At 40.5% G+C, this 144179-nt stretch overlaps 3 protein-coding genes across 6 annotated transcripts; 1 reads left to right on the top strand and 2 right to left on the bottom strand.

The window, feature by feature from the left end:
* Positions 1 to 6088: 6088 nt before the first annotated feature.
* LOC140574437 (uncharacterized) lies at positions 6089 to 13352 on the bottom strand. Of its 3 annotated transcripts, none has more exons than XM_072694269.1 (4): positions 12973 to 13352; positions 7979 to 10334; positions 7290 to 7351; positions 6089 to 6481 (listed from the first exon to the last, which is right to left on the bottom strand). In XM_072694269.1, the coding sequence occupies exons 2-4, from the start codon at positions 10275 to 10277 to the stop codon at positions 6386 to 6388; spliced, it is 2457 nt and encodes an 818-aa protein (XP_072550370.1). In that variant the 5' UTR covers positions 10278 to 10334; positions 12973 to 13352; the 3' UTR covers positions 6089 to 6385. The 3 variants fall into 3 exon arrangements, with proteins under 3 accessions (XP_072550370.1, XP_072550371.1, XP_072550369.1); XM_072694270.1 differs by lacking the exon at positions 12973 to 13352 and having other exon boundaries at positions 7979 to 8939; positions 9027 to 10732; XM_072694268.1 differs by lacking the exon at positions 12973 to 13352 and having other exon boundaries at positions 7979 to 10732.
* Positions 13353 to 13440: 88 nt separating this feature from the next.
* On the bottom strand, positions 13441 to 29421 carry LOC140574439 (uncharacterized). The gene is made up of 7 exons (XM_072694271.1): positions 29377 to 29421; positions 26424 to 26504; positions 21064 to 21179; positions 19329 to 19458; positions 18904 to 18934; positions 18740 to 18790; positions 13441 to 17303 (listed from the first exon to the last, which is right to left on the bottom strand). The coding sequence occupies exons 1-7, from the start codon at positions 29419 to 29421 to the stop codon at positions 16045 to 16047; spliced, it is 1713 nt and encodes a 570-aa protein (XP_072550372.1). The 3' UTR covers positions 13441 to 16044.
* A 34932-nt stretch (positions 29422 to 64353) lies between these two features.
* plppr2a (phospholipid phosphatase related 2a) lies at positions 64354 to 136034 on the top strand. 2 transcript variants are annotated; one of them, XM_072694047.1, is made up of 8 exons: positions 64354 to 64761; positions 71953 to 72080; positions 98351 to 98539; positions 129275 to 129395; positions 130189 to 130439; positions 130912 to 131088; positions 131409 to 131536; positions 132459 to 136034. In XM_072694047.1, exons 2-8 carry the CDS (start codon positions 72012 to 72014, stop codon positions 132565 to 132567), a joined length of 1044 nt encoding a protein of 347 aa, XP_072550148.1. In that variant the 5' UTR covers positions 64354 to 64761; positions 71953 to 72011; the 3' UTR covers positions 132568 to 136034. The 2 variants fall into 2 exon arrangements, with proteins under 2 accessions (XP_072550148.1, XP_072550149.1); XM_072694048.1 differs by having other exon boundaries at positions 131409 to 131552; positions 132459 to 132577.
* Positions 136035 to 144179: the final 8145 nt, after the last annotated feature.

The raw sequence follows: 144179 nt of genomic DNA, 5'->3' as shown, positions 1-144179 counted from the left end.
AGGAGTTTTTTTTTCTAGATCTGAACATTAGACAGCTTTAGAGGTAGAGAAATGTGTGTGAAGTCACTGAAGCTTGACAAGTTGTACTTTAGCTGTTGACATTTCATGCTGTGCACTGGAGAAGAAAATCTTCATAACAGGCGATACAGTCTTGTCTCGGCATATTTACCACAAAAAAACACAGCCTTGGTGTTTATTATAAATGGACTAGTTTTATGTATGGTGCTGACGGTTGCTCACTTTATGCATCTCAACAGTAATCTTACAAAAAAAGTGAGGAATTCTACACAATCATTTCAGAATGTTACCACCACCTGCCTAGCAGTGGGAATAACCATCCTTGGCTTGAATGACACTAGCGAGACGTTATGCCATTGAAAAGCACTTAGAGCCTATGTTACACCCTTACACCAAGGCATGCCGCAATGCTCATTGCTAGCTTACACCCTGCCAACAGTCTATTTTCATGCCTTCCACCTGCGTTGTTTAAATAGCAACGGTGCTTTGTGAATATATCTATGCCGATAGGCATGGTGGTCTCGACATGAGGTGTGTTCAGGTATATTTCTGGCGTATTGCTATCTTGGCAGGTGCGCCAATGACTGAAAACAACCTAGGCAGACGTCAACAGTCAGACATTCATTGCCATTTTGGCAGTGAATTGTCAACATAGGCACGTGCCCAATGTGTGTATACCCCCCGCTTTGCGCCATTAAAATAGCAATCAGCCAAAGTCAAACCGCACCTGGCTCTTAAAGGGAATGGCAAGTGACACAATGGTTGGTTTATTGCACATTACACCCAAAACACACCCATGATTAATTAAGAGATTTAGTACATGGCATACTTTCCCCGTCAATGCGATAGGAAAGACACACTCACACGCCTAAATCACCCTAAATTTGATGGCTCTGCAAAAGATCGCTTAAATAGGGCTTTTAATGTTGGAGAAGTCCATTCTCAGTACATTCTCACTGTAGTAGCTCTAGAACATCCCATGAATTTATCAGTCTCCGAGATGCTACCATCCTTCACCCGCTGCCCTATTATCAGGCCCTTTTGTACATTAGTCAAATCATGTCCTTTGCCAATGACTATCACTTTGCACTCTGCTACAACTGACGGGTGTGCTCGCTGAATCACGCAGCATCTAAGACAACCCAGGCCAAGTTCATTCTAAACCAGGGGTGGTGCTAATATTCTGATTTCGGAAACCACTAATTCCGTAAGACAATTCTGAGTAAGTTGTGGGTGAATGAGCCCCATTATTATCATTAAGCAAAACATGCTCTCTATACCAGGAATGACAATTTCAAGAACATGAAGCTACTAGAGTTTTGAATCAGAAAAACAATTGATTAGTCCATTTATGTAGCACATACATGGCTCTTTTCTGGAGCCAGAGTCTAGAACCTTAAGGAGCTGATGGAGCTCTGTCTACAAGACCTCCAAACATCAAGCTTAATCTGGCGCTTCTGTAGCCTTCTGAACAGCAAGTGGATACAAGACTATTAGCATTAGAGAAATTTGTGAGTACTCTGCATGGGTTTTGGGTAGTCATGCTGAAGCAGTGAGCTGTTCTTTGACTATTCTGTTGTCCTTTCTTAATGGTATCAAGCCTGAATGTCTTCTAAACTGGTGCAAGCTGCATATCTCCAGCCATGATGCTAGCAGTCTAGCTCCCAGCAGTGTATTTAGCCCTTACACGCTTTAAAATCAAGCTTTTCAAACCATTTGTTTTGGTTTTTTAAATAAATATAAAAATGTTAATGGGCTGACTAAAACACCAATCCATTCACAAGCTTGGTCACTTTAGGTCACAGAATGACTCACTCTCTGTCTCTCGCTTTGTCTCTTTTTCTCTCTCGCCCCCTCTCTCTGGTAGAAAGCTAGTTCCGACTACATCCCTCGTTGAGACATTAATACACACAGAATGAGAGGCATGTGTGTGAATGCAGGTGTGGGAACCATGAAGCCTCCATTGCAGCTATTGATAGATGATCACGAAGGAACGATTCTATTCTATCTAATTTCTCCTTCTCACCCTTTGTCCTCATCTCCTTCTTTTTTGTCTCAGATTCAGATATGAATGTCAGTCCAGCTCCAGGCGCATTATGGAAATGAATAAAGTGGCCTCAGGATTTCCAAGAAAATTGAATGCTAGAGATAACACACTCGCAACAAGCTTCGCTTCACTGTTTCTTTACATCTTTTGCTTTTCATCTCGTTTGTCATCTTGTGAAGACGCTGTGAGAAATAATTGATGCTCATCAGAAATAAAAACAGTGCATTCTGTTTTAACTGCTGCTGGAATTAATTACACTGCGGGCCGATGCAAGGCTGTGCAGTGCCCCAGGATAAACTGAGTGATCTAATGTATAATTCACTTATAATAACAGCGGCGGCAGATTTTCTCCTTCCACCCACATGTTTCAAGTGATGAGAGTTATCTAATTATCTGAACGCCTATTTTTTTTTTTTGGTGCCGTTTCCTGTTGTTGAATCCAGGCAGGTCCAGCAGTGCTTGTCCTTGGCATTTCAAAGAGTCGCTTTGTCGTTTTCTCATGGATTCTGAACACATGCAGCGTCAATGTAAATCATTTCCCAAGTAAAATATGCAAAGGCCAGGGAGAAAGAGTGTTATTAGTGTAGACTCCTAAACACATTGGCTTAGGGGCTCTAGATGTGCTCATTAGGGTCACCACACGATAACCCTATAAATGAGGGGAAGTTGGCTCCAAGCGGCAAGATGACTCAGTTTTGGGGGCTGATGAGGGAAGGCTGCTAATTTTAAACTGTTAGATGTGCGTAAGAGAGGACTGATCAAATATGAAAATGTTCTCTCTCCAGATGTGACGCATATGACTCACCCACCACTTGACAAGGGTTACATAAGACAGCCCTTCTTCATTATTCGTTGACAACGCCTCACATTCATACTGCCCTTGCTCTGACTTTCAAGGGCTACAGTATGCAAGTGTTCCTCAGCATGTTCTAGGTAGCTAGTGCCTCTTACTGGTGAAACATAAGAATGCAGAGAAAGGTACAATAACAATAATAATAATTAATGTAGCTATGATACCTGTATTTATTAAAGGAGCTTGACAGCAACAGACCTCTGTTGGAATTCTGTATGGTAATGTGTTCTTGAAATGTCAGGAATTCTTTACTGCCCTTCAGTGACTCCATCATACATATGTCATACAGTCATATGGGCATTTTCTTAGTAAAGCAAAAATAAAGGACAATGTAACGGAAGCTGGCAAATCATTATGCAGAGCCTCCATCACTCTCTCTGTCTCCTGCGACTTGCTGAGAATCCTAAGAACAAAGAAGAACCATCATCATTTGGACAATGAGTGGAAAAATGAATGGGAGGTTTTTAGTAAGGGGCCAGTGGAAAGAACTACCCAATGTCTCTGCAACATAGCCCTGCTGGTTCTTCTCGAGGCTGAGACTGCAGAAGAAACAACAGACAAATTTCTAGGTAAGAAATATGAGGCAAAGTCATTTGGTGGAGCTGACTTGCTGGGGAGAGTTATTGGTCAAACAATGGCTGGGGGTCCTGTGGTACTGACTTGAGCCACTTTAGAGCATCCGCTTCTAGAAGCGAATAAGGACCTTCACTTTCACCACAAGCCTTTGTCTGGCGCCCAAAAACTACATGTGCATCTTATCCAAGAAAAGGCTCCAATATATGTGAAGAAGAGGCACTCTAAGGCATGCTGTCCTCAGCTGAGGCGGTCAATCTGGTATAAAGGATCCTGCGCCAGAGGTTAATGGGATTCCAATTATTCCCAGAGAACCAGTCATCAACAGCCTTCACAGACATGGCGTCATCACAGATTCATACACGCTACATGATGCTCCTCAGCCGGCCCACCCGAGGCAAACATGGAGAGCCAGCTGGGGTGGACTCAAACCTTTCACTAAGACTAATCAGAGACACCTTCTGGAGGAGATTAACGAATACTTTGGTGAGCAAACGGCCCATTAATTTGGCTTCCTGGGATCTCAAATCAATGCTCTTATCTTGAAATCACTGCTTGCTGTATTTCCCAACAACCTCCCCTTTAGGTACAGTGCAAGCTGTAATCTTTTTCACATTTTCCAACGTGATTTGATCAAGACTTGCACCTGTTTCCTGAGCTTGAGATGCATCTACAATCACTTTTTCGCCCCCTTCTATAGTGCTCTGGTTGAGCATGACCTCATCATTCTGCATCATCAACTAACCATCCACACTGTTCTCTGTCTGTTGACTGGTGGTTTACCTCTATTTCCACAGGCAACCTCTTTTGTTAAAGCAAGACCAAGATTGGAGCAGCAGACCATCCAGGAATCCCATCTAGACTCAGGGCTACCTCAGCATTTTCATTGCATACTGCCATGCTACGTTGTTCTCTGGGATTTACGCCAAGTGTGTCCTCTGGTGCCTAGTCGGAGCAGTGGCACAGTCACAGTTAGACCTTGATGTCCTTTCCTGCAAGTAACCGCAGCAATCAAACATACATGACGTTGTGTTTGTGATATTGTGGATGGATTACTCGCAGTGGCTGATGGTATGCTGCTGTGAACCTCATCAGACTTTAAAGACTTTTTTCTGGGTTTCAGTCAGTGGGAGGCTCTGCAGGTAATGCTAGGGCTCCAGCTGCTGTTGAAGGGATTGAAGATGACTGTTACATCTTCAGCACCAATGACCCACAGGCAGAGTGACTTTGGCTGTGCTGTCAAGACAGAACGGAGGTGTCCTATTACAGTATCATGTAGGAATTCAGTGAGCTCTTCAGAATGACCTATGATTTCTTTCAAAGTGTTTGTAAAGACAGATTGCATGGCTAGATGCTTGGTTTTATACAATTGTGGCAATGGGACTGGGTAAAACACCTGAATTCTATGAATTCTAGGAGGTGTGTCTCAATACTTTTGTCCATATAGGGTATAATCATCACAGAATTATACACAATTAATAAAACATGTATCTCCAAAATGGTGACTTTACAGGAGAAGGTAGAAATGTCCTTAACTTTGAATGGAGGTCAATGTATAATAGGTAGAAAAATAGGAGTTTATTCCAAGTAATTTAGAGCATTTCTATTGGTCTATTCATCCAGAACTATTCACACAGTGTACAGAGCAGCTACCCTTGCTAACCTTGGAGGAAACTAAAAGCAGACATGCAACAATGGAGATACATGGTTTTCATTGAACTGCAGCAATATACACATTGTGCATATCAGTGGTAACTTAATGTAGATGCCCTTCTTTTCTGGCCCTGAAAGATATCCAGTCCTTCTCCCAGACATGTGGCAGACAGGGCATGGCCTGTGGAGCTTCTTTTGATGTGGCTGCAGACTATCCCGGACATTCAGAGTTAATTAAGCTTATTGCACTACATGTTGAGTGGGTATCGATTTCACCAACAAAGCAAACATGTTGCCTTTAGTTGTGTCTGTATCTCATATCAATTTACATTCATCTGTATAACACATGAAGAGCATACATTAGTTGTAAGCTAAAGGAAGATTCTAGGTTCTACATGCTTAATGCTTTATAGGTGAGTAATTAGGCATGGTGGTAGTGTATCCAAGCTTTTTCTTGCAGTACTTGATTAAAAAATCTACATAAAAGACAAACGAAGGATGTGAGTGAATATCAAAGGTGGCGCTTCTGTTCCCAGAATCTGTCACTGGTGTGCATCATAAGTTTTAAAATCTGTTAAAGTTCATTAAAACAAAAACTCAACAAATTCTTTTACTCCAGATGTTGTACTCTCCCAACCACTAAATGTCTGTTCCCAGTACAAAAACTTGCTTAGAAATTCTGCACATAGTGTTTATTTTCTGTCTCACTTACCACAGTTCTTTAATTCCAGTAAGCCCCCCAACCAATAAGTGAAGAAAAAGACACTGCCCAGGGTTGATGGGCAAAAATAGTAAATAATAACAGAGGCATAGTTTATCCCATTTATCTTCAGATGAAGCACTGTGATGATGCCATATTTAAATATAAATATATCGATATCTATATATCTATATCTATATCTATATATCTATATATATATATATATATATATATATATATATATATATATATATATATCAACTCCAGCATAAGCTCCAGCCTGTGACTTGTTATACTGTTGTCAATAATGTCAAGTAAACCTTGAAGGAGCTTTAAATTCTTGTGGAAGCTACAAAGTACCTTCAGCACTATGCAACTCTGCCCTTTTCTTTCCTCTTTGGCATCTGTGTCCAGTAGAGTGTGGTCCCAGTGGTAAACAAACAAAGTGCGCTTTATTCTTTGGTGATTTAAGCTCTTCAGAGAAGCATCTGAATTGATGGTTTCTAAAAGGGCCAACGGCCATGGAACTGCTGCCATTTTCTTAGTCTTTCTCACTGCATGAACTGGTCACCATGCCTGTTTCCCAGTAGTGCCACAGTGTAGGTCTCTGTCCAATTGGCTTCTGAGGGCCAGGCTCCTTAAAGAACAGAAATATGCATAGAGGTGAAGTAAATAACATTGATTGATCTCGTTACAATGGCAACTGTCAAGGGGTGGGATCTACATATTAGGCAGCAAGTGACCTGTCAGCTTTTTAAGTTCATGTGTTGGAAGCAGTAAAAATGGTCAAGCGTAAAGATCTGAGTGACTCTGACAAGAACCAAACTGTGATGGCTAGTTGACTGGTCAGCAGGTGTTGGTGGGTGAGCCATAGGCTCCCAATGCTCACTGATGCATATGAGGAGTGAAGGCCCGCCCATCTGGACTGGACTGAAAGGATCTGCTGCTAACATCATGGTACCAGATACCACAGGACACCTTCAGAGATCTTGTGGAGTCTATGCCAGAAGGGGGACTTACACAATTTTACGCAGGTGTTTTTAATGTTATGCAATAATATATGATTGGTGGTCATGTGTCATTGCCATGAATGAAGATGTTCTACAGAATATGAATATGAAAATGCACACCAATAGACATTGTTGTAACCCAGGTCAGAAACAAGGGTTCCTGGTCCAGATAGGATTTTCCTCTTATGGAGTTAAACAAGGATAACTGAATCATGGTTTTGAGAGCTAATGAGTTTCGTTGTGGAGGCTGTACTTTACCCTTGCTCTTGCTGTTTAAACAAAACACTCAATTAACAAGACAGAAGTGATTTCGCTGACAACACCCTTTATAAAGCCACTGTAAACATTGCGTCTGGACTGATTCATTTAAAATTCTCATAGCGGAAGCTTTGATAAGACAACTGAGCTGTCGTGATGTACTGAAAAATGACTCACCTCTATAACTTTAGAGCAAGGCGGGGGCCAGATAAGTGTCAGCTTGCCTCTGTGTACATGATCTACATGGATAAAATAGAAGGGAAAAAGACTTAAATATACAAACACAAAAATACACTACAAAAAAACTGTAATAACTGGGAATGGGCAAACAAGCAGGGTATATACAGTATACTGTCACTGTCCAGAATGTCCAGCAGCTGAACCAACACAACAGAATGAAATTAAACAATAAACCCAGGAATTAGGATCTCATAGGATCTAACTAAATTGTTAACAGAGGTAGTGAAAAAGTAGATCACACCCTTTTTACTCAGATTGTTGACTAAAAGTACAGTATTCACTACAAAAGCTTACATTTAGGTAAATCATGCCATTAGCATGGTTGCTAACTCACCATGTGCTGTTTATTTGCTAATTCCATGCATGGACTCTCCACCCTGTTACTCATTTAAGATGTTAGCGAATAATTTAAGATTATTCGGATTGGATTAATGATGTTCATTAATCCGTTTTTATGATCGGATCATTGGTTCACATTGTAATTCTACCAGGTAGAACCAAAAAAACAAAAAACTCCACCTTTTCTGTTCATAATGCTGTGGCCTACAACTGGTGGTGAACCCTCTATTAGTGTATTCTTCTGTAGAGCATTACATACAGACATACAAATTTAAAATTACCATTACCTGACAGTGTGGAAGTGGATTCTGGACAAGAGGACTGTGTATTTCCTTCCAGTTGGACTTCTTGTCTGTCCCCTTGGTCACCATAGAGGTGACTCCTCAGTCTTCTTAGTTCTTGCTCCCTTTCCATGGCCTCCTGGATCTCCTTCTCCACATCGGGTCTCAGAGACATAGATGGACGGAGCTGAAAGAATGGATTCCTTCCTTTTAGGACTGAACTTGCCTCATCCTCCTTATAATTGTCTTGTACTGAAGGCATTATCCCAGAATCCAAGTCCAGGGAACTCAGGCTAAGAGCCTGGCGTAGTGATTTTGACTGGGTTTCATGCAAGGATGCATCATCATGAGAGGTGGCATCACCCTCTAAATCTTTCATTTGACATTCTTTGTGACTGTCAGTGTCGTTTTGGCCAGACTCACAACCAGGTAATGGAGCACTAGAGTCTTTAAAAAGGTCATTTGTGAAGATTTCTAAACTGCGGGTACGTCCAAACTTGCATGCAAATGGCAAGCTTTCTCCTTGCTCACCAAGGGTTTCAGCATTCTTGGCAGTGAATGAGGAAGAAAACAGTTTCCTGCCCCTGGAAGAGCCCTGTGCATCCACCTTCCTGCACTGGTGGAAGGCCTCAAATAGCATCTTTCTTTCCTTTATTTCTCGTGCATAACCCTTGTCATAGATCCCAGGAACCTTTCCCAGTTTCTTCACGGCTTGCTCCTTCATCGCCTCCTGATTTATATCCTGTAGCATTTTTCTCTTGGCAAGCCGTTTGTCAGCATTAAAAGCCAAGTCTGTACAAGAGGACGAATCTGGAACCTCCAAGGACCTCTTCACTGGGATTTCCACCAGTTCCAAGGATTTGTCAGCCCAGTTGTCAAGGCCCCTGGATCGACGCAAGCTGTTCTCCCTTTCTAAACCTTGTCTGATCTCCCTCTGTATGGGGGTCTCCTCCAGAGGCCTGGTGTTCTGAGAGTTAAACGAATGAAGTTCATGAATTCCACCTGGGAAGAAGTCATTAGACAGCCCTCTATCACTAGGTTCATCGTCACTTACCTCTTTCTCCATTTTGGCCTGCCTGTGTTCTTCGATACCTGCTGAAGAAGTGTCCACTGCTTCTGTTTGGTTTTCCTTCTTTTGTGTGGTCTCCACTCTACAAGGCAAGTCTCCCTCCTTTTGTTCATCATTCTCCCCCTCTGTACCTGGCATCATGGTCACACTCTTCACTGTATCATTGGCCATCACTATGGCTACTGTGTTTGATGCTGATGGACCATCTGACACCTGTTGGAGTTCTTGATTCTGCTGCACAAGGTGTAGCCGATAAAGCAACAGCTCCCCCTGATGGATGTTTTCTGCAAGTGCACCCTTTGGATGAAAACTGGATATATCGGCTTTACTTTGAAGCACCGGAAAACCAATATCTGCTGTATTTGAAGATCTACTGTATTTGAAGATTGTTTTAGGTTCCACAGGCTGTGTTTTAGACAAATGATGTTTTTGATGAGGGTCACATGGATCTTTCAGTTCCTTAGTGTCTACTTCATGCACTTCATCTGCAGCAAGACACACAGCTGAGTCCTTTATAATACTGACAGTTCCATCTCCACTGTGGCTTACATGGTCTTCCTTCCCCTTTGGGTTCACGTCAACATCAGATTCAGAGGCAGCACTGAAATTGGTTTCCTGATGAGTGATATTAAAGTCCTCTTTTGCTAACGCAGCACTGCTCTCCTCTACTCTTTGGGCAATGATGGTTTCCTCTTTCTGTGAGGACTCATTAACCTTTTCCTCTTGCCTTGCATTGTCATCCTCAATGGTGACAATTTCCCCACCATGTTCTTCTATGGGAATATTATTGTCTCCCTCTTTTGTAGGGCTAGCACCTTCAAGCTGAGCACTAGTATCTGTAGGCTGTGTCTTATGCTCCTCTGGGTATGAAACAGCATCTTGATCTTCCTCATTTGGATCTTCTTGCAGTATGGGGACCCCTTTAGACTCTTCTAATGCAACCTGCTTGTGTTTTTCCTCCTTGTTCAGCTCACTTGGTATAGCAATCAGCTCTCTGCGTGAGAGCCCAGGTGCTTCTGGTGAACGCACTGTGCTGTCTGCAGTACTGATATATGTTTCGGATTTGTCCTCTGGCTTCACTTGCTCATCTTCGTGGGCTTCAGAGTTTTTTAACTCCCCGGACAAATGAATGTTTTCGGTGTTGGGAGCTGTGGACGTTGCGTCCGCAAGGGAACCGGTGAGGCATTCATGGAGTTGTACTGCACGAGTAGTGTGATGTGTTGTCTCAGCCGCCATGTATGTACCTGTAGCTATGTTGACGGTGTATTGGTGTATTGACAGCAGTTAGCACAGCTGCAGAAAATTAACAAAATGATGTCACACTTTTTGTTATGCTTACTTTTATAAAAAAGAAAATCTTAAAAAAAAAGTCCACTGTGCTATCCAATTCTCCAATCGACACACCCTTATAGACAACAGCAAGCACCTCCATTGGGTTTGTAAATAGGATGGTTGGCTATATACATACAACAATAAGCCATAAAATTAGCACCACTAACAGGTGAAGTGAAAAACATTGATGTCCTCTAGAGTGACATCTGTCAAGGGGTGGGATATATTAGGCAGCAAGTGAACAGTCAGATGTTGAAGGTGATGCGTTCAAAGAGCCACTCTAACAAGACCCAGATTGTGATGGCTAGACGACTGGATAAGAGCATCTCCAAAACATTTAGCAGGTCTTGTGGGATTCTTCGGTGTATCTACCAAAAGTGGTCCAAGAAAGGACAACCAGTGAACTGACTGTGATCCTTGAAGGCCCCACCTCAAAACTGCTGCTAACGTCTCGGTGCCAGATACCACAGGACACCTTCAGAGGTCTTGTGGAGTCCATGCCTCGAACAGTCAGATCTGTTGCGCTGGCACAAAGGGGATCTACTCAATATTAGGAAGGTGGTGCTAATGTTATGGCTGTTTGGTGTAATTGTGCACATGTTGTGCCACTTGGACGACATTTTTTGTTGTTTGTCGTTGTTGTTTATTTGTTTTTAGCTTGTCCTGCTAGGTGACCTTGAATTTACTGCTGACCTGAGAGAGGTACTATAATCAGCTTACTGCTCTCGCTGTGTGTGGTGTTATGTCACCTCTCCAATGTCTGCGTTTCTGCGATTTCACAATATTTTATCATATTTATACACATTTACTAAAGAGTGTTAGTCTTATGGTACTGAAAGGATTTCTCAGGCTAGTATGTCTCAGGGTCATTTTTGAATGGGTGGCATTTTCGAGTGATAACATGCTTTCATGCCTGTTGATTTACCCTGATCGTACTTTTGCAGTTATATTATTTACTGGAAAGAAATACGTAAATAAAAAAAGAAGGCCATTTCACCTCCCACAAAGGAGAGGAATGATAACAGGGTGGTACATACTTTTTGTTTTGCAAGTGGTTTGAAATCCTCAACTTAGCTACTGGTGTCTTTGAATTTACCAGCAAACTAAGGAAGGATTCTGCAGCTCAGAAACAACACTACTACACTGATCTTAGGTTTTATTGGCTCATTCTCAGAAAATAGGTGCATATGTACAATTTACCGACCATAAAGCACCTCAGCATTGACTCATGAGTCTGTCTTATATTGCATAGCTAGTCCTTGCTTGAAGACCTGCACTGCTATTATAATCGAAACTGATTAGAGCAGCATTTAAGCAATAGATTATATCCTCTTGCTTTATTGGATTAGTATGACCTGTTTCCAGCATGCAATACATCTCTGGCACTTCAACAGGATTTTCATCAGGTTCTAATAACACATTTTATTTCATGGGCAAATAAATCATTACTTTTAAACATTTTATTAAATGCTATCAAGTCCAAGTTTGGGCAATCTACAATAGCAACCTACACTATATGGACAAAGGTTTTGGGACACCTGCTCCTTCACTGTTTCTTTTACAATCAGGGGTAATAAAAAAGCAATGCCTTTTGTCAGAGTAACAGTCTCCATAGTAAAAGGCAGGATTTCTGCTAAATTTTGGGACATTGCTGTGAGGATTTGATTGCATTTTGCAAGGTCAGGATGTTGGATAATCACCATGGTGCCAATAGGTTCATGTTTATCTGTTATAGGGAGTCCTATTCTATTGGCAGGGACTAGACAAGCTCTGTATAGGTGCACATTTGCATGTCTCTGTCAACAATGAGTGCACTGTGAAGTAGCTGAATGCATTCATTAGAAGGGGTGTCCACAAACTTTGGGCATTTGGGAAATTTAACCTATATAAAATTACATTTATATGTAGGATAATAATCCACAATGTTTCCAAAAGTATCCAGACCAAAATGCTGCTATTTGAAGGATAAGGATAAGGGAGACTTTATTGTCATTCGCATCACATGCGGTAGAAGGGGGGGAAACGAAAAGGGGCACACATTGTTGACACAGGCATTCAATTGGGCACACATCACTTGAATAACCTCCATTGAAAAGCCCTGCCGATAGAATGGATTCTCCTAGAGTAGTCCGACATGAGCCTAAGGTCAGCAGGGGCATATAAAGCCCCACAGCAGTGGCCTGTGGAGCAGTGGTTGGGGTTCTCAGGAGTGGTGGAGCTCTACTTAAAGCCTGGATGAGTTAGAGTGGCATTTGTGATCCAGAACCGATCATACCGAACATACCGAACAATATTGGTACATGACCTCACTAATGCTTTTGTGTTTGAACGCAATCAACTCATTCATTAGCAGGTGTGTTTAAGCATGGGAATCACCAAACTATGCCAGATACTGGCCCTACAGTTATTTGTTATTATAGTTATTTATAGTGATGCTTAAAGTTCATTTAATGGCCATTCTGTTACCTACGTTCAAGGCTTCCTCTTCTAACTACAAAAATGAGTCATATGTCATTGGAGTAGCTACTGGATGCCCACACTCACATGCACCCGAGAAACGGGAAGAATCAGAAATGGAAAAGAGATTTCAGTGGCTTACCTGTCTGAGGAGAGGAGCATGAGTGCCAATGTCAAGGCTGCTCTGGGATTGGAGAAGGGCGGTGTTACCATCTCTATGTCTCCGCCCCACTCCTTCCTGCAGTAAGCATCATCCCCTACTTGCAGTGTGACCTGGGCCATCTCCATGGCAACAGCACAGCTGACGCGGTCAGTTAGGGCACAGGTGACTAATACTGCACAGCTGAGCGTGCATGCTGCCTGATGGCACTGTAGTGATTAACACGGACAGCTGCAGCCATGCTGTTAGAAAATGAAGGATTGGCTCCTGGTGACCTTAAATTAAGACTTCATGTATTTACAGATATTTTCCCCCCACATGGGTAAATCATTCCTGTAGAGGTTAGGTAGGTGTTTCATTATCCATAGCAGGTCATGGAGTTTTGCAATGTATTTTTTTAGCAGTGAAATATTTGTAAGAAATTTCCAAAAATAAATAATGAAAACAATATTACACTGGAAACCAGTTTATTACTTTCATGGTTCAACATTCAAACAGTGTGTTAGTCATGTCTGCTCAGATTAATATTACTAGTACTTATATTAATACTATTTTTGAAAACTAATGATTAGCCATTTAGGGACTACAGCAGTCAAATGAGTTGGGCTGAATATACTAGTAGTATAGCACTGTGCAAACATTTAGGGTATGTGCCAAAAAAAACGACCACAAATAATATTAATACATCAAGTGGTGATTTTCTGTGTGGTCCATACGTTTTTGGACAGTGACCTAATTTTTGTAACACTGCCCTCGAAATGAAGCAGTTAAAGATGTGATTGAAGTGTAGACTGGCAATTACTGCTATTTTTACACAGTCTCAAAAGTATTTGGACAATGACCTAAAAAGCAGTGTCATTGCCAAGTGTGGCCTGTTCCCTCGTAAATTATATCTGCTTCACCCCAAGTGTGTGAAGGAGCGGTATCGCAGGTCCTTCCTTCCTGCTGCCGTCAGACTGCACAACCAACACTGCTCCCAACGGACCACATACACACACACTTAACTACACTTAACTACACACACACGTTCATGTTCAGGGAATACTATGTGCAATATCCCATCCCCATGTGCAATTAAGAGTCTTTTACTGTAAATAATATTGTGTATTGCTTTTTTAATTCTTATTTATATTGTGTATATAGTGTAAATTATTTATCCAAATTTTTTGTAACTGAGTGTCCTGCTATCCCTTTCTGCTGCTACACTGTGAATTTCCCCACTGCGGGACTAATAAAGGATTATCTTATCTTATCTTATCTTATCTTATATCTATAATTTTGTTCATTTGTCCAGTTACTAAGTTGTGAAATGTTGGGGGTATGTAAAAACAGCTGGTATTCCTAAATAGTTAATATTGCAATATTATTGCTACCTGTCTAATGATCATGTTAAAACCTAAATGAACTCTTAAATATCTGCCACTATTAATATCACCACTATTAACCATCATTACTTGCATTACTCTGACCATCACTACTATGACTATATTAAGTTAAACTAAACCATGATTATTATATTTATGGTTTGGTAACTTTTATCAATAATTTATCAATAGTTCTGACCAGAGGAGGATAGATGGGTCCCCCCTGTGAGTATTGGTTTCTTCCTCCAGCTCTGAGGGAGTTTTTCCTTGCCACTGTCGCAGTTGGCTTGCTCACTGGGGGTCTTAGATTTTCCATGTCTTTTTATGTTTTTTTTTCTGTCTTTTACTAATTACTGATTGTGTAAAGCTGGTTTGTGACAACAACAGATGTAAAAAGGGCTAGACAAATAAATTTGACTTGACTTGACAATACTGTTGTCAGGGGAATTGCCAGGGATTTTGGGCCCGATGAAAAGACCAGGTACTACACGGAGCCCCACAACTAGCAACTCTGCCGAATACAATTTGTAGTAATACAATTTGAGGTCTCCTGTCAGTCACAGGCCTTTAGAAATCATCCTAACCCCCTCCCATACATCATCCCTAATTGTTGGTAACCCCTTGACCTAAATCTGAAGTTATATTAAATCTAAAGTCTACACTTTCTGGTCACAAAATGACTAAATCTGTCTGATCTCTGTCACTGTCCCGAACCTTTTGGGTCTGGCTGCATGTCAGTGTGTCTGCTTAACCAGTTACTTTGTAGTTATGATCCAGTTGCTGGTTTGGCTAATCAGTACTTTATTAAGTTAACTCCGGTGTGCTTCTGCTGGTGACGCTGAGGAGACATCTTGATCCAATCACGATTTTTTGTTTCTCTAAGTAGCTTTAATGATATTGGTGACTTTTTCTAATACAAGAAAGTTTTTACTTGTTACTGTATTAATGTAACTGCAAACATGGCCCAGATAAAAGCTTTACAGTTAGTTTAGGTGCCCAAAGCTTTTGCACAGTGCTGTACATATTATATTAAAAGCAAATGTACAGATCAGCTCTTGATGGCTGAGTATTGCAGATTGCTGCTGTCCAATGAAAAACATGCATCTTCATTTTTATCCATTTTGAATTTTCTCCATGGTTTGAACCCTGTAGCTGTTTCTGTGCACGAATAAAAAGACCAATAGGACTGCTATAAATTATATAATTTTATATCCACTTCCATTCACAGTTAAAATACATGTTTTTCATTGGACAGAGACGATATACACAATGACAAAAATGGTAAGCATACTGTCCTGTATTGCTTATGGCATTCTCCACCTCAACATGAGAGATGTCTAGTGTGTGCTGTCTATTTTTCTGAATGTTCACTCTAATGAAAACAGCTCACCCATGAGCCAAAACAATCAATTTTGTGTCATAAAACTGTACATCTCCTTGGTGTGTTTACAAATGACAGTTTATATGTCAATACTACAATGTGCCCAGCAGGGGGCATCCATGATTTGCAATTGCAACGGGTAACCAATCTGCTAAGGCACACATATGGTTTGCATGGCTACTCAGATATTTGTTTTCCAATTGAGCTAGTAATGTATACGGGACAAACGTGGCATAAGCAGCAACGCAAATGAAGTTGCCTGATAGAAACAGATCGAGGATATAAAGAAAAAAATGCCAGATTGCTCGCTCACATGACAGTGCAACACTGGCAAGTCTTGCGTTTTGCTGCTTCTCCTCCTGCTCTGTTTGGAGCTACACTTGGAGACACCAGAGCCTGGATTTCTGGTTCTTCCTCAATGCTCTGTGCCACTGTTGCCCTCTGTCTCACAGTCTGAGATGTTTCTTTATTGCCATCTAAAGGAATATCTTCGAAGACCTCATCTTCAAGATTTGAACCATGTTTTATTTCCATTTCCTCCGCTGCTTTTACCTCAACAACAGTTCTGGCGATATGTGCACCTTGTTCCTCAGCTTCTGCAGAATCTTCAAGAACATCTTTGATATCTTCCTTGATAACTTCTCTTGTATCACTTGAAATACAGGGCAGACTTTGTTGGGCTTCTGTTGAGTCTTCTGTCGATTCTTTAGAATCCATTATATCTGAGACATTGTTCATCTCCTGCAATGCCACAGATATACCTGTACCTGCTCCTGTACCTGCAAAAGGAACGGCCTGTAATGTGCCCTCGGGAGGGATTTCTTCTGGGCAAGAGGCACTGGATGCAGCTGACTCTTCACATTTTGGAGACTCTTCTCGTTCAGATTGGTTCTCAACTGTAACAGGACCCAGCTCCCCAGACAGGCCCATTTCTACATCTTCTTCACCAGCAATTAAGACGTCTTCCACCTTTAGGACTGCTCCTTCTGCTGCAAAACCCAGCCCTGAGCCTGCCTGAACTTGAGTGAAGCCCAGGAAGCTCAGCACCACTGGGTCCAGGCCTTCTTCTGGCCTACAGTTCACCATCTCCCAATCCTCTTCCTGCACTTTAGCCTCCCCATCCAGCTTCTCCTCTCTATCCACACCATCTCTCCTTTCATTCACTCCTGGTTCTTCTGCTTCTGTTTTGCAGACAGCTAAAGAATCTGATGTGTCGTCTTGCTGTAATGCATCATGAGTTAGTTCTGATGTCTGCTTGACCTCTGGATCTCCTGTTTCTGCTTTTCTCTCCTTCTCACCTCCTAGTTCTTCATTACAGGTGATGGCCACACTACCCAGTATGGTCTGCATGCCCACCTCAGAAATGGCATTAAGAATCTGGCTCAGGTCCTTCTCTGAATGTTGGTTGTCCTCAACGCCTCCCACAGCATGCACTGTTCGCCGCCCATCATCAAACACAGCTTCTCCTGTACCCTCCAGTGCTGCTGCTGGTTTTGGAGCCATGGACTTAATGGTGGTGGCACCAGTTTTTAGGTCTCTCTCCACCTTAATTTCCAGAACTCCAAGCACTACAATGACAGAGTGAGATTCTAATTTAGTAACTACTGCTAATAGTGAATAAATGCTAGTGTATAATATGGACCTCACTGATTGGAAATTTTACTAAATACTGAAACTTGTGTATAGATTGAATTAATATATTTATAAACAAATGGCTTCAAGAACTGTGGAAAACGCTTAGCATAGCTTAGCTTAGAGTGCTAAACATTGGGAACAATTTTTTAATTTATGTTTGTCAGGCTGCCAACATACACTATATGTCCAAATGTTTCTAGACACCCCTTCTAATAAATGCATTTAGCTACTTTAAGCGTTTACAGACACGCAAATGTACACACACAGCTGGTCTAGTCCCTCTAGAGAGGTATTGCCAGGCATTGACTAGATAATCCTATCATGAACCTATTGGCACCATAAGCAATGCCAAGCGCAAGCTAGACAGGTATAAAGCCCGCCAGCGCTGAACTGTGGAGCAAAGGAACTTCATGATAGAGATGAGTTGGGGAGTCATCATCCAGCATCCTGGCCTCACTAATGCTTTTATTGTCACTGAATGCAATCAAATCTTCACAGCAATGCTCCTAAATCTAGAAGAAAGCCTTCCCTGGACAGTAGAGAAAGTAACTCCAAAAGCAGGATAAGCTCTATTTTCAATTCTCTTGATTTGAAAGAAACAATAAATGAGCAAGTGTCCCAATACTTTTATCCATTTTATCCTCTATGCAAAGCTAATACTGTCAATCTGTTCATTTTCCTGTAGAACATGTATCCATTGCTTCCCAAGTAGCTTATCTATCTGTTAGCTATCTGGCATGTTCTAGTCGGCTGTCTAGGGTAAAGATAACTAACTATCTAATGTCATTTAAAGGCCATCCGTACCAAAATCCCACACCAAGCAAGGGCCTGCTGTATTTGTCTAGCCTTAGCGACAAGGGTTAATGTTAGCAAACCATGCAGAATGCCCTCCAGGCAATACTGCAGTAACCCTACTTTAGCCTCAGCACAAAGTCAAATTCTACACTCTGAAAACATCAGCATTGTACTTCACTGCTTTTACCAATAGGCCACCCATTCTGTCAAATGATTAAGAGGGCACCATATGTTATTTGTATTAGTCTATTCTAACTAGCTAAGGCTTTTCTTGGGTAAATAGCAAAGCACTTTGTAAGTCGCTCTGGATAAGAGCGTCTGCTAAATGCCGTAAATGTAAATGTAAATGTATGTTATTGTCTCAGATTAGAGGTGGAACAATGGGCACACGCAGGCACAGAGGACAACATAAGCAGGGGTTCCTCTGGAGATTACATTTGCTATAATCCATCTGAAAGGTGAGCTGACCTGTCTTCAGATATCCCTCTTCCTTCCTTTCTTTCCTTTATACTTGAATGGCTAGATCATTTTATATGTGCATTTCACTGCAAAAATAGCACATCCACTGTGTTACCTGATCTTTCCAGCTGTCCATTCTGAAGGAGAACTTCAGGGTTTAACACTTCTGCAAAAAAAAAAAGAATAAACAAAAAATTTAATTGCACCAACAAACAAGAGGACATGATGTGGCAAATTGTGGAGAAATTAAGAGATCTGAACATATGGGACACTACTAACCCTCCTCCTCCTCCTCCTCTCTTGGGTTTGCCTACACAAACAGACAGATAGAAGGGGGAAAGGGAGAATAGGAAAATGTAATTAGTGAAATGTAATTACAATGGCCTTGCTCCCATCATCTACCTAAATTGTAAGCAGTGCATAGTAAAGAATATTTAATTCTCAGACTAATTTTGGGGTGACGGTGGACAATCGACCAAGTAGCTTTCAACTGGAAGCTGACGGTGAATGTGTCAGTGAGTGTATATGTGTGATATTAAATATTTATTACGTAATGTCACATTTGCTCTGTGTCAACACAGCAGTAAACTGAGCGGTCAGGCTGCAGTTCCCTTAGGGGGTGCTAGTGAACTACCAGAGGCAAGAAGTTCAGAAATTTAAATGAATGATTTACTGATGGATTAACGCAGGGATTTTCCACTTACCTGTGATGCGTTCTCTGTGTTTTCCGAAAGACTTGAGGGCTCATTTTCCGTCATTTCCGAAATTTGTGATGGCTGTTCATCGCTCATGTTTGTTGTTTTATCACCTTCTTCCTTTATCTCTTTTTGTGTGCTTTGAGTTCAGGCACACACAGGAATACACATGCACACACATTTACAGCAACTGTTAATACATGTGATGAAGTATTGCTAAGACTCAGAAACACAGACAGTGGTTAGATACAGTAGAGTATATAGGTCATATGTCTCAGGGCTCCATAGAAGTCACCTAATCAGCCTTACCACTCTTGGTTGGATTTGATTAACAGTCAACATACTTATTTGTAAGATACTTGTATTATGTAAGAATGACTTGGAGCTATTGAGTTATCTTACATTCTTCTCATTTTTTCGTTTTCTGTCTGAGGTCAACTTCTTAAATATACCTAAAACAATCATAATGATTTTTCCGTTTTCGGTCTGAGGTCAACTTCTTAAATGTACCTAATGAGAAGAATGTAGGATATGAGCCCTTTATATGTATACAGACTCAACAGCTCCAAATTCTTGGAATTTGTGCTTGACCCTTTTTAAAAAACTGTACAAGCTAATTATATGGCATTTTTGTTGGACCCTTGAACGCTAAAATATGTAAGTGATTCCTGTTTTGATTGGCTGTCCTGTTTTTTGTGTCTCATTCCAAAAGCAGCCTGAAAAACTCCTTATAACTGCTTATCATGTGAAAGGGCGGAGCTAAACTGCTGTAGACTGAACAGCTGAATACAATCTAATCTGTTGAACTGAATTAAGTCTTTTGGATGTGTTGGTGATGTCACACAAACAGTGAATTCAAACCCGGCCATTCATAGACAGGAAGCTTTGAAACTTTAATTGTCTTTACATAGAAAATCTAATTCTTATTTCCAGAAAAGAAGGAAATTTTACATATAGGCCCCTTTATGAATGCAATGTTTCTGTGCATCAAATACTGAATAGCAAAAACACAAATAAATATGGGCTCAGTTTAAAATTTTTAAAGATAAATTTCAAGAAACTGGAAAGTTACCCTGACTAATACATCCGTGTATGGGTGTTTTGTTCCCAATTTAGAACTTTCTAGGTCTAGAAGGCTAGAATGTGCTCCTTCCGAGTCTTATGAAACCAGCAAACCACATCTTTTCCAAAATGACACTGGAAAGCTGAGAGAGAGCAAGGCCAATTATGCTCAACGGGACTCCCAGCAACAGATGGCTGTGGCATCACCAAGAACTGAATAGGCAATCTCAATGACAGTCTCTCAATGTTTAGATGGTTGCACCACTCGGGAGCCCTGTATGAGTGGGTGTATGCCAAATTGTAGCCAGCCAAATAAAAACAAACACTCTCCATAACAAAGTAAATGAAAGTTCACATTTACAGTAGAAAGTTCATAATTAAAGTAGTTCTGGTCAAGTTTTGGTCCAATATTGTCGGACGTTTACGCTGAATTCCAAAAATGAGACCTTTTGGTCAACTAAGAAAAGTCTTAGTTAGGATAGCCCTATTGTATCATTGCTGGCATGCGGGAAACTCGTATTTGAAGCATTACTTTTGGTCCATTCATCATAAAATCTTTGACACAATGTAAAGAACAACAGCCAGATGCAAAAATGGTGACACAAGGTTTTTGCTGGACAGCAACGCTATATCAAACCATACAGGTTATGTACTGTACTGTATTAAGAGGATTCTGTCTCACTCTTTTGCGCTCTCCTCTGTTTTCGAAGTTGGAGGCCATGGTGCAGTCCCTGTCCCAGAAGCCTCGGCACTGCTGGGCATCGGCTCCATAAGCCACTGGTCTCTCAGAGACTTCCTCTATCAGAGAGAGACAGAAAGAGTGAGGGAGAAAGATAGAGCACATAACACGCCCTAATGTTTATTCCCTTTATCAGTCTGCCAGCTCAGTGCATAAAAAAACAAAAAGTCGTTCAGAACTGCTCTGGTGTCTGGGAGTCCCTATCCACGCGCCATCTGGCTGTTGTTTTGCATACAAAATGGGCACTTAATAACGACAGAAAACAATCAGGCTCGTAGTGCTCGCAGGCCCTGCCTTCATGGCTCCACAGACACACACAGACAGCTTTATTTTGTGCTGCTGGCCATGAGAATACAATCCACAAATCATCCAGACAGATGTCTTCACACGTTTCGGTCTATACTGCTGTAATAAAGGCATTCATTTTTCCAAAAAACTTATATTGAGAAAAAAAATCATATGGGCTCAGTTTGAAATCTGTAAAGACAATTTCAAGAAAATTAAAAGTTAACCCAGCATTACTGCAGTAAAACCACTGAATATTATATCAGTGTATGAGTGTTTTGTGCGAAAGGTGGCCTTCTGTAGTCGGTAACAAATTACTGTATTTAATTGTGTATTTTTGTTTCAGTTCGCTTCAATTTGAGTTGTATTTCTGTGTAAATCTACGCAGCGAAACAGAAATGGGTGCCTTCTAGTTCAGTAGTTCAACTACATCGTGACTATGATGATATGATATCACTGTGTGATAAACTATGTCACAATATGCTTTATTTGAATACATCGTAAAAATGTCAGTACTTTTCAAACATTGACAACCTTACATCAAGTCTAGGCAAGTCAACTCAAGTCAAGTCAAGAGGCTTTTATTGTCATTTCAGCTCTGTACAAATACACAGTGAAATGAAATGACGTTTTTTCCCAGAACAAGGGTGCCACATGGAACAAAACTAAAACAAAAACAGTACAGGACAGACTGCAGAAAGTGCAGTGTGCAAGACAGTACAATAAATACATTAAACTGGCTAAATTCGGAGTAGAGGTAATACGTGTAAGGTGCATTGATATTTAATGGGTAGGTATTGGTAATAAAATGCATAGAAGGTGCATAGAAATGTAACAAGCTGTGACGTTATATGCAGACAGCATACAACGCACATGAAACAGCAGGTACTGAGGTAGTGAAGTGTGGAATGTGTAAATAAGATGAATAGGATGCAGACAGATTAAAATGCTATGGGTTGTGGGCGTGGGGGATTTAGTTCAGTCTCTGTGAGTTTAAAATTATGACTGCTTGTGGGACAAAGCTATTGCAGAACCGTGCAGTGACAGCACGGATGCTCCTGTGACATGCATGCATCATAGGATTAACAGAATATACAGTTATAAATATAAATTCAAATACTAATACCATATTAATTTTAGCACAATGTTTTTTCAAGCTGACATATTTTGGAACATTTACCTTTTTTAAAAAAAGGAAATATAACTAAATAGCAAATATTAGCAACTCTCTAGCAAAATTGACATAGAAATATAATATTTATAAAATATTTAATATTTTGTAATGTAATATATTACATTTCAATTCAGTTCAGTTCAATTTTACTAAAGCTTGTACAGTACAACGAAACACTGTTAGGTCTCCGGTGCAGAATAGGTCAATATTATGTTTACATTGTAAATTCAGAATTTATGTACTATGGTATGTAAGAATTAGCAGTTCAATTAAGTTAAACTTTAATTGAAATTGTGTATAAAATATGTAACTTAGAAAATGTGAGCCAATCGGTTTCCCATCTTTAAGAAGTAAATGTAAACGATTCAAGTTTACAATTTTGAGGTGCAATATTGGTATTAATAGGTAATATTATTATTGGGCTGATATCAGCAGAAAATGTTAGATTGGAAATTGCCAAAAAAAGAATGAATCCAACCCTGCAAAAATCTAGCCTGGAACATCAACCACCAACACTATATGGTTTTTATTTTTTGCCTGAGGGGTAGTAAAGAGTTTCAGTAGTTTAAGTATGATAGGCTAATTTTAGATGCTCATCTTAAGTTAGAATTAAAATGAGCTCATTTGAAAGCTAGCATCAGTTTAAGTACTGGAAAAGAAATGTATTGTTCCACCTCCAAATCAATATTACATATTTTAAGTAAATAAAAGTCATTTTTTATTCCTTAAATTATTTGAATGAAATGATCCCACTTTATGTAATAATTTACACTGCCTTATTGGAATATTTATGAGCTAATACACATATTTAGAGTCTATAATGGATTACAGTTATGTATTTTATGTGCATTATGATATTACATGAATTCTGTTTGTCCTCAACCCTGTTTTGTGGGGGGTATCTGAGGGCGACACAGAAAGTAGCACTGCTTGACTCCGCTTGTTGAATCAAGGAGACACCACAAGACAGTCAACGAGATGAGTTGAAGTAGAATCCTGCATGAGGATGACAGCTAGTAGACTCCAAGGCTCCAGGCTGCTGAGGGTGAAGCTGAGTGTGACTCTGACTCGTTTGTTGTTTCATTCAGTGGAGCAGTCTCTAATCTGTCTATTTCCCTCTCATTTCAAAAACAGCAGCAGCAGCAGCAAATATGCCATTTGCGTAGGCCAGAGTGTTGCAATGGCCATCATGACAAAGTGGACAAACATGAACTAGATGGCCATCAAAGTTGACTTAGGGTCAGATTTCCCAGTGGTGCTGGATATTCCATTCTACTAGCACTCTTTGTTATTAATTGGTAATTAATTGGCCTTTAATCTATCCGTTCAGTCAACATACACAGTCACACTAGCGAGCACACTTGCCCGGAGCGGTGGGCAGCCATTGCTGCGGTGCCCGGGGAGCAGAGAGGTTAAGGGCCTTGCTCAAGGGCCCAAAAGTGGCATCAAACCCACAACCCTCTCATCAATGCCCTGATGCTCATCCTATAGCATTTGCAATTAACACATTCCATTAAACAACCTCAAATTAGTATCATAAGAAAACAAATATACTACAGAACTGATCCGATCTGATGTACATGTATGTTTTAAATGAAAATATATAAATGTATTTTACTGCAATAATTTAAACCCAGAACCAGACTACAAGAAGTCATAATAGGTAGGGCAGTGCATTGGCAAGAAACTGGTGATAAGTTATGTATCAAGATACATATCATATATGATCCAATATACTAAGTATAATAAGTTTTTATGAAAAATTTCAGTGAAGCTGCCACAATATAAAAAACACACCCTAATTTATATAAAATCTGGGTAAAAGAAAAGTTAACTTTTTATGTAATCAGAACAGTGGGATCTGAAGGCCAGGTACAACACTGCTATCTAGCAGCCTGGGTTTAAACACAACACAATATGAACCACTGTCTGCCACCAATATTTGCATATAAACTATTAATTAAAAATTACAGTAAAATGCTGTATTGCAAGAATAATATACACGTGACACTGAAGTGTATTGATATTCTTTACAGCCCTAAGGGCCCTATCTTACAATCTGCACAAGGCACGTCATGATGCTCATTGCTATCTTACACCCCGCCAACAGTCTATTTTCACGCCTTCCGCCTGCATCGTTTACATAGCAATGGTGCTTGTGAATATATCTACACTGATGAGTGTGGTGGTCTCGAAATGAGATGTGTTCATGTAAATTTCTGGCATATTGCTCTCTTGGCAACGGAAACCACAGGTGCACCACTGAATGAACACAACCTTGGCAGACGTCAACAGTCAGACATGAATTGTTAACTTGGCAGTGAATTGTCAACACAGGCACGTGCCTGACACACAGACACTCCCTAAATCAAGCTGCACGATGCACAATTGACGGCTCATCAAAAGATCACTAAAATAGGGCCCTTAATGTAACACTGGACCACACTGCAGTCAAAAACTCATCAACGATGTTCAGCATTGACTGGCAGCTGATGATACTGCATTATATTAAACCCACAACCGGCCCACAGAAAGCTGTTGAAGGTCACATATGGTTTTAAAGTTACTCTGACAAATAACCTATTAACCTAAATTACTGACTAAATATAACCTGTAATAATCTCAAAAACTCTTTCCCACAGGCCAGTTAATCACCACCACACATAGCTTACAAAGTTATTAAATACTGCCCATGAATCATCCCTGTAGCTGATCCCACAAAAACCAAGCCTGCCTCTTTTTTTGTTGTTGTTGGTTGTAAATTGGTCCATTGAGTAACACGGCTACAGGAGCAATTACTCAATGAATACATTTATTAAAAGACCATAAAACAAGTCTGATTGTGTCTGACAGCCACTAGACAGCATCAGAGCTCACCTTGTTAGTACATCTGGCCAATCAACAGTCACAGATAATCACTGGTGTGTGTTGGGTGGGTAAAGGGTCAATAAGTACATCTTATTAAAAAGAAACAAACAAAAAAACAGCCTATCGTAGACCCCAAAGTACTCTAACCTCTAAGCTTAAGTCTTAAGTCCAGGTAAGCCTATGCATTAAATCGCCCATGACTGTATCCATGACTCTTAGATAATGTAGCAATAACAGTAAAGAACAGCTGAGAATGATGTAAGAGGAATGCTCATCACACATGGATAGATTTCATGCTGCTTGATCCTTGGTCTGTAACCAGTGAGTTGAAGTGTTAAAGGGACAAACAGCACAAGCAGGCAGACCTCATAAAAATGAAACTCATGATTCATGATCATGACAATGATGAAAAATTAAAATGATAACGTCTGCTCTGTAATTACAAAAAACGCATCAGGGTTCATAACTCAAATATAAAGAGCTGTACCCGAAGCGTTGAAAAGGCTCCAATTTCTTTGACAAGGTCTCAGACTTTGATCAAGAAATCTGGCCTGAGGCATGCCCCCACTTTGTAATAAGGAACTGTCAGACAGATCAAATTCTCAAGCATTATTTTTTACTCTGTGACACTTTAAATCTTACTAACACTCAGCAACCATGGGCTCCTCAATGCAACTGTTTAAAGATCTGAAAAACAAAAGTGACCATTGGCCACAAGCCAGGGGAAGGTTATCGGAAGACAATTTAAGCATTTTCAGCAGAAAAGGGCAGTTTAGGGTGGAGGTCGAGATGAGATCTGGAAGACCAAGAAAACTCTCAGAGAGAACTGCTAGTATGCTGGTAAGACAGGCAAAGCCACCCCCCCCCCCCCCATTTGTAATGTTCATTGCAGGGATCTAAAGCATTAAAGCCCCTCTCATCTTAGCTATTTTCACTGTGTGTGTGTTCGTGTATGCATGAGGAGACAGGATCTGACCTTGCGCTGTGCAAGCTTCAGCCACTCTTCCTCTGTCTCCCTTCTCACTCTGTCTTCCTCCTCCTGTGCTCGCCTCTTCTCCTAAAATGAGAGTGAGAGGAGAATGAAAGTGAGATACAGAAGTTAGGGTTTCTTGTCTTCCTATTCAATTGCACTTGACCCGATGAGGGAGGTGGAGTAATGTCTTTTTAGCACCGGGCATCTGTAATTCATATGTAACGTCTGGGTTTCGCACAGGATAAGAATTCTCATGGGAGAGTGGGGAGTGGCTACTTGATTCGCGCACTACCATCACCTCCAAATGATTGGAATGATAACCAATATTATAATCTACTTATAGTGATAATGATTTTTTTGTTTTAAATCAGCAGCTGCTTGTTCATAAACCGGACCCTAAGGCTGCCAGCAGAATTGCGCCTCTGGGGAGTAATTTGGTGGGTCTTCTGGATTTCACTGAGGTTTGCCACAGACTTAAAGGCCAAAAGTATCTGTGCCATGCATGACGAAGCTGAATGTCTCCTCGAGGCGCCTCTATACTTGAGAAAAGCCACAACACTTTTATCTTGGCTTGAGGGAATGATTGGATATACTAAGTGTTGGATGGTAACTGTAAATACCGGCCTTTGAAAGAGCATTGGATGGTTAAACACACAAACACACCAAACCACAATGTATTATTTATCTGATCTTAGTGTTTTTCATAGTCCAGATTTTCCAATTATAATTATAATTATTTTGTCCAATTTTAAGCTCCTATGTCATTTTGTTTAATTCCATGTTCTTAATTCTTTATCCTTGCTTTGCCTTGTGTATATTATAACTGCACTTTCAATATTATACAGCTCTGTTAATTATCACATCATCTACTTTTCTGTTAATTACTGTGGAAATGTGCTCACATTATTATTTCCAATTATAGAAATAGCTCGATATGTTTTTTTTTACAGGTTACATTTATACTATAATTATATTTGTTTATGCTAAAAAACCCTCCAAATCACTTTTTTTCCAGAAAAGTATTTAATTCACAGCTTTTGGAGGTGTTGCACCACCCATGCTCTTAACTTTCAAACAGTAATTCCAAGCTTTTGGACAGCAGTGTGTTAGCAGTGTGCCTCATCCAACACCATTTATATACAACTAGAAACATACGGATTGGATCTAAGAGACAGATCAGATTAGCTACAGGTTAGATATGCAAACTTCCTTCATCTGCTATTACTCTCCCATGGAATACGATGCTAGCAATTCCATTCAGGCTAGCGTTTACTTGGCTATAAGCTGTGCACTGTGCAGATGTATTTATAAAATGCTGATGTCAGATGTCTTGATCTGAAACCTGGTCTGAAATAAGTAATAACATAGTGACCACACTGGCCCGAAGCTCAGGCACTCTAGGGGCCCTATCTAACACCATGCGAGCTCATTGCTATCTTACACCACACCAACAGCCTATTTTCAGGCCTGTTTAAATAGCAGCGGTGCTTGTGAATGAGATGTGTTCAGGTAAATGTCTGAAAAAAGAAAACACAGGTACGCCACTGACTGAAAACAACCTAGGTGGACGTCAACAGTCAGGCGTTTATCAACACAGGCGCGGGCCCAGTGCACATACACCCCTGCTTCACGCCACTGAAATCCGCCAAAGTCAGACTGCATCTTGCTCTTAAAGGGAATGCTAAGTGACATGCCGATTGGTTTATTGCTCGTTTTGCCCAAAACACACCCACGACTAATTAAGAGACTTAGTACCTGCCTTTTCGAGATGCGCAGGGCATACTTTTCCTGTCGTTACGATTGCAAAGACACAATGACACACCCTAAATCAAGCTGCGCGTTGCATGGTTGGTGGCTCGCCAAAAGATTGCTAAAAAAAAGGGTCCCAGCTGCTAAAATATTGGAGATCAATAAAGACTCTGGAGTGTACTGATGAAATCTAAGCTCTTTATCCTGGCTAGTCTCGAGGGGTGTACTATTCAATCCCATTGTATGCTACAAATAATGCTTCTTTACCCACTACCCACAAATCTCCATTTTCCATTGAAATTTTTCTACATAAGCTTGATAATGCTAAACAAACCAGAAGCCCGTTGCAGCCTACAGCTTTTGGACTCGAAATAGCTCAGTGGAGTCCCTCTTCTGTGCCACCCGTGCCTCTTATTGGATTAGCTGAACACAGAGGTCTAATCTCATGGCTGAATTGAATTAACAGCTCTAACCTGATTCAGGCTCTGTTAGGGAAGTGTGGCGTTAGCGTCGTTTTTCAAAGAAACCGGGTTTAAACTGCAGAGATGGCAGCAGGGCATCTGATCTTCGCCTCTCTTGTTTGCGTTGAGCTTTGCTTGTCATGTCTGTTTGGCAGTCTTCCAGCATCCCTGTCACTTTCATTTCCCCATTTTTCTGTTTCATTTTATTTTCTGTTTTCATTTTCTTTACCGTCCAAAGCTAACGTTTCACTGCTTTGGTCCCAGAGTCAACATGTGCACCACGTTTAGTAGTTTTCCATGCCCTAATGCACCCGATCCAACTGATCAGCAGACTGAATCACCAATTCCCCAACCAAAAACACATTCTTTTAACAGCTGTGAATGAATGGTCTCTATGATTGCATCTTGAGTTGCTGCACAAAATTTATTTCCCACGCGACCAAGCTGGACTACACTGGTGTCCCGCTACAGGAGTTAAAAGGTATGCATGTTTACGGTGCACATACTACAATGGATCACACACATTTGGACACATAGTGTACATCTCTCTCTTTCTCTGTCTTACTTTCTTTCAAGCCTTTAAAAGGTCGGCGTGGCACAAACTGAACCCCACACCATAATTTCCCTTTGACTGGGCCCAGAAGCTCTTTTACAACATAAAGCAGTAGTAGCTCTTTTACATACCAACACTGAATTATTCACTACATGTGTAAGAGAGGGGAGCTGAGATTGGTTCAGCTACTTACTGCGATGGCCTGCAGCCTCTGCTGATACTTCTCTGCCTCGTCCATCCCCACCCTGCAATGACCAAATGAGACCGGTTCGGTCAGCATGGTATATTTATGAGACATTCTTATAAGTGTAGCAGTGGTAGAACTGAGGAAGGTGTGTACCTTAAAGTTCAGAGATATATCAAATCTAAGTATGTACCACAGAGGCAAGCATGAACAAAAGTCAAGCTCCTATTGGTTTTAGCAATGCAACATTGCAACAACAGTCATGTGAAAAAGTTAGGACACCCACTGAAAACCTTCATATTTTTATAAATATGGTTTATTTTACTTTATTTTGTAACAGTATAAGAGATGGAGGTAAATAACTAAACCAATAATTCTTTTAAAATCAGTTTGTAAAATGTAATTAATAAATGCCCTACCAATGCCCTAAAAGCTGCCATTTCCCCCTTTGGCTGAAATAAATGAAAGTTTGGTCCCGCTGGCTGCCCGGGGGTAGGCCAGTAAGTTCGTAAGTTCGGGTAAGTTCGGCAGGATCTGCGAAAGTCCCCATGGTGCAAGACCTGGGCTGATGGCGGGGCCTACGCAAAAGACAATCAACAGTTCTAACTTGCTAACATTGGTCCCATCTCATTACTTGTCAAGATTAAATGTTCGATTTACTGCCTTCATGTCTCCTAAATGTTTGGGCAGAACTTCAGTTAGAATTCATGCAGAATCCTTTCAGCTGTGTGACGTTTTTAGCTTTAGTTTCAAACTAAATGTCTGAGGTTTAAAGAAGACTTCTCCTCCATAATCCTTTCAAATTATGTTATTAATTATAAATGGATCAATGGATCAAATGTCCATATGTTTAAATATATTTAAAAAGACATGGAGTGACCTTACATTTTCACATGACTGTAACTCAATATCATATATTTATCAAACACCTTATTGCAAACATCTGTACACATGTGGCACCACTGCAATGCATAAAACCATGCAGATAGGAACCAGCAGCTTCAGGTAATTTTACATCAACCATCAGAATAAAGATCATTTTGAGTGTGGCATGAGTATTTGAGTAAAAACATCCAGTGAGTGGCTGTTTTACAGACAGAAACGCCTTATTGATGAGAGGTCAATGAAGAATGGCCTGAACTGTTCAAGATGACAGAAAGGATATAGTAACTCATAAGCAATAATGGTTACATGGAACAGAATCTCAAAGGAATGGTTCAAACATATTTTGGAATTTGAAGTTACTGGAGGACAAAGTAAATGAGGTCTGCCTGCTTGGAAAAGTGTATGTTCAGAAATGACAAACTTAGGTTTAGCATTTAATATGGTTAATTTTAATTACCTGTTTAGCATGATTTTTTGGAAATGTAATATTAAAGAAAATCTAAAAAATAAATAAATTAATTAATTAATATAGCAGTATAATAATAAATACAGCAGAAATGTATCACACACTAAGGTGTATTGCTCAGTAACTACAGGGACGTATGTACAAACTGGTACAGAAAAGGTCAAGTAATTAGAAATACTGTCATTTCATTCATTTTAGTCCCTACAAATAGCCATTTTAACCATAAGGCAGTGTAAACAAAGAGGTTTATCATGTGGCTGGTATTGAAAAGTTGTATTTTTTAGTTTTCTGCAGTCTAACTCATTGTCAACCTTGATAAAGTGTCCTTTAGAGTGGCTGAAATGTCCTGAACACTCATATGCCTCCAGGTCCTGACTTTTCTAGTAAAGCTACACCAGAGACATGGATCCTAAATCAAAGTTTCCCCTCTCATCAGCTCTCTCTCTCTCTCTCTCTCTCTCTCTCTCTCTCTCTCTGTGTCTCACACACACACGCAAACACATTTCCCAATTTCTCAGCAGATGAAACAGTGCAGTGTGGGCTTAACCTGGAGGAGAAAATACACAGTGAGTCTGAACAGACTTTGATGTTTTACTGATGTGATCCTAAGTGGTGTTATATGATAGATAGGCTCTGATAAAGAAGGCATTACCCATTCCCACGTGAGCCAGTCCTGCACACACACACACACTCATCTCATACCCACACACACATACACACACTGGTGTGGAAGATAAGAGCTCTTGCTTTGTACTCAAGGTTTATTGACACAGCTGTTGCCATGGCAATTCTCATTTCCACTGACACACTGAAATCATAGCAGCACTCGTGTGTGCCGTCTTAGAGCTTTCTGAAAAACCTGTTAAAACAGCGAAGCAAATATGTCTACAGTGAGAGAGGCTCAACAAAGGAGCTATTTGTGAGAGCATGTAGGCCATGACAAAGACAAAGAAAGAGACTGGGTACAGATAAACACCTCTATGGTAACAGACAAAATGGTCTAACACACTGATATACGTTCTTTTGTTTCCCAGGCAAGCTTGTTGAAGAGAACTGCACTTTCTTTTTCCACAGTTTCCATTTTTTCTTGTCTTGGTGGGCTGGTGGGTGACAGGTTTCTATTGTCTATGACATTCAAATATCTCATACAAAAAGAAAGTGCATAAATGAGTGATGAACATGCATCAATGATTGTAACTCAAATATACAGAATCATTAAACAAACGGTGCATTTCAAAAATATAAAATCAGTTTTTATGGTGTATTCACTATAAATGTGATATTAATATTAAGCATCCTTTACCACTACTTCGGCCTACGCATTTCCCCTATCTATGGCTGGTTTCTATAGAACTGTCCACATGTCCTTTGGAATGTGGCAGGGTGATTTGCTCCTGAACATTTAGCGGGAATAATGACAGCATGGATCAGAAACTCAAAGGCATGCTTGCAACATTTAGTTAAATCCATGTCATCCATGTCAACGACCTCTAAGCGGTGACTGAAGTACAAAGTAAATTAGTCTGAGTAAATAAGTAAAAAATGACTGTCTATATGTAAATAAGCAAAAATAAGCAAAAAATGTAATAAAATAATAATAATAATAATAATAATAATAATAATAATAAATGAATCAATAAAATCCACATACCCGGAGAAGTAGGCAGCACCTCATCCGCCAGTCAGCAATCCACCAAGGGCTCCTAGGCCGTAGATGCCAGTCCTGAGATCAAACTATGACTATGAAGGTCCCTTAAATAAAATTAAGTGCCCTGCTTTAAAGCAGCATTATGCAAGAATTTGCATTTCTTGCTCCTGGGCTTGCCCAACAGTCAGGAAGTGACTGTAAGCAACCCTTGAAAGACCCGCACAAGAAGCTCTCTCAGGACCATCCATGAAAGTGAAAAAAGCATGTGCACTGACATACAGTGACATTACAGGATTTTACACATATATTCCGCTTGTGTCACAATTGTTGTCCTGCACGCTTCTCCAAAGTTACTTAGTGCAATTGGCAGCATGCCAAGCCCAGAGTAGTCATGATTGAGATGTTATTCTTCTTATTACAGGTCAGTGGAGCATCAACATGATTTTGAAGCTGTAAGGTAAAAATGTTACGTAATGTTGCTTTAAAGATGTACCCCAGCACTTCTTAACCTAACTTCACTACATATTACGGAGTTTGATGCCCAAGCTCTGCAAGCTGTCTGCCCACTGCTCCCAGCATGTGTGCTCACTGTCCACTGGGTGTGTTTGCTCACTAGTGTGTGTGTGTTCACTGCACTGATGGGTTAAAGGTAGAAGCCACATTCCATCTGTGTCCAACAATAATGGTGAATATGGTTGTCTTGTTTTGTCTTGGTTGTTTCAGCACCTGCCCACTGAATAGGAATGATTTCTTAGGATTTCTTATTTGCATATTTCAAGGTTTACTTAAATTTCTTTAAGGATTAAAAGGCTGCAGCTGAAGTATTCTGTCAGTGTACACATTGTGAGTTTGCACATTGTCCTTGTCTTCTCTATTAAAGTTCATTGAGTGACCTTAGGCTTTTTCATAGAGAAAGTGGAGGTTTTGTCAAGACACATCACATCAAGTGTGTCTTTGTGTGCGAGTGTGTGTTTGTGCAAGACAGGCTTGTCAGGCCAATGATGGAAGGAATTCCAGTCATTCATTATAGGGTACTGTCAGTGTGACGGATTGTTGGGCGATGTTGGTTTCTAGTGGAGGGACGAGGAGAACACCAGGGACTCTACTGTCAGTATGATGGATCCCCTGCTACCATCCTTCCCCTAATCCTGCTCCTTCCCTCTCCAGACGATCTGACCTCTATTCCCTCCTCTCCTCATGACAACAAACTTTTTTACATACAGAAGACAAGCGATCACTGATGACTATGCAGTCTGTGGAGGCTGCAGAGGTTAAGCACTAGAATCTGTGATAATAAAATATGGTGGAAATGGATAGGAATGGTTTCTTATTTGCACCTCATTGAGAACTTTCAAAAAAAGAACTTGTGTGTTTGTTGACAGTTAGATATTTTATTACAATTTGAATCTGGTGAGGTTATTGCTGTATATATTGTAGAGGTTATGTATGTATTATATAGTAGAGGTGATATAAGTAATATGGTTGGGCGGTATAACATATCAGTTTCTACCTGTATAATATATTTGGTTTAAAGTGATTAATACATGAGTGATGGGACAGTGAGTACAATAGGTACAATGTATGGGGGTTGGGGTGTGTAAAATATTAGGATTGGGAGATAAAATATCTTAGGTTTGGGAAGTGTAATGCTTTAAGGAGGGAGGTATGATGCAAATAGGGTATTCAGGATTTTTTTTTAAATAATAGTGGTATTCCAAATGAATGACGTTATGTTTGGAAGGGGATTAGAAGATATATAAAAATGCATACAGCCCTGCCCTGTAGAATACACTGACTGAATTAAATGACTTTCTTTTCTTTGTGATTAAATTATTTATTGTTGCTTTTTCCCCAAACATCAATCACTCAATTGAGAAGACAAAAGTCCATAAAGGTCCCAGTACCAAAGTTCTCCCCCAAGTAGTGCACCAGCCCTTTTATCTTGACAACATTGACAAAATTGCACTGTTCGTGTAGAGCTTCAGCTGACTGAACTGAATAACTGGGTCAAATGAATACCCCATAGCAGATTTCTTCACACTCCTATAGGCCGAGAGCACAGCTCCCACAGTAAGTGCTGGACGTATGCTGGTCATATGGGTCCTTAAGCATAGGCTCCCTCTTTTAACATGGGTTGCAATGGGCAGAGGGAGATCAGCTGTATCTCTAAGGACTAAGAAGTTTTGAGCAACTCAAACAGTGTTAAAAGAGAATGTCCAAATTTCGTTGGTTGCTATTTTGGTCACACATTTAAGCGTCATCACCTTCTACTGACCCTTTAAAAAAAAACCCACAGAACTTGTTACTAAGAGAGAGTTCTTTTTTTTTTTTTTGTTCGCCTTCGTCCTTCTGTCTCTCGTGTTCCTTTCGGTTCATTTTGGAGCCTTAGGACAGCAACTATGACTTCCACTGAAGGAATTTCTGTCTGCTTCACCAGATGGCAGATGCTGGCTCTCCATTAGCATTTGACCATAAAGGCTGACACAGTTTTGCAATAAAAAAAACACAAGCACAATTAGTAGGGCTTAGGAAGTCCATGCTTAATGTCAGTAAGAAAATGGCAGAGAGAAAATGAGAAAATTAAACTACCTTGTCCACCGTTCTCAACCATGCATGGAGCAGAGCTTGCCCCGGGCGACAAGTGAATATGTTGAATGCCCACTGAGTGAAGCACACTATCCAGAGAGCTACTCAGAGTGCCTTGAACAACATTTTCTGCCTGGGCTTAAATACCGAACTGCACAGCACAGCACTGCCCCAGAGTCTCTTGTGTTCTCTTTCCACAACAAAAAAGGGCCCTGACAGCAATATTTATAGTTATGGGTAAAGTTTTGTTGAGTTATGTTGGCTCTAAATGATGTGATAATGTTTCCAATAACAGTTATTATGTTATTATATTAGACTTATTATACCTCACAACAATTTAGTTCTTTAGAGAAAAATGAGAATCATTTAGTGCTTCTTTAAATTTTAATATAATATTGTATAATTTATTATAATTCAATTTAATTTAATTCAGTTATTTTAGTATTATTATTCAGATTATTTTTGCAGAGATACACTATATTGGCAAAAGTATTGGGACACCTACACATTACATCTACAGGAGCTTTTAAGACATTAATGTTGAGCTGGTCCCTCTTTGCAGCCCTAAAAGCAGGTTTGGAACTCTGCAGTTATTGAGTCAGCAGAGCGTTGATGACTTTTACTTTTACGCACTTGTACCTCAGCTCTCTGTGACCTGTACATTTTTACATGCTCTGCCACTATGTGTTTGTGTTTCGTAAACGCTTCCACTCAATCTTTACCTAATGTGTGTAAAGGCAGACGGCATAGCTAGGTGCTTGATTTCATATGCCTAAATTCAATCAAATGTGAATAGCGCTGCTGTCCAATGAAAACCATGCATCTCCATTTTAGTAGTTTTTTAGTTTTCTCCATTGTTTGAACCCTGCCGCCGCTCTGTACACTGTATAATAATTCTGAATAAATAGACCAATAAAAAAGCTCTATATTACTTGGACTAAACTCTTTTTAAAATCAGTATAAAAAGTTACATTGACTTCCATTCAAAGTTAAGAACCTTTTTGCCTTCTCCTGTAAAATGACCATATGACCAGATACATGTTTTTTATTGAACAGCGACAATATAAACATGTCAACCTCACCACTCACAAATTTAATTCAACATGTTACTCTGCAACATTACAGTACTGCTAAATCCGGTGTATAGCTATTACTCTGTATGTCACACAACAATTAAAATATACAAATTGGGAACCAGGTTTGTCATAATTTTAAGGGAAGGGCTGGAATAAAATAATCTACAAAGAATTTAATGACATGAAAAAAAAAAAGTTCCATTTAGGGATCATTATGTCAGTAACAGCTTCCATGTGTAAACACTAGGTAGTCTTCTGACCTCCGAACTGTGCTGTAAGTAGGTAAAACCAACACGTCACTTCTAGAAGGTAGTCAGAGTGGTCAGATGACCAGAGCTCAGCACTTCTAGGTGTAAGTAGGTCAGAGCGGTGCAGTGCTTCTTGCTCTTGGAAAGATACCTTCCTGCAGGTTTCAAATTGCAGGTGCAAATTGATTTCTATGCTATTTGTGCGGACAAGTTACTGTAACAGGTATCTCTGTCTTTTCTTTGTGTTTTCTCTTCCTGCTCTATGTTTGTGTTTTGGTTTCCCCATGTGCTATTCAGCACAAGGCTCTGTTTTTTGTCTCCGCCCTAGCCGTGCCTAGTTATTGTTCCCACCTGTGTCTGCTTTGTAGCCATGCCTTCTCGTTGTCCTCCCCAGGTGTCTTGTGGTCTTATAACCCCTATGTTTGCTCTGTTCCTGGTCTAGCATGGTCAATGTTGTACAGTATGTCCATGGTGCTGCAGTTTCCTTTTTTTGGTCTTCATTTTGGGTTTTGTTTCTTTGTGTTTCTGCTATGGATATTTCTGTTCTTCTGGATTCTGTGATCTCTGTCTGGGATGATACTAAAAGGTTGACTAAAGGTAACTCGCACTTGCAACCCCCCAATTACTGCAGTTACCTCTGTACCTGATGCATCTTTGATCGACAGAGCAAGAACATATCTGAGCATTTGGACTGTACTTGGACTGGGACTGATGTCTTTATCCTTGGAATAGAATATTTTCTTCATTATTGAGAATAAAAAGTGAATGATGTCCGACTGTCATTATAAGCTTAAAGACAGTGCAGAAGAAAAAATAAGTGTTTGGTAGTGCAATACCAGAGCCAGTTTACTGACCAGCAGTGCAGTGTGGGTTTGCAACAGACTGCAGAGCCGAGCTATACCAACGCTGTGAAGTTCACATCCCTGACGTGAGGGGAATTGTGAGGAAGAAGCTCTAGAGAGTTTCAGGGGGGAGTAGAGAACTTCTAACTACTATACCTCCGAGATTAAAATAAATGGAAATGCATTTTAATCCATGACACTGCAGTAAGATTAACATATTTTGTTTTTTGAAAAAAAGAGGACACTGGGGGGCACATGGATGTCCGGTGTGGTTACAACGCTGTGGCCGGGGGGCTTCAAGTAGACCCAAGTTTTAGGTAGGGGTGGACAATATGACGGTATTTTACTGTATCGTGATCAATATTGTTAATGTGATCCCTCTCATGCTTTTCCAAGAATATTAATAATATCAAAAGTGCTTAAAGAACACTGACCAACTGCATGTTCCCTTGCAAACTGTGAAATTAGTCTGGTTTGATTGGACGAAGATCAGCAGAATTAAAAAATCACTGTACTCACTATTGGTGAATGCCTTAATTGTAGTTTTTAAGAATCTGTTGATACCGATGCCTTTAGTCTGCGATCATCTATTACAATAAATAATGTGTTTTGTGACTTTTACCACATCACCTTCCCCTAGTTATTTATTTGATACCTTGATGCTTTTGGATCCTTTCAGAATATTTGGTCCACTTGGTCCCACCGGGACAAAACCACTGAATTTTTATTCTATAACCTGTGGTAAAATTTATGTTCATATATATTAGGACATTTTAGGCTGCAGTCAATCACCACCCTTGTTAAAGAATCTCCTGCTCCTTGTTGGCATGTAAATGCAATTTAGGCAGTCAGATGGAAGACTGAAGACTTTTAACACAACTAACTGGATACACACTGAACACATCATCACCCAGTATAGTAAGCATCTGAAGTATCACAGCAGATCTAACAAACCCCACTGATCACTAAAAACAGCAAACAGTGCAGACCACATTTAACCACCACCAAAAGTACAGCAGCAACAGTCGGAACGCAAAAAAAAATAATGTCCAAAGAGAGTTTTAGTGCAAGATAAGCAGCTCTTTTCAGCCGTGTTTCCAGTTTCCAGCACTATACGGGATTTTCAGGTGCTCGCTCAGCGTTTGCCTAAAGGTCATCTGTGTTTTAAATGTGATTGATTTCAATAAGCATATTGAAGGACCCTGCTCGGAACATTACAGAAGCCGTGCACCATGATGCATTACCAAGTTAATCTTGCATCCTGATCCGCTTTCAATCGAAAAGAAAGACGATTGGTATTGGCCCCCAAAACACTAATCAGCCCATTTCCAGCTAAGACCCTGCTGCAATTCCCTTCTCAAATCTCAACACTGCACCGACTGACCATAGAAGCAAATGCTGATGTCAAATCCGGTCCGCATGCATTTTTTCTAGATCCTAAAAAGGGGACATGTCCAGTAAGAAGAGGATGTATGGTCACCCTACACTATAACTACCACAATCTGCCTAATGATTCCCATACAGAATAATGTAACTCCTCATGAGTCAGAATGAATAAAGTTGATGCCCTGCCATGTACACAGCTTAAGTCTCCAACAGAAACGATGGAATTTAAAGAGCCTTAAGAATGGTTTTCCATTGAATAGTCTTCCTCTTTGTCTGTCACTGCCTTCCTTTTTCCACCCCCAATGTCTTTTCTTTTGAAATATGTTCCACACCACCACCACCACCACCACCACCAAAACACACCGACACACACACACACACACACAAATAAGAAGGCTTCTCACAGAACATAGAGCACTCACTCATGTTGAACTGATGGCTCTCCAGCTGTGAGTGAGATACAGCAATGATGTGTGCGTGTGTGTGTGGAAGGCAGATAAGTCTAGGTAGCCCTCATCACCCCCTTGATGGATGACGGCGAGGGATTTTTCACCAAAAGACTTCTCACACAGTGGGGAAGTGGCATTTCTCCTCTGTCTCTTTGATTTAGCACATGCTTCGCTGTGCAGTCGTCAACACGTCTTTGTGTGTGTGTGTGAGTGCCTAAGATGGCCAAGCACACTTTCTGCACAGTGATCTTCATCCTGCCTGTTAGGTTGCAAGCCAGTATGAGCTTGGGTAAGAAGGCCTTCACTTAACCTCAAATCCACTTCATTGACCTCAATTAGCTTGCAGATGCGACTACTTTTATAACGCTACACAGCTTTTAAAGCTATTATTCAAACGAAATGGGGATGCGAAATGGACCTTTATGTCTTAGAAAGCCTGTGTTTTGGATAAAGCCCTTGTGTTGGACCTCTGCGCTCTGTAATACATTATTCAGCTGTAAGAAGTAGACGTCTCAGGCACTCCACTTTGACCTCAGGCTGTCCCGTTTTTAAAGCCACTCTCATCCCGTTTGTTCAGAGCTTCAACGTACCCTGAAGCTGAGAGCTCAGACGAGCTTATTTTAGAGCGAGCTCTGAGTATGATGCTGTGGATGTAGACGCATGTTTTAAAGTTGTTGACAGTACCAAACACTGCATTCGGAACAAGGGTGTACGATATTGCAGAAAAAAAGACCTCCTATGATGTAGCATAGCTGATAGCTATGAATGACAATGAAATCTAAAGCTTGATTGGACGTGAGGACTTTACTAGTAACACCTGTACACCTCCTTGTTCATGTGGTGCTGTAATGACGTGGGAAAGGTTTTCCTGGCTCTCTTTGGGCCTGTTAACCCTTGTGTAGTCTTAACGTTCTGTATACTCCCCTGACCCGAATCTATGTACTCTGGTGGTATACAGCTTTCATGGAGGTATGAACTAAGGCAATGTTTCACTCTAATCTCTAATGTTGGGGTCACTCTAGAAAAAGTCAGGAAATATGAAGCTGAAAAGAAGGGGTGGTTTCTCTACTGTTAAACATGGTGGTGGGTCATTTTTGACCCCTAAGGCAAAACAAGGGATAATAGTAATCAATCATCACTTGAATGCCACAGCCTATTTGAGTATAGTTGCTGACCACATGTATCCCTTCATAGCCAAAGTTTACCTATCTCTTGTGTGGGATTTGCACTCGCCATAGTCAGACGCAAGTCAGCTTAATGGCTTACAGGGTGGAACACATGCCAGCAGTGCTGGGTGGTATGACGATTGAGTTGGTATACTGAATAAAAAATTGTCATACAGTCTGCTTTCCTTTCATACTTTAATATTGTTAAAAAACAAAAAAAGTACAGAATAAAATTTTAAACAATGTTATAATATTTAAAAATATATATATATTAAGCAAAGGCTGGAAACGGGGAAGCCAAGATGAGGGTGTGTATGTGTGTCTGAGCATGAGGCCAAAGTAACAGTGTGCCTTGGCAGTAGATGGCTTAAAGAAGGCCAAGACAGCAGGCTAAACGTTAGCCCACAGCTGGCATCTGGACACATACACACACACAAACACACACATACACACGCACACACACACACACACACACACACACACACACACACACACACTCCATGCAGTAAATTATCCCAGATTTCAGCTTTCACTCAGGTCCACATACCCTCTAGGCGTATGTTTGTGTGTGCGTTTGAGAAAGAGAGAGGGAGTGATTGAGAGAAATGCCCACAGGGAGACACACATTACTGAGCCGACGCTGCCGTCTCCACTCCATCATGTCAGTCATGCAGATGCCGCCAAGCTACAGAAACGCACACACATCCAACTCGCAGTGGGATTTCTTTTTTTTTCTTCCCTAAGTTTGAAGCCATTCCTCTGAATTGTGCATTTAGAGTCGGGTATAGATGTTCTTCCTGCAGTTTGGGCTGCTGCTGTCAGAGTTTATCAGCTCACCACTGTGTGGATTTCGAATGAATGAGGATGAGGATGTGAACTGTGTATGCGTATATGTATATGTCTGACTGATTTTCTTTGACAAATACTAAGTAATTACAATAATTGGGGGAGCCTTGCAGGGAGCAAATGTTAACACAGCTCATTTAACATTTCACTTTAGCACTGTTCCAAATCATCTGCTCATTCGGTCTCTTTCTCTCCACTACTTCTTTCACTCTCACAAGCTGAGCTATTCACTTTTGCATTTTCTCTTAACATCATTCACAAGCATCTAAAGGATGACTGGATTTCCTGGAGAGAGAGAGAGAGAGAGAGAGAGAGAGAGAGAGAGAGAGAGAGAAAGAGAGTGCTTCATGAATCTTCGCTTTGCTGCAATGGAACCACGTAAGCTAATAATGCACCGACTCGCATCCACTGCTGCTCCTTCCTCTCTTCATGACTGCATTCACGACTTTGATTGCAGGCGGCATACAATTAGCTACATAACAGGCTAGATTTCTACTTCATACGACTGGGCTTTACAAGAATGTAAGAGGAACTGTCTCAGTGATCATAATGATTTATGACTTTTGGCTCATTAACCAAAGACAGCTTTTATTTTCTTGCAGACTTTGGGAGTGAATGGTGGTAACTAGTGGTTCAATGCAATTCGGAACTGGGTCAGGCATTTGCTAAGGTATAGGAGTGTGCCAAGGTGGCTATAATCATGGAAGTGGTGTTAGATTACCTTAAAGTTATGCAGAAAACTATTTACTTGTGTACTGCCCAGCTGATCATTTACAGCAAAGCCCAGTTTCACCTGTGTGAAGTTGTGAAGCTGATTTAAAAAAAAATGTAAGCACTGCAGATATACTTCAATATAATCGCAATCGTTTTACCAAAAGGCTACATGAGCAATCCGCCAATGACAAGCAAACAAGTTCCTTAAAGGACTATGTTGGTAATGTCAGGTTAAAAGGTTATTCATCATCATTTCTGTTACAAACATGGTTCTATGGCTCAAAGCACCAATCGAGACAACTTTCATTTTAAGAGAGTTTGACACTCTGAGCTGTCTCCTAGCCTGGAGAGGACAGACTTTCTCACCATGCTTGGCTAACTCCATATCTCATCCAGTGCAAGCACGTGGGCGGCTGGGAGCAGATCCTAGATGAGCACTTCTACTTTTACCAAGAGAGGGTTTCTAGACATATATTGCTCAAATAAGACACATGTGACAGGGCACTGATGTGCGCATCCTGACAGGTTTTGAAACACCAAATGGTGTGTTGTCACACTTGTGAAGCATCTTGGCAGCTTTGGCAGCATGTCTTTCAATCTTCAGTCAAACACCTGTTCCTTCAAATGGTGTGTCAGTACACCACTATTCGAGAACCCTGTTTCTGGAATGAGCGTTCGGTTTATTATTTTAAGGTATCGGACTTGTATTGCTGCGTACGGATAAGTATTTTTGTTCAAATCTGCTAGGCAGAAGCAATTAATGATGCTTTAGGAACATTTAGCAACCTTTATGTACAAGTGGGTCATGACCAGACACTCATTAGCAGGCTCCACTCGATCTGTGCTGAATAATCAACCTAAAATTGTAGTTTCAGATACTAGGACGTTCCTTCAAAATGCTCTGAGAGTATGGCTGTTCATTATCTTCAATAATTTCACATTCAGATTACAGATATTTAGGATTTAATGAATTGGACTAATGCCAGGGCATGTATACATTTAATATGTCAATTCTTAGAGCAGGTCCTTTATTCTCATTTCTCTTGTTTCAATATTTATACATTTTTATATCTACAAAGATTTCTCCCAGACGTTCCTCTGCCTCTCTTGAGATTTCGAGAAATCAACTTAAGTGGACTTTGATAGCATTTCCAGGTGATACCTTAATCAAACAGTGTCCTAATGCACTGATGGTTGGGATTAGCTATTACTAGTAATTTATGCTGTTTGTTTATTAAGGATGTCCCAATCCAGTTATTTTTTCACTCTTACTTGCAGATGGCCTTAAGTTCTGAAAAATTCTTGAGATTCTTCTTCTCTTCAGGTGCCTATGGTAATTCTAGGGCATATTTTGGATTATTATCCTGTTATAGCATCCCTCCTTTTTCCCTGTCAGCCTTTTAACAGTAGGCTGGACTTCTGCATTCAGGATTTGCTGGTATTTTGTGAAATTCATTCTTCCACCCACCCGTTCAATGTTGCCAATGCAATTGGGGGCAACACAACCCCAAAGCATGATCCACCCCCATGCTTCACAGTTGGCAAGGTTTTCTTTTCATGCCTTTGCTGATTGTGGACAATAAGTTCTGTTTTGTCTTTATCAGTCCAATGCACACTTAGACAAGTTTTCTGACACGTTTTCAACAAGTTCAGCATTTCAGTTCGGTCAACAATATATATTTGTTTTATATATCAGCAAATGTGCTTCCGCAGAAATTGCTTAAATATTGTCTTCGATTTTCAACCTGTACCCCCCTCTCTCATTTTGTTTACTGTTTATTCCCATCTGTAGTTTATTTTCATCTGAGTTGCAGAAGTAAAAATGTGAGTTACGAGATGATGTGACCTAAAGTTGAGTAAACTATAAAAAACACCATGTAATCAGTTACTTTATCATTCAAAGTTGGCCTCACTTTCTTTTTAACACTGTGCATATAAAAAAGGACTAAAATAAGACATCCCCCACCAACCAATTATTTGGATTACTAAAACTAGACTTCTAATTTTTTCCATTTCTTTTAAGGTCAGGTACCTTCACTCTATAAACAGCAGATTATGGTTGTTAAAAAAGAAGGTCTTGAAGGGATGGGTAAAGTTCATTTGTGTTAACATACAGTAGACAGTAAATTTAGCCTGACTTTGATGTACTGTTTAATCATTGACCATATTTTCCACTGCCCTGCAGAGACAAACACACACACACACACCCACACACACATAAAAAAACAAGCCACTAGAAAGGGAAGACATACTGTCATAAAGACTCTAGTTAACATGAACTGTGGAAAAGGGACAGCACAACCCTAGTCACCAGCACCAATTTAGCAAACTCTGAGATCAAATCAACTCTATTAGACTTTAACATATTAGTGACACACACAAGGTTCCTCTAGTATGCACATATTTTGCCATATGGGGTCCATGGGTCCATGCATGATTAATGACTGTACATATTTAGAGCATGCTGGAATAATGTCCATTTTATCGTCTCCTAACGATGGTCCTAAAACACTTTTTGCTTTATTTGGCTAAAGAAGATCCAGCCCCTGACTGTCGCTTTCAATAAAGGTTGCTCTCAGTACTCCATGAATCAAGCGCTGCCTGCATTGTTTATTTTTAGATCTGGTCATTTGACTGCATTAGGCATTAATTTGCATTGTGCTGCTTTATCTTCCCTGTATCTGCACACAGATCACCAACACATAACGTTCTGCTAATGCCGTCAGCCCTGGTTTGCCATGGTCAGGACATAACACTCAAAACTCTGTGCAAACATGCACAGAACATCTCCAGTGTCAGCTTTACCTTGGGAGTTTCACAAGCTTCTTGGTATTCAGTTAATGTGTTATTACCCTAGTCGTTACCCTTTCCCTGTCCTTCTCATTCTTCTCTCCTCATGCAGGCCTCTTAATCCTCTGTGTTCAGTCGAAACATGTTGCTTTTCTCGCGTCATGTTTCAGGTAAAAAGAGGTTTTATGTGTGTTGACAGTGAAAATGTGCCATGTCCCTGCCCAGCAGACGGCCACTTTCTGCTGTACAGCTGAAGGCCCTCCAAAGATGGACCTTGTCCTTCAATGACATTCTTCATTCTTGAGGTTTGCACCAATTCAGAGTGAGCCTTGAGCAGCAGATTCTTGGTCAATTCGACACTATTCTCATTCTGATGTCTGCAGTGAATGGCCGATCAGTGATCGGTGAGGCCATGACGTCCAAAGCAAGACTGCCCAAAGGACGTCAGATCTGGCCTGCCAGAACGCTACACTAACCTCACCTACTTTATTACAAAATGTTTGTGGACACCTGCTCATTTAATTTACTCATTTTTTTCTTAAATCATGGGTATGCATGTCCCTCCTCTGCTGCAGTAACTGTTTCTACTCTCCATGGACAGCCTTTCAGTAAATTTCCACCTGGATTTTTTGATTATATTGCATTCAGCCAAGAAAAGCATTAGGCGAGGTCAGATACTGACGTTGGATTATTAGTTCTGGATCATTAACGCCACTCCACTTAAACCCACAGGTAATGGATGAGGCACCATTGCTCCAGGGCAGTTTCACAGCTCTACAGCCCAGTGCTTGAGAACTTTATTCCCCACTAGGTGACACCTGGCATTGGATATGGAGACTTTGGGTTTATGCTGAGTTGATCCAAAGCATCCCTTTGTATTTGCTTTGCTTTACCATGGCAATTATACTCCTTTGAAAGCTGTGTGTGTATTTGCACACTTGTGTTAGCAATAAGTGCATTTTGATCAGCTGATCGGGTTGATGGGACCCAAAGCCAGACCCCCCCCCCCCCCCCCCCCCCCCCCCCCAGGCAGAGGTTAAGCATGATTGGACCATCAGCGAGAAGCAGAGGCAGTGGCGGGGTGTGAATTTTTGTCTCGAGAAGGAGAGGGGAGAGGAGCGGTTTATAGTGCGTAGTAATGGAGAGGAGTTTGGGCGTGGTGCTTCTCCCAAACTTCTTGTAGTTGTAGTTGTAGTTATTACATAACTCCATTAGGAATGGAGTTTCATATGCTTTCATATTTTTCATGCTTCTGTGAACAGGAGTGTCTCTCTTTCTCTGCTTTTTCAGATATCTCATCCCACCCTTTTACTCTTTTTTTGACCTATTGTAACCCAAACGTAACTGGAGAGTGCCTGCCTTTTTCCTACTTCCTGCCTGGAGAACCAGAGCACTCTGATCGCCGCTGACTCATTTTACAGTCGGCGATGCCTGCAGCCACTCTGGAAAGCTGATGCAACTAAAAATAGCTTTCTGTATCATGCTAACGCTACTCAGGACATCACTCACCTTTACCTGCCATTCTGTGCATAGGGAATGAGAACGCTTAACCTCAGAGCTTGCGAGGATCAACGAGGGTGTGTGCTGCCAGTGTGAGATTTTGTTCAAGGCCATGACCGAACACTAACCTCTCGAAATCCTCCAACACTCCCTGAACTCTAACTACTTTAAATTCATTATATGTAAGAAATGACATCTTAAAGGATCCCCCAGAAAGTCAATTTTCCTTGGCACAGTCAAATAGGAGGTCAGTACACTGTGTCTTCTCCTTCAAAAGAACGTCCAGCATAACCAAAACAGGAATACGGGCCAATTCCAAAACCTCCAAACTATTTCATAACAGTCCACAACAGACCACATTTACATAAAGCCAGCCCACTAGAGGAAACCCTAGTCAAAGCTGGTGAACCAGGAAAGCATGGCGGCAATTGGAAAATATGGTGTTGCTGATACCGGAGAGAAGCGCTATCACCTCCAGACTAGATATGGGAATAGGGGTTGCTATGCAAACCAGGCTTCGTGATCACAGATTTTCCTGTGCCAGTGTCCTCAGAGGAGGAGCTCAAAATCGTCATGTGACAAAGCAAAAGCCACAGGGAGCAAACAAGAATCTATGATTTGCTAAAGGCTAGTATGCTGGCTTGTACCATCTCTCCTTCCCAACATCCGCTCCCTCAAAAACAAACTGGAATACCTTAGCTAACTACCAAACTGAAGCTAAGCACACATCAGAATGGAAAGTTTCAGATCATTTTGTTTCTTGGTAAGACTTGAAGACTTGTTTTTATGTTTATTAAAAAACATGCTATAATATGCAGTTGTGGTACATATGTGTCGCTGTGCCATAAACCAAACAAGTAGGAATTGCACCAAAACCACTTTTTCCTTCCTGATATCGATACCAGATTTTCAAGTATTTGCCAATACCAAGTACCGATACCAACTCTGACTTACACAGCTATAAATCCTGATATTTATAATGTTCCACTTTTTATAGGTTGTATTTTTATATGATCCCAAATAAGACCCCAAAATAATAATAAATAATAATAATTATCCCAAATAATAAGCTTAAATAAACAGCATTTACTGCACGTTTCAAAAATTTCAGAGCTCTGAAAAAATAAAAATGGCCACAATGCAGACACACATAGGGAGTAGGGAAGCAAGTAGGGAAACATAATCTTGCTAAGCTTCACCAACCAGATTGTTCATTAGTGTTCGCATTTCACATTTTTCAAAATTCACATTTCAGAGTCGTGAAAGAAGGCCAGTTTAGAAACCAAAAGTGCTTATACAGCAATTTCACATTCAAATACACGTCTCTATGTAAAAAGGTACTAAACTTCAATGTCTGCCCTTTAATCAAGCTGCTTAAACTCAAGTTTTGGTTTCAGAACAAAAAAAAAAATAAAAAAAAATAACAGCACATGGAAACAAAAAGTGCTGTAGTTACATTAAACGTCTGTTTAATGGTAATAACTACAATGACTATTTTTTAATGGTTGTTTCAATAAACTTAAAGTTTCATAAAATGTGTAGGCCGTCATTAAGCTTCATGGCTCTCTAATGGCGATACCAATACTTTGTGTAGGTGCCAGCATCGGCCCCGATTCCAATAGGGTATCTGTTCTACACTAAACCAAAGGCACATAAATTTATGCATTAAGAAAACATCCAATGAATGCATTCTTTCACACAAAACCTATAGAGACTCAAGAGATTATAGAAGCCATTTTGCTTTTGTCTTTGTCTCTGATCTCTTTCAGAAGCGGCTATCCTCGTCTGAACGTGATGGTTCTGTGCATTGCAGCAGAGACCTATAAATAATCAAAAAGCTAAAAGCACAGCTCTGACACTGACAGTGCAGGCCATTTTGTTTAGCTTGTAATCACACTAGCACTGACCCTTCGCAGGAACATGACCATGAGTCACGCTGTCAGATTGATGAATGACTTGACACATTATCAGCTAGCCATTTCCAGTGAGTCATTCCCAGATTTAAGCCTTTTAGAAACAGCCTTTTTTATGTTGATGGCTTTGATAAAAGCTGTACAACAGACACTGCCATACAGATGGAACGTGTTTTTCTAAAGCTAATATAAGCCCAACATTAAACAGAACAGACTATACACCCTAAATCTACAATGAGACATTTCAAAAACACTGAAAAGAAGATTTTGGGACCATTGAGGTTTTGTAAGTCGCAGGCAGATCACTGCTGCAAGAAGACGCATTTGGAATCACAAAAAGGTTTAAAAATATAGCTGCAAGTGGCAATTCCGGGGTCCAAGCACTAATCAGCACACTTTGTCTCTGCAATTCGGGCCTAGACAAGAACTCTAAAGCAGTCAGAGTTTGTTAATGATTGACGTGATTGTTTATGAGGGATTTATTAAACACCCGAAGATCAGATTGTTTAGGTAATGTTGTCTACTGTACTCAAATATCTGCACTTTATTCAACCATGTAGAAATGTCTAAAATAAGTGTTGCTTATTTCTCTGTAATGCAGATTCAGGTGGATGATGTCAATATGTTTTCAATTTATAATCTATCATGTACTGACGCTGAAAAATTGGTGTGCACCTATTTAAAACCTCTCAATGGTTTGTTCCTGTTCACAGTTTTGTAAACAATACATTCCAAACACTACCACTTTGGCTCATAATGGGGTTAGAAAATATCAAGAAAATGCCTAATAAAAATAACCAACCGTCAATGCATGCTCAAGGGTTGATAGGTCACACATACGTGAACGTAAAGCTGTAGAAGCTTTGGAAACTGATTTGAGTCATAATTTGTACTATGACTGAACTGTACAGGGCTGCTGTCATGTCATTTTTGTACAGCGAGGGCGTGATGACTCACAAGTGGCTCCTGCGATTTCTATCATGCTGTATACATAACAACCCTAACTGCCCTGGGGTTTCTAATGTGCCGTCTCTTTTCACATAATCTCCTCATATCTGTCCTTCCAGACGGCAGAGGCAAACGGAATCGAATGAATCCATGTTTCAGACTTACCTGAGTGCAACTATCATAATCTTCTTTTATATTTTAGATGTGCTTGAAACTAAAGATGCCAAAAAAGGTTTCTGAAGAGATGCTGGTCTTCTAAAGAACCTTCCAGGTTATGGTTTTTAAATGCACCATTCCTGGATAAGAGTGCAGATGTGAGCCTTACATTACATCCTATGAAAAAATGATGCAGCAGTTACAAGGAAAACAAGGCAAACCGAGTTATAAAAATACAGAACTGTTTAAGAGGCATGATGTGAAACATGTTCTATAAGGGTTCTACACCAATTAAAGGTTCATCCTAGCGTTAGAATAAGTACAGTACACTACACACTATCTTGGGTAGGAAATGCTTTTGTTCTCAAACAGCCTCAGTTCTTCGTGACATGGATTACACAAGACGTTGGAAACGTCCCTTCGAGATTCTGGTCCATGTTGACATGATTGAGTCACACAATTCCTACAGATTTTCCAGTGTCTCATATCTCATATTCTAAAACCAGATCTGGTGACTGGAAAAAAAAACACTGACAAACCTGGGAAGGCCACTGACAAACCCTGAACTCATGGTCATTAGAAGATGGATAAATTGTGGCCATGAATGGATGCACATGGTCAGCAACACTGCTCAGACAGGCTGTGGCATTCGAGCAATGACTGATTGAAATTGGCATGGATTTTTAATGCTAACAAAATCTAACACTACCATCGGTATACAACAGTATAGAGAATTATCAGACCAGGCTGTGTTTTTGGTGAACTTGTGCCCACTGCAGCCTCAACTTTATAAGAGTGTAATATTTTCTCCTTCCTTTGGGAGGGTTGGACTGTAACTATAGTGGAACAAACTGTAACTTGCACTACCTAGATATACCTAGAACCATGATGTCTGAACTGTGACGTCTGAGTAACAGTACACCCCAACTTATTCAAAATCTGGGGGTGGGGTTGGGGGTGCTCGTGCATGGTAGAAGCCCAAGCTACAAAAAATGGCAGATTTTGAATAAGTTGGGGGGGGGGGGCACAAAGTGTAGTGTATGTTGAGTTCTGTGGTCTCCATACTGACTTTTATATTTAGTAGTATCTAAGCTTAGATGTATATTTTGGATCCTAGCCAATACAAACTAGCTACGGGTATTTTCTGAGTAAACAGTGAAGCATTTTTGTAAGTCGCTCTGGATAAGAGTGTCTGCTAAATCATCCCTCAGCGTGATGCTGTGATGCCAGTGTGGGAATCTGTGGAAACTGGCCGGTAGCGTTCTCCCGCAAGTGCAACTTTTCCTCGTAGACATGGGAAAGCCCCAGCTACTGGGTGGTAATTGGATATGATTAAAATTGCACAGAAAATATGGGGAACAAAAAAAAAAACACTCTACTTCCACCCCAGGGAGAAATATATCTGATCTAGCATTTTCCGCTGATATCTGCCTGATACGGACACCCACTGATACCAATAATCCAAGTCAAGCATAACATAGCATGGTACAAGTGAATGTAGAGGTCTTTGTATGTCATGTATCACAGCAAAAGAAATTTTTTTTGGGCCTGCTTTCAGGGCCTGCTGAATGGGGAAGCCTTGAGAAAAGTAGGGCAGTAGGGCTAACATATCTAACATTAGCGGAGCTCAAGCCTGCAGTAGCCCGTTCTCCTACAACTGCCCACTCAAGTGAGAGGCACATTTATATTCTCACCTCAGCTGCCCATTTTGTTTTCCTTGTTCTTGTGGCCCTGTGATATCTATATATTAAGCCTCAATGACACTTTGATGACTCAACTGGCAGACCAGATTTTGGTCCATATGGGCCACCCTCAGCTCCCATTCCTTCATGTGCTCTCGTCTTCCCTCATACTCCTCCGCTTACCTCATATGTGCGGGTGTCTTTCAAGGGAAGCAGGACTACCCCTTGGGTGCAATCTCGCAGCTCGGAGATGTCCTCGCTACTGTGGTTACTGGAGTGTGGCATGAAAAAGGATAGAGAGTGTGGAGAACATCTGTCCCTGTGCCAGCACGATTCCTTACATTCAGTGAATGTGTGGGCAGTGTGTGTGTGTGTGTGTGTGTGTGTGTTCAGTTCTGTATGCACTAATGGAACTGATGGAAATGCACGAAATGAGCACATAAAATCAGACACTCTGTTCAGCTCCAGCTGTCATAATTGTATGCTTGAATATGCAGTGATTTAAATGTTGTCCATTTCTATAATGGTATGTCATACAATGTCAGGAACCTCATTACACTACATTTCAATGTGGTTTACGGCAAGTGTGTGATGACTGAAATTATTATACTAGACTTCTGGTTGTAAGCTTCCATTACTTGTTAGGTGCAAAGTAAGTACACATCCTTCAGCACATTTAACATACAATTAAGAATACTGCTTATTTGCTATATTTAACATTAAGAGAAAAAAATCATGTAAAACAATTTCCAGTAAGCATACCATAACAACCACCCTGGAATTCCCTAGCAATATTCTGGTAACCACATATCAACCACCCGAATAATTAGTAATCACCTAAAAAATATATATATATATTAACTGCCTAACAACACTCTAGCAACCAGCTGGAACACAAAATCAACCACATACTTATCACGTAAGATACCACAGCAACCACCATGTTTAAAGTATCCAGTGTTCACAAACAACAGCTATCTGCAGTTGTTCTGGCTACCTTTTCAAGCATTAATAGCAGGCTTTGTCAGAGCACATTGAAGTTTGTTAATGAACTTACCCCTTCTAGTTAACATACCATAACAACCACCCAGCAATTCCCTGTCAATATTCTGGTAACCACATATTAACCACCTAAATACCCAGTAATCACCTAAAACAGCTATATCAACTGTCTAACAATAGCAACCAGCTGGAACACAATATCAACCACCTACCAATCACCTAAGATACCACAGCAACCACCAAGTTCAAAGTATCCAGTGTTCACAAACAACAGCTATCTACAATTGTTCTGGCTACCTTTTCAAGCATTGATAGCTGGTTTTGTCAGATCAACTTAACTTCCACCTTATGATACACCCCCTTCTAGTTAACATACCATAACAACCACCCAGCAATTCCCTAGCAACATCATAGTAACCACATGTCAACTGCCTGGCAGCTTTGTATGGCGCACAGTCCTCGGGCTCTTCTGGCCACAGCTACATGTAATATTTTGACAGTTCTGATAAACTCACAGCTCTTCCGCTGAGATACAGTAGGCTAGCTTAGATTTCTGAGCAGGAGGATGGGGATACTTTTCAGAGCAATCCTGGAATGTGGCAGTGGCTCCCAACGCCAGAGGACCAAATTGAATTCTTGTGGCCTGGCAGGGAATCTGACGTTAAATTGTCCTATTAAGCAATTTGGTCTAGACCTGTGTGTTAACAGAGGGATCTAATAACGATCCTCGTGTTCCTCAGATGCTGGGGTTTGGCCTTCGGTGGCAGGTTGTTTGTTGGGAAGGTTTGCTCCAGCCGAAACTAGCGCCGTTATTCATTATCACTGTGGCTGGTTATATTTAACCAAGCCAAACGGGACGTGTGCAGAGTGTTAGAAGCGTTAAGAGAACTGTCTGCTTTCTTTCTTTCTTTTTTTTTTGCAATTGAATTCGCCTGACTATCTCTTAACGTTGACGCAATGCAAATGTTGTTATAGCTTATTTGATAGTGAGAGTTAAGTGTTGAGGGTAACCTAATTGACCACCTAATCCTGTATCCTATAGGATCATATAGGACCACTGCAAACCTGCTGGCATCAACTTCAACCAGGCAGAAAAGCTTAAATACAGTGTTTTAGGCTTTAGGAAACTAACAAGAAGGATGAGGTTAAACTGAGGCAAACTTTTAAATAAGTTTTTAAAAAGTCCTGCATTGCGCCACAAGCAAGAAAGAGCTGCATAGCAAAGTTCACATTAGTTCACAACAGTCTACCGCACTGGTTAACCCCACTTTTATCGTGTTCAGTCACTGCAGAAGACACAAGTACACGCCGTGCTCTTACCTGGTGTGTGTGTGTGCGTGTGTGTGGTTTACAGCTCCAGTTTTGCGCGGAAGTTCACACTCGGGAGAACAGCTGAAGCGCTCCAGTGAGGTCCTCTTTCCTCAGCGTTGAGAACTAACAGCAGGTAAAACACGCACTTTACCTCAGTGGCCGCTTAGGAGGGAGTGAATGATTAGGTGGAGGGGGGCTGGGGAGTGTCCAGATTTAAAAGCCCCGGTCACTCCGCTGCTCAACAGTGTCGCCCATTCACGCAGCGTAAGGGGGGGCGGGGGGGGGGGGGGGGGGGTGTAGTTCCGTGGGCGGGAGAAGGCGGTTGGTGCAGGTAAACACCGTCGATTCCTGGGAACTTCTGGACAAACTGAAAAGCTTTGGGTAATAATGATAAGCATCAATGGACTCACCTCACCTCACTTTACCTTCGTGGCAGTTTGAGACGAAGTCTTACAGATCAGAATCAGAATCAGAATCAGAACTATTTTATTGATCCCAGGAGGGAAATTGCAGTTGTTACAGTTGCAACCGTTAATAAACACTCTATAAAATAAACACTACAAAATAAACACTTTAAAAGAAACACTATAAATAAACACTCTATAAATAAACACTATAAAAGAAACATTATATAAAATAAACACTGTATAAAATAAACACTATAAAAACACTATAAATAAACACTCTATAAAATAAACATTTTACAAATAAACACAATATAAAAGAAACACTATATAAAAGAAACTCTATAAAAATACTCTATAAATAAATACTCTAAATAAACACTCTATAAAATAAACACTCTATAAAAATAATCATTTTATAAATAAACACTCTATAAAAGAAACACCCTATAAATAAACACTATAAAAGAAACACTATATAAATAAACACTTTGTAAAATAAACACTATAAAATAAACATTTTATAAATAAACACTCTATAAAAGAAACACTCTATAAATAAACACTATAAAAGAAACACTATAAATAAACAATCTATAAAATAAGCACTCTATAAATAAACACTCTATAAAATAAACATTTTATAAATAAACACAATATAAAAGAAACACTGTATAAAAATACTCTATACATAAATACTTTAAATAAACACTCTATAAAATAAACACTCTATAAATAAACACTCCAGAAAATAAACACTCTATAAATAAACACTATGAAATAAACACTATAAAATAAACACTATAAAGAACACTCTGTAACTAAACACTCAAATTACGAAGAGACTGAGGAAGAAGGGAGTAGAGCTAAAGCTAAAACCTTGCGGCCTAAGACTCCACACTTACCTGCGCTGCCACTGAGTCAGGTTAACATTTTGACCTCAGTTTATTTTGGGTTTGTACAGTTTTTTTTTCACTTTGTAAAATAAATCAAACTGTTTGCAAAAGTGGATTTACATCCCCTGATATAAGATGGTGGAAGTCACTGCTGGAAATCTGCCCATGCAGGTGTGCAACCTGTCCCCAATACTGTTTTGTGTGTGTGTGTGTGTGTGTGTGTGTTTGTCTGGCCTGACCCTCGCAACCTTGCTGTGTCATGAATTTTAATGAGCCACAGTAAACATAGATTTGCATATTATTAAAATAGTAGCTCTCTCTGTGCATTATGCCTCAGTTCCCCATCTGGTGTTCTGTGTAGAAAATAGCATGCATCATTTCCCTTGGGCAGATAAGCAGAAAAAAAAAAATATTCATAGCGCTCATGCTGGAACAAGAGGTTCTTGAAGATCTCTTAGGGGGAAAAAAACAAAGCAAGTAGGCTATAATTAAATGAGTTGTTCTCTATTGATTGAACATCACAGCCAATCTTCTTCCACTGCCGCTGTAACAAACTCCCACATAATGCGAAGCACTGTAGCTTTGATCAGGGCCTTGCTTGGAAGTAGGAGCGGTCACATGGTGCCAGGTTGAATTCGGTAAACAAATCAAGACAAGGTTGAATAATTTCAATTGCGTTGAGCACATGAGAACATGCTCAGCATTTCCATCTGCATTGCATTAGGTGAAGCCAGCCATATGTCAGAGACATTGTACACAAAGTAATGGCCGCTTTTCTGGTTAGAGCTTCAAAGGTTTGTGTATGAAGAAGTTTATTTATGGCTTTTAGCTGATGCTCTTCTCCAGAACTTCTCCAGAACAAGAATTCTGTATAATTATGTTGAATTATATTGCCACAGACATCTTGCCCAAAGACTCTCCTATTGGTAGGATAAGGGAAGGCGGTATTGTTGCCCAGTACATATACTTAGTACATATATACATACTACATAGTATATATATATATATGTGTGGTTAGTGTGGCGCAACAGATATAAGGCAAAGACATTCAGGCTGGCTTGGTGCAAAGTGCAAGTGGTTCCCTGCTCTAACAGATCTACTAAATCCTGCTATTAACAGTTGAGTTGAATCAGGTGAGCTTAAGCAGGAAAGGCGCAAAACAGTGCAAAATATTGGCCCTCACTGACCCGAATCGCTCCACCCCTGTGGTAGGGAAACAGACTCTGATTTTTCTGGTGACTGGTGATGATAGGAACCAAGGGTAACAGTGATGATCACCATCACTGTTAACACAATTCTGACTAGGCATGTTTAACATCCAACTAATTTAATCTGACTTCAAGTGCACATTTTAATGGTTTATTTATGCAGAAGTTCTGAATAATCGGTGGAATATGGTGGAATGAATGTTCACTATGTTATCTATACTGAATCCTCTAAAGCTCTAGGAGCATGCTCATCGGTGTCCACACCAGAGGAACCGTATTTCTCCAGTAGATGAAATGAGCCTGAAAGAGGACGGGTGAGGGCCATTTCCCATGAACCCTATTTGAAGTCTGGATGGGGCAATTGTGAGTGTGTCCATGTCTAAGAGAGGAAAAGGAGGAGAGCCTGAAAGAGGACGAGTGAGGGCCATTTCCCATGAACCCTATTTGAAGTCTGGATGAGGCAATTGTGAGTGTGTCCATGTCTAAAAGAGGAAAAGGAGGAGAGACTGTGTGCATTTGAAAACATATACATCTATCTCACTCATTTTTCTTTCATTCCGCTAAAGCCGTCTGCCAGTCGGCAGCATATTCATCTCTGAAGTGAATATGGTTGGAGAGGCTTTTCAGGCTGATTATGTCTAGACCAGTGAACTGTAGGAGCGTGTGTTCAGAGGCCATTACTGCTAATGAATCTGTGTCACTGAATAGCACAAATGGAGCCACGATGAGCAATATATTGCCATGAATTACACTGAATCACAAAATTAGAGGGTGCAAAAGGGGTCTGTGAGTGTGTGTGTGTGAATGTGTGTGTGTGTGTCTGTGCATGTGAAACATCTCCATTGATATTTTCATCATTGCATATGAGTTTCCAGTATGTGTTTCATTTGTATTTGTTTGCCCTGAAGCTTGCATCAGCCTCAGAGGATGCAAGGTTGCCGTAGTAACATAAATTCACATCCTACACCCCTTGCCCATACCCCCCACCACTGCCCCCACCACCACCAACACCCCCCACCCCCCACCCCCAGCCTCATAATGGTCTGTCTGTCAGTAGTGCTGGCTAACTGGAAGCTGAGAGAGAGACTCTGGGGGACTGCAGTGTAATGTGCTGTACAGCAGAGCTATACAATAACACACACACACACAAGCACACACACCCCTGCAATGTAGAGCCCTAAGGGCACAAGAGAAGTTTATACAGTGGACTGCCTTGGTGCACCGTTACCTAGAAGATAGAGTCTTCAGCTGATGGTATGAGAGTCTATTTCATTACCATCTCTGCTTGCTATATTCATCTCATCCTTCAGGGGCCTCCTGACACTCAAAGCTTGTAATTATAGTAGGAGGGTAAACGCACTTGCAGCATTAAATTAGAGAACTCTCATGTGCCTTTTTTTCTGCACTAGCCCATTTTTTTGCCCTGCCCTAGTCTATTGTACATTTTTTGGTTAGTCTTCTATGCCACAATCATCTGTAGCGCAATATAGCACGACTAAAGAGAGGAGTACAGATATCTTTAGTATCAGCCAATACTAATCCAATACGTTATCATTAATCCTTCAACAGGCATTTGTCGAATTGCTGTAATAAAAGTGAAGTGCCAATTACATCCTCTGGATGTCAATGTCATGAAAGGATACCATTGTCGGAAAGCTGAGAAAAACAAAACAAAACCAAAGTGTATTGGCATATGGCGGCTCTTCAGACATTTCCTTCTAGCTAAACAAGTTGACACAAGAATTAAAATGACTGAATTTCCAGTTCTATATCCCCAATAATTATATTTTTGTTGATTGACACATAGGCAATAATAAAATGTATCTCTATGTTACCCCAAAAAGCGTGTTTGACCGCTCAGTTGACATGCCCAGTTAGGGTAAACCGAATTGGACGCTAACAGTAGCGTAGCATAAACACTGCACAAGATTATATTGCCAATTTCCCTGCTAGACTGAATCGAATGTGTTTTGCTTTTAGTTTGGGAGATCTTTTAAGCCATTTACCCTTTACATAACAAGATATACACCAGTAGTTATTTATTATTTCTGCCATAGCCACCATAGCGGAGCCTCATTGAAGAACACTGTGCATTGAATAGTTAGATAGCTACAGTAATCAGTAGATAGGTAGGTAGCTATAAACATTATATTTTATATCATGTTATTAAAGGGACACCCAGATTTGAGTATGTTCTATTTAGCACAGTAAAGTTGATTATATTCTAGTTCTATTGTATTACAGCGACTGTACTGTACTGTACTTTAGTTTGCCCTAACTGGGCGAGTCAACCGGTTGGTTGACTTGTGTATCCGCTTCCTGAATGGGTCATCTGATAAAAAAACCTCAGGACCACAACTTAGAATTACTGTTATAATGTTGACTACTTAGCTTTTAGGGACATCATGCAGCAATTTATCCCTAAATTAACAGCTTCAAAACATTTTGATGGTACAATGACTTACAGTGACTAATTTTATATGGTTACTGTCTCTCCTACAATTTCTGCCAAACCCCCAGGACTCCATTTTCCAGATTCCTATGGGCACGTCAGGAACTGTTCCTAAGCCCATCTGCACCTATCATTACCTACCATTAAAAATGTTTGTCTTTTGCTTTTGCTCTGGGTGTTTGTCTCATGATTTTGACTCCAGTTTGTTTTAATGTTACTCTTGTTTTTTCCCATGTATTGGTTGCTACTCTTTACAGTTTGAACTGATCTGGCTTGTGCACCACTTTTTGGATTGTCCTCTTTGGTTGAGCTGCTTGAGACCTCTTACTAGCTAAGTTAGGCCAAGTCAGGGCCAAGGCATCAACTTTTTAACTATTTAATATAATTGTGCTATTTTTCTATTTACTTTGAAAGTCAGATGTCAGAGCTCAGGACTTCAGAGTTTACCACAACTGGTTTGACAGTCCTTTACTGGTGTTTCCTGGCAAATCTAACCAAAATATGTACCACTTTTAGACTTGTTGGTTAGAGTTGTCCCAGGGACAGACAGATAAAGTAAATAGATAAAGTGCTAACAAAGTGTTTGTACTTTGTAACTACTGCTTGTACTTACTGTTGATGTACAGTGCTGCCATCTTGGATTTTTTTGTGAGTGGGCATTCCAGTTAAAATGTTCTTTTTTGGAACTTTCCAGTTTAAATGAAATGCAGTGGATTAATGCGGATTATCAGAGTTACCTTTTTCACAGCTGTCACTTAGTGTGGTTGAAATCAGTTCACAACTACTAGGTCTGTCATTTTAATGTGTGGCACTATTTTTTAGTAACCTTTACTTAAAAATGAGTTAGAAGAAAGCATAGATGAAATGCAAAAGATTTAGTTCTGAACTGAAAGCTAGTCAAAGCAACACAGCCTAGCAGCCAACTCCAAAACAGCTAGCTACAGTTCTAGTGGGCTCTTATAACCAAGGGTTAAATTGGGTTTGTGGGGCTAATTGAAAGTAGGCAGAACACCAGGCTAACATTAGCTCAACTGCACAACAAGACCTAACAGTAGTAGACCTAATGGTAGTGTTTCCCACTCATTCCAAATATCTAAATGATGGAGCTCTGTACAGCATGGTGCATAGAGCATGGCTGTCATTTCCACTCAACAAAATAGATAGGATAGCATTTCCCTATTAATAGCATTCCGAAGTATGCAAAAGACATCTGGCTCAGCGGTTAGAGCTCCGGGCCATTGACAACAGGGTTGTGGGTTTGATACCCGAACTCGGCAAGCTGCTACTGTTGGGTCCCTTCATCCTATCTGCTCTCCGGGTGCAACAGCAATGGCTGCTTACTGTCTCTTTCACTGTGTGTGTTCACTGCATGGCTGGGTTCAAGATGGAGGCCAAATTTCATCTGTGTCCAACACAAATGGTGAACATGGTTGTCTTGTCTTAAAAAATGTCTCAAAACGTGACATACCCTCTGCTCCACAGTTTACAATATAAAATCAACCAATATCAAAGTACACATTCCAGACTTTAATTTAAGGGTACTATGCACACAATACTAATTATGCAACACCTCCTTCCCCCCCTCCCTCAGTCCCCCTCAATTAAGGGCATCATAATGTTTGGTACATAGGCGTGTTTAGGACTGTGCTGCATATCTCTTGCATGCAATGACTGCTTAAAGTCTGTGATTCATAGACATCACCAGATGCCAAGTATAGTCTGTGGTGATGCTTTGCCAAGTCTCTAATGCAGCCACCTTCATCTTGTAATTTAACTGAGCATGTGTTCCATATGTTGAAGAGGAAACTTAAGGGAACTAGGGCCACTTTTCCACTGCAGGGCTAACGGGAGCCAAACTGAGCATGGAGGATAACCGTTCCAGTGGCTTCTCCACACAGGCATGACTTAGCACGGTTAGCTAACTGAACTTGGGGCCACATGGCCTTCAGTGGGAAGGCTTAATGACATAGGGAATTTACTTATTGCAGCTATACTGGGCAAGTCCAGCACAGTAGTGATGATAGTGCTGAAGCAGCAATGCTGGGCAAGGCTGGCACGGTAGCGAGGTTACCATTGTGGTAATGATGCTGGTGGAGGCCGCGGCCAACACGGTAGCGATGACAACCCCGCGGTAGCAATGCTGGCATGGTAGCAGTGCTAATGCTATGGTAGCGATGCTAAAGACATGGTAATGATGCTGGGCAAGGCCAGTGGTTGCTGCTGGGCCACTTCAGTTTACACTAATATTTCAAGCAAGGAGAAACACTTGTTAACTTTGTGGCAAAATGTCAGTACGACTTCAGACTGTCAGTACATGGAAATGTCTTCTAGGCAATTCTCCTCTAGGCCCGCTTGGCAAGTGCTAAACATGACTGCTTTAATGTAGCTATCATTGCTATGTCCCAAACATTATGGTGCCCTGAATTGAGGAGGGGCTGTGTTGTAATTTCAACGTAGTGAACTGGAAACTGAAGTCGGGAATGTGGACTTTAATCACATCTGAATAGTTTAATTGATGGTATGCAACTACAGTGTCACTGCCCCCTTTGCTAATGGTGAGTTAATACATATTGACGTAGCAGAGGACATGCATGTAGCCACAGCTGAGCTTCTCACTGCAGCTTCAGTTATCTCTTTCTAACCTTCTCCCTGGGATTCCACTGACCTTATCTTTCAGGTTGCCGTGTAAAAGTATGACCTGGATGTGTATCGGCTGGGGGCGCACTGCTGAGCTGAAATTATCCCTTACGTCTTGGGAACAGGGGGCATGTTTCAAAAATAATTTTGTTCTATTGGATCAGATCATTGCAGGACACGTTGGAATTACTGCTAAGCGATGAGTGTGTGTATGTGTGTGTGTGTGTTATGAGATCAGATTTGATCTGTTCAATTCCACAGTTAAAATGCAGCAGATCCAGATGGCACTGGGGACCTGAAAACTGAATCCATACTGCCAACCAACATACGACTAAAACTGCAAGAATAGAAGAAAAAGCTTATGATTAGTCAGAATTTACAGAAACACTGCCAGACTGTTGCCGTCTATAATATGCAGAGATTAAATATGCCTTAAATCTGCCTTTAATGTGCCGTGGGCATTACCATATTCAGATTCATTGCTTTCACATCCACGTCCTTTGCAGGAAAGTCGCATGTTTGGTAATTGGGCGTAACTGTCCCATTTGATGGAGTAGAATTATTGTGTGAAATGCATTACAATAAGTCTGCTCAGGCATGCTTTTCAGTTTCTGCGACACTGATTTGCAATCTCTCTCTGTATCTCTCTCTTTTTCTCTTTCACCTCATACACACAGTCTTATCTGAGCTGATCCTTGCCCTGAAATGGGGAAAGCTGACCAACAGCAGATCAATAGTGATATATTGTTAACCCACATTCACTGCAGGGGGGTTGTGGATTCTTCTGTATGAGTGTGCATGTGTGTGTGTTTCTGAGAGGCAAACCACAAACCATTGTGTTGGACTTCCACAACAGGGGGTTAGGCCTCCAACATTCTTATATAGAAAGGTGCTACCAAGGGTTTTTTGAGCGATGCCATAAAAAAAACATTTTTGTAAAGGTTTAAAAGGTTCTTCACACTCTTTGTCTTTTACAAAAATGCCCATGCTAACCCCTGTCCACCAGTACCTGCAAGGGACGTGAGAGCGTTGGTATTGTACTTTGAAGTGATGAAAGTAGGCCATCTGATCCCATTTTCTTTTGTATTTTTTACATCATGTGGACTCCTAGGCACATGTGTCCCATTTACCTGTGGGGTAAGCTAGAACAACAAGTCTTTTAGCACATTCAAACAAGCAAACAAGGGCTATAACAGATCTACTAAACATAGCAATTGACAGGTAAGTTGAATCAGATGTGCTTAAGCAGGAAAACCACAAACTGTGCAGGAATCTGGCCCTCCGAGACTAGAGACTACTGATCACTGACTTTAGGTCTTCCATGTTTCAAGAACGTAAACCTGGGTCTTTATTAACAAAGTCTGGTCTTTACCACACAGGCTTATGGAAGTGTGCCATGCCTCAAAAAAAGGAGAGGTCCATCAAAAATCACCCAAAAGGTGTGGCCAATAATATTATGGGTAGCTACAAAGACCTTAAGGTTTAACTAGTGACCTACTGGATTTTCCAGCATTGAGAAATGCCAGTGTTAATTAGTCCACCATCAAGCAAACACTGATCAAGAATGGCACACAGGGCAGGATAGCAAGGAAGTTACTACTCTCCAAAAAACACAGCTGACCCTTTGATATTTGCCCAAGACTACATGGAAGGCAGGTCTATATAGGATAATATAAGAACCTCATCTCAACCATTAAGCATGGGGGTGGCAGTATCATGGTTTGGGGCTGCTTTGCTGCCTTGGGGCCAGGACACCTTTCAATTATGCATGGACCTATAAATTCTTGATTCTAACAGTGTATTCTAAAGGAGAATTTCAGGGAATTTCATCTGTCTGTGAACTGAGGCTTAACTGTAAGTAGGTCATGCAGAAGGAAAATGACCCTAGGCTTACAAGTAAGTGTACCAAGAAATGGTTAAAGAATAGAAAATTCAAAGTTTTTAAATGGTCAAGTCACAGTTCTGATCTTAACCCCCAAAAAAGGACCTAAAGGACAGTTCATGCAAAGAAGCCCACCACCATCACAGTGCAGAATTGATCTCCATGTTCTGGGAATATCTAGTTGAAGGTATTGCAGCTCAAGGGGGCTTACAATCACATTAGTTACTGAAATCAAGGGTTCACATACTTTTTCTAACAGATATATTTAATGTTGGGTAATTTTACTCTCTAAATAAATGCATAAACAATCATTTTTGACTCTATGACTGATTTGAATTCTCTTTGACTTTTGTTTTTGGGGTTACACATCAATCAGCCATAATGTTAGTACTATTGAGTGTGTCTAATCTCATTATTCAAGGACTATTCAAGACTATTCAAAGACCTCTAAAGACTTTCTATGGAATCTGGCACCAGGACATTAGCAGCAGATCCTTCAAGTCCTGTGGTGGGGCCTCTGTGGAATGCATCAATGAGTCTTTTAGGTATGGGTGGGCGATATGGTAAATATAATATATCACAGTTAGACAGTACTGTGCACTCCTACTTTTAGGGGTCCATGACCCTGTTGTCAGTTCATTGGTTGTTATTGCATACCATATTGCATACCACTGCATACCACAACCCCCCCCCCCCCCAAAAAAAAAAAAAAAAAAAAAACACAAAAAAAACAAACAAAAAAAACTGCCATATGTTTTGGGGATGCTCTGACCCAGTCATCAAGCCATCACAATTTGGCCCAGAAATGGCTCACACAATTTGGCCCATCACAAAATGGCTCAGATTCTTATGCTTGTCCACTTTTCCTGCTTTTAACACATCATCACCTTCCAGAACTGACTGTTCACTTGCTGCCCAATAGGTCCCACCCATTGACTGATTCCACTATAGATAAAGACAAGGCTTTTCACTTCACTTGTCAGTGGTATTAATTTTATGGCTGATCGGAGTATTATCGCTGTGTAGCTTAATATGGTCTCTGTTTATGGATAAAGCCCTGTCTTTTAACAAAAAAGGCCAAATATCTTGCTAATTACGCTGCAAGTGGAGCGGGGTCCACATGCTAGTGGGAAAGCCCACCCTGCACAAGTGCATTAGCCAGAACAAGCTGAAAAATCAGGTATTTTGTGCATTGTTGAGCCAAACGCCACAAACTATTCATGAGATTTTCGTCAGATTTGATCAGTTATTTAAAATATATATTTTAAACAGTAATTTGATCTTCAGTTTTCAGTATCAAGAGCTTGCTTTTGTGTCACTGGAAACAACTGCCTGGCGGCATTAGAAAGCTGACTGCCGAATGAGCACACTTGCCCATGAGAGCTTTGCTTACATGCATTTCTGGACTTCTGAGAGATACCGGATCAGTTTTATTCCTGTGATTACTGTATTTTACGAGAAGGGGACGTTAGATAACATTATGCAGTTCTCACGAGCCTTTCTGCCAAGTTACATGATGCAGTTAGCAGCGTGCCGAGTCTGGAGTAGCAGCAATAGAGATGCTGTTCTCCCTGTTAAAGGAGGTTTGTAATGTTAAAAGTGTAGAAAGATTTTGGAACCTTTCTATTGGTCCATTCATCAGATTTAAAGGAAGCAAAAAGGGAGAAACCAGTTATTTGCACTATTTTATTCCTTTATTAATTTTAGTAATAGTTATTTTTATTTGATACACTTTTAAATCACGTTGGTTCAATGCATCACTTTTCCCAGTGTAGGCTACCTGTGTGTGAGAAGGGCTGGCTGGCTGGCTTTGAATACAAATGAGGTCCGCCCATGCCCTGCCCTCAGCTTCTCACCCACTCTTACACACACATACACACACATACACACACATACACACACTCCTCTCTATCCTCTGCAGCAGAAGAGGTGGCACTTTTCCCAATTCATCTGCCGCCGTCTGGAGAGGCTCATTAAGGAGGGACTAGCCTGCGCACAGCGGTGTATGTGTGTGTGTGTGTGCGTGTGCGTGCGTGCCTGAGTGTGTGTGTGCGTGCGTGCGCACGCGTTTGTGTGGCTGTTCTGCATGAAGCGAGGGAAGGGGACTCGCGCGCATCTTTCTGTCAAGGGAGCACCCTCAGAGAGCAGTCCGTGTGGGCAGAGCAGAGGAGGAGAGGAGCGAGGGAAACAGAGAGAGAGAGAGAGAGAGAGACTAGTTCAGTGCTGGAGCTGAAGGCAACGTTGAAGCTTCACCACCATGGCTACTGCATAGGAATCCGTCTCCACGGCAGTATATGTGAGGTGAGGGAGGCTATGGATCTCTGTCTGTCTGTCTGTGTGTGTGTGTGTGTGTGTGTGTGTGTGTGTGTGTGTTTGTGTGTGAGTGTGAGTGTGTGCACTATGCAGCTGTTCAGTGACCGTTTGCTTTGTGCTAGTGTGTGGTGATCATAATGAGAGGCGGCCATCTGTGTACTGTGCAAGGCTTGGGTGCATGCATTTGTGTGTGTGTGTGTGTGTGTGTGTGTGTGTTAAGGTAAACTGGCAGTGTCCAAGGCAGGTCCAAGCAGCAGTAGAAAAATAGATAGATCAAAGGATTGGTAGATAAATAGACATATAGGCATATGGACAGATAGACAGACGGGGGTGAGCAAGAGAGAGAGAAAATAGATTGGGAAAGAGAGAGAGAGAGAAAGAGAGAGAGAGAGGTAATACATGGTATTCCCCAAACACTAGTTCTAATTAACCTGTAAAAAAATCTCTCTCTCTCCCTCTCTCTGTCTGTCTCTCTCTCTCTCTTTCTCTCTCTGTCTTTCTCTCTCTCTCATATACCTCTATTAATAGCTGGGACTGTCATACTGGGTTTGTCTGTGCATATGTATCTCTCTCTCTCTCTCTCTCTCTCTCTCTCTCTTTCTGTGTGTGTGTGTTGCTAGGGCCGAGTTTCCTGGCCAGTGCCAGACACGACAATTACAAATCAAAAGCCAAAGCAGTAGTGCCACACACACACACACACACACTTATAAGATCCAATCCAGGGACTTTGCAGCCGCAGTACAGCAACAAGAAGATTACAAGCTCGAGCCGGCACCTTCCTCATTGAGTTTGACAGAAAGAAGAAGGATAGAAAGCTGGAGTGGAGTGAGAGAGGTCAGGGGAGGACAGGAAGAGTGCGAAATTGACAGTGTGAAAGATTGAAGAGGTACGTCCTTCCACACACCTTTCTGTGTGAGCTGGACATGTACGCAGCTGTAATAGTGGCAGTAATACAGAGGGGTGTTAGCTTCAGTAAACGTGGCCTTCAGCATTAGCCTATTGGTTCAGCAGGTTCTCAGGAGTTCCGACATGTGGCTCTCCTCTTTGTCCGTCTCCCTAACCGTCTCTGATTGACCCTGCCTTTCTTCTTCGCCTTCCTTTTTCATCCATCTTTCTGCCTTGACAGAGATGAGAAGATGCGTGGGTTAGTTGGTATAGCTGCGTGGTGTCAGTCAGTCTTTGTGGACCCCCTGATGGATGGAGCGGATTCATTAGATCGGCGGCACCTCTATTCAGACCAGGACTAGATTAGATAGAAACCCATCTGGGCAGACAGAGAGAGATAGGGATTGAAAGAGAGAGTGATGAGTTGGTCTGAAAGCAGTTGTGTTGTTGATTTTTTTCACTATTATAATCTTTATTAATTTAACTAATAACAGGGGACATACGTAAGTAATTGCTACTATACTTAAGTACAAAATGTCTGCGGACACGCATTTAGCTCCTTTAAGTTGTACTCGTTTCTGACACAACTGTGCAGATGCACACACACACACAGACACAGAGAAGTATTGCCAATAGAATAGGATGCTCTGGAGCAGATAAACATGAACCTATTGGCACCATGCCTAATGCCAGGCATGGGCAAGAGGGGTCTGAAGCCCCAGAGCATTGGGCGGTGGAGCAGTGGAATTGTGTTCTCTATAATGATGGTGGTGCTCCATCCACTACTTTTGGGAAGAGCTGGGGATTTGGGGCTGAAGTGGGGTGGTGATCATCCAACATTCTGCCCTCACTGATGCTTTTGTCGCTGAATGCAATCAAATCCTTACAGCAATGCTTCAGAATTCTGTGGAAAATAGAGACAATTACTGCAACAGATAATTACCAGATATCCCAATACTTTTGTCCATATAGTGTATTATTGGTCATCATCACAACCCGTATTGCGACCTTTCACTCTCCATGGTACTGACTTTATGTAAGCTAGGGCTTCAGGGCATGTCGACTGTTATCACCCTCAACAATACAGATTTTTCTGCAGTCACTAATATGCAAATGAGCATCTAACCAGTCCTTAAATGATTAATTGTTTTATGAGCACCCTGATCAATCACAAATGCTCTTCGGGTTTATTAAGGCATTTACGCTCGATGAAAATAATGCAGACTGATGTTTTTACCAAACCGCATTTGTGGTTCTCCAGACTTACTGCCGCCATGATATGTGGCAATTTTTTAGCCTCAGCTAATTTTTTGCCTCTATTTTATTTGCCTCTAGCTTCTTCGTTACTGTACTGTTGTAATAACCACTTTTGGTTCCTAAAAAAGAAGCTATGAGTTGAGTAGTTATACAAAAAGAGTCAAAGTAAGAAATTGTCATAAAATTATCATTAAAAAATGATTTGGGGCATTAGTAAATAAAACATGATATAAAACATGAATGCATAACCTTGCATTAGCGCAAGAATGGACAAAGTGGAGTTTTTGGAGAAGGACCACACCCCTAAATCCTTCTCCTGGCCCTCAAACCCCTTCTCTTTCCTTTCTTCCATCATTCACCACACAAAGGGGGGGGGGGGGCTCCACAAGCAGACCACTATCTAGGAGCATGAGTAAAAGTCTTTAAAAACTGCTATTCAAATACTGTCCCACACTCAGTACAGTGATTTCTATTGATAATCTGCTGCACTTATCTAATTAGGCAGCACTAAAAACACGATAGCAAAATCAAATCAACTTAAAAAGAAATTATGAAACAAATTTTCTATATATTTTCAAATAATCCCAACTAGAACGCCCTTAAGTAAAAGCTACAAACCTTTCTTTGTTAGATCAACTGAATCAACTGTGTTCATGTTTGAGTTGAATCAGTGTGTAATAATTGAGTGTAGTCTGTCGCATTTGGCAAATGGATGATTGGTCCTGGCAAGCTTAAGAAAGGCATGCAGAAAGAACATACTGTTTATGCCTTACCTTTCCCTTCAGACCTTCAAAGTACAACTCGAAGATCAGGCGATTCTTTTTCTGGGTTGCCAGTCAGTTTGGGATGTTAGCGTTTAACTTATTTTATTAAGGATTATCTTATCTTATCTTAACTAGGGCTCCACAGGAAAATATGCTGCAATACATATCCTGCTATATGTATTGCAATATTAAAAAACAAAGGAATTTTCACCACATTTTACCAGAAGTCAGTGATTCAGCATGTCATGATAATAAGAAAGGCTTATTAAACAATAGACACATTACTAGGAAATTATGTTATATTATAAAATATTACTATTATTAGTAAATACAGGGACTTCTATACAAACTGGTGTGGTTATTCTATTCTAATAGAAGTGTAGCCCTCTGTGTAGCCAATATTGGAGTAAAAAAAAATGATAGTGGGCTGATATGATCTGACCTTTTGTATCAGGCAGCGAAAAAGAAAAAAAAAGAGCACAAGACATTTGCATGTCCTGCGATGTGACTATTGTGCATGTGCACATTGCGATAATGATGCTGAGATAATATGATGATTGTGCAGCCCTACATTTAATTTTAGGATATTTTGGAGACAAATGAGAAAAGTGTGAGGTGTCTTTCTGTGCTGAGAGAATGTTGAGTTCTAAAACGTAGAAAGAAACTATGATGGGACAAATCTGACCTAAAAGACACCAACAAATGTCCATCTGTGAGACAATATTTAGATAGCATAGAGAAAAAACCTAAAGCAAATTTCAGAAACAGGTGAAAACTCATCAAAACATAATTTTACTTCTTTCTTATTAGCTTATTAGTATTAGTTAATATTTAAAGATATCAATGTTGGTGCTTCCCTAATATCAATGTGCTATCTCTAATACCAATTTGTTGCTTTCTAGACTTGTTTAATTGCATGTAGAAGTCAATAACCAAACAGGGACCTATTTTTAAAAGTGTTCAAGAAAGATTAGTCTTTTAGCCTTCCGTATGTCTTCTTCTGTGTGGTTGGGCGATCAGGGCTTTGGGAAGGGTAAATAAATAAGGCATGAAAAGAGGCTCTCCAGCTTTTTAGAACACAGTCCTCTTGAGTGGTGAAGCGGGAACATGTTGTAGCTGTCACAGAGACCTCCCGTAAGGAATAATAGACTAATAAACAGAGAACGAGAACATTTGCGTCCATATTCAGGCAGTGGACACATCCAGCAGCGTGAATGAAGGTAGTATTTGTAGTTGTTTTGGGAACAGATGTTGAAGTACTGCCCCTTTTGCAGGTTCACACATCAGGTGAAGGCCTGGAAGGCAGAACATTTAGCCTCTGCCTGTTATCAAGCGGTCATTTGGGTGGCCATGTGGTAGGATTAACAGTAGAGCATATGAAATAATTCATTGGAGGTCCTAACCGGCTGGTCCCCGGTCAGTGCGGTCAAAAATTAGGATATATAATTTCGCCAGTTACCCAACAACCAGCTTTATTCCAACTATATGCTTGGAATTTGCTAATCCGCCTTAAATGGTGCAGAAGTTACAGAGTGTAACCGCAGCGCCATTTTAAGGTGGAACTACAGCTTCATGCAATATGATAAGCCTGCTAACCCTGTTTGACCGTAAAATGTTCAATGTTATTTTAAAATATTTTTTTTAATGTCAGTTTATTAAAATAAATATTTACACACAGTCATACCAGAATATCACGTCTACGTACCTAATCAGATGACACTAGCGAGACGTCATGGACGTATATAGACTGTATTGAGTGACGGAAGCTGTTGATTATAGAGGTTAACTGATCCACAGTGGGAGTCGTTTTTTTCCCTTTGGCATCAGTGGCCCGTGGGGCACCTCTGATATCGTCAGGACTTAATGGTCCCCTCAGGGACTTAATGTGTGAGAAGTCCATTCTCTGTACACCTTCAGTACAGCGGCTCTAGAACATCCCACGATGTTCCCTGTTACAACTGACTGGTGTGCCTGCTTATTTATACATGCAGCAAGCCCTGTCCCTTGACATTTCACCTGGCAGTTAAATGCACTGATCTCCTTTTCACAACCTGTGAGACTACTAGCACCAACTGTCTGGACCTCTGTTGGTTTATGCCAGTCAGGCCAGGGGTGAATATTTATGCAGTACATGATATATTTTGAATTAATTGACTTTACTTTATTCTTTGGAAATTCTTGTAAAAAAAAAGCCAGATACTAATAAAAAACCAAAATATATTGTACATGATGCCATTTATAAACGCAACCCCCCCTCCAAGATATATTCCAAGCAGATATTCACTTACCTTCGTTTGTAGCTGGCTTTCACATTGTCGCATATTGCTTTTGAGCCCTTCTTTTGCGGACACTGGCACAGAAAAAGCGGCTTTCATGAGGCCTGATTTGTGTAGCAACCAGTTTTCCCAGCTTGGCAGTGATGTGCGTACTATCCAGTTTTACTGATGCACATTCTGAGGAAAAATGATCTCATAAACTAACAACACATATCAACAACACCATGTTCTTCTGAAGTGGCTGTTGTGTCTTTAGGGCTTTTCCTGGGTAGGCTGTACATTTTCAGTAAAGAGACATCAGTGTTTGAGGTTCACGGCATGTCACGTTCATGTACCACAGTCTTAATATTCAACTATGCTAAGGTAAATACAGTTTTCCATTCTATGGCACCAGAAAAACGGAAGACTTTATGTTATGAGAATAGGAGAATAGGCTTGGGTGGTATAACGGTATACCGCAGTATTTACAAATGTTGCTGGTAACTCACATTGAGGACAGTATTTCAAAATCATCACGTGTCTGATGTTTTAGACTTCCATGTCTGTCTCTTACACAGCTGAATAAGCTCATTCTCCCATGTGCATTTAAGAGAGCCACAGAGTGGAGGTGCTGTGGGTGCCAACTGATTAGTGATGTCATGCTCTGAAAACAGGTGGGGAAAACAATGAGCCAATCATAGTTGTGAGCAAGGATGAATCTAGTCAGTGTTCCTGAAAACAGTTGAAAACACTCCTGCAGTCGAGTGAATGGTCTTTATCCTTTAAACGTGTGTAATTTGAGACTCAGTTAGCTGGAACACAGTCTGTGCTGTGGTGTTTAGTCTGCAAGTTAACTTATCGAAGCCTTCCTTGATTTTGCTTGACTTTGCTCTGTTAGACACGAGTTTTTATTCTCTACACTTGTGTCTGTGGCTCAGCAGTTAGTCAGCAGAAGCTGAACTGAGATGTCTGATACTCGGTGGAGCTGTAGCCGAGCTAGTTAGGCAAAGGCTGGCTTAACGAGTGAGATACAGATCCAAAACCATGGGGAAAAAAAACTTTAAATTCAGCTTTCTGTACTTTCAGCAGCAGCCGCTTGATCATTCTCATCTAAATGTTTATAAATGAGCTTTCTGTCAGCCAGACTTAACCAAAAGTTGAGTTTAAGCAGCATGTTTAAAGGGCACACATTGAAGTTCATTTTTACACATTTTGTCACTGCTAAACACCAATAAAAAAGCTGGTTGGTGAAGCTTTGCAAGATTATGCTCCCCTACTTGTGTGTGTTTCTGCATTGTGACTTTTTAAAAAAAAAATTCATAGCTCTGAAACTTTTTAAATGTGCAGTTACTCAACTAGTAAATGCTGTTCTTTCAAGCTTATTATGTCTTATTTGGGATCATATATAAAAAGTACAACCTATGAAAAAGTATCAGGATTTATGGCCGTCTATCGAGTATTTAAGTCAGTCAACAGTTGGTATCGGTATTGGTAATCTGGTATCGGGGAAAAAGTGGTATCGGTGCATCCCTACTTATTATTATTATTATTATTATTCTCATTATCATACATTTCATGTCACAAAAATGAAAATATGAATTTTTCAGTTTGGTTTGAAGAGTGTAGGCATGGAAAAGCACCAGTGAGCTGGACTAAAACCAATGGGTCTTTTTAGCTGTTGTCTCATCTGTCACATTTCATTTGTCTTAGCCAGATGAAATGTAAGCTGTGTGTTTAACTAGGAGGAATCTGACACTTAAGTAGTTAAGGTCCGTTAAGCTGCAAGCATGAGCCTAACATAGGTTTCTTTAGTCACTTCTTCTTCAGTTCACTCAGCAATTCACGGCAATTTGCATGAGATGTAATCAGACATTCTTAAAATGCGAAGGTCTATATGAATAAGGGATGTACAGAGATATTTAGCAATGATGCTTGACAGTTCAGACAGTGTAATTAATATTATTATTATTATTATGTGAGTTGGCCTTAGTCTAATCTATCTGTCCTTTTTCCTTCAGGTGTGAGAAGTAGGAGAAAAAAAAGAAGACAAAGAGAGGAATAACAAGAAAGAGCCAACATGGCAGCCGAGGAGAAGCCTGGAGTGAAGAACAGTACCTCCATCCTACCCTGCTTCCTGTTCGTGGAGGTGAGTCAGCAGACTGTGTCCTGAAACTGGCCTTTCAGTTTTGAGCCCTGACTTCTTTTCTTTCCTGAGGAACTAAGCTGCACTACGGGACCTTTTAGTAGAGATGATTATACAGTGATTGTGTCCATTTATTTAAAACCTTGGTGATAATTTTGCAGGTTGAGCCAGGCACAATCAACAGCACTTAGAAAGTCAGTACCACACTGCCAGACTGATCTCTCTACAGTTAATGAGTGGCACTTTAAGAAAAGTACTGAAAATGATGCTGTTAGAAGGACACAGCACTCTGTAGTCTGGGTAGGATTGCAGTACAGGCAAAATGTAGCAATTGACATTTATATTTGCGCAATGTTTGTGCGTGAATATGACCCTTGGTTTTCCTCTGTTTTTTTTCTCTGGTTTGTATTTGTACCATACAGGGTGTGTAAATAAATAGACACAAATAAATACATAATTATAAGCTTTCTTATTAGAAATTTGTCACTTTATGTAGGTTGTCTGAATAAAAAACAAGAAATTTTACCAACACAGTGGCAAATAAATAAGGCATTTGAATTTTATAGCATGCATACATGTCTGATTATGGAGTTACAGCTGATTAAAAAAGAGATATCCTCATATCTCAATGAACAATTGAAAATGCAGGATGCACAGATACATCCGCATGATAGGGAACAATGGCCATTCTGGCATCTATGCATGTAAACAGTGAATTTGCCAGTGTTTACACTGCGAGTGTTAAGTCAACACTGCCAGTCCTAAATGTAATGTCCATTTATCATCCATGATCATCACAACCTTTATCCAGCCCTACCTTACATTCTGTTTCTACAGAGCTTTCTGTAAGCTAAGTCTCCCCAGTATATCAATTGCTGATTAATATTCACAATACAATACAATTCTCAGCTGTTTATGATGGAGATGAGCTGAATGTTTTATTGTGGGCTTTAAGTATCATGACCAGTCATGGATCTGCTTTAGGTGTTTGGATGAATTAACCTCTTAAACTCTGCAGAATCAGTTGGTTTCAGCTGTGAACCCATGCAACATAACTGATCACCAAGTCATATATGCCATTCAGCAATGTATCTTGCAAGAACCTGGTGATATGATACAGATTACATTTCAGTATATTGTGATATTATAAATTTGAGGAAAACTGCCATAGTATAAGTATAAGAAATAAAACATCATATGTATAAAATCTGAGTAAAGGAAAAGTTTAGAACAGCGAGATCTGACTACAACACCACTGTCTAACAGTTAGGGTTTAAACACAGCACAATCTGAACCACTGTCTGCCACCAGCCTTTACATGCAAACCAGAGCTCACTAATATGTGGACTGTGAACCGGGACCGGACCCAGTTGCTGTAATATCTGGACCTGAACCTATAGCTGAGAAACTGTTGAGAAGTAATAACAGATTTTTTTAAACAATGTAGCTTTTCTAGCCTTTACGGTACAGGTTTAGCAGTCCAGGAAGGAAACTCACAGACCAATCGTATGTGTTGTTAATATCACAGGTGATGCTACTCAGCCAATCAGATCTGTGCATTATTATCTGAGGGGCTATGCGAGTCAAATTGAGTGAGTGGTAATTCATGTGGTGGCTCTAAAGGGACAACAAGAATGGGCAGACTCAAACCATTGTGTCTTAAGCAGTAATGTCATGCGCCACCTCATTTTTTGCACAAGCATTTGCACTAATAACTTTACTACCTCACTGGACTCTATTTATTGCACATTGCACAATTTGCACACTACCGTCATTATTATTATTCTCTGGTCTGTACTGTGTTGTGTTGTCTGTCCGCACTTGTTTGTTTGTGTTGCACTTGTGTCTTGTATGCACTGTCTATGTTGCACCATGGTCCTGGAGGAACGTTGTTTCGTTTCACTGTGTACTCTGTATGTAGTTGAAATGACAATAAAACCCACTTGACTTGACTTGACTTGACTTGACAAATTATTAGGCACTTTATTTTAAGATGATGTGGGGTGGTGATCATCCACCATCCTGACCTCACAAACGCTCTTGTCGGTGAATGCAATGAAATCTTCTAGTAGAAAGCCTTCTTGCCTGGACTGTAGAGGCAGTTACTCCAACAAAAGCAGGGTAAACGCTTATTTAATACCCTTGATTTCAGAAGCAACAATGAATGAGCAGGTGTCCCAATACTTTTGTGTGTAGTTTAGATTCCGTGGCATAACTTTGAGTAAACTCAAAGTGTTCATTTGACAGGGCTGCACTTTCAGCCTGATCGAATGCGACAATTTGTATTTACTTCCCATGAAATGCTGAGTCATTTATATGCTGTAATTGTGAATTATTAACACAAGGCAGTATGTCATGGGAGTGCTGACTGCAGAACGAGCAGACTGACTAGCTTTGGATCCTCCGAGCTGCAGAAACCAAAGTGTACATCAGTGTCTTTGCAGCAGGAGTAAATATTTCAGCAGTGCTTATCACTATGAGCACTGAATGTGTTATATCTCTCCCCTCGCCTCCTCTGTCGGTCCGAGTTTGGAGGAGCAAGTTGGCGCGCAGCTGTTGAAGCATGAGGGGGTTTCACTGTCTGCGGGAGGTTTTAGTGAGAGCCGGTGGCTGGGATCAAACATGCTTATGTGTTTGAGAGTGCTCGAATCTATCCGCAGACACGAAACAGCCATTTACACACACACAAACCAGACACACACACGCATTTCACCAGAGTTAGGATGCAGTTCTTACTTAGTGTGGTGGAAGCACAACGGATAGAGCACCAGGCTAGTCAGCGGTGAATTGGGTACAAAATCAGTAGAGACATCAAGCATAGTCCCAAGGACATTTCACAGAATTACAGGCCAAGATTCCAAATGACAAAAAATGCTAAAGATGAATCCACCCTAATCTGGATCATGGACATACAGTCATAAGTATTATTTGAGCTGAATTACATTGTAGGATTTTATTTATAAAGAATTATTTAACTAAAGTACATTACAGGGTAATGAGGCGGTCAATTAATACATTTATTCATAATGACATTTTAGGTTAAAGTAAAAAACAAATAAAAAGAAGGTGTTAATAGCTCTAAAACCTGCTTCACCAAAAATAATAATTTGCAAAGTGGTTTTAAAGATGCTGTCAGATAAATGTCTGTTTATAATGGTTTAATAAAAGTCAAGGTTTTCAATAATACTGTAATAAATCACAGTAATCACCAGACTGTAGTATTCCAGCTCAAATGAGGTTATAGATAAAGTTGATATTAGTATGATCAAAGCAGAGATAGACAGATTAAAACACAGAAAGAAAGATCCATGAGATAAGTCTGCCTGGACTCTAGGAATACTGCCTCTAATGGAGGTACATACAGTGCCAGAGATGGTAGACAAGAGTCAGGAGTTCATGGGGGATGAAATGGTACACTATTCTACTTACTGGGAAATGCAGGAATAACAATTTGTTTAGATAATTCACATTGACAGTGGTTTTTAAACTGGTTTACTGCATATTGGACCATCTGTGGGGTTTCTGAAGACATGTTGTATGAAATTCTATAAATATTTTGGTACATTTGGTGGAATTATTTGTAAAAACACACTAAATTCACAGTAAATGGAGGAACTGTGTACACAATAGTGTATGTTTTTTGGTGTTTTTTTATCTGATATTTTTGACCCATTTCTTCTCCAATTTGGACCGTCAATTACCCAACCTGTACATACTCTTCCCCCTTTGCACGTGATTTGCTCCATTGCATGCACGGTCAAATCTTTAATTTTTTGACCGACTGCTGATGCAACATCACCGGGCAACCAACGCGCCTGGAGGGAAGCTCTGCATACCTGGCTTTGACACACCAGCCACCAGCGATGGCCAGCACTGCAGTGAAGCAATGTGGGGAGAGAGCGCCATCTACCCACCCTGGCAAGAGCAAGGCCAATTGTGCTCTCTTGGGCCTCAGCTGCCGATGGCAAGCAGCCTTACTGGGTTTCAGACCAGCGATCCTCTGATCATAGAGACAGCACCTTACTCTGCTGGACCACTCGGGCCCCCACTGCTCCATTACTCTTACAAACTGCTCTGTTCTTACAGTATATCTAGCTAGTGTATATTTTTAAGGTTGTATGATCATTACTCCATTTATTCTTTCATTATTTTTGTTTAATTATATACATATATATATATATATATATCAGGATTTATCAGGATTGCATTAATACATTATAGTTGAATCACAACCTTCAGATCAGTGCATCACTATGCAGTACACATTGTACATTGTGTGTGTGAGATAAGAATGAGGACTCTGCAAAAGTCAATGTGTTCCAACTGACATTTAGGAAAGATGCACTGCTGATGCTGCCTCTGATGCTTCTGCTTACTGTTATCACAGAAGGCTGTAAAATGCAAATGAGTCCTCTGCTAAATCACTTTTTTTTTTTTTTACTTTGTGCAGCTTTCTGAGTGAGCAGTCATAGATGTTCCAGATGTTCTGTGGGTGTTGTGATAAATCAAAACCTTCACATAACACAAAATGAAGAATTTAGCAAATAATGCAGATTAATGTTCAGTCACTTTACATCGAGTCAGTATCAAAGTATGTAGCAATACTGCAATCACAGTATGATATTCCCGTAGTGCTTAGCCCTACTTGGCATATTATGGCTACATGAACACTTTGTTAGGCTGTGTCACACCTTGCACCATGTTTTTCCGTGATCTGATCACTTTGGGATTGTATTCAACCATATGAAAAGCCAAATAAAAATTTGTTTTCTATTTCCATGTATAGTTAAAGCAACATCATGTGGAATTTTTATCTTAAAATAGCAGCTTTAAAATTATGACGATGTTTCATTTACCTGTAATAAGGAGAACAGCGTCTCTGTCGCAGCTATTCCGGGCTCAGCGTGCTGTGAACTGCATTAAGTAACTTTGGTAATGCTGTCAGGACAACACTCATGAGTGCTGTGTAATGTTTCACAACCCAAGTCATATTTGTGTAAAATCCTGTCATATTACTCTACCCTGTTAGTTCATGTGCTTCTGTCACTTTCAGTGCTGGTTCTGTATCTTTTAGCTTGTCCAAAAATGCATGTGTACAGCTGTTTTTTAGTGGTGGCTTAAAACATGAATTATACTTTCCGACTGTAGGGGCAGCCCATGAGCAAAAAATACCAGTTCTTGCATGATACTGCTTTAGGAAGTGGATATGCATCTGCGGAGTGCTGACTACAAATTTGAGAAGATCAAAAATGCTCTTAGACTCCAGAGAATTCATATGCAAGGGTTTATTAAGCTATTATATGAAAGAGAGGAGATTCACTGAGAGATTCAGAAGAACAGTATTTGTCAGATATTTTGGAGATTAAATGATAAAATGATTTTGACAGTTTAGACAATTTCCATGTCTAAGTCTAAGAAGCACTACAGTCCAATAAAACTAGAAGGAATTTTACATAAAAAATTGCTATTCATTGAATTTTATTATTAAAACACCAAAGTAAGAAAAAAAATCCAAGAGCTCAAACACACAGAGGCTGAAGTAAAACACACACACATTCCCATCCTTGCATCTTCACTGCTGTTACTATGGAGACCAATCAGCTGGATTTCTCGCCATCCGTCTGTCTGTACACCCTCCGACGTCTCTGTCCATCAATTTTATCTTGCTCAGTTTTCCCTCAGTCTTTCCTTATTCTCCATTTGTCTGTTTCTTCATGCATAACACACACGCACACATACTGTTTTTTCCTCTTTGTCACATTCTGTGCCATGGCAAATGTGCCGTGGGGCCATGGATTCACACCATTTTTGCCTTTCACGACTGTATGATTAACATGCGCTCATCTACAAAGAGAAGGAACAATGTCGCATGTGGGGGTGTAGATCTCCGACACCGGTTGAATAATGATCCTATAGCAAACGAGTCATTGCTTTATTTACATTTACATTAACAGTACACTCCTAAAACAAAGCCCAGGAACAAGACATACTACATAATGCTGCTTTAATACTACATCATTTTTTATGCACATCCTTAAATTCAAGACTTTAGCTGTGAATGCTGAAATTCAGAAAATCCACTACACTAAATTAAGGTTCTTCAAATTGGGTCTTTGAGTAATACCATAGAATAAGCACTTTGGATTTCATAAAGAAGAACCTTTTAACTTGGTAAAGCACATTTACATCAAGTGAAGGTTCATTAGCTCTATAATATGTTTCTTACACTCATCTCTATTACAAACATGGTTCTGTGGTATCGCTCAAAGCCCATTTAAAGCACCTTCCTTTTGTGTAGGGCTGGACTGGATCTGGAATTTCAGCATTCACAACAAACATCTTGAATTTAACATATAGGAAATTATTTAGTAAATTAAAGCAGCATTATGTGAGAATTGGTATTTCTTATTCCTGAATTACAGTTGAGAACTTGTAATTCACGCTCCATCCATCCCTAAAGGACATGCTTTTCACCTGCATTGCTGGACAACCTGAGGGAGCTGTCACTAAAGGTTAAGGTAACATTGGACTGACTGTAGAGTAATTCCACTGGCTTTTACACAAATGACTCATCATGCAGCATTATGCAGTTCTTGCAAGCACTGTCCTGCCCACTTCATCGAAGCTATATAGTGTGTACGTCTGGTGTACTGAGTCCAAAGTAGCAATGATAGAGACGTTATTTTCACTATTACAAGTCAGTGAAGCATCAACATGATTTTGAAGCTCTTATTGTAAGCTACAATGCTACATACTGTTTCTTTAAAGCAGAAGTATGTTGAAGAGAATTAGCATTCTCAGCTCCTGGGCTCCCCCTGCAGTTGGGCAGTGTAATTTGCTTTATGCAAACCTCAAGGAACCTCAAGGACACACTTTACACATGCATTATTGGACAAGCTAAGGGAGCTGTCCAGTGCTTGTGGACTGCCCGGTAGAGTAATATCACAGAGATTTTACACAAATATGACTTAATGCAGCCATACCGAGTTCTTGCAAGCATTGCCCTGCCCACTTCACCAAAGTTACATAGTGCCGTGCCTGGCGTACTAAATCCAGAGTCTACCAATGGAGACACTACTCCCTCCTGTTACAAGTCGGAAAAACATCAACATGATTTTAGAGATGTTATTTGTTATTATGTGTTTGCTTTAAAGCAGCAGTATGCGAGAATTGGCATTTTCCACTCCTGGTCTCCCCCTACATTTAGGCAGTGTAATTTGCTTTGAGCCACCCTTGAAGCACACGCTTTATACATATGTTATTTGACAAGCTGAGAGAATGTGAAAGAAGTGTGTGGACTGAGGTGGCAGAGTAATTTTACAGGAGCAGGATATAGGAGATAGGAGGCGGGATATGCAGCATTACACAGTTCTCACAAGCGTGCTAGTGTGCTGAGCCTGGAGTAGCAACGATAAAGACGCTATTCTCCTTGTTATCAGTTGGCGGAGCATCACATATCATTTTGAAATTCATTGTTTCTCTGATGTCACAAAACAATACATTGACATATCTTTGCTTTTTGAAGAAACTCATTTCTTCCTAGCAGTCTTAAAGTCACAATCACCAATGCATTCTGGTTAATTCTGAGAGATAAAGAGACGTTGGGAAATTGTAAAATGAATAATGACCATTTTTGAAACGTCAAACCAGAGAAATGTTGTAAGTGGACCTCAAAGGAAAATATAAAATGTAGGATCTGGGCCCTTTAAAAATAAATAAATTACAGTTGCTTTAGTTAAATGCATCATAAATTTATGCCAGACATCCATGTCCCCTCGCCTCAGAGCACAACAAACTGCTCTGCTTTCCCTGTGGCAGTTTAAAGCTAAAAGATGCAAAGATGCAAAGATGCAGTAGAAAAACAGACCAAAAACAGTGTAGGAGCACTCGAAATGACTGTATGATAACTGCTCAGTGCAAAATCTGTGGAGGCGTGACAGGTTTTGATAAAGGACCTCAAATATGTTTTATATTCATACAGTATAGTGATCATTTTCCAAGTACGGCTTAGTAGGTTACATACCTTTTACCACGGCTGCTTTTAGGTAATTTGTGACATCACCAGTAAAAGATTTTGAAAACTTTATTGTCCCTTAAAATTAGCATGAAATAGAAACTTGTATTTGTCTGTCTGGCACACAAATACATACAAATACACAAACGGTTGTTGTCCTTTTTTATTATGTCCTTGTTCACAGCAGAGGCATACATTATTTTTGTACTCATTGTTCCTAGCTAGTGGGACCTTAAGTCTCCTGCCCATTGGCAGCAGCTGGAATGATGGATAGAGGGGGTGGGTAGGGTCATTGTCTCCCTTTTTTATAGTAGTAATCCACATTGACCTGAAAAGTGAGCCTGTTGTCAGGGAATGTTCCCAAGAATTTAAAAAACACAAAATACACTATTAATACAGCATTGACACGTATTGGATTTTGATTTATTTTTTTATTTATCACACATTTTTAACCGTTTTCTGCCAATTTGGTAATGCCAATGAATCCACCTGTTTGTAGCTTACCCTAGAACTAGCAATGCTTCCGACACAGGATGGTAGGGACCTGACACATGCAAAGCCAGACACTGCCTCTTTTCAAACTGCCTTGCCAGACAGCCAATGCGCTCAGAGGAAAGCACCAGGTCCCCAGCTCCCCAACACACCTGTGTGTTAGGGGCAGTGAGTACACACACACCCAGAGCGGTGGGCAGCCAACTCCAGCGCCCGGGGAGCAGAGAGGGTAAAGGACCCAACAGTGGCAGCTTGCCGAGCCCAGGAATCGAACCCACAACCCTGTTATCGATATCCCGGCACTCTAACCGCTGAGCCACCACTGCCCCCCTTTTTGATCACTTTTAGGGTAATGAGGGGAGAGGGTGCCATCTACCCACCCGGAGAGCCCTAATTGGGCTCTCTCAGGCTCCCACCACTGATGGCAAATCAGCATGGCTTAGTACTTAAACCCATGACCCCCCGGGCAATAACTGATTGGGCACAGTAACAAACATGCTTAACATTTTGGTCTATTATAAAACATAAATGTTGTCTTGTTTTCTGAATTCTGAGAGTGAGTATTTACATATTAACAGTCTGTAACATGTCTGTACAGTCTGTTTTGGTCACCGTACATTTGTAGCACTTATAATAAATAAGGCATTTCTATTTGTTTATATGACATATTTTATTAGTATAGGATGATGGGGTGATATACGAGAGGAAATGGAAATAGAAATGGCACACAAAGTAAGGCAGATCTTTCATTTCCATTTCGTTTTCTTTCATTGGTTTATAGGCTTTGATTTCTAAAGTGTTAGTATAAATATAGAATCTTAGTTCTGTAGTGTTGAAATGCTGCCTTTTCCCAAGGTGTGTGTTCATACTGCAGTCATTTCCATTGCAGTGCTTTTACAAATCAACAAAATCAAATGTGTAATAATTCAGTTGATTATATAAAACATATGCTGAATATTTCAACAAGTAAACATGTGTTTGTGGTAGCGCTAGCCTTACATGCCTCTTGAAATGACAGAAAATAAGGTGAGAGAAAGGCAGGCATATGGTGGGGGGTGGGGGGGTGAGATTAAATAATTTATGCTAATTATTCACATTCCTGTTACACTACTGAGTTGGGGAAAGGGCCTTTGTACTTATTGTGTTTCAGTAGGGGGCGCTGTTGGAACATTTTGCATTTTTTGGACTTTAATGCTGCAGTACCGCTTGTGTCCACTGTGGTGTGTTGGCACTCTACCACTGTGCTTTAATCAGAGCTCATTCATTCCACTGCTTTGATTTCTTACATTCATTTTCCATTCACAGTGAAAACTGTTACGGTGAGCAAACCTGGTACACCAGAATTGTTTGCATCAGTAAATGCAATGTGCAGTAACACTGAAACACACACGCATGCACGGACACACGCTCATACTGGCTCATTAGCACCATGCCGCGGGATCACACACCTTGCGCAGTGTGTATTTGGCTGGCATTCTTGTCCCTATAAATATCAGGCGTCTGACGGTGACTAACACTTGTTCACTCGCACCTGTCACCGTGAGGAAGCCTTTCAACTGAAGACGAGCACACACTCCCACACAAACACACACACACACACACACACACACAAACCACTCTGTGCTTTGATCATCCGGGCAACCCTGAATAATGGTTTCTTTGGTTTCCATCTGTGCATTCTTATTGAAGAGAGAGAGAGATAGAGAGAGAGAGAGAGAGAGAGAGAGAGAGAGAGAGAGAGAGAGAGAGAGAGAGAATGCATTGATGAAGAGGTTTAAGAACTGAACTACAATAGAGAAAAATCTTACAAAGAGACACACCCACACTGCCTGCAAGTGAACACACACATGTTGATGCAATAACCTGCTTTGTATAAACGAGCCAAGAATCACAGGACAAAATCCAGTTCTGTCCTTTAGTTCACCCCTTCTTTAATCTCATTACATGCACACACACTCTCATTTGCATACACATACACACACTTGTACATACATGTTCACAGAAACAGTTATTACCCATTGATGGTGATTTTTTTTTTTAAATCATCAATCCTATTTGCACTGGTGGTTGAGAAACAGCCTACACCATGCTTGCAAGATTGGAAAAGGCCCAAAGATTTATTTAAATCTTCAGGAATTGATAAAGCTTAGGAGAACATTTAGATGTCCCTGATTTATTTCCAGCAACCTAAGTGTGGAAGAGCAGCAGAGTTACTGCTTTTTACTGGTATGCAGTAGTCCACATGGTGGACATACTCAATATTAGGCAGATGGTATTAATGTTATGGCTGATCGATGTTTTTCCCCATGGGTTAGGCAACATGGACAAAAACAACAAAAAAAAGACAAAGGTCTGGAGAAAAATTAGTTCAAACGCAGTCAAAGCACTAGAACCACAGATGTTATGGTGGGTTTTCATGTTCTACTGTAAAATAGCTCCACTGCAAACTCTTTAGACAGTTCTGTGTCCTTCCAAGAGCACTCCTCAATGCTTCACTGCTGTGAAAAATGTCCACTATTTGTGTCCTACTACTACTAGAATGCAGCGGTAAAACAAAGGAACAGAACTTAAAATAGCCAATGCCCGATCCATGAAAGTATGCCTGGATCTGCCTGGATCCCAGTCCACTGCATCAGATTGACAGTTATTAGATAATCCAAACAACCATGCAATACCTGGTAGACCACCAGAACAACCTCAATCAGATAAAAAGCACTTTCATTTGCTGTGGGTCTAAATAGATGTATCAAGGTCTGGAGTGGTCTGAACTGTGTAGCTGAGGAACCCTGTAGCTGGTTCTGCACACTGTGTCAATAATTCTGGATAAATAGACCAATAGAAATGCTCTAAATGATTTGGAATAAACTCTTATTTTACATTAACATCCATTCAGAGTTAAGAGCCTCCTCCTGTAAAGTCACCATTTTAGAGATAATGGTGTTAAAAATGGAATACCTTATATTACACATAAATAAATGAATAAATGAATGGTCTCCAAAAGATTCCAAAAACACACACACAAACACACACACACACACACACACACACACACACACACACACACACACACACACACTTCCAAGAGCTTCCAAATAAATTTACCACAGTCCAGTTCTACCAAAATGAAGGCCTTCCTGTGCCAGCATACTACTCTCTCCCCCTCACTCCCTCTCTCTCTCTCCTTCTCTCTGTTGGCCACTCTTCTGTGGTTTCACTCATTCCTCTGGAGCCATACTCCTCCTCCTCCTCCTCCTCCTCCTCCTCCTCCTCCGCTCTGTGCCTTTCTTCCTCCCACAGAAGAGAAGAGACCCTGTCCAGCCCTTTTCCCAAAAATCTCTCTCAAGCTCATCCTTTTCATTTCGTCCTTTCATTCGCTCTTCAGAACTCTCTCCTTGTCCTGCTCAGCAGTGCTGAATCTCTGACCTCGTCTCACAATGATTTGATAGTTCTTTCAGAAATTACTCAGTTAAGTCACCATAATCAGACTGAGTGTGATTGTTTAAATATTAGGCACGTTTATTATTTTCCAAAAATACCCCTCAATAACTGAGGGTGACTGGGGGGACCTTTTACACAGTAGCGGTAAGCATGCAGCCTACACCAGGCTTTATATTTGAAAATATTCCAAGAATTTGACTTTGACCCTAAAAATGAATGCACATCCTTTATTAATGATAATTGTAAACAGTAATCACATTTCAAAATTAATGCATTGATGAATTGGCACCTGCAGATTGATTAGGAGGGTCTGATTCACACACTCTTTACACACACATTCACCAATGTGCAAATACATTGTCATTTTTGCTCTACCAAATCTTCTTACTGAATAGTCTCTAGATGAGAGATAGAGAGAGAGGGAGAGAGAATCAAACAAAGGCAGATGGCACATGAAAAAAAGCCACATTTCTGATGAGGAACGATAAATGACTGCTTATTACATAGTGTGAATATTTAATAATGAAAGAGTGACCCAGTATTACTTTGAATAACAGTGTTGCTACAATGTAAAATACTTTATTATGTGATAACTCTTTTTTAACTCCATTTGTAACTCAAATGAAACATCGATAAAGCAATATTTAAGCTTTTCTTCTTCCATTTTTTTCTTGTTTATTTATAATATTTTTTTTTTCAGATGATTTCTCGTCAGCCTCATTTCAGAGCGAAACAGAGCCACAGTTATGGAACTTATCTTCCAGTATGATGGAAGAGGAACATATTTCAAACCCAAACTTGCCTTTTTGTTGTAAATCTAATCACAGAATATTAGATTTCAAAATCTGGAAAAAGCTATATTTATTTATTGCCTTATTCTTTCAGGCATGGTGCCATCAGAATGAACCATTTATATTAAATAGACAGAAGTAGAGAAAGAGAGAGAGAGAGAGAGAGAGAGAGAGAGAGAGAGACAGAAGTAGTACCTATGTGTACATATGTATTGATTGCCTAACTCAAATAATGGTCAGTGTCTGGTCCGTGGGAGGGCTGACGAATTGTGCAGCAACAGACGATATGCTAGGTAGCCTTATATCTAATAAACTGGCAGCTTGGTGTAAGTGTATGTGCGCTGGTATGTGTTAGTTATTGAATTCTGTACAATGTATGTATGGGTGTGTGTGTGTGTGTGTATATATATATATATATATATATGTGTTGGAGAGGTTGTCTCAGAGCTCTTAATGGATGACATATTTTTGATGGCAGGCCCCAATGCTGTGCCCTCGACCGACAACAGCAATGCTGAAAACACAGAAGTGCTTTTTGAGCGAGCGAGGCTCTAACACAGCCCCGATACACGAGTGCACCTGAGGGAGCCACGCTCCATTAAAGAGGGCAGAGAAAAGAGAAACCAAACCGAAATGCTGGAGAGATTTACAGCATGCTTGTGACACATCACTGCTGTATTCATCAATGCGGCTTAATTCGGGGGACGGTTATGATGGTCTTTCCATCATGCGACAGTAATAATTAACCCGACACGTTGTAATTTCACGTTCATTATTTCTGGCTTCTGTAGCAGTTTTCAAACAAGCAGAGGAATTTCGTCAAAAGTGCAGATTTTAGACTTACAGTCTAGTCAGTCAGTACTGCATTGGAGCTCATAAGTAAATGAGATTAGATGAGTTTTTTTTTACATTATTGCCATGCATCTAAACTGTTACCAGTTTTCAGTTTTTGACGTAATGTAAATCAGGCGGTTTTCCTGTACATTGTGTTCCGATTTGATAAAGAACTCTTTTTACGGTGACTTCCATTGGAGGTTCGGAAGGTTTGTTCCTTTTCCTGTAAAGTTGTCGTTTTAGAGATACAAGGTTTTCTTCAAAACAGTGAAAATATGTAAATACTACATAAAAAAAGCTAACAACACTGAAAATGTATGGACTCAGTAAGTTTACACTTGCATTTAACTACATTTAACTACCTACAATGTGCCATGGAAGGCGTGTATGCAGTATTCTAAGTTATTATTTATTGTCTAAACCTAAGGCATGGGAGAAGAATGCCCAGATGCAATGTTACACACCCAACTCTATGGCCTAATTGGCCTGCTGATACCTTTTCATGGTGTGCTCATGCAATACAATACTATGTAGTACTGTACTTTAAAATAACAGCTTCAAAATGATTGCGATGATCCACTGATTTGTAAGGCTTGTAATAGGGAGAATGAGACTGAGCTCAGCACAGTACCTTTGTAGAGGTGGGCAGGATAGCGCTCGTAAGAACTGCGTAACGCTGCATAACGCTGTGTAGTCACATTTGTGTAAAATTCATCAGTCTACATCCTTCTTTCACTTTCATTGACTGTTTTGTTCCTCTCAACCCATCCAGGATTGAACCAGTAAAACCCTCTTCTCTAACATTTAGGCCATGGTTGCCCCAAGGTTACAAATCCTGGTTTGTGTAGCAGCCCTCTTTTCCAAAAACTGGGGGTGATGTACATACTTTTCAGTGTAACTGATGCGTGTTAGTGGCAAAGATCATCCTGAAAAAAATTTGGTGCTCACTGTCTTTAAATATGTAATTTTTATTATAAAGCCTTTTAAAGTATTATTTTTGTTACAGTAGACTGCTCTATAAGGGGGCTCACAGGAGACCTATGGATAAATCAACCAGCAGCAACTAAAAAAAGTCAAGTAGAAACAGTGACAAAGTGGCCACACTTTCCCTTGTGAGCCTCAATTGCAACAAGAATTCATGAGCTGTATGATCGAGAGCAAGAGGTTCTAATCAGGTCCGTCATTGGGGGGGAGGGTTGGTTTGGTAGGGGTTAGGACGATTCTAAGGGCCTGTGACTAACAAGGGCCCTAAAACATTTATATTTTGGCAGAACTGTTATAGTTGTGGGGCTTAGTGTAATATCTTTTAATGGGGCCCAAAATTCCTGGCAGCTGCCCTGGCTGTAATCATAAAGGAGACGGAACTAGAAATGGTGTATTGGTGTCTGTAGGAACTGAAGAATGAATCAGATCTGATTGTGTAACAAATCTAGCCTGAAATAGCACACACTCACTCAGTGTGATGAGCTGTTGTTGGCTGTGTGTTTCTTCCTGTGGAGTAGTGGAGTGTCCATTGTGATAATGTCAATGAATAGGAAGACATTTTAAAGTTAATACTTGAACACTAAACTTGTAGTTGAAGGTGTTGAAAATGTAAAATGACAATGCTAGCAAAAAAATGCTAGCCGTCAAATATCTCCCAGACTGCTAAAGGTCTCTGTGAGAAACCTTCAGTACTAAACTGTATTAAACCATCAGTTCTTTTTACTCACAATCCTCTTAGTGATGGAGCCATAAGGCTATTAGTAATAAGATTACTGTAGCAGTTAAGACTAGCATAGCCTGCTGATTTCTGTTAGTCTTAGCATTATTGTTAACATTCTTACAGTTCAGTAAGTCTCATCATAAAGGCTTATTTTGTGGTTCTTAGTGAGCTGTTCCTCTGTGTAGAGAGTAGTTTTGCATGGTTTTACAGGGCAGCTGGTGGGTCACACCACCCTACCATCGTGTGTGCCAGTCTTGTGGTAGCTGAGGTTGAACTACACTGGCAGCTCCATGAAATATTCAGCAAAGCTAAAACACACTAAGCGAGAGGGAGGAGAAACAGCACTGCAGGGACAGAAAGCATGAACGTAGGATGAAAGGATAACGCTGGGAGGAGGAGAAACGTTCACCGTTGTAAGTCGTGTTTGAGCCGGACCTATTGTAAGTAAAGCCGAGTGCCAGCGTCGGTGTAAGCGGACCGCACCGCCTTCACTCACAGGAAGGTGCCGGGAACGAATTCTCTCCCGCAGAGGAAGAACTGACCTCGCATTTACACGCTTCTCATTTTTGACAAGCTCTTCCTTTCAAGGCTGAACAGAATGGCTTGATTGCAGATAAGCAAGACAGCCTTTCTCTATTTGCAGTGGAAAGTGTCACTGGGAAAAAAAAGGGATTTTTGAGATAAAAACCCTCATTTAATATTCCCAGAGAAGAGCTGTTGACACAAATTCCGACCAGACATGTTTTTCCTGTCATAAATGCATTAGGCAGTCTCTTTCAAAGGCATACAATTTTAAATAATTTAGAGCTCAAGCTGTTTCCCCAAACGTGTGATGTATAATTTTGCATTGCACAAAATTTGGATATCTACATTTAAAAGCAACCAATAAACAGATACATATAAAAATTAAGTTTAAAAAGTAATTGGATGAACCTAGTAACTATAAAGCTTACAATCTTTAAAAAAAAAGAATTCTGGGGGGTAAAAATTGGAAGAAGGCCTTACTGAACCGGCTGGAGAACTGGACTCAACATTCCTGGTTCAACACTAGATTACTAGGCATGACCACGTGCTGTAGTAACAGCTCCACTGTCTCCTTAAAGGATGGTAGCTTGGGCAGTGCCACAAACCTGAAGCAATGTAAGTCTTAGAGAAGTGGTCCATGAGCACCAGGGTGGCCGTGGTGCCCTTGCATGGGGACAAGCCTGCGACAAAGCCCAGAAAGACATGGAACCATGAATGTGCAGGGATGGGCAGTGAATGGAGGAGGCCATGCTGCTCACACACCTTGCAAGACTTCTTCTACATACTACGCCACCAGAATCACCAGTGTTGAGATTTCTTATTACAGAAGTCAACATCACCCCTGGATAACCCTGTCCCCATGACATGATCTGCTGACGTACTCTGGCTGGCATGTATGCTGTTCTTGGAGGACCACCCCCCAAGATCCGTCTCTTGCTGTAGGGCCTTTTAGATGGCGGTTTCTAATTCCTAGTGAATATAGGGTCTAGAATATGATGATAGGATATAAGCCTTACCATGGAGGTTCTTCTCATAGAGACTTTCTCAAAAGATTCTTGATGCTTATATATAAAAATGATTTACCTTTAAGGCTGGTTGCTGTGGATGGCTGGCCAAGAAGAACTTTACGACACATCTCGCAGTTCCTCAGAGGTCGTATTGATTGCTCTGTCTGTAGTACTGTACATCATTAGTACTAATGAGAGGCTAATCAGTCTCCTTGCTGCCAAATGCTGCGAGTCTATAAGGCCAGCCATTTTTCATTCAGACAGCCCTGCAGACAGCCATGGCAGTGTGGTGCCAGCACAGGGGCTATGTTGGACAGAAAGCAAAAAAAAAAAAAAGAGATGAGAATAGATATATGATGATAATAATGGTTTTGATGACCGCTTTTGTTGTCCTGAATCACATGATATTACGGATCATCACTATGTTCTCTAATATCAGTGAAAAACCAGTGTACTCGTACATGTACTCATTCTCAATGAGCTTGACTACGGAGCTGCGGTTCTGAATTTCACTGATTAAACTCACTCTGGACTGGCAACTGGGACCTTCTGAAGGAGTTAAGGACAGCACCCCCCTCCCTCAGCCAGCTAACTAAATGACATGTAAATGCTACCACCAGCCCTCGATCCTGCTCAGTCAGACTGCTGCATGGGGATAAGGTGCTTCCAGTACCCCACCCATTAGCCCAAATTGAATCTCATGCCAAGAAAATTGTAAGCCCTGAAAGTTGACAGCTCTGTTTGATACAACGTACATAAAGGGAACAGCTTCAAATGACACAGTTCTGAGCATTTTTGAGCATTATGGCGTTTGTACGGACTTGTATGTATCAAAGCAGTTCAATTTCAAACTCTTTGGCAAACACTCTTTTTTACTGTGATAAATGCAAGTAACCTCTGTTCTGACTGGCTGCCCTGTATTGTACGCCCTGTTTTTAAAAACAAATCAGGCTCCATATGTGAACTTTATGGACTATAGGTTGGGACCTATAGGTTTATGGAACTATTCATTTTGAAGCTTTTACAATGTTTACAAACTCATTTATTGCAAAATAATAATAAAAAAAACTTTTCCAGAAGATGGACCTCTTAGCTCCACAGTAACCTAAAAATGCATGTTGAATTTGTACAGCAGCTCAGTGCATTAGCAATGCATTGGCTGGGCATTCTCATTTCCGCACATGTTTCTGGTCCACTCACATACCCATCACTGTAGAGCAAAAGAAAGTACTGCCCCTCTCTGAAAGATTTCTGCAATCATTCCACTTCAACTTTTCCATTTTCTGCTTCTCCATCACACATCCTGAGAACCTACTCTGCTAGGCCATGTCTGAGCCATGGATTACTGAATTACTGAAATTACGAATCACTTAATTACCAAATAACTTAGATAGCTGTCAGCTTTGAACTTTAGCTTAATTTGCAAACTGACAATGAAGACAGTAAAGATGAATATGTTATTCTGACATTTACTGTTTCAATGAACAATATAATAGATGAATAAAACCTAATAGATAAATAAAACTAATATAATAGAAGAAAAAAAGAATTCGAAGCCAAGGATGTGCAAAGTAGCAGCAAACAGTTTTCCTTTAGTTTTCCTTTAATCAATATTTCCATAATTTGTTGGTATTAGTGACTTTTAGTGACTTTTATTTTTTGTGGTTGGTGTGGCGCAACAGATAACACCATTACCTGCCACTGAGTTACAACAGCATGTGGGAGACCAGGATTCGATTCCCGGTCTGGGTGACTATGCTGCGCTACACCAACAAGAGTCCTTGGGCAAGACTCCTAACACTACATTGGCCCTTCTCTGTAATATGAATAACCTTGTATGTCGCTCTGGATAAGAGCGTCTGCTAAATGCCTTAAATGTAAATGTATTTTGACGTTCTGGCTGGAGCCACAATATTGGCAAACAGCCTTCGCTCCTAATCAGCAAGCTGATTGGCTCTTTGTGTTGACTGATAGGACTTTATCGTAACCAGCATGTTGATTGGCTCTGAACTTCATACACAGGCAGCAAGTTAAACACACACCATGTTGAGCGCTAGGTAAACACCCAATGTATATTCCAGCCAGTGACCGCATCGCATCCTCCTTTATAATGTGTCTGGGTTAACTTTTTACCATCAGCCTGTGTCCATCTAAGACTCCCACGCTTCACAGATATAACTCTACTGTCCACTCACTCACCAGAGTGATTGGACACATCGCTGCAGATGTGTGGCCCTGTTGCCTTACGGCTCGGAAATGGTTTTGTCCACATGCTCTGTTCATGTGACAAACAGATGCTCAGTCTATATGTTTTCACTGCGGCTCTGTGTCCAGATAGAGGGAATTATTACTGTAATACATACACAAGTAACCGAGGCAGTAAAAGTGTATTCCACACTGTTATGGATAAAATTTGGCTTCTGATCCGCAGTCCACATTCGTCCAGAACCGTTCCAAGTTAGCATGAGAAACATACTAATCAACTAGTCAACTATTCAATTAGCTACCAGTTATGCTGACAAGCCTCTCATTTATTCTAAATGAAGATGAAATTAATAAAACTTTAAATGTAGGTACCAAAAACATGTGTGTTGTGTCTCCTCAACACCTTCTAAACCGCTAAGTGACACCTAAGGCCCTAAGAGCATGACATACAGCCACAAGTCCTCTAGACAACACAGCATGGCATGCTGACAGCTTCCTTCGCACTCTGATGTCCAAACTCTAATTAGGTTTTAAATGAAGGCTCATTACCTGTGGATGTCTTGAGGTGTATTATTGGCTGCTGTCCCGCACAAGGACAGTCCGTAGCCATTGGACACAGCAGGTCATGCAACAACTTGACTGACAGGTTTCTCTGTGTATGCACGGCTCATTACAGACCTTAATTCTGACTGACAAGTGCACAGGAAAGGGCATGGGACTTTGCATACGCGGCAGTCTTGTGTTTGATGAGGATGGATGGGTCAACGTGGATACATGTAGGGTAGAGTTTCTGTACAGTGTTCAAATGGGCGGCTTGACTGTGCATGTGTCGGAGGGCATCGCGTGCAATGGGGGTGGGATTATGTGCAAGTTGGGTAATTGGCAGTCCAAATTACCCAACTTGCAAACGGGGGAAAATCAGAACAAAAAAATTCTAAAAATCTTAAATGATCGTGATCGTCATGTGGTCTGATGAGGTCCGATTTACCCTGTTCCAGAGGGATGGGCGCATCAGGGTAAGAAAAGAGGCAGCTGAAGTGCATCCACTTGCCTAGTGCCTACCGTACAAGTCTTTTGGGGCAGTGCTTTGATCTGGGGTTGCAGCAGTTGGTCAGGTCTTGGTTCAGCAACGTTATGTGCCCAAAGAATGAGGTCAGCTGACTACCTGAATATACTGAACAACTAGGTTATTCCATCAATGGATTTATTCTTCCTTGATGGCACAGGGCTTATTCCTAGATGACAATGCCAGGATTCATCGGGCTCAGATTGTGAATGAGTGGTTCAGGGAGCATGAGACGTCATTTTACACATGGATTGGCCGTCACAGAGTCCAGACCTGATCTCCGTTAAGAATCTTTGGGATGTGCTGGAGAAGACTTTGCAGAGTGGTCCAAATCTCCCACCATCAATACTAGATCTTACTAGGGGAAAAATTAATGCAACAAAATATTACCTTTTTTTTTGGCCAGGCAATGTAAAGGCACCATATCAACTAACTCTGCTGGAAACAGAACTTTATGTTGTACTGGTCCATTTCAATCTTCTCAAGGTGGTGTGTGCTACCATTACCCATAAGACTGAATAGATTTTGTAAAGCTTGTCCAACCTTGCAACAATTGCTAAGTATGAGCAGTGTTATTGCAGTTATTGAGTGTTATTGCAGTTCATTTTAGGTGGCATGTATTTCAGTATTTCATTTAGCTGCATCACATTTAACTCACAGAGTTTTAAGTAAGTATTTTGAGAGATTATTAGTGTCAATTCTGTCTGCTTCTTTATTTCCCTGGATGCATCCGTGTTTCTGAAGTGTGTCAGTGTGGCAAATTCTAGCAAACAGATTGGAAGCCAAAAAGAGAGAAGAGAGCCAACTTACATATTACAAAGCAAGACAGCTATATTCCAACTGCTGTTTGGGGTCACTGGTGCACAAAGAGAGTCAAATGAACTAGTAATGAATCATGATGGCCAGTATGAATTATGATCTGTGTAAATTATGATCTGAGCCTCTTCGGATGAAATATAAGGCAAAAAATAGCCGTTTTTAGTCTGGAAACAAATGAGTCTAGTCAGGCCAAATATAAATGAAAGTGTCTTAGAAATTTAAAACAGTCGGGGATGATGTACTTCAGCGGAACATGTAAATTGTAAGGACGTGAAAAAAACATGATAAGAAGATTGGTCGAATTGCTTAATGGCCTCTAGTCACTGGTCTACAGTCGTTGCTGTCAGCATCTGTACAAGTTAGCATTAAAATAGCTCCTGCCATCTGTGTGGTTAGCTCATCCAGATGTAGCCCTAACGCTGTCTTACTCGGACGACTGAAGTTATGACTAAAGAGCTTTAGCCATGAAACATCAGTAACATATTTAGTCCATATAATACAATCTGACTATAAGGGAGGAAAGTAATAGAGAGCCTAAATGTATGTCATGGAAATCATGAAAATCTCATAAAATATGAAAATGTAGTCATTTGGAAAAGACAGCTTCTATTCAATTCTGTCATTTGAACTAACTAAAACAAATGTCTAATTGGACCGAATTAGCATTGCCGGCAAGATCCCCTGGCTGTAGAATCATTGGGCCAGTATGAGAAGCAACAGAGACTTCTCCAGAAACACAAACAACATCTGATGTAAAGCAAAAGAAAACAGAGCTTAGCATCCTTTACTGAGATCTAAATTTGTAGGAGTAGAAAATAGTCCTGGTGCCATATGGAATTCTCCCTCCTCCTCCCTCTCGGAATTAATGCTCTCTGAATGAACAGAGACCCACATCGCGATTTTGGCACCATGGGTTACAGGACCATGTGGGCCTTGTGCTTTTGCCAAATTTAAACAGCATGCCCAAGTGCCTTCTAAATAATCAAAATCTGTCAATGTTGAACTGACCACAGTAGCGGAACCGCGACAGAGATTTGGACCTCGTTTAAAGCCTTCATCATGGCACCATATACAAATTTGTTCATTTTGAAGTAGGAACTAACCTATTCACATCAACAAATGCCTTTTTAAGGACTTTTTGCTGGCCTGGACTAGCCAAATGTTGGCAAACCTGCCATTTATTTCCTATGACAACATAGTTTATTTTAGCATTTTTTCCCCAGTTTGGCCATTATACGTTCCACCACATGATGCTACCAGCACTGGGACACGCAAAGCACCTCTGGCTCTTCACAAACTACCTCTGACATAACATCACTGAACAGTTACACAGATTTAGAGAAGAACAATACCTGCTCTGCATCTGGCCAGCATCATGTTGAATGATGGGCGCGTTAGCGCGTTTTTTTTTTTTTTATAGCTGTGCACTTTCAATTATTACATGTTTTAACCCAAAAACAGTTGTGCATTTTCTCAGTTGCTTAAATGTCAGTGTCTAGCATCTAAACAGCTGCAAAAGAAGAAAGCATGTGTAGGCAGAGCATGGTTAATAAAGATTATTGCAGTTCCTGTACGCATGAAGTCATTATATGTTGTTAATGTTCTGTAAACTTCGTTCAGCCTGATACTAGTTGCTACAAAAAAAAACTTCAGTGGGTTTAATATGTTAGAGTTATGCAATATCGCAGTTTTTAAATATTAATTAGGATAAAAAGGAAAAATAAATGTAGACATTTTCAGGATGATGAACAGAACTGTCGAATATTCATCAGTAATAAAGTCAATATATTAATTAAACCTCTTTCAAATCCTGTTCTGTCATTTGTTATGCTCTCTGGTGTCGACCAGAGGAGGATGGGTTCCCCTTTTTAAATATTGGTTTCTCTCATGGTCCCTTCCTCTCAATCTGAAGGTGTTTTTTCTTGCCACTTTTGTCCTTGGCTTGCTCAAAAGACACTCAGGCTCGGATTTTCATAAAGCTGCTGTGCGACAACATTTGTTGTAAAACGGGCTATATCAATAACTTTGAATTGAATTGATTTGAAAATCACAGCCTTGTTCCATCCATCCTGACTCTTGTAACTACAATGAGCACAAATTAGGGCTGGGCAATTAATAGAAAAGGAATTGAAACCAACATTCAGGACTTTTAATCGATGTAATCTTGCCCATGACAATTATTTAATCATTTCTTATTTAATCGTTTATTAATCATAATTGAGGTAATTGATCATAATTGATGTTCCATTACTCTTGAGGTCGTATCGTTGAGCACTACCTGAAAATAAACAAGATGACTTACTCTTAAGTTAACCGCTTGACCCAGAAAGTCTTATTACACACTAAGGTGGATTACTCATTAACTACAGGGACTTCTGTACAGACTGGTGGGGCTAACACTTTTGGCCTAGGCTCTTTAAGGGGTTAAAGAGCTGTGAAACAGACATAGCAGACCGCAGAAGACCTGACAGAAAATCAATCAAAATTGAATTGATCATTGATCATTTGAATATTTCTTGTCATTCCCAAAATGTAAATGTTGAATAAATGTAAAATAGATTTGATGTATTATTTGTAATATTCCAATCCACACTGTAGTTTAAAGTTGCTTAGAATTACTTGTCATATTAATAAAAAAAAATGTATGAGTAAAATATCAATACAATATTAATATCATAAAGGTTTCCGAATCTTTGAATTTGTATTTGAGCCTATTTAATTGAGTTTATACCTGAAGTCTCCTTTTATTATGCAACTGGCTGATCTGAAACTTAAGCCTGCATCTCAGAGGCTCAGAGAAATGGATTCTGAAAGCCAGTGTTAATGTGAGTCATCATGTCCTGCTTTTCTCTGGTTATTAAGACCTTCGGAAGCACAGGCATCTCTCTCTGCAGTAGCCTTTCCCTTCAGGCTCAGCATATGCCTTCATCGTGCCGTTGACTCATGATGAGATTAGGACGGAGTGGGATTTTTCACGACGAGTGAAATAAAGATGTGTATTTTGAGCCTCCCCGTGAGTAATCTGATCTAATGAGACAAATGCTTTGTTGTTGGGCTTGACAAAGGTAGGACTGTCCTTAGACTGGTGTAGGTGTATGAACATATGCTTGAAATAGCACTTAGCCAGACCATAAAACTGCCACTGCGATTTGTATGTGCTTTGTCTTCTTGAACACTGGCCTTATTATTTATGTATCCATCTCAAGACATATTCTGAGCTGCTTGGTTCTAACTATTCTGAGCTGCTTGGTTATATTTCTTAAAGTTAAGAGTCAGAATGCATTTAAAAAAAAATACATGTTCCTTATCTTAAGACTTTAGATGGAGTTGATTGGAGTTGGTTTTCTATTCCAAAAGAAGTTTAGTACAGATTTGAATCTTGTATCTTAGTTGAGATCAAGTGTGCTGTTAGGCTTCTTGTGTTGCTTACAGGCAACATAATGGATACATTCATATCGATGCAATCACTGGAGCAATGAATTGTTAGAATAGCTGAGAAGCAAAGGCTGATTATGTAAAAAGTAGTCTACAAGTCTACAACTGCTGGCAATCTAATTTTCCCTGCTAGTTGTAAGCGGTTGGGGTATGTGGAGAATTTTTAAATGCCCCCCATTTCCTGAAACATCTTAACAGTAGAAGCATCCAACTGATACACATTTCTACACAATGACAAGCCAGACAATCTACCCTCTCCAGGGAAAGATGGACAGAGGACATTTTCTGACTTGTAACAGTGTACGGTCATATGGGTCTACTAGCAGTGGCAAAAATCCCAGTCTACAGGACATTCATGTCTGAATTGTCTTTCTTGAACAGACATGAGCAAAGGTGCGTGCCACTCTGCTCCTGTTTTATTTTTTCCGACTCGCCAATTACCCAACCCGTATGTATTCTCCTCCTCCCCCCATCACATGTGATTCTCCTGACACTAGTGAGGGCAAAACCAACACACACCCCCCTGACACATGCGCAGCCAGCCACAGCTCTTTTTCGAACTGCTGTCGATGCTACGTCACCAGGCACCCAACACGCCTGGAGGGAAGTGCCGTATACCCGGCTCTGACGCACAGGCTAGCAGGCGTGAGGGTTGGCCAGCGCCGCACCACACCAGATTGATGTGGGGGGAGAGCGCCATCTTTCCACCCTAGAGAGAGCAGGACCAGTTGCACTCTCTCGAGGCCCCCAGCTGTTGATGGCTAGCAGCGTGAACGGTCACAGTAGATCATAATGACAGCCCCTTAGTCCACTGGACCACCCGGGGCCCCCATGAAGGACCTGCTTTGACTGAAGCAATTCTTGCCTGTAAGCGTCAGTTTCGTCTTTCAGCCACAAGTCGTACATTGGGATTTTTGCCACTGCTGGTAGACCTTAATGACCATACGCCTCCATAAACCTGCAACACTCTCAGCTCCAATCCTCTTCAGATTAGTTGTAGATGGTTCTGTATAGAACCGTTTTAAAAAGGCTCTTTATGCTTATAGAGTGTAGAAAATATGCACAATCACATGTCCTGATTATGTATGAAAACAAACGTGTGTGTGTATGAAAAGAAACCCCTGAGGGTGTCCCTCATCTGTGCCACACTTACACACACACACACACTTACACACACACACTTACTTGCATAAACAGATGCACTCTCTAGTTCTTCACCTTCCCCAGAGAGAGTGTGTATTCAGTGAGTGTGTGTGAATGTGTGTGAGTTTCATGGAAGAGAATTTAGGAATGTTGCTAAAAGCGGGATGAAAAGAACCCTCCATTTAAAATGTGTTAATGATCATGTTCGCACATGGCATACACACTCTCTCACACACACACACATAGCACACACTTCCAGACTCGTGTGCCAGCTCCGACACATTCTAGCAGCTCCCTTCCCTCTTTACTTTGGCTCCCTCTCTCTCTATCTCTCTCTCTCTCTCTCTCTCTCTCTCTCTCTCTCTCTCTCTCTTTCTCTCTCTCTATCTCTCTCTCTACCTCTCTCTCTATCTCTCTCTGACTCTCACCCCCTGTTTCTTATGCTGGGCTGCTTTGCTGATACTAGTAACCGTGTTCATGTAGGAGCTCTTCTCTGTCTTTCTCTCTCTCGCACGCGCTTCCTTTCGCTCTCTCTCCCTTACCTCCCTTCCTATCTCACTCTCTTTCTGTCTCTCTCTCCCTTCCTATAACTCATTCTCCTCCTTCCTTTCTCACTCCTCTCTCCCTACCCTTCTTTCTTCCCTTCTGCCTCTCTCTCTATCTCTCCCTCTCTCCCTCTCCCTCTCTATGCCGGTGGTGTGTGTGGTAGTAAGGGGAGTGGAGTGCAGGCTTTGGAGTGTTTCTCCTCCTCCTTCTTCTTCTTCTCGCTTCTAAAGACAGGATCATGTTCTATTTCCAGCTGGTGATCATGGCGGGCACCGTGCTGCTGGCATATTACTTCGAGTACACCGACACGTTCCCCGTTCACGTCCAGGGCTTCTTCTGCTACGACAAATCCTTCTCCAAGCCCTACCCGGGGCCGGACGAGAACAGCAAAGTGCCGCCGGTCCTCGTCTACTCGCTGGTCACTGCCGTCCCTACCATCACGGTGAGTACACAGCACGCTGTGCTCTCTCACGCTCACTTTCTGTTTATCTCGCTCGCTCGCTCTCTGTAGTGTGCTAATGGGTTGGAGGCTTGAACTTGCGTGGGTGCTGATGCTGCTGGTTGAGCACGGATAAAAGGATAGACTTGTATGTGTGAGTAGGTGGGCGGCTTGTTGCGAGGGGGTGTGTGTGTGTACGCAGGAGTGCAAGAGAAGGGCTCTGCACATGATTTACAACTGATATGGAAGCGCTGGCCGATACAGCGGTATATTGGTATCTGTGTCCTACGGCATAGCTTTTCGTTTTAACCGTATTCATTGTGGATTCCATTCATGTTAATACAGTGGAAAACTACATTTTCTGCACTAATCTAATGTGTCATTAATATCTCATCTATAGGACCTATGTATGAAAATAAGCTGCGAGACTGCTACTTTTAACTGATTGTTTTAATGATTTTATGCCTGTATTCAAATGCACAGATCTGTTAACTGTTAAAAGTTCTGATCTCATGAAAAACAAATAATTTCATATTTCGGACGATTCAGCTTGTAGCAGTTTAGCTCCGCCCATTCGGACTGAAGTTATGTGGAGTGTAGCACTTTTTTTGAAATACAATTGAAATCATTTCCCAAGAATGTAATAATCCAATAAATGCAGTAATGTAGCAAGATACAACAAATTATCAGCATAAAAATGTACTAAAAAAGTTCCAGTAATGTGATAGATGTTTTTATCTCTTACATTGACGTATATATTTTACATGAAAACTTATGGAAATCATCCTCAAAGCAGAGAAGCTATTACTGTTTTCACTGGAGGAGGATACTTTCATGGGTTGCACCTTTTTTTTCAGGAAAGCATATGGTTGCGTAGTAATTAAATGACAGCGTGACATAGTCATCACCATAGGATACTACTCTTTCAGTTTATTTTCTGCATGAACTTTCACAGATGATATGAACATATTTATCAGTTTCTGTTGTCTCTGTCGTAGGCATAGCAACAACAGGGGTATAGGTAAAAGTAATCAGTAAACAGCATTGAAAAACATTTTGTAAGTAATCTTCTCAACCCTGAGTGATGCCAATTTCTTTTTAGCAGGCAACTGATCAGGTCATAGCTCAAGGGGCTAGTGAATGCAGCTAAGGCAGAGGGCAGAGTGCTAGTGTGAATAGTGTACTTTACGGTATTATCTCTTGGTTTTCCCTCACCAAAGCCTCGGGCGAACTGCACTAGTTTGGCTAAAAGTTGAGAAAAAAAAGCTAATCTACATGGATAACTGTACACAGCGGTAACTGTATTAACCCCTTAAACAGCATATGGTCTGCCAGTGGGCCCAAGGGTTATTATAAACCTCTATTATTAATAAGTCGTTAAGGGGTTTAATATAATGGTTAAAGTGGTTACATTTCGCACAGCTTCTTACATGAGTGGCTACCTACATCAACCGGGGAAGTGGAGACAGGAAAGAGTAGATTTTTCAGTTGGAACACACTCACAGATTGTATTATAGCAACAGCACACGAGCGTCGGCCTCAGTCTGAAACTATGGATGGTCAGAAGGCTCAAACTGGCTAAATAATGTTAACATTTTTATCAATGTCTAGCATCAATCGCTCATCATGTTAATGTATTGTTGCCACTTTAACTTAACAAGTAACTTTAACAAGTAATTACCACTGAAAATAAAGGACCATTTCAATGTGTCCCTAATGAATGCGACCACCAAAAAACACCTCCACTGTTAAAGACGATCCCCCTTTAGCTCTGAGGCAAGTAACCCAGCAGTCTATTGAGAGAAATTCAACCTGATAATGACATTTTGACACAGATTTGTGTAGGAGTAGCAGTATTTGACAGGTGTAATGTCATTAAAGGTGCCAAATTCATCAGTTTTATGAGTATTTCAAGTTGTTCTTTGGTGTATAAATATTAAATTTGTGACTTTTTGCTTGGGGTGAAACATTCTCAGATGCAGTTTTACATGTCTATTAACCTGTTTTTTTTTGCCTCAGAATGAAACACACTGATTTTTCTTAAATGGTGGGCTTGTGATAATAAAAAAAATTAGCTTTTATTGTCTGGTTTACGGCACTGTGACGACCCACAGGAGCGTAGCCTATCCTAGCCTAGCACTGTAACCGCTATGAGACAAAACACAAGCACCAACACCCTGCCAGTCTGTGGCGTTAGATCTAGTTGCTAGACCTGGCTCGTCATTATTAGCTTGGAGGTGGGTTTGCTTTGAAAACACAGAGGTTTCTCAAAAAACTTCAGCAAACTATGTCGAAAATTGGTTGCAATTGAAGACAACTCAACAACGAACTTATTTCACCATCTCCGAACTAACCTCTACTAACCGTGCTGAATATGAAGATTACATATTACATATCACATATTCTGACAGAGACAGCCATTATCAGGTTATGTGCCTGCACTGTTTCTCCTAGAAGTGTAGAGGGGTGACAAAATGTGCCGCCACCAGAAAGTATGACCCCTGTTTACTTCTATAAGAAACAGTGCTGTCGCGTCATTTTCAGTTTCAGTGAAATAGATCTTAAATGTGTTAAGATGTTTAAACATTCATCAATTAAAATTATAAAACTTAAACCCTTAAAAATGACAAATAACATGAAATATAAAAATTATGTAATATAAATATAGTACATTACAATTAAATTACAATGTAATGTGAAAAAAAAGATACTAGTTTGTATCAGTAACACTTGCACTGTTGTTTTTGTATTATTTTTTACCTGAATGCTTCAGTTTTAAATAAATTAATAATTATCGTTATCGGCAGAATCCCAGAAAATATCAAGATATATATTTTTTATCAATATCGCACACCCCTACTGTGAATGCAAGGCTAGTGTTCTGTGTGTACATACGTTTTGGGGCGTAAATAAAATGGCCAGATTAATAGCCCTGTTCTAGTTATGCTGGATATTCTTTTGAAGGATGGCACTTGTCATGTCACTTCCATGAACCTGTAACTGTCATTATTCAGCTATGCTAAGAAAAAAAAAATGTGTTGGGTGTCTTCATTAGCTCTTTCACACACACACACACACACACACACTCACACAAGTATAGTTGCACGCATTTGTGTGTGTATTTAGCAAATGGCACATAAATGGGGTCATGAGTAGTAGTCTTGCTAATATCCTTTTTTTCTTGAGTAGTAAACTGCAGGTAACAGATTGTAAAACCACATGGATTTACCCCCTACCTTTTGCAGGGTGTGTTACTTGACTGTGTGAGATGTGTATGAGGGGGGTGAGTGTGTGTGTGTGTGTGATAGAGAGAGGTATGTTTGTATGCTAATGAGTGAGTTGGCCAGAATAGTGCTGAAGCCTGGGGAGAGGCACGTATGCTTACGTGTATGCATGCGTGGCACAAAGACAACCAGAGTGAAAACAGACTGACAGGCAGCGCATAGCTGAGAATAAGCAGAGAGATCAGAGAGAAGAGATAGAGAGGGGTGAATAAAAAAGGGGTAAAAGTAAAAGATCAGATATGCAGATATCCTCAGGGTATGTGTATGAATAAAAATTTTAATAAAAGCCAAAAGAGAAAGGACCTTGGATGGGTTAGCCTATAGGAACAGAGGGAGAGAGAGAGAGATGGGGGGAAGAGAGAGTCAGCAAGCATGAAATATGCAGCACCTGGTGCAAGCTCGCTCTCTGCTAGGGCATTCACAAAGCCAGAGTCAGACCCAGTCATTCAAATACAGAGACCTGGAATAAAAAAACAGCATGACTTAAGAATTAAGACACTTCTGTTTTTGTCCTTGAACAGAATTTACCAGAATGTTACATTTCTCTCTGTGAGAATCATAGAATTACAAAGCGTGTTATTTGCTGTAAATATGAGGCTTGCTTGATTTCGGCCTTGATCAGACGTCCTTGTCAAGAAGTTGATTGAAACAAAGTTAAGATTACAGATTTTATTTATTTAGAAAAAAGAAAATTTAAAAATTTAAAAAATTTAAATTTTGCATTTCTGATGGAACATGCCAGGATCCCAATCTTGCACTCCCCAGATTGAATCTTACTGCCATCCTGGCATATCACTCACATTTGAGTAGGAGCGCAATGACCAATTAACTTATTTGACTAAAATTGGCGACCAAATTAACTAGTTTAATATTCAATTTGTTGGTGGTGTCATCGCTGGGGTTCGGAACGGTTCAACCACAACAGTCTTTAACACAGTTTTATGCAGGAACACAGTTTAATTGCCGCGTTTACTTTTTACAGTGACAACTTTCAGACAACAGCTGTCCGTCATGTGAATGCAGCATGTGGATAAAACCACTATGGAGCCAAAAATTTATACGGTCACACATCTGCAGCAACATCACGTTGATGTGGGAGAGGAGAGCAGTGTCTCATATGGACACGGGAGTGCAAAAAAAATACTTTTTCAAGCAAGTCAACCCAGAGACCTCGTAAATATAGAGGCAACTGATTGAAATATGAATGGGAGTTTGGTAACTCTAAACAGGTTGCTGGTCACGAATAAGTGCTGCCAATAATAGTGCTTACCGATAATGTGGCTCCGGCTAGACCGTGAGAAAATAAAAGTCACTTAAACAAACGAAGCAGAAAAACTAAATACTAAAAAAGCTAAACCTAATACTGTCTTGCATTTGTTTCACTTTTTTCTTTTTTGCTGATCTGAACAATTATGGGAAACTGATTAAGTGGAAATAGATTTTTTTTAGATTGGAAATATATAAAATTGTATTTATTTATGTTTTATATTATTAGCAGTAAAGTTAATTAAAACAGTAAATCTCAAACTAAATTTAACAGTTGGTAGCTATAAAAGAGTCACTTGGTAACTGAGCGATTCATAATCTGAACCTTTCGATAGAATATTCGATAATATTTTGATAATAATTGATAGAATATTTCACTATCAAAATATTAAAGCAGCATTATGTGGCATTTTTACCTTAAAATAATCATTGTGATGCTTCAGTGACCTGACACTTGTGAGAATTGCTTAACGCGGCGTAACCACGAGTCATATTTGTGTAAATCCTGTAATATAATGGTTCTCTATCTCTCAGCTTGTCTGGAAACATCTGTCCTTTAATGATGCCTTACAGCTCAAATGTCTAACTATAGGGGGAGTGTAATAGTCCCATAATGCTGCTTAAACTCGGTTAAAAGTATTCTGTTACGCCACAACTCTCCACCACTGATTTGTCTGAGCAATTGGCTGTGTACTGTACAGTACAGTGACTGTGTTACTGACTTAAATTCACTGGCCTTTTGTTCCTACCCAGGGTATTTCCACAGAAGCCTTAATTGATGTGACCCAGTCTCAACTAATCAAAGAACACAAACATAGCCTGACCCAGATACAGTCAACTACATAACACAGGAAAATGACCCAAACTGCACCCAACACACAGCACAGCTTGACAAGCCTCAGACTCAACAATCAAATTCAGAGCACAGATGAACCCAACCTCAAGCAATCAAACAGAGAACACAAACACAGGCTGACCCAAATTCAACCCCTTAAACACAGAACACACAACAACAACAGTTCACAGCTGCAGACTAAACAAAACTCAACCTCACAGGAGTTCAGTGGGGTGTTTTTTTTTTGGACTTGGACTAGAAAAGAAAGCCAAAAGGTCCATGTTCTGGTGAATTCTGACATTCCTTATGAACTTCTACATTTCCACAGTCTACCACAAGGAAGGTGTCCTCGAATGACTAGCAATGCCAGAAATACAAGTGTTGAACTCTTGTTGTGTGTATCACCAGCCCACTTACTCATGTTACGGCGTGTGGAGCGTGGAGGCGGGCATAAATGCAGGAATTTATTGAAAATAAAACTAAATGGAACAAACAGAAATATTAATTCAAATATAAATACTAAAACTGACAAAGGAAACGAACAGAAACAGAACCAACCCGGCCAAACAAACATATCGAACATTGAGACTAACAAAGGAAGCAAACAGGAATGAGCAAACATAACAAGTGCTAAGACTAACAAAAAAGAAACAACATTGACCAAGCCAACATGCACCGACATGAACATACATATACATGAACATGCACAAGACCAGACAAGGGATGGTTAAAAAAACAAAGGGGTATTTATACAAAGACAAACGAGGAACACCTGGGACTAACAAGAGGACGTGGCTACAGAGGAGGCACAGGTGGGAACACTAATGAACAGGCGGGGCTAGGAAGGACAGAAACAAATAGAGCCATGTGCTAGAGAGCCAAACAGAAAGACAGGCGTGACAACGCTTTACAACAATCTGTTATATCAATGTTATAACACTGTTGCATAACACAAGAGATGTTCACAAGAGTCTGAGGAAAAAGTCATGAAATATGAGAACATTTTGTCTTTCACTACAGCTATCAACACAACATTCACTGCAAAGTCCATAATGCAGTGCTCACAGAACTTGAACCCTATATTTTCCTAATACAGTGCATAATAGGGGTGTAAGATAATATTGATGTATCAAAGTATCACAATATTTTCTTTTCAATACTGTATTGATTCTCAAATACACAATATAAAATTTTAATTACTAGTTTAGACGCAGATGAAGATTGTCGGCAGACAGTGATTCTGCCCCTTAAAAAGCCTATGGCCCAAACTTTTGTTTGTACAGAAGTCCCTGTATTTACTGAGTAATTCATCTTAGTGTGTAATAAGCCTTGGCATGTTAAGGGGTTAAACCTGACCACTAGATAGCAGTTTTGGATCTGAGATGTTATTCATATGGTGGTGTGTTTTATTATACTTCGACAGTTTCCTAAAATTTGATTTGAACCATAATTAGTTTTGTTTTTAGTTTTACCCCATTTCCCATTTGAGCCCTTCTGGATGATTTCTTGGCACCTCAGACAGTTTTCATATCAATTGTTTAAATGATTTAAACAGCTCTCATAGATCTCCATTTAATAGAAAAATATGTATGTAGAAAAATAGAATAAATAGAAAAAGTGATGTTTCACACGTTGACCAACACTAACACAAATGTTTCTCAGCATGACTTTCATTCTTGATTATGAAAAAAAAAAACATTTCAGGAGCCAGAAACGTCTAGTTATTGTATTTACATGCAGTTATGGCAGTACTCAAACCTAGCTTATTGTTGTAGTTGAGCTTAGCTGGGACACAGTGAAACAAATTCTGAGCACAATCTATCTTCAGAATGATAGCAAACTTTGATACACTCATTCAGTCTCCATCTCTTACTGGAAATGATCCAGTGAGCACTGATTCTGATTGAGCACTGAGCACTGATGTTCTTGATTGAAACAAATATTAAAACTTCGCATATTGACATAAAAAACATTGTATTATTCTTGTTTACTTGTATTATTTAAATGTTCTCCTAATTTTGGGACTTAACACATGTCTCCTAAAATAAATGCAATGCCAGCCACCACCTCTTTTTGTTAACTGCCACTGTTGTGGCATCACCGGGCAACCAACACGCTCTGAGGAAAGCAACGGGTCCCCAGCTACACCACAACAGCTAGTAAACGCCTGTGAGTGATGAGGTGAGAGAGCACCATCTACCCACCTGGAGCACGGCCAGTTGTGCTCTCTCAGACTCCAGTCGCTGATGGCAAAGCGGCATGGCTCGGGTTTCAAACTCGCAACCCCCGGGCCACAATGGTAGCAGAGTAGATACACTAACAATATACGAGTACAGGAAATTGGATGTTTTAGACATGTTAGATGAACGTCTAGTTACAACGGATACAGTTTTATTTGGGAGTCTTTACTGTGTCTGTATTGGGAAGCTCCACTAATGCTATACCTCGCTAATGGCATTCCTCAATGTATATAATTCCTCCAGCTTCACCAGAGGGCACTGTGACACTCTGTGACACTGTACAACCTTGAAGCCATATTTGGTTCAGTAATGAATTCCATGAACATAACTCGCATACTTTACAGCCTGAGCTCTTTATCACACAGTGGGAGAGCAGACAGAGGGCAGTTTAAGTGGCAAAATGAAGACCTCCAACACCTTTCAGCTACAGGCCATGCCCAAACTCCTTTATTGCTCTCTCCTCTCTGGCTCACTCATGACCTTTTCAACGAGTAGACAGTAGGACAATTGACCAGTCGCTTAAACTCCAGTTATGCATTATGTATGAGGTACGAGTGTGTTCTAGCCTGTGGCTCTTCAGGCTGGCACTAGCTTTCAGAGGACCTGGTGGTGATAAGTTCACATGCCTGAGCTCTATCTCTCACTCTCTCGTAGACCTTAAAGGTTAGGTGGTTTATACAGACCGTTCTTCTTAACTTAAATGAAGTCAATCAGAGATGATGTAAGAGGCCTGCTGCTTTATCCTGAGCAGTTTTTACACTTGAACTCCTGAAAATGTCTGGAGAAACGGGTCCGCAGTTTCCCTTTGTAGCCTACATGTGTTCTTACTAGAGAAAATGTATCATGTGGTTTAGGCAAGGGGCAGCGCCTGTATAGCGTGTGTTGTAGGCACGGCATGGACACGAAAATATCCATAATGATGTCAGCAAAACGCCCACTGTGAATTTTGGGTTGTCTGAAATGGGCTTTGGTCTCAAAGGTTTGCAACACACAGACATAGCCAGTTGCTCAGCATCAGCATCCTAGTGACGTGCTACCGAGTCTGAAATGCAGATACTTTGGGTTCCAGCTTCTTTCAGGGGCTTTTTGTCTACAGGGTTGTCTTAGGAGAACAAAGTTTTGCTTGACGTCTCTACTGTCTCTACTTTCTCTACTGTCCAGCGAAGACATTTTGGAGCATTGCAGTGGAAATTTGATTGTATTCAGTGACAAGAGTATTATTGAGGCCAGGATGTTGGATGATCTCCACCCCACCTCATCCCCAACTCCCCAAGTCATCCCAAAAGTACTGGATACGGCACCACCATCATTCCAGAAAATGTGCTTTCACTGCTCCACAGCTCAATGCTGGGGGTCTTTATATCCCTCTAGCCCACGCCTGGCATTAGGCATGGTGCCAGCAGAATCATGTTTATCTGCTCCAGAGAGTCCTATTCTATTGGCCATGCCTCTCTACAGGGACTGGACAAGTTGTATGTGTGTGCATTTGCACATCTGTGTCATATTATGTTATTGATTTCTCCTGACCACATAAAAAGCCTGAACACCAGAACACTTGGTGAGCACATTTGAAGGCGGTCAGAGTAAATGGAATGTGTAAATGTGTCTTTACCATTATAAAATATGAACCCTTATGAACCCTTTCGCAAGTGAGTTCTGGCTGTCAGTGACGGTCCACACAGAGTTCTAGTATTTCACCATCACTCAGCAGTGCTGAATGTCACTGGTGTGGAGATGGGTGTTTTAAATCAACAGGCAGTAACTGTGCAAATGATCAGATCAATAATCCTGTGATATTTAAAAAAAAATTTTAAAGCATTTTCTTTGCCAGTTGTAATTAAAATATGACACCTCATGGTTTTGATTCACACATTCACTGGATCTGACTGTGATACAAATGCTTTATCAAATCAAATCAAATCAAATTTTATTTGTCACATACATAGTCATACACAGTATAACTTGCAGTGAAATGCTTTTATGACAGTCTGCCCACATCAAGCTATACAATAAAAATCTACATTTAAACTTAACTAAACCTTAACTTAATGAAGTAAAGTGCAAAAGAAAAATAAAATAAAAATGAAGAAAATAAAAATAGAATAAGTTACATTTAAGTTAAAGAATAAAATATAAAAATATGAAAATATAGAAAAAATACAGAATACAAATATACAAATATATATACAGAGATGAAACGTGTCTGTGTGTGTGTGTGTGTGTGTGTATATATATATATATATATATATATATATATATATATTTGCTTACATCTAGCACTCATTAAGGTAAGACACAGGTGATGAGTGCTAGATGTGTGAGAGGGAAAGTAGAGGGAAAGAGAGGGGCAACGTTGCAGGCAGCATTTTTACAAGAAGAAACTATCCAAAGCAAAACTTACCCATGAAGATCTCTAGACTGAGCTATACTAAGGTGAGCACACTGGAAATAAATGGATCATTCTCCCCATTTGTCCCTCCATAGCTTACACAGATTTTTACTGAATATACAAAAGAAGAGACATTAAAAAACAACAATGATAACCTTACCCTTCTCTCTCTCCTGCCACCTCTTTTCTCTCTCCTCCAACTCATCTTCACCGTTCAACAGATCTATTTCTTTCTGTAAGATTCAAAGTAGCTTTTACAATGCCTTCCTTGACAGATATTGAATCAATATTAGCTTGTATAGCCTACTTTGCACAGACCTAACGTCAGACCTAGCTAACATTACATGTATAGTTAGAAAAATAACGTTTTTCAACCTGATTTTATCATCTCAAAATCCGCAACTATACTAGCACTGTGCTTTCATTAGAATTTTATTAATTGATGGATAGTTAATCAGTTTTAACCTCTTTCCTCCCGTCCCTTGCGACCCCAGGTTCTCAGTTTTCCAAACATATCAGTCTCTTGCCACTCTGACGTCATCTCTGCTGTGTTCACTGCAGTTGGAGATTGGAGATTCATGTTCTGAAATGTCAAATTGGCCATAACGTTTCTTTTCATTCTTCACTGGAGTGGCAGCAGGGGTGGTAAGGCTTTCTTTTAGGGTGGTGTTTGCCACCCTATGCCACTCCGGTAGATCCGCCTATGTATCTTTGAAATGATAGAAACAAGCAAATGGATCTCAAAGAAGTAGGTGTGTGGCTGGTATGACTGGCAGACTTCTGCAGTGTCGTCAAGACACGCTGTGTGCTAGGGAAGCAGTTTAGATGAATTAGAACTGATTGGTGCGTCCCATGCAGAAGCATTCTATGCTGAACATTTCAATTCCACTGGTGGGACCATACCAACCAGGGACCAGCCACGGCAAATCCCAATGGTGAGATGTACTTGCTAAATGGTTAAAGCAGCATTATGTGAGAATTGGTATTTCTTGCCAGACACAGACACACTTTTCACACAATTTACAAGCTGAGACATTCAGAAACTGGCATCTGAAGTTTTAAAGAAAAGGCAAACTAGTAGAGGAACTTACTGCACTGTAAACATCTGTGCCAGTGTTAACACTAGAAGCAATAAAGGTTTTGAGTTTAAGGTTAGTAGTGCAGAATAAAAAGCTAATCTGCCAATGCAAATGATTCCTTGTCTGTGTTTCTTTTATATAATATAATAATAAGCATCATGTGTTATTACACTTTTTACTCGGGAAAGAATCAGGTCTTTTCTGGTCACATGTGTAGTGAATATAATATATTTTGAAAAGGAAACACATGCAAGGTGTAAACAAGCTCTAATTTGAAGGGATACCTTCTGACATGGAGTATAATCTTTTTTGGCATACAAGCAAACTTGAGGTTCTTGAGGCTTAGCAATGATTTGAAACTTGTGGTGGTCTCACTGTATTTGCTTTTCTTATGTCTTTTTTCACAGTTATTACTACACTGTAAGTAACTTAAACATTTTGAGGCCTTAAATAAATCGCCTTAAATTAATTCAACTAAACTAAACTACTAAATGAATTAACCTTAAACAAATGAAAAAGTTGAATATGAATTGGAAAAAAAATTGAATATGAATGAAAATACTTAAGATATTAAACACTGTAGGCCTTGGGTCTTGTACTACACAGCATTCTGAATGGTGGTTCTCCACTGAAAGTAAATATTTAGTCTAGGACTAGGCTTAATCCTATTCTGGAAAACCAGCTTAGAACAGCTCAAATAAATTAGGTTAGGATAACTCAAAAGTCTTAATACTTTAAATCAATCTTTTGAGTTAACTTAACCCAAAAGGAGCAAATAACTGAAGGTAAATAACCTTGCATATTTTAAAATACTGCTTTAGTCTTTCATTCCTTAATTGGCTTTTATTAATCAACCAAAAACACAGGATAATCTTTTGGTAATGCAAAAGTGAACACAGTAGTACTGTATCATTTTTAAATAAATATTTTACCCCTACCTACAAAACCAGGCCAGGCCGTCAACCATTATTTAACATTTAAATGTACACTCAAGAGCAGGTATCCTGGGGATATGACTACACACTGATGGTGAGTGAGGGAGAAGGACACACCGAGTATACAAATAGATGATGCCAGGAGCCAATGGGAAAGGTCTAAGTTTGACTCATCAAGGTTGCACTGCCCAAACGTAAGATGTACCCTAAAAAACACCATATTTCACTGATCTGAGTCCAAATAGTCAATATAACCCAGTTAAGTCATTTCAGAAAAAAAGATCTTACACAAATAAACTGAGTGTGTATCTAAACTATTTATTTTTAAGTTAGTTTGGCTCAGTTCATTTAAGTGGTCCAAATTCCTTAAACAAATAAGTTAGGTTAACTTCCATTATTCCATTAAGTAGTGCAGTTCTACAGTGTGTATAGTTTAATAGTGTTTTTGATTCTATGGTTTATTAATGTTGATGATTGTTTGAGTTTTCAGACTGGTTTTAAAGGTATTGAGGTTTTTTTGGTCCTATTATGAGACAACATCAGTTTTAGAACCAACAGTACCCTCTGTCAGCCCTACTTTGCATGAACTAATAACACACCAACACAGAGATGCACAAGACACAAGCTATCAGCCAACTGTATAATTACCTTTGATCCCCTGATCAACATGCATAAAAACAGTTGACTCATATGTTGATTCAATAACTATAGATATGGATTACCTCAAATGAACCCTGACATTCTACACTTTACACCTCATTCACCACAAAACAACAGAACAGGCCAACCAGCAGAGGAACCTACTGCACTGTAAACATCCATCAGTTAACACCGGGAAAAAAGCATGAAAGGTTTTAAGTTTAAAGGTAAAAATTGTAATTGTATCTTGTATCCTTTTAAAGGCCTTCCTGTCATCCACAATTGTTTCGTTCCGCTCCTGTGGTGTAAATGCGCTGTTCAGTGGGGGGTTGTTGTCCTTCACACTGAAACGTTCTAGGATTCTCTACCTCACCGATTCTGCAGGAGGTCAGACTTCATTGTGGTCCAGCCCTCTCCTGTCAGCAGCTGTTGAATCAGGAGCATATTTTTGCATTTGGGATGCTCCTGCGTCCTAGACAGGCTCCTTTTTTTGGGGGGGGGGCACGTGTCAATTCAATTATCCATGAGAACAAGTGAACTTTCAGGAGCCAGCTGCATTTATTTCTTTATATAGTGATGCTAGCAGCCCAGCAGAGTACTGTCTGCAGTCGCCCTCAGGCACACGCTACGCTTAGAAGAATGCAGGAGTGTACTCACGCACATTAGGCTTTATTTATATCTAAATTCCCTTCACACACACACACACACAGAACTTTATGGTAATAGAAAGTCAGAGTGTGCAATCATAAATATAGGCCATAGCAGCGGTTGCGCCATAAATGAAAAATAGGTTGGCTAAAATGTAGTACATCCAGCGCCTCTGTCAGAACTATAACAACATGTCCCAAAAAACCTATTAATAAATGCGACCAGTTCACTCTCTCTCTCTTTCTCTCTATTTCTTTTGCATGGTCTTTTTCTGTTGCTCTTGCAGTGTTATAATCTGTAGCTGCGTTCAGGTTCGGGTTTCAAGTTGGGCCTGTTGAGAAGCACATTAGTGAAGTCAGGATGTGGGATAATCACCACCCCATCTCATCCCAAACTCCACAAGATCGGCACCACTGTTATTCCTAAGAACACAGTTCCACTGCTCTACAGCTCAGTTCTGCAGGGCTTTTTACCCTCTTGGGCCACGCCTGGCATTAGACATAATGCCAACAGGACCATGTTAATCTCCTCTAGAGAATACTATTCTTTTGGCAGTATTTCTCTACAGGGACTAGACAAGCTGTGTCTGTGTGCATTTACACATCTGTGTCAGCAATGGGTGCAACTTAAAATAGCTGAATGTATTTATTAGAAGATGTGTCTGCACACATTTGGACATATAGTGTGGATCTGTCCTAAAAAAAAACTTGTATCTTTAGTTTAGCTGTTTTTCACATTTTGACATAATATGAATCTTTTCGTTGCGAATGGACCAATAGAAACGCTCCAAAAGGACTTGGAGTAAAATCTTTTTTACATTCACTTCCATTAAAAGATAAAAAGGTGTTTTCTTTCTTCTGTAAAGTTGCTCTTTTGGACATGCATTTATACATATGCACACTGCAGGTCCACTATATACATAATCATTATACATAACCTCGTTATATGGTTCGGAATGACATATCTGCAGTATTAAGGAGCTGTGCTTGCACTCATGTCTGTTCAATTAGGCTGATGTAGCTGATCAGGGAGGAAGAGCATTAGCATGAGTGGGAGAGTTGATGAAAGAGATGCCATACCTCAGCACCTTCTAAATACACGTCATGGCATGAGATGATCAAAAGACCACACAAAGCCCCAAATCAAATAAAAAACCAGCCAGAATCTTTCAAAGGAGTGTGCTTCAACCCCTTGACTGTGCATGTTTCTAAACCCAAGGGAGCATTTAAATGTGGATGAAAGGTCTTGGGCTAATTAATAGAGACTGCTGTAATTTAAATATTTCTGAATTGATCCTTTGCATATAGATGCAGTATTACATTTATTTTTGCTTTAATGTTATTGTAAGGTTTTTTTTTAGCATACCTATTTGATCTTATCAGGAATCAAGCCTTTCTTTAGCTGTGTATTGGTGTACAATAGCAGACAAAACACTAAGCTATGCCCTGCACCATCTGTGTAGGGTTATTTCTGTATCCAGTGCAAGTTTTATAATAAAGGCTTTTCAGACACAGCCATGTCCTCACAATTAACACCTTCAGTCTACAGCCTGGCATCATCCTACCCCCCGAATAACAAATCTCATTAATCACTCTAGAGAAAACAACCATTAGAAGCCTCATTAGTGTTCTTGCACAGGCAGCAATGCCTCCAAGTTCCTCATGAATGAACGCTGACTGAAACTGACTTCATTCCCGTTTTCTTGCCCTAAAGAAGTGAAGAGATTTTCAAGGCCCATAAAATCGCCTTGATTTGCATGGCACTCAATTGTTTGTTACATGCTGCACCTAATAGGTTCATTTATCCCACAAGTCACATTCTATTCAGTCACAACTGTCATTTTTTTAGGACGTACATCACATGCCACTTGTTCAGTGGTTCTAAAACCAGTCCCCAAGGACCCGAGACGGTCCAGATTCTAGCTTCAACCCAACTCACAACACAACTTGCAACTTATCCAGAATGCAGCGGCACGGGTTGTTTTCAACGTTTCTAAGTTCAGCCATGTCACTCCACTGCTGCGTTCTCATCACTGGCTTCCTGTAGCCACTTCCCGCATTGGATTCAAAGCCCTGATGCTGGCCTACAAAGCCAAGACTGGACCAGCCCCTTCGTACTTAATGGCAATTGTCAAAAGCCGATCTGCACCAAGAACCCTGCGAGCTTCAAGTACGGCTCGGCTCGACCCGCCATCCCTTAAAATATACGGAGGACAAGCGTCCAGACTTTTTTCTGTCCTGGCACCAAAGTAGTGGAACGAACTTCCCCTGGTTGTCCGAACAGCAGAGTCGCTCTCTGTCTTCAAACGCAGACTGAGGACCCACCTCTTCAGAGAATACTTGGGCGAATAGTAGAGTACTATGGTCTCCATATTGACTTGTGTTTAGTTGTATCTAAACTTAGAGCGTCTGCTAAATGCCTTAAATGTAAATGTAAACCATAGACAGCAAAATATGGAAGGCTCTTTGAGGACCTATCATTAGATATTTCTGTGCCACGATAGCCACAGGTTTTGTCTCTCACTAGCCCACCGGTGCTGAGCAGGAGCATCCCACAAGCCTTTTTGGCTGTTTTGGAGATGCTCTGACCCAGACTGTATCGACCTGGCCCTTGTCAAAGCTACTCTATCATCCTTGCCTGCCCATTTCTCCCACATTCAACACACTGACTATGTGAACCGACTCTTCAGTTACTGTCTAACACACACTCACCTTGACACATTTTGCTTTCACAAGATAATCAGGGTTGTTTGCTTCACCTATGAGGGGACATACATTGTTATTCAGGTCCATAAGTATTTAGACACGTTTTGTACTTTGTGAAGTACCATCCTATCTGCTTTGCAATTTTTGAGCAAAATCTGAGCAAAGTGTAGATCCTGCTGCTTCTATCAAACACATCATTAATGAACACCAATGGCCCAGTTCAGTTGGTAACCATACATGCTCATACCATAATAGTGCCTCCACCATGTTTGACAGATCACAAACCGTTTCTTTCCTTCTCTGCACTGCAGTTACTCTTGGTTTCGTCTGTCCTGGATTTCGTTGTTTTTTTTAAAAAATATTTTCTAACAGTCTAATCTGGTCTTTCTTTTCATGAATGTTACTAATGGTGTGTATCTTGAGGTAAATCCATTGAAGGCCTTTCTTAATTGTAGACTTTCACAAGAGATTGTTCTTGGCTTGACTAGATGTTGCAGCGATGTGTTTTTTTCCTCAAGGAAAGATTTTCCTGTTTATATTTCTTATGCAATACTTATTATGTGAAGTAAATAAGATGTAAGCTACTGGAAATATAGGTTGGACACTGGTTTACTTTTTACAGCATTGTTCCACATGTACGGTACACTGACTTCTAGAAAGTGAATAGTGAGACAATTGCAGCATCTAGGCGTGTATAGATTTTGGGAATATACTCTAGTATAAGTATATTATATAAGTTTATTTATAAGTGCATTGATTTAAAGGTGCTGTACATGATTCAGTTCAGTAAACTTCTTCTAAAATTCAGCAGATGTTTCCTCACAGCGTGCTAGCTCTCTGGTCTGTTTGCATGCTGGAAAAAAGTTGTGTTCACGTGTTCACACTCAGCCCTGGCTCTTTTTCAGTCAATCAGCAACAGGCGGCGTTTATGCTCACGACACAGGATGAGGAAAAGGGAGACTGTGTGTCTGTCACAAGCTACGTGTTGAACTACATGCACTGTCAAGAAGAGGTGGTCAAGGTCTGACAAATGAAAAATGTTTCAAATTTCAGGCAAGATTGAAGATGTGTAAACGTTGGTGAGACATGTGGACTGTGGAGAGATCTCCGAATGTTGAAAGGCATGACAAAGGATGAGGGTGTTGCTCTAGTCCTGCTGGATAGGTGGTTAACATTAACTTACTTTTGCTGTTTCACAGAAATAGGTCAGTATTGGTTTGTCTTGTTTGTGAATGTTTGTGATAGTTAATCACAACTGGTTTGCTTAACAGCAACAGTTGTAGCAACAATTTGCTTACTCACAACCTAGCTAACTCTAGCCTTACTAAAGTTAATTACTTGTGTTACAGACTAGAGTAACCCAAAGCTAACCGACTAGCTGATAAAGTAGCTCTGATTGTCTAAGGACAAAAAAGGGAAAGCTAAGGCCAGTCCTCAGTGTAAAACATTGTCCCTACGTGGTGCAACAAACCAGTGAGAGTCTGTTTTTTATTCTATACTATATGTATGTTTGTCTAAGCTTGGAGCCACAGAGAGAGGTCAGCTTTCCTGTGACCTGCTTCGCTCACTCTGGCCTGACGACTATAACTCCCGGTCAGCATGGTGGGCCAGCACAAACCTTGATGCCGCTGTTCCAGGCAGTGTAGTTCAGTTTAATTTCATTGGTGAATATAATAACATTCCCAGAAACACCACATTGAAAAAAGAGGAAACACAAAAAATGGCACAGGCAGGGTAAGTTGCCAGCATGCCTCCAGGCACGCCATTCAACATGTTCCGGGCATGATTCAAACGAACTTTTAGTGGTCACAGGTAAGTGACGCCATCTGTGGCTGTCCTTAACCATGTGACCTACCTCTCCTAACATCCTAACACGTGCACTGTAGGTATGTTTTTTTTTTTTTTAGTTCTCCATAATCACAGACAGCACCTTTAAACAGCTACAATAGCCAATAAAACGTTTGCCAAAAACGTTTACTAAAAAATATATAATCTGGATATTATTAAGACATTACTTTGTAAATTTAGGGTTATTTTTTATAATAATTCTCAATCCACCAGAATAATCGAACAAACTCACTGTGAGTGACAGTTGTTGTGTGCAAGAACACTACAACAGTCCTCAGTGTGGGTGTTAGACTGTGGGGGAGTGACTCCACCTGGGGAAGTGAGGCAGATGGCGGCTCTGAGGCGAGAGAGCGCTGGCATTTCTGCATATGTCACACTCGGCAGCTCTCCTTCACCACAGCGCTGCCTGCTTCTTTCCTCAGGCTTTTAGGAATGGTGTGTGTGTGTGTGTGTGTGTGTGTGCGTTTGTGTGTGTGTAAATGATTGCTACATTGGGGAAAAAAGTATTTAGTCAGTCACCTATTGTGCAAGTTCTTCCACTTAAAAAGATGAGAGAGGCCTGTAATTGACATCACTATGAGAGACAAAATGAGAAAAAAAATTCTGAAAATCACATTGTCTGATTTTTAAAGAATTTATTTGCAAATGGTGGAATGGTGGAAAATAAGTATTTGGACAATAACAAAAATTAATCTCAACACTTATATATTATATATACTTATATTATATATCCTTTGTTGGCAATGACAGAGGTCACACGTTTTCTGTAAGTCTTCACAAGGTTGGCGCACACCGTTGCTGGTGTGTTGGCCCATTCCTCCATGCAGATCTCCTCTAGAGCAGTGATGTTTTGGGGCTGTCGGCGGACAACACAGACTTTCAACTCCCTCCAAAGGTTTTCTATGGGGTTGAGATCTGGAGACTGGCTATGCCACTACAGGACCTTGAAATGCTTCTTACGAAGCCACTCCTTTGTTGCCCTGGCACTGTGCTTGGGATCATTGTCATGCTGAAAGACCCAGCCATGTTTCATCTTCAATGCCCTTGCTGATGGAAGGAGGTTTGCACTCAAAATCTCACAATACATGGCCCCATTCATTCTTTCATGTACACGGACCAGTCGTCCTAGTCCCTTTGCAGAGAAACAGCCCCAAAGCATAATGTTGCCACCCCCATGCTTCATAGTTGGTATGGTGGTATGATGCAACTCAGCATTCACTCTCCTCCAAACACAAAGAGTTGTGTTTGTACCAAACAGTTCTACTTTGGTTTCATCTGACCATAAGACATTCTCCCAATACTCTTCCAGAACATCCAAATGCTCTCTAGCAAACTTCAGACGTGCCCGGATATGTACTGGCTTAAGCAGGGGAACCCAGCTTTCTGCAGGTCATTCACTAGGCCCCCCGTGTGGTTCTGGGATTTTTGCTCACCATTCTTGTGATCATTTTGACCCCTTCGACAGCTCTTTGGTCTTCACCATAGTGCAGTTTGGAGTGTGACTGTTTGAGTTTGTGGGCAGGTGTCTTTTATACTGCTAACTGTTTTATACTGTTCAAACAGGTGCCATTAATACAGGTAATGAGTGGAGGACAGAGAAGCCTCTTAAAGAAGAAGTTACAGGTCTGTGACAGCCAGAAATCTAGCTTGTTTGTAGGTGACCAAATACTTATTTTACACCATTATTTGCAAATAAATTCTTTAAAAATCAGACAATGTGATTTTCAGAATTGTTTTCTCATTTTGTCTCTCATAGTTGAGGTCTACCTATGATGTTAATTACAGCCTTCTCTCATTTTTTTAAGTGGGACAACTTGCACAATTGGTGACTGACTAAATACTTTTTCCCCCACTGTGGGTCTACACAGTTGCATTTTGCAAATATCCATCACAGTTCATGTGTTCATTTGACTGTTAAAAGAGCAGTCTCTGTCCCTGGACAGCAAAAGCAGGATAAACACTTTTGTGATACTCTTGATTTCGGAAAAAACAATGAATAAGCATACAGTAAGCATGACGTAACTGCCACAAAACAAGTTCCAGCCCAATTAATTATTTTTATAACAAACATCAATTTGATTTATTTATATTTATATTTGTTCATTCATCTGTGTTCATTTGTCATATTTTGTTTTTGCAAAGTTAGTAAAGTAAGTAAGTAATGCTTAAGTCAATCCTGATGCCTTCAATCTCTCCCACATAGTAAAGTATATGGTTTAATAATTAGAAAAACAATGGTATCTGACCGTTATCAGGTATCGACCAATATGCAAAGTTTATTTATCGTATCAGAACATAAAAAGTTGAAACGGTTCATCTTGGTTAATCAACGGTATTATCTGTATATTTTTAAGCTTAGTTGTTCAGTTAGTCATTAAAATGTCTGGTTGAGTTTCAGTCTAAAGCCACAAAGGGATGTTTTACTACTGTCATTTCATTTCTCTCTCTCTCTTCTCTCTCTCTCTGTTTCTACATTATAGGCATTAAATTGAATAATTGCGATGTTTCATAATACATTGAATCATTTCTTAGATAATATAAATGACTGTGAGGTCAGAGATGTAAAGCCCCAACCAAACCCAGAAAAAAGAAGGTTAGCATCTCTCTCTCTCTCTCTCTCTCTCTCTCTCTCTCTCATTACGTCTTTCTTCCCCTCCTTCTCACACAAGTGCTACTCTTTTGATTATATTCATATTATGGTGGTAAGGCAGCGCTGTGTGTGCCGGCTTCACTGATCTGTATTAGATAGATCAGAGATCTGGGTGCGACTGGAAGCTTGATATTTTTGAGCTTTAGTGTGAGTGCAAAGGAGGACTTTAACATGGAAAACCAGCCAGGTGCTTCATTATTCTGGAATTTTTAAAGTCTAAAAAGTCTTAAATATGATAGAACAGACAGATCTAGCAGTATCTTCATCCCGATCCTTTTCTCGTTCAGTTTTTGAAGAAACACAAGACTTTGTGATATTCATGATAAGGAAGCCTGCCCTCTGCATGATTTTGTGTAATGATACCTAATGCCAGGATCAAACTACACAATATTTCTCTCTCTCGTGTCTCTTCACTATGTTCACTGTATCAGATTAGGAACTAATTAAGCCATAAATTCATGCCATGTCTTGATTGGGTGAATGCCAACACTACATGTTTGATGACGAACAATCATCGTTCCCATCCTTTCATGAGTTTGTAGGTCTTGGGGGAGAGGGTGCAAGAAACTGTCAATCAATGGTAATCAAAACAAGTCTAATTAAAGCCCATTTCTCATTAACAAGGCTAACTTGTCAGAAATAGTGTCGGAATTGGGCAGATTTTTTTGCTTTGTTTATATAAATAATATATATATATATATATATATATATATATATATATATATATATATATATATATTATTGTTATTTATCTATTTATTTAGTTAGTTTTTACCCAATTTAACTAAGACATTTACCCCACTCACTAGGATTCCTCTCATCACTTGGGATGCTCCCAACACTAGGGTGATGAAGACAAGCACCTGCCTCCTCCCAGAAATGCAGGCAGACACGGCTGAATACTGTCCCACAAGTGTCCAGTCTTTACAGATTACACCTTTTTTCACTAAATATCAGTAAATTCCTCGTTGTCATTTTTAAAAGCCACAACTTTGCTGTTTCTGCAGTTTATGAATCGGTATTGGAACAGAATAAAATGGATTGGTGAATCCCTGCCTGTCATAAATTCAAAGGATCCTGTGTTATTTGACAGATAAATGTATTCCTGGAATTCATTCATTTCCGTCATATAGAATTTAAGCTTGGATATGGAAATCCTAAAATAGGCATGATGCTGAGTACAGAATGACACACAACTTCAGAGGTCTTTTAGCCTCCTTAGCTCTAGTGCAAAAATAAGGAAGCAAACCCCATGTCATACGTGCAATTTTTTGAGCAAACCATCGCTTTAACCAATTACTAATACACACATGCACACTTGATGAGAGTAAGGTGATTAAGGCCTGCATTATTCTCTCCACATCCTTTTAAAGGCCAAATTTGTCCCACAATATGAATAGGTAGAATATGCTTTTGACGTACACCCACTGGTGACAAACGCAGTGAGGCAATGACACAATGGCAGTGACTCTTCAGTAGAAGAATATAAAGCTACACCCCTCTCTCTCTCTCATTCTCTCTCTCTCTCTCCACTTTCTTCTCCCACAGTTCCCTCTCACTCTGTCTTTATGATTACCGAACAGAATTTGTGTACACGGTCTCAGATGACTCATGCTAGCTGTTGCGCTGCCTCAACAAACAAGGCGGCTTCCTTTTCAGAGCGGATCTGGCAGAGCGGGATTCAAACGGAGAAGAAAGGGAATAAAGAAGAACACTCAACAGACAACAGGCTCAAAATGGCTCATCTCCTCCGCTACTTTCATACTACAGCTGTTTCACTAGGGCAACAAGACCTGTAGAGGGAATTGAATGGGCGAAAAAGAGAGGGAGACTGAGAGAGAGTGACATGAAATAGGACAAGAACGGAGAGAAGGGCGAGAGACCGAATGAGTGAGAAGGAATCAGAGAGAGAGAGAGTGTGAGAGGGACGTACCCTACTTTCCAACCTAGGTTTAGTTAGGGCTGTACATCTCCAATCTCACAATCATTTATACCATTTAATTATTCAGAAAATGTTACATTAATATAGAATTAACACTTTATTTTGGTAAAAAAAAATCAATTCATTTTTTGTTTAAAATCATAATCAGAAATCATATTACACATTTAGAATCATACTATAAAACCAATGCCTTTTAGGGCTCCATTCAGATACATCCACTAAGACAGATGGATGTTAAATGTGCCAAAACGTACTTTAGAGTGATGCCACAGTAGAAATACTTTTGGCTAGAGGTTCTATATTAAATTAAAGTTTTAATTACTGGCAAGAAAGAGCTCTATATATCTAAAATGATGTAATTGCACAGCTTGAGTGGTTCCCATTGGTTGCTATGGTGTCCCAGGTGGTGCTTTGGTTTTGCTAGGTTGTTGCTAGCGCTGTGAAGTTGCTAAAAGGTTGCTAGGTGGCTGCCAACTGGTTACTACTTAGTTGCTATAGTGTTGCTATCATATCCCAGGTGGTTGCTATGATGTCTCTGGTGATTGCTTAGAGGTTACCAGGTGGTTGCTATGGTGTTGCAAGGAGGTTGCTATGCTGCGGTTAAGTGGCTGCTTGGCAGTTGCTATGGTGTCTCAGGTGGTTGCTCAGGTGTTACTCCATGTTTATGGATGGTGTGTTTGTACCATCATTATATTTGAAGGGTGCCTAAACATTTGCACGCCTTTCATTACTATAGGGAAAAAATTGCTAAGTGGATACTGTGAAAAAATAAAAAAGCTGTCCGATGAAAAAGCTGTAGTCCAGCCCACATCACACAATTGGAGTTTGTGCGGTGTTGGTGACTTGAAAACGGTGGGATGAGATATGCCACACCCAGTCAGATAACATTAGAGTTGTGCATTGCAACCACAATAATAATGAACCGCCCCTGCCTCGATGTGGAGTCACTCTGGTGGAGGGCCTGGGAAACATCCAAGCCATGATGTATTCACTCGGTACAGTTTGCACTAGCCCAGAAACACACATGCTCACGTTTGATAGATAGTGGAACCTTTGGTGCTATACAGAACCATTTTAAAAAGGTTTTTTAAAAAACTATGCAGAAGAGGTTCCATCCTGGGGAATATTGATTTTTTGAGGCGGACGCATGACATTGCTAAATTGTCCATAGTTGTGAGCGTGTAAGTGAATGCATATATATGGTACCCCTGCAAAGGACTGGTGTCCTGTCCAGGGGTTTTCCTGCCTTGCACCCAATGATCCCAGGTACCCAGACCCCCTATGACTGGATGGATGGATGGATATATATATATTTTTTGGTCATGTATGAATACAGTATTTGTTCTCCCAAGCTATACAACACAGCAACTGAAACAGTCCGAGTTTGGGCTCAGTCGAGTGTAAATGACCGCAGTGTTTATGGATTTCCCCCATCCTGCTGTGCTCATGACAAGTTTTTAATGGATTTTCATGCCTATGCTCTTGTGCTCTTTTCATTTGGAAGTAAGAGGAAGCTTGTTTCTGCATCAGTTAATACCTCTGCAAGTGTGTGTGTGTGTGTGTGTGTGGCAACATCAAGCACACAGACCCACGCACACACTTCTTTACCCAACCAAGCAGAACTAGGCTTTGTCCCCCGTACAGCGTTGTCCCTATGGATGTCTGTCCTAAATAGTCTTCTGTACACAAGGGTGAACACTGTTTACACCCCTGTGTACAACACTTCATATTAGTCCCCAGTCGATCGTTAAAACACACACACACGCACACACACACATACCCAGGCTTTCATGTCGAGTGCGTCACCAGACAGATGACAGAAAACGGAAAAACAGTGTGTGAATCACAACCCAAAGTAAATGTATAAAGTGTCTAATATTCAGCTTCATTTTGGTTATTTCAGTCTACAGGCCAGGGTCCAAAGAGCTTGAGACCACGTTGAAAATCTGGGAAATCCAGAAGGTTCTTTAGAGGGCTGCCACTGAAGAACCACTTTTGGCTTCCCCAAAGAATCATCAAGATCAGACCATGCCATCAGAATATGATCAAATGGGAGGAGACAATAAGAGAAGTGGAGGAGATTCTGAGAACGTTGGGATGAAGTTCAGGTGGCTTCTGCTTTGTGGTAGAAGGTCAGACTCCCACCTGATAATCAGAGCTAAGACTGAGAGATATGGCAGAGTTGAGAGAGAGATGACGAGGTGGTGGGGAAGGAGGGGCTTCAGGCATGTTGCTCTTCTCAGACTTCAGCAATTTCATAACTCAACTAAAACTGGGATTATATCTGTAAAAAAAAAAAAGAAAAAGATTATATTCAGGATTTGCCCAATTTCTTGGTAGATGCTCAAATGTAAAATCTACTTTTTTTACCTTGTTATTTCACGTTCTTGGTCATATTACACACAATCCATTGGGTTGTGGCTTTCAAAATGCAAAATTCTGTTTTTCTGTCATCCTTCTGTCGAATGGAGAGACATTCACCCAGTATTAAACAGCTTCAGACATGTGGCTACGTAGCAGAGAAGAACAAAGGACAGGGACAAGTTCCTTGACAATTAATATCCCAGCATGGTTTCCCTCCCTCCCTCTCTCACCACCCCTTACTTACCATCGAGAGAAAAGTCATTTACCCCCAGTTGTCACCCCCAGTTGCAGCTGCGTGTCCTGGCTCAAATGAATACAGCCTAACTCCTGTATTAAAGCCATCTCCTCCTCTTTGTTCTCCTTCTGTCTTAGTATTCCGTCTCCCTCATCCAGGGCACATGCTGATGTGGTCCAAATGGTCCAGAATATAATCAGATATAAAAAATGAAATATTACTTTCTATACTACAGTTACTTTTATTTAAAGTTCAAATCCCCTCTCCTGAAAAGAGACAATTTTGGATGTGATTTTCTGTTCAAAAACTGACCCTGACATTTAATGTATGCAAAGTTATATGGATTTGATGTAAAGAAAAAAAATACTTTAATACTATAGAATAATTAATTATACTTGCCCTGTGCTGTGGAAGCCCTGAGTTTGCACAGATGAGAGATATTGTCCTAGCAAGGACACAGTTGGCTTACAGTTGACCTCTAACAGTGAGCCATTTAAAAAAGGTTTGCATTTTCAGGATAAAAGATGGCCAGACTACGGGTACCACTGCTCAGACTAAGCAAATAGAAACCAAATAGCATTCTAAGGAAATGCACAAGATGGAAAAAGCTTCAAAATAATATTGTTTGGATTTTCTCAGTGAGCACTGTTGGATCAGTTGGTAGTAAGTGGAAGCTGCATCATACCACCCAGGCACTGCCTCGACAAGTCTCTCCCTTAAACCTCAGGAAGCCCACAGAGAGGCCCACAGTCACTTTGAAGGAGCTACAGAGTCATGATGCCACAATGGATTTCAGTCTATATATGATATTGAATGCTTAGTAAGGAATATGGAATCACACAGTATATATATATATATATATATATATATATATATATATATATATATATATATATAGGTCAGGATGTTGAATGATCTCTACCCCACCTCATCCACAGTTTCACTGCTCCACAGCTCAATTTTGGGGGCCATTATAGCTCTTTAGCCCATGCCTGGCATTTGGAATATTGCCATATCAGAATAAAGTCTAATATTGTTAATACAAAGTGTGGTAGCTTAATGTCGCTGTTCTCATTAGAACATCTCTAAAGTTCTCCTCATGGGAGTCTAGTATTATTTATAGTTCTCATCCAACACCTGGGTTGATAAATCAGTGCTTAATGATGTGAAATCAGGTGAGCTGCTGATGGAATTCAATGAATCCTTGTGCTGGCTGGGGCCATCCAGTTTCTGCATGTATTCACTACAGTGAACCAGGAATTGCACTGTTGTTGCAAAGATGCCCCCGAAGTAAAGCATGCCATGATTAGAGCGTTATCATTGGCAGGGGCACGGAGCTGATATCTTCCTGGTGCTCGGGATCAGGTCAGAGCAGGCAGCTTTTATCAGGCTTTAGAGGGCCTCGCATTAGAGATCTATAATGGAGCCATGACCCTGACCATCCATTAGCCTGACTCAGAGCTGAGGTAGATCTATCTCATCATCATCATCCACATTACTCATTGACATTAGCACACACACACACACACACACACACAAACACGGACCTGACGCTTCCATTAAGCATGCACACATCAAGGAAAGGCTTTCACACTGTCATGAGCAGACATTCTCATGCACATGTCAAAAACACTCACATACTCTTCTACTTCTACCAGTTCTATATGGGCTGTATAGACTGTGCTAATGCATGGAGCTAGCATGGAAAGAGCAAAGTAAATATTGAGCTGTTGAAGTGGTGTGCTGCTTTCTGGGCAACTACATTAATACATTTATGAAAAATGGACAAACAGAATGATCATTTTGGTTGAGGCAGAAATTTTGATATGAGTACTATGTTGGATCAGCGGTACAGTATCTTTCAAAGTCCTTGAGGAACTTTCTGAGTTTTTTCAAATTGAACCTGTGGAGAAACCTCCTAAGGTGCTTTACGGAACCTTCAAGAAAATGTTTTTATAAGAAGAAGGTTCCTTGAAAGTTCCTCAGAGCAACTTAGAAGGTTCCTCTACGGTTTGAAATTGAAGAGCCTTCAAAGGTATGCAAAAATGTATGTATTTATTTACACAAATGTATTTATGCATATATTTAAGCAAATGTGTTTCTCTTTTACTATGCTTATGTTTACTGATATTTCTGAAAATTTCTACATTCTTGACAGAGTTTCTTTTCACTATTCCTTCCATATTCTGCTTTTCACAAAATGACCCTTGCTGGATTTTACTGCAGTAATAGGATTTCTAAAAGCTTGAAAGATGATTGAAGTTGTTTGCTTTTCTGTTAATTTTTATGTTTTAGTTGATTTTTATGTTTTTATATTTCAGTGTCAATATTAATTCAGGGTGTGAAAGTGACAATGAATCAGTAACATATACATTGATTTAACATCTTTTCACTGTCTGATTGCATATGTGGTTTATGAAACGGGTTTGTTTCATAATGTTGACGCTTTCAGAGTGAGAATGTATTGGGCAAATTTATACTTAGAAATGGCCTAACGTACAAAAACAATGGACTTGGACAGACAGTCTGTTATTACTATAATATACAATCAAAGAGGATATATAACCTTTGCTGGCACATTACAAATGAAGTTTCTTCATTTGAGCAAATCGCCGCTGTCCATTGAAAAACATCTATCTCCAAATTAGCGACTTTAAAGGACAAAAATACAAAATGATCTTAACTTTGAATGAAAGTCAATGTAAAATAAAAGTAATTTAGAGCTTTTGTTTTGGTCTATTCATCCAGAATAACTTACAATACAGAGCAGCGACAGGGTTCAAACCATGGAGAAACTAAAAATGGACAAAATGTTTTTTATTAGACAGCAGCGAAATATCTTCACAAATACATCTGACTGACCCAATACCAGGCATGCTCTCTCTGTCTTCCTCTCTCTCTCTCTCTCTCTCTCTCTATCTATCTCTTTATTACCCCTTTAACCATCACAGACTCCATTCAGCGGTGATGTCAAAGTCTGTCAGTATGTGTCAGTGGTCAGGCTCTATTCTTGGATTCACTTGTGCGTGTGGGTTCATGTATGTGTGTGTCCCAGTGCGTGAACTGAACACTGCATCTCTGTCTCTTGCTGTCTCATCTCTGACGTCTGGCCTTGTCTCAGGTAGCGCGCTTGATGTCAGTGCAGATTTTACGCCTCGTTCTGCCGCTGTTGCTATGACGATGCCTCCTTGGTCAAGTCCCATTTGGATGCTGAATAGTGAGTTACTGATCTAGGAGCTGTGTTAGCCTACAGACAAGATCCTGTCAGCTGAGGTTGCTGTGCTAACAGTTGAGTCGGTGACAGAAAGGTTCAAATGGCATCAGACGTCAGTGATGCGACTGAGGATGTGTGTGTGTCTATGTGTACATGTGAGGGAGTGATAAAAAAGAAAGAATTGTAGCTTCCTTGCTTGAGTAGACTAAATCCATGCTCAAGTAATAGTGTTGTTACTTCAGCAAAATAACGGCTTGAGTAGAATTAAATCTAAAAACATAGAGACTGGAGATTTTTAGGATCTGTTCTTTAATTTTTTGGGATCTCTCTCTTATTCATGACACATACTATAATCTCATCCAGTAAAAGTGTCCAAATAGATTCTTCGCCACCATCAACATGATATAATTATTATTATTGTTATTATTCTTATTTATAATGGAATCTTCTAATCCATACATAAGGATGTGTCTGACAAGTAATTACGACATAATTATTGTGACCCAAATAAGTAGTAAACATTTAGGTTTATGGTAGATGCTAGTGGGTGGAGTGGCCTTCCTTGAGTATATAGTTGTTTTTACTTGTTTTGTACAATTTTTTAAATAACTTCTTCCAAGTTCTTGGACATTAATTACCTTGAAAAGGCCATGACATTTTCACAGTCATCAATAAGGAAATCCAGGTAGTTCATTTTTTAAAGCTTTATAAGAACCCGAGAACCTTGTTCCAAGAATCCCAAACAACTAAAAGACTCTGACTGTCTCCCTTTTTTCTCACTGCGTAACTCTCAAATTTTAAAAAAGTAATCTTGCTCAAGATATCAAAGAAATGTTTCACCCATGCCTTTTGAAAATCAGATCATCTTTTACTCGCTTAGCTAGTCACAGATCTTTAGGTGCCCACACTTTTGCATGCCACTGTATTCAGAATCTCAATTTCAAATTAGTCAACCACCATTGCAAATTAGGTTTATAAGCAAACTCTACAGACATTCAGCTGCTTGCAATAGACCAGATGAACCAAATGAACAAGCACTTTCTCCAAATTCAACACAAAATGCCACTTTTAATGACTACTACTGTCTTATTCTACTACAGAATTATTCAACACCTTTACCTTTGATGAGCATCTTTAGTACATAGAAGAGCAGCCTTTTTCTGTTATGACCCTGCTGCAAAATATGACACCAGCTTCTGGCAGAGGAAGCAAAGCAGCCCCAGAACATCACTGAGCCACCGCCATGCTAGGCAGGGTGTTCTTTTCAGCGTATGCTTCATTCTTCCTCCCCCAGACATACTGCTGATTCTTTGGCCCTCAAAAATTCCAGTTTTGTTTTGCTTCATTGGTGGGATTTGAAAAAAACAGTTGCAGCATGAATATTAGTGAACTGGAGGGCATTGCCTATGAGGAATGGGCTGCGGTACTTCATGTACGCTGCCACTGGTGTCACATTTTGCAGCATGTCATAACAGCAAAGGGTGCTCTATTAAGTACTAAAGATGCTTGTCATGAAAGGTTTATAAAAGTCTAAGATTGCAGCAATCATTAAAAGTAGCATTTTGTGTTGAATTTGGAGAAAGCACTTGCTCTATGAGTTGTGTTGAGCTATTTAAATAGTTCTTGTTTGATTGGTTTACTGCAAACAGCTGATGCTCATGTGAATTTCTGCTATCTACAAAATATTGTAGAAAAAACTATGTTCTCTCTTCCTCTTTCACCTGATCTCAACTCCCTTATTGTACCCTAAAGGTAAACACGCACAATTTGAAAGCCTTTCTTACGCCCCTTTATGATGGTGAATGTCAGCCTGTGTTCATTCTCTGCTACAGACAGTCAGCTTTGGGACACATGAAGCAGCACTCTTGTCTAGACACATCTTGTAAATAACGCTGGTAACTCAGTGAAAACATATTGAATGTCCTCTGTGCTAAAGTCACAGGCGGCGACAGATGCTAGCAACACAATGCGATGTTCCAGCCAAGTGCAAACCTCTCCTCTTGTTCTGCTTTGCCACTCTCGAGTTGTGAACCATCTACCATGACAGCGTGTCATCACCCCTGCTTGCCAATTTCTCCTAACCACACAGACAAGCTCTCTCTACATCACTCCAGTTATTTTTAGTCTCATTAATGAGCTGCCACTCATCACTGAGGGGTCTGACCACTACAAGAGGGTTTTGGGATAATTGGGAGCTGACAGGATGTTGTTAGCATGTAAGCCGAGTGGTCTCACGGTCGTTAGCCACTCAAGGTTCCCATACTTGATCGAGTTGATAATGTCTTTTCACACGTTTTGGGGTGTGAGTCTTCATTTGTTATTTTTTTACTTACATTTACAAGTACCTCAAAAGGTAACACGGCTTCAAAAAATTGAAATAAAGGCAGCTGTATGCAGCCATAATAACAGTTAAACATGTACAATAACAATAAAGATTTATTTTTGCAATATGTTCATTTTTGCAGATTCTGGCTGGTGAGTTGATGGCGTTTTTCATGAAGTCTGAGGGCACACAAGAGAAGACCATTGTCACAGCAGACTGCTGCTACTTCAACCCCTTGCTAAGACGCATCATACGCTTTCTAGGTAATAGCGCATCACAACAGGGGGAATGGTCTTGTCATAGATCAGGAATGAAAAGCATTCTTCAGCAAAGGTCAATGTGTGTCTCAACTCTGCTGCCACATGTGCTCTTAAGGAAAAGGACTGCAGCTAGATCCATTATAGGATTCTTCAGTTTTTCTCTTATGTTTGTGAGGTGACTGTGCTGTATACTCCTAGACAGAAAAGTACATGAAATGATTCTTTAGAGAGATCCCCTAAAGATCCTTTTATATAAATTTATGTAACTATTCTAAGTAAGTAAGTTGAAACCTTTCAGTTGAAAGAGCATATCACTGAAGTTCCCACTTCCACTGTACTAATGTTAGCAAACCCTTTTCAGTGTCAAGGAGAACCCAGTCCTAGAGATTATATAACCACCAGCATTTTACAGTGAATTAGCTATTATTGGTGGAGTGCTCTGCAGGATTCTGGACTGCAAGGTTTAAGGATCAAATCTTGAGAACCAGGAAGAGCTGCACAAGAATGCCATTTACCATGGTATTTAATGCCTTGTTTGTACTGCAGCTTGGAACCCTATCACTGTGTTACACCTTATTCCAGCATGGTGTCTTTGATAGAGATCAATCCTGAGCAGTGTCCCCACTGTGGCATAAAATGATAAGCTGGTCCATTTTGTCCATCATCTAATCATCAATACTTATGAATCCTCAGTGATGCGCTGATACTGTATAAAGGTAGAGGTCACTGAGAAGTTATTGACTGATGATGGGCTGATTGCTTCAGCCAGAAAACTCAACTATATCCTCTCTCGTAGGCGTCTATTCCTTCGGTCTCTTCACCACTACTATCTTCGCCAATGCCGGCCAGGTGGTCACAGGAAACCAGACGCCTCATTTTCTGTCGGCCTGCCGGCCAAACTATACTGCGCTGGGCTGCCAGTCGAATCTCCAGTACATCACGGAACGACGCGCCTGCACTGGGAACCCACTCATAGTGGCATCTGCCCGCAAATCCTTCCCTTCCAAGGATGCAGCACTAAGTGTCTACTCTGCAGTGTATACTGTGGTGAGTGGTGTGTGCCATTCAGTATCATTCAACCATGTGGTTGGACGTGAAGTTATGAGCAATGGAGTTGTCACTTAGTACTGCTGCCTTGCTGATATTTCTGGGCTTTACTGTTGGAGGGTCCTAGAGGATCTGAACTCCTTCTGTATGAAAAATAGTATTCCGTCCCTCAACACACTAGATTCATGACTGCTTGATTATTGTTCTAGCTTTTATTAAACTAGATCAGGTGTGTTGAGACAGGGATTACTTGAAACTGTACAAGGCAGTTCAGGACAAGGGAACCACTACTCCAGCTCCAAGACAAAGGGGGTGAATGTTAGATAAGATAAGATAAGATAAAATAAGATAAGATAGTCCTTTATTAGTCCCGCAGTGGGTAAATTCTCAGTGTCACAGCAGAAAGGGATAGCAAGAATGTTTTTCGGTCCCAAAGCATATTATGTAGAACGATGTGTGTCTGTGGTCTCAGATGTACGTGACGCTGGTGTTCAGGACGAAAGGGACCCGTCTGACAAAACCGACGCTCAGCTTAACCCTGCTATGCCTGGCCATGCTGGTGGGAGTGGTAAGGGTGGCTGAGTACCGCAACCATTGGGCAGATGTCCTCGCTGGCTACTTCACCGGAGGAGCCATAGCCATATTTCTGGTGAGTATGGGTGTGGCAGGGTGGGTGGGTAGGGAATGCAAATGGCTACTGAGAGAGGATTTGTGCGCAGTATGGAGTTCTCCTGCATTCTGATTCTGGAAAAGAAAGTCACTTCTAGATTTCCTCTCCTCACTTTCATGCAGTCTCCACTCCAATATCCAATGTTGGATATTCCAATTCTCCAGCCCCTTGATTTGACCTGAGGCAAGAAGTATGTAAAACTGTAAAACTGACTTCAGGTTTCCCTCTCTCTCTCTCTCTCTCTCTCTCTCTCTCTCTCTCTCTCTCTCTCTCTCTCTCCACTCCTGTTCTCTTCCCAGGTGACCTGTGTGATTAACAACTTTCAACAGACGAAGCCCCCTCCACCACCTCTGCGACCACAGCGTCCCGAGTCTGTGCTGGGTATGCCCATGGTGGCGCTGCCCTGTGTGGAGAGTCCACTCGAAAAGTTAAGTGGCACTCAGGTAAGGGGTGGGGGCGGGTGAGAGGCAGGACTGCACACACAGGGCGGCCAAACACGACCCCCTGTACCCCTCTGTTCTTGACCCAGCGGACCCCAAAAATGACCCGCAAAACCCCTCCTGCACACCCATGCCCCCGCCTGACCACCAACCCTGCTATCCCCACTGCCCTATTGTACAGCTTGGACCTGTCTTTGTCCTTCCCACATGGAGGGAACCTATGCTATTGTAACTCTCAGTTGACTTTGGCCCTTCGGTGAATGCTACAATGGCTGCTGTCAAAAGCAGCTGATCCCAAGGTAGGGCACAACTGAGCCCTGAATGTGACTGCCAATGCATATACTACTGCCCTCTGGGCCACTAGTGTCAGTACTGTGACGCATATGCCATCGAAGCAGAAGCCCCAATACTGTAGAGACCTGAGAAATGAATGCTAATCACGGAGGACTTTGAGGATGGAGGCTTGATTCGTTTCCACCGTCAGCTAGTGTAAATCAGCACTTTTTTGCTGACTGGCTTTCTGATACAAACAGCATAAGTCAGCATTTTTCAGCTGATTTTGATGCAGTACCCCCCGAGAGTCTGGAGTAGTGAGTGCCTGGAGGAGGCCAGCTTTCATTAAAATGATATGAGAAGATTAGTGTCTCCCACAGTTCTGTCACCACCATCTTTCTTTCAATGCGTTCTTTATCTCAGGCATCTTATCCGTCTGGTCATAGAGCCATCTTTGTCCCTCACCTTTGCCTTTGATTTAATCATTTTGCCAAAAGCCATCACATTCTTTCCTCCCAGACCTCATTTCTGTCTGTTAGTCGCCTCTATTATTCGTCATGGTCTCAGTCTTTCTCTCTGTCTCTCACTCTCTCTTTCCCTCGTTCTTTCTCACGCTCTCTCTCTCCACCCTTACAGACTCCAAGGGGATCTCCATTCACTGAGATCACATGACCATCAGCACTATCGGTTCCCCGCCACCCCCGATGTCCTCATACCGTCTCGCTCCATTTCCAGCGAAGTCTAGACCAGCCGTCAGAACCGCACGCTCACCAGTGTGCTGCCCACACCACCGGACGCTACGCCACCCTCCACCGCTCCTACTCGACGCAGGTCTAGACACGTTCCACATCGCTCCACTCCATGAACCCCTCTGTTCCATGCTGCCCTCAGGGCTCCCATGTGCTGCTCCAACAAATGCGAAGTGACAATCCATGGAAAGCTCAGTTAAAGAGCTTCACCCGAGCTTGGTCCGGCAAGGGGAGGGGAACGTTTCGGGATGTGCCAGCAAGAGCTCGACGTGACATTTGAGTTCATTGCAGTTTGTCTGAGCAGTGCATGGAAGCCTTTACCTGTAGACCACCTTAAAGACCTTCGCCCCTGTCTAAACCATCCTGACCTATTCCCAGGGGAACCGATGGAGTCCTGTCCATGTGCAGGACTTCTGAGAAAAAAAATACAAACCAAAAAGACTAATAGCACAGTGTTTGGTAGGCCTCTTTCATTTTATAATTTTTTTTGTGTGCGGTTTCCAAGAGGCATTTTTTTTTATGTTTCATTGTACATGCTGTGATTTTTGTTTGGATTTCAACAACCATGCCAGCATCTCCAAACTGGGAAAGAGATTCCCCGATGCCCAGCGTGTATACCTGGAGAGCCTGAACACTCATCAGATGAACACTCTTGTTTATTCTTGATCTACCTACACCTTCAACAATTCCTTGAAGGAAGGAAGTTTGTATGTTTCTTTTGAGTGTTTGCTGCTAGCTCTCTAATCAGTGCCCAGTCCTTTTCCTCATCGAAGACAGGCAGCTCAAGGGCACATATGACACGCATTCACACGCATGAAGAATCTCAGCCTATGGAGCCATCATGGGCTCAGTTTTCTTCTCGAAGGGATTTCTCCAGCAGCCCCCGAGCTTGGCATATTTAGCTTGTTAGCAGCAACCACAGCATTCTGAGGTAAAATGGCATTTTCGTCAACCTCGTTCCCAGGATAAAACACTTCCCTCAGACACAACAGTGCACTGTCAGACACAACACCCACTGCCAGTTTACGGAGATCAGAGCAAACACCCCTTTGTTCCTCAGGATAACACAAGAAATCTGAGAGCAACACGGCCTCTGTCTCTTTTAACCTGTCATTTCTGTCATTTGTTGTGGTTAAAAATGCCATGAGCTGTAAGTCAGGCATTTTACGTGGAATATTTTGTGTATGGGATTTTTTTTTCTCTTTTTTTCTCTACTTTAATCACTTTTGCTGGTATTTTTTAACCACTATCACGTAATCCATGGAATCCAATAACACTGTCTGTGATTTTTCTATTGAGGACTGTCCTAGCAAGATTCCCACTGTACTGGTGACAGTACTGGAACTGATAAGACAGTTTTCCGGAATTCCAGTTCCATAATAAAGCTTATTATGGGGGGGCGGGCTGTTTACTTAATGATCTGGTTCCTGAAAAAAAAGAGATTTGAATTTCTTTGTTTGTGTGTAATAATAAGTGTTCTCTGAACAGCACTAGTCTTCACCTAGTGTGACAGTTTTGCTGCTTTTGATTTGCACAATGCTTCCTCCATATATATTACCTTTTTAACATCTTTCTGTGCCCAACATCCCCCCCAACCACCCAATTCATTTTCTCGTCTGTGTTGTGTAAAGCTACCCCATGTACTGGACCAGCACCATTGCCACATTGCATTTATACCACAGACTCTTGCTCAAACCTTTATTCTGAATTACTTTGTCCCCTTTCTCCACTTTCTTACATCAGCCATGTTTGTACAGTTTTGTAAATATATCTTTTTTGTAAAAAAAAAAAAAAAAAAAAGAAGAAGAAGAAAAGGAAAAAATGAAAAGAAAAAAAAATTGTGTTTTACACTCACACCTATGTGCACCCACAGTTGTTACCATAGTGACCCACTACGTATTCTTACACTGGATCTAATGATGGCACCTGTGCTTTTGGAGGCAAAAATAGAAGGGGATCATTTTAGGGCTTTTGGGCTAAGAAGCCATTCCCAGTGTCTTATTGTATGCACATGGCAGCGCCTGACACATCTGACATCGCAGTACAATTCTCAAATCTTCATCATTATGTTACATTACCTGACATTTATAGATCACATGACCTGTATATGAAAGTTGACTGAAGTAAGTCAAGGCCTCTGGACTGTTATTTACTGAAACTGAGGTTTTGTTTGCGCAGCTTGACCAAATTAGTCGTCCAACTTGACCAAACTAGTCAACCAGAACAAGTATGACCAGCTCCATGACCAGCTTGGTCGAGTTGGTCAAACAAAACCTCTGAAAATTACAGCCTATGTTGATTGTCCATTTTACAAACTCAACAGAAAACACCCTAAAACACCTTGGTTCCATCAACTTGATCAGACTAGTTAACCAGTATGAATAAACTTGTCAACCAGCATGATTATGTAAGTCAAGGTAGTTGACCAGCTTGACCATGCTGGTCCACCAGTTTGACCAGGTGGCCAAAGTATTTAAGAATTTACTAGTATAATCAGCTTGACCAAGAGCTTGATGAAGTTGGCCATCATGTTAGACATGTTAGGTTTATCAACATGACCAACTTGAAAAGGTTACGCAACCAGCATGACCAAGCTGGGTCGACAAGCTTGCCCAAACTATTACTAACTAGTAAAATCAGCTTGACAAACAGCTTGGTCAAGTTGATCATGCTAACAGACCCGCTACTAGTTCATCAAACTCAAATGGAACTCAAATGTTCTATGCTGGTCAAGAGCTCAACTGGTCAAAGACCTAGCTTAGACCATCTGACACCAGCTCCTGGCAAAAGCTGTTCTAGAGGAATTTCCAGAACAATTAAGATTCAGATTCACTGTTGCTCTCCCACTGAGACGCAGCGGAAGACAGTCATTGAGGCTACTGGAAAAAGGGTCTCCCTGCTAACATATAAAAGGAACAGTTCAGTTAGACTAACAAGACCTGTAGGTGAATAGTCAACAATTAGCATTATGCAAATGTAGTGCAAACTGGTGGTTAGTAGCTTCCAGTGAGCAATAGCCATATTCCTACACTGGAGAAGATTTTCATTTAAACTGATGTAACCACTCAGATGTGTGAAACCAAGTCTTGAAGATCTTTCCACAGGTCCAGTCACCTTGACTTACTACTAGATGGTAGATGAAATGGTTTGGGGTTACTTTTCAGAAAATAATATCACAATGACATCCGGGCTGATGCACAAGACCTCCAGTCTAGAGAATAGGAAGCTTTTGTTTACTATGGTTGAAGATTTGTGGACCACCAATAATTCAGTTATCCTCCTTGGAGATATCTGGCAAGGAGAACATTCATCTTTGACCAGGTTTGCTAGTCGATCAAGTGTGGTGGTAAGGGTTTTTTGAAGGTGTCACTTTTTTTCTTCCATGTTGTTACAATGTATGCGACGTTTTGTAAAGATCTGTCTGATGAGAACAATAAATGGATATTGCAATACACTGTCTGTATTCTGCATCTTGTCTTTTGTTCTTCTACATCCGCACCAGACTTCCCTTAAATGAACTATGAGGAATTGTGTATTTGTAAATACGCTACAGTAATTCTGTTTTAGTTAACTGCTTTTGATATGATTAGTCAACTAAGGAAACCCTGTGAGCAACGATGAACGTGAATATTGGGGTTTCGTATGAATTGGACATACTTCTTTATAGAGATATAGCTCCACCCTGTGGTGATTGAAAGCTGCTGTAAGCTTCTCAAATTATAAAGCTGAATGCTGTGTCTTTTTCTTTGTATGTTAGAATGTGTACTTCAGGTAGAAAACAATACTTCTACACTAGTCCATAGAATTTACCGTTAACCTTTTATCCTTTATTGATATATTTTATTTATTTTGCAAGCAGATGTTTCCCATTTAGAGGACAGTTTATATAGTATACATATATAGTATAGTTTATAGTATAGTATAGTAATATAGAGACTATATTCAGAACCAGATATCAGCAGTGTTTCAAGGGTGGTCTGTAGGTGGAACCAATGATGCAAATATGAAGTGGCAAAGTGAAATGCCAAAATGGCATAGTCACATTACAACCAGGGGGGGTATTTTTTCCCATGAGAAATCACAGACAAGAGCAGTGGTCTCCAACCCTGGTCCTGAAAGCTCACAGCCCAAGTTATTCTGCTTTGGCACATCCAGTTTAACACAGTAAGGGCTTGTTAATGAGTTGTTTAGTTGGGTCAGGGTTGCTGGGAGCAGAGAAAGTACTAAAATGTGCTAGACAGTGGGACTTCAGGACCAGGGTTGGAGACCACTTTTCTAGAACAGGTGTTTCCAGTCCTAGTTCTAGAAACTACACACAAACTATTGTGTTTTCCTTGTATCAATTAATTAACATACTTCATTTATATATATATATATATATATATATATATATATATATATATATGTGTGTGTGTGTGTGTGTGTGTGTGTGTGTGTGTGTGTGTGTGTGTGAATATGTCATGTTATATATGTTATATAGATTATATGTTTTATATGTTTTTTCTCTACTAAAACCTATATATATATATATATATATATATATATATATATATATATATATATATATATATATGTATATATATATATATATATATATATATATATATCTTTATAAAAGCTACATGCTGTTTGGAAACCTGAAGTAGTCACTAGAGGGAGCTAGTCCTTAAGCCCACAGTTGGGCCTGGACACAATGAACAGGTTTTGGACGATGGATAAACTCTCCCTGTTCAGAATTAAGCTTCGGAATTGTAGGGATAAATGGACCAGTGAGATTCAGTCTCCTGACCCCATGCTACTGACATGCTTTCCTCAATATATCCCAGTTTTGCTATCTGTAATGGTACATGTATTCAGAGTTAAAATCAGGTGAATAATACTAAACTATAGCAAATGAAATAGGCAGTCGATCTTTAATTATTGCTGCCTGAATGCCAGCAGTAGGACAAGATTTGTCCCTTTGTGTCACATGTAACCAGTCAGCAAAGACACACTCAATGGCTAAAATGGTCTCTTTCTGGTTTGAACTGCAGTTACGATGCTAATGTAGCTAACACATTAAGGAAGCTCATACCCCACCAGTTAGCACACTTGCCTGAAAGCATGTTTTGTTAAGATGGACGAAAGTTCTTCTCTAAGCTAACAGCAGTAGTTGTAGGGGTGTAGGTGTTTATTTAGGCATGCAGTTTTCCACAGTGCTACATTAGCCTTGTAACCTCAGGGCAAGACTTGTAGACCTTGGTTGATTTTTTTTTTTTTTACATTCAAGCCTATATATCAGAATTTCCACCAAACTATCACTTACAGTCCTTATCCAGGCATGACTAGTGAAGCTGCTTGAGACATCAAGCCAATACAGTTTGTATACACCTGAAATGAAGCCAATATGTTAATTCCCAGTATGTCCACTCATCCACTAGCTAGGCACTCAGTCTTTAAGTGTGACAATCCCACTTGTAAGAGGTGAGCTCATGGCTAATTGATCAACATCACTCAGGTTTTGGGGTGTGGAATAGAAATAGGGTGTGAGTCATCGGCGCTGCATCTGCTTTGATAAAGCACTTCTTCCTGCACAGCAGAACCCTCCTGTTCTCCCCCTAGTCATTTTCATTTAGACTGATTTACACTGCAGGTGCATACACACACTTCAGTTCTACACAGGGGGCTGTGGCTGTGTTTAGTTGTCATTAAAAGTTCCAGGTGACATTGTTTATGAGTTCTGATGAGAAGCATGCATTGTGTTGTGAATGATTTCATAATGACGTATTTCTCAGAAAATAGAACTCGGCACTTGCTCAGTGTAAAAATCTCCAATATTAGGGATAAAGTCAAACGGCTAAAAGGCAAAAGTTAAGAAACAATGGGGCGTATTTACCAAGAGTTTTAAAGTAAGAACACTTAGCTAAGATAAGGCTTTCATTAGTGCATGTAGCCCTTTCCAGTTCTATTCAAAAAGAGCATAAGCTGATTCCAGATCAGCATGTGTGCTATGAGGAGTAATCAACGTGGCCAATGAGTAAATGGTCCTGGTTTAATTACTAATTAAATATAAGTCACAATTATAAACAAACACAATAACACACAAACCGTTATACTGTTGATATCTTTTACGTGAGCACATTGAGTAAACATCCACAGTGCAGGCTAGAAAAAGTAAGTGAATCCTTGTCTATAGTAACACGTAGATTCCCTTTTGCAGTGATCAACTCCACCAAATGTTTTCTGTAGCTGCGAATAAGATTTGCACAGTGGTAAAGAGGAATCTTGGACCAAAAAAATATTTTTGGTCAAGTCATGCCACAGCATTGGCCATTCCGAAACATAAGTCATCTTTGGATGATTTTCTTGTGTGCTTTGGTCAATTGTTTTGTCGCATCACAACCGTCTCTTCAGCTTGAGGTCATGGACTGCTGCCCTTACATTCTCCTGTAAAATGTTTTGATACAGCTTTGAATTTATTGTTTTCTCAATGATCGCAAAGCGTCCAGGCCTGGGACCGCACAGCAGCCCCAGAATGTCATGCTCCCTCCACCATGCTTCACAGTTGGGATGAGGTTTTGGGGTTGGTATGCAGTGGTCATTTTTTTTCATTCATTACACATTTGTTCTTAAAAGTTCCACTTTTGTCTTATCTGTTCATAGAACATTTTCCTAGAAGCACCGTAGAACAATGGAGGGCAAACCTGAGACGAACCACAATGTGTTTTTCGGACAGCAGCAACTTCCTTCGTAGTGATCTTCTGTAGATTGCCCATTAATATCAGCTATGCCCTATAGCCTAGCATCAGCAGCATTAAGTAAAAGTCACTGAACTTTGAACAAAGATTACAGAAAAAGAAGAACGATCCAATGAACTGTGCTTAACATGACCACACCATGAACTAACAAGGTAAAGAAGGAGTTCCATTTTGATTTTAGGTTGACTTATTTCAGCTAGAGGTCTGCTACTTGACCCTGGCTCCAAAAGGGCCCAATGACGCAAAATGTTTTGGGGCGGTTTTTGTATGAACAAATGCTTAAGAAGTGGGAAAAGTAAGTAAAGTGGGTAAAAGAAAATTGAGAGGGACGTGGTGGACTGGACAAAAAGATCAGTGGAGTTTAAACGCTGTACTCTGCCAGATAAATTTGCTAAAATATACTTACCAATATGTGTACCAGTAATGAAGCAAAGAGTTTGGTTTGATTGGGGTTTCAAATTTAACAATGCTAAAGTTTGTGTATGGGCTGGGTTTAGGCCTTAATTCTATTCCCATAAAGACTTTCTAAAATTGCTGAACTGGAAAGATGGAAAGACCGTGATGAATGAGTATGGGCAGATACAGCACATTTTGTGTTAATAGCACAACACATCCTGGTAGTGAAACCGACCAGTCCTACTGAATATTGGCTTTGAGCGGAACAGTCATGTATGTCTTTTTTTAACCCCTTAAAAATCCTAGGGCTCCACCAGTTTCTACAGAAGTCCCTGTATTAATGAGTAATATGCCTTACTGTGTAATCAGCCTTGGAGTGTTAAGGGGTTGATGGAAAGCGCTGAGTCATGTTAGCGCTTCTTCATCATTGCATTTATAACATTTCGCAGAAAACCGAATCAATTATGTCACTGTGTCACTCTATCAAACAGAGTGAGGGCTTAATCGTAGCTAAATCAGCTACCAATAATGACGTGGTGGCCCATCCCTTTCAGCCTTACAAATTGCCAATACATAACTAGCCTAGTGGTGGTAGTAACTAATACAAATTAGAAAATTCATTTTACATTAATAACATTCAAAAATAGGCAACACCAAATAATATCAAATCTCAATACAAAAACAATTCTCAACAAGCTTGTCAACTGGCTACATAAAGTGCTATAGCAACAATACCAGAAAAAGAAATGATCTCCTTATGTCAGCAGTAAAAATCACAGAGATGATTCATATTAGTGAATCATATTAGATATTAAATTAATCTATTGAGTCCTGTGACTGGCTACCAAGCAATGACAACAACAACATTAACAAACAGACCTGTAGAAAAAAAAAAGTCTACTGAATGTTGATCTGTACAGGCTGTAATCTAATGGGTGACCAATACAGATGACTCTGCAGATGTAGCATAGATTAGGCCTGGGATTTCAGTGGGATATGACACACAATACATAGCGCATTGCCAGAAAGCTCAGCTTCTCTGGGTTAATGGTTCTCAAGAATGGAAAACTGAATTTACCTTGAGTAATATGTTTGGTATATGAAAATATCAAACCTTGAACCTCAAAAAATGGTTGTGGTTAAAGCGTAGTTTAACAGTCTTGACTCGTTATATTTGCTTCACCTAAATTTGCAGACATCCGGCCTACTAGCAAAAGCCTTTCAAGGCTAAACCACTATGGCTACTTCAGTAGAATACAGAAGTGAGGCTAAAAATGCTAAAAGCTAATACTAGGTACAGGTATTAGTCACTGTGAAATGTGTCCTCCATATTTAACCCATCTGTGGTAGTGAACACACACACTAGTGAACTAGGGCCAGTGAGTATACACACACCCAGAGCGGCAGGCAGCCAACTCCAGCACCCGGGGAACAGAGAGGGTAAAGGGCCCAACAGTGGCTTGCCAAGCCCAGGAATCGAACCCACAACCTTGTTATTGACAGCCTGGCGCTCTAACCGCTGAGCCACCACTGCCCCAACCGGAGATAGGGGCAATGGAAGGAGACATTGTCGAGGAACCACCGCATTGTGCAGGGAAGTTGGTGAAACAGGTGAGTGCTATGTGGGTGCTGAGGTATAACCTTACCCAGCCGCCCGGCCCTTTGGCTAGATAACTGGACACTGGGCTGAGAGGACACTGAGAAAAGAAGGAGCACTATCCGGTAATACTCCTCTTCATAATGTTCTTGTCACAGATATGCTATGGTATGCTATGCTATGCTACTGTGGACCGTAACAGTGATGGAAACCAGCCACTAAAAGCAGAGCTTATCAGTGTTATCCCACAAGCCCACCATTCCACATTTTAAGGTGTGTTTCATTTGGAGGCAGCAAGCAGTATCTAGGGGTTGTGGTGCCCTAAGCAGCCTAATATAACTAATAATAACAGTATAATATTTTGCATAGACAAGCGGCTGCATTCTGAATGTAACTGTTCATATACTTGCCTATGGTCTACGGGTGATAACGGAGTCTTCCACTAGAGGGTAGACCAGAGAACACTGATCAGGTTTCTACATCGACTTTAAAAATAATAGCCAGCTGTTCTGACAAGCATATCTGTCACTGTGCAGCGGCAAGAACACATCAGACAGATGCAGGTGATTGTGGATTGCGGTCACACAGCCTTTCTTCAAACCGTTCTATCATTTTGATGACATGAGTCTCTGCACTGCCCCTACTGTTTTTGTATGTACTGCACCTTGCATACATGCAAGGACGTGCACAACCGACGCGCCAAACGGACACAGGATCCGACAGTCAGCCATCCTGCGTACACAAACGTGTACTTAACAGCAAGTATATCTCTAGCCTTAGAAGTAACCATAAAACCCTGCAGACAAACAAGCCCAGCTGCAGTGCCAGGTCAGCTCATGGGGTCAGCTTATTGTCAGTTTAGGCAAGCATTTTGTCATTTTTATCATCCAACTAACCTCTGCTTGGGTTTTCTTCTGCAGCTGGGATGTTTCTGTCCATACTGCTTGACCTATAACAGCCCAGGGAAAGACTGAGTTTAGTCTGGATCTGGTCCTATTCAAAACTTGGAAGTAGTGTAATAGCAAACACTGTTGTTGTCCACACCATTACCATTAAAAGTCCTGGGTAGGGTTGCAGCAGTATAGCATAGTTAGGTATATCGTGGTATGAAAGTGGATGGTTATCATACCATGTACATTTGCTTTGTACGGGTGTTGAACAAATGCAACCGAACAAAAAATCCTACCAATTTCATATTATTTTCAGTGTTTAAAAACCAAACAATCATTTGATTAATGGAGAAGATAGAGATCAGCAGATTAATTCATAACTAAAGCTGGAAACAAAATAAAAGGGAGATATTTTACATCAACTTCCTTTAACAAACTAGCTTCTCATACCTTAGTCCTGGGGCACCTCTTAACACTATCTGAGCCTTACATTAATAAACTGTTGTTCTGGATAGGGAATCTGTCAAATGCCATAAATGCAAATGTAGTATTCCTTGCTGGCTTGGTTAAAGTGGACTGGGCAACTAAAGAATTGATCGCAAGATTGTGACTGTGATCCAATTTAACTATGATTAGGAGCATAAAGCCACCGCAAAATATCTTTGACAAAGGACTCTCTCTCTCTCTCTCTCTCTCTCTCTCTCTCTCTCTCTAGCTCTCTCTCTTTCAATCACTAGAACAAAGTTCTCCGATATAAATCAGAGAAGCTGAATCTCTCTCACAAAAGGTGATTTGATGTAAGTGATTGTAACAGCGGCTCTTAAAAATGGATGAAAAATGTAATCATGTTGCGGCTGAGCCTACAGTGCTCTCAAATATTGGTGGAAGGATAATGATTGTGTGTGCCTCAGCGGCACTGAGATATGTTTAGACATTTAAGCGCAGGGGCCCAAGATAATATGTCATTAACTATTAATACAGAGAACCGCAATGGCCTCCACTGAGCTGCTCAGCTACACACTCTCCAACTCAAACATTTTCCCTCTCACTATTCTCATTTTCTGTTCAGTCCCACCTATCTGTCTGTCTATCTAACTATCTATCTATATATCTGTCCTTATATCTATCTATCCATCTATCTATCTATCTATATATCTATCTATATATCTACCTATCTACCTATATATCTGTCCACTTTGGTTCCCTCTCTCTTTTACTTTTTCTGTTGATCTCTCTCTCTCTCTTTATTTTTCTCCCTCTCTCTCCCTCTCTCTTTCACTCTACACTCACTCACACACACACACACACACACACACACACACACACACACACACACAGGGCCCCCCTCTCACTCCAACATTATCTTTCCCGGAAATTGCATTTCCAGCACAGCCAGGGCCCCATTATGAGAGCAGAGAGACATGCTGTAACCTTTTTAAAAAGCCATTAGAGCTGCACCTGCCCCTCCCCCGTTACCCAACAACCCCCCTACTCACCCCCCACACCAGCCCTCCCTCCCTCTTTCTTTAAAGCCTCCATAATGTTATTAGCCCTCCTCGACACTGACCATTACCCTGCTCTCCAGCAGGCCCCTGGCCTCCAACAGCTCTTCTGTTGAGAGAAGAGAAGAGAAAAGAAGAGGGGAGAGGAGTGGAGAGGAGAATAAGGAAAAGGAGAAGAGAGGAGAAGAGAGGAGAAATAATAAAGAGGAGAGGAGAAGTGAGGAGAAGAGACGAGGGGAGCAAAGAGAATACAGAGGAGGCGAGAAGTTGTGTTAGTGAGAAAACAGACAACATTGCACTCTGAGAATCGATGAGAAAAAACACTCACCACACACACATACACACACACACAAGATCAACAAAAGACACGAAAAACATCAATATCTTGGATGAAATCAGAGCAAACAGACTGCCATTCAGGCCTGTGTATAGACACACACACTGAACACACACACACACTTTAACAAAGCAACACCGGATTGAACT

The sequence above is a fragment of the Salminus brasiliensis genome, chromosome 12 (genome assembly GCF_030463535.1).
Source record: "Salminus brasiliensis chromosome 12, fSalBra1.hap2, whole genome shotgun sequence".
NCBI lineage: Eukaryota > Metazoa > Chordata > Actinopteri > Characiformes > Bryconidae > Salminus > Salminus brasiliensis.
This window is presented reverse-complemented; position numbering and strand designations above follow the sequence as displayed.

What these genes read in the sequence shown, in the direction of transcription:
- LOC140574437 (XM_072694269.1), bottom strand. Translation starts at nt 10,277, where the DNA reads ATGGCGGCTGAGACAACACATCACACTACTCGTGCAGTACAACTCCAT. An exon ending in ATCCACTTCCACACTGTCAG is followed by an intron (nt 7,352 to 7,978) that starts GTAATGGTAATT and finishes TTATCCATGTAG; the next exon opens with ATCATGTACACAGAGGCAAG. An exon ending in CTTGCTCTAAAGTTATAGAG is followed by an intron (nt 6,482 to 7,289) that starts GTGAGTCATTTT and finishes CTGTTCTTTAAG; the next exon opens with GAGCCTGGCCCTCAGAAGCC.
- LOC140574439 (XM_072694271.1), bottom strand. Translation starts at nt 29,421, where the DNA reads ATGGACGAGGCAGAGAAGTATCAGCAGAGGCTGCAGGCCATCGCA. An exon ending in ACACAGAGAACGCATCACAG is followed by an intron (nt 18,935 to 19,328) that starts GTAAGTGGAAAA and finishes CTGTTTGTGTAG; the next exon opens with GCAAACCCAAGAGAGGAGGA. An exon ending in AGAGGAGGAGGAGGAGGAGG is followed by an intron (nt 18,791 to 18,903) that starts GTTAGTAGTGTC and finishes TTTTTTTTGCAG; the next exon opens with AAGTGTTAAACCCTGAAGTT.
- plppr2a (XM_072694047.1), top strand. Translation starts at nt 72,012, where the DNA reads ATGGCAGCCGAGGAGAAGCCTGGAGTGAAGAACAGTACCTCCATCCTA. An exon ending in CTGCCGTCCCTACCATCACG is followed by an intron (nt 98,540 to 129,274) that starts GTGAGTACACAG and finishes TCATTTTTGCAG; the next exon opens with ATTCTGGCTGGTGAGTTGAT. An exon ending in ACTCTGCAGTGTATACTGTG is followed by an intron (nt 130,440 to 130,911) that starts GTGAGTGGTGTG and finishes CTGTGGTCTCAG; the next exon opens with ATGTACGTGACGCTGGTGTT.